The following is a 113,472-nucleotide window of genomic DNA, read 5'->3' as shown; positions in this document are numbered from 1 at the left end:
CCTTAGAGGCCTGACTGGGAATCAGGGAAGGGAACAGGAAGAGGTCTCACTGACATGTAGGTGGGTATGTGAAAAGCTGCGTTTTGTTTTGATACCTGCAGTTGAGCTCAGGGGGCCAAACGCATCCCTGGCAGAAGTGGATGCATTTGGATTGATGTCAGTAGAACTGAACCTAACCTGGCAGTTAATTTGTCCCAAGATCTATAGCACTGCCAGGTCTCTGTCATCCCTGAGCACACTGCAAGACTCACTACCAAAGATACCAATTGGTTGATATAGTGATGTTTGGAGGAAGTACTGCCTGCTGTCTGTGTGGTAGAACTTTCTAGATCTATATCAGACCATAGCAGTCCCCCCCTCCCCTTCCCTGCCCACACACAATGGCAGAGAGTTGTCTGCAGAATCATAGAAATGTAGGACTAGAAGGGACCTCGAGAAGTGATGAAGTCGAGCACCCTGTGCTGAGGCAGGACCAAATAAACCTAGACCATCCCTGACAGATGTTTGTCCAACCTGTTTTTAAAAAACCTCCATTGATGGGGATTCCACAACCTCCTATTCCAGAGCTTAACTACCTTTATAGTTAGAATTTTTCCCTAATGTCCAACCTAAATCTCTCTTGCTGCAAATTAAGCCCATTACTTCTTGCCCTGCCTTCAGTGGACATGGAGAACAATTGATCACTGTCCTCTTTATAATATCTCTTAATGTATTTGAAGACAGTTATTAGGTCCTCTCAGTCTTCTTTTTTCAAGAAATGCCCTTTTTTTTTTTTTTAACCTTTCCTCATAGGTCAGGTTTTCTAAACCTTTTGTCATTTTTGTAGCTCTTCTCTGGATTCTCTCCATTTTGTCCACATCTTTTTTTAAAGTGTGGCACCCAGAATTGGACACGACACTCCAGCTGAGGCCTCACCAGTGCCAAGTAGAGCATGGAAATTACCTCCCTTGTCTTGGATGCAACACTCCTGTTAATACACCCCAGAGTGATATTGGTCTTTCTCACAACTGCATCACGTTGTTGGCTCATATTCAGTTTGTGATCCACTATAACCCCCAGATCCTTTTCAGCAGTACGACCACCTAGCCAGTTATTCCCCATTTTGTATCTGTGCATTTGATTTTTTTTCCTAAGTGAAGTACTTTGCACTTGTCATTATTGAATGTCATCTTTTTGATTTTAGACCAATTCTCCAATTTGTCAAGATTGTTTTGAGTTATAATCCCGACCTCCAAAGTGCTTGCAAAATCCCTCCCATCTTGATGTCATCTGCAATTTTTATAAGCACACTCTCCATTCCATTATCCAAGTCATTAAGGAAAATATTGAACAGAACCAGACCCTGGACTGATCTCTGTGGGACCCCACTAGATATGTCTTCCCAGTTTGACAGTGAACCATTGATAACTACTCTTTGAATACAGTCTTTCAAACAGTTGTGCACTCCACCTTAGAATATTATCTACGCCACATTTCCCTAGTTTGCTTATGAAAATGTCACGTGGGACTGTGTCAAAATCCTTATTAAATAAAATCAAGATATATCATGACTAATGCTCCCCCCCTCCCCGCAATCCACTAGGCCAGTAACGAATGAAAGAAAGAAATTAGGTTGGTTTGGCATGATTTGTTCTTGTCAATCTGAGCTGACTGTTCCTTATAACCCTATTATCCTCCAGGTACTTACACTTGATTGTTTAATAATTTGTTCCATTATCCTACTAGGTACTGAAGATAGGCTGACTGGGAGTGTTTAATTTGTACTGAAAAATGTGCCAGGGCTCAAGCAATTTTTTTACTTTCATAATTGATGCGGCAAGCCCAGAGGTGCTGGGGCTATGAGCTTCCAAACCGAGAGATGCTGGGCTCAGACCTGGCAAGCCCCGGCACAAATTAAGTTGACTGGTCTATAATTCCCTGGGTCCCTCTTTGTTCTCTGTTTTAAAGACAGGTACCATGTTTGCCCTTCTCTAGCCCTCTTGGACTTCACCCGTCCTCCGTGAGTTCTCAAAGATAATTGCTAATAGTTCCGAGATTGTTTCAGGTAGAAAGGACAGTGTACGTGTTCAGAAGAACAGCGGACATTGTGCATTCCTAAATGCTGTGATATGTATCAGAAGACTCTGGTCAATCCATGAGCAGCACTGTTTGGCTCCAGAGAAGCTTTCTACTAGAAGATGGGTGGTCACAATTCAGAGGGCCTCATGGACCATGGTGGGAAAGGGAAATGAAGGGGGGAGGGATAACGAATTTCCAAATAACTTCTTCCCTATTCCCTCCCACAGCCTAAAAAAATCAGTAGCCAATTTGTATGTCTCCTTCCTTCCTCTAATCAAGCTGCAGATGAGGATCAAGGATTGTCTTTCAATCCTGGGGATTGTTACAGTATCCTGCATTGTTGAGTTAATGTGATGGGTCTGACATCCATGCCCGGGACTCAGGTGATCCTGCACTCCAGCTCCTTTCCACAGGCAGTTTAATGAACAAATTAAAAAATCTTATCTATGAAAAATAAAATAATAATAATAATAAAAAAGATTCTGCTCCCGGCTACAAATCAGCCTCATCTATCTATACAGTGTGGCCATTCTGAATGTGTGAATGATCGGATGTAAACTCCTAGATCATTAGAAGGTGATAGTCATGCCATGTGACTCTGGGAAGGTAATTTCCTCTAGATCTACACTGAGGTCTCAGATCTGATCTATGTCCTTGATGTGACAAGGTAGTGAGGATTTCTAGACAGGTAATATGCAGGCAAAATAACCACAGAATTATGCCATCTGCGGACCTGTCCACAATTTTGTTTTGTAAGTTTGGTAAACTTTTATTATTTTATAAGAATAAACTCATTTAATTGATCCAAGCCTTTAAAATGCAATTTACTTCCGCCAGAGAGACGTACTTCTAGTCCAAGGAGCACTAGAAGGTACAAAACATGTTGCCAATAGATTTAAAGACAATTGTAAACATAAAAATATACTCCCCTTTGCCATCTTAAAAACGTACTGTCCTCTACCAGGTGCTTGGTACCTCAGTTCAGAGCACACTTTGAACGGCTCAGTATTGGCCAAATCTTTTCTTAGACCCTGATCTTGGAAAGAGCGCTAGCCATGTAGATCCATTCACTTGTGTGAAGAGCCAGTGACTCCATTGCAAAGTGGCTTTGTACTTAATCAAAACTTTCTTTGAAATCAATGGAGTGAAAACTGAGTGAGGCCCTTAGGATTTGGGCCTCAGTTAAGGTAGGAGAAAAGCAGGTTCTCTTTTTCTTTCTGCCAACCCTGCCTCCCCTTCCATCTTCCTGCTGGATCTTCCGTACAATTCACAATCCTATTCCACACAAATGTTATTGCCTCTTGGATGTGAAGGATTTCATGATAAATGGTGGCAAGATGGTACTGCTGATAAAGTTTGGGCCTGAGACCAGCTAAGCATAAGGCATGAAAGGAGAAACACGCAGACATATGGGAATGAGAGGGATATGGAAAGAGGGATAGGATGATGAGGTGAGGGGGCAAAGGAAATGGAGGGAGAAGAGAATACAGTGAAGGTGAAGAAGTGCTGGGCTGCTGGCCTACCAGAGGCATGAGGAAGAGCAAGGAGATGAGAGATTCAGGCTGTGTCCTATTAGCATAGAAAAATGTCCTTGGAGATGAAAGCAAAGAGAAGGGAAGATAAGATACAGGACACAACCAAGGGAGTGGGAAGAACGACAGATAAAGCAGGTGAAGGCAAAGAAGGAAGCAGGAAGGGGAAAGAGAGATGAAAAGAAGAAAAGGAGTACTTGTGGCACCTTAGAGACTAACCAATTTATTAGAGCATAAGCTTTCGTGAGCTACAGCTCACTTCTGAGCTGTAGCTCACGAAAGCTTATGCTCTAATAAATTGGTTAGTCTCTAAGGTGCCACAAGTACTCCTTTTCTTTTTGCGAATACAGACTAACACGGCTGTTACTATGAAAAGAAGAGGAGATCAAATGAAGCAGGGAAAAGGCCAAGTGAGGAAGAGGGAAGGGGTGTAACAGAAAAGAGGAAGGTGACACAGGGAGATGGAAAGGGAGTGATATAATAGGGAAAGGATAAGGAAAAGGGCATTGGGAAATTGAGAGGAGGAGAAATGAAAAGGGAGGGAGGGAGCAACAGAAGGGGAAAGAGATTGAGAGAGGAGGGGATGAAAGGGAGGGATGAGACAAGGAGGAGGAGGAAGGACTCTGAAGGAGGGAGAAGAAAGAGTGGAGGTGGAACTGGCAAGGATGTAAAAGACAGAGGAGGAAGGATGATTACAGAGAGGAGGACCAGTTAGAAGTAAAAGGTGGAGAGGGGAGAATGGGTAAGATAGGGACTTTGAGGGTACATGTAGGAGAGGAGAAGGGAGACTCAAGGGTTGAGAGAAGATGGGGCTGTGGGAGAGAGGAGATGGCAAAAAACTGGAATGGAGAAGAAGGTTGGGTAGCACCAGATATAGGAGTGAAAGGCTGTGTGCAGGGGGAGAAAGGGATGGGGAAAAACAGCAGTGATGAAAGGATGGGAAGGGGCAGGCAGGGATGGGAGAGGAAGAGGGGCTGTGTGTGGCAGCCTGGAAGGAGGGATGGGGAGGAGGAGGGGCTGTATGTGGCTAGGAGGGAAGGGTGGAGGAGGAGGGGCTGTGTGGAGGGGGAAGGAGGGGCTGTGTGCTGTGGCAGGAGGGAGGGAAGGAGGGATGAAGGGAAGGGTGGAGGAGGAGGAGGGGCTGTGTGGAGGGGGAAGGAGGGGCTGTGTGCTGTGGCAGGAGGGAGGGAAGGAGGGATGAAGGGAAGGTGGAGGAGGGGCTGTGTGGAGGGGGAAGGAGGGGCTGTGTGCTGTGGCAGGAGGGAGGGAAGGAGGGATGAAGGGAAGGGTGGAGGAGGAGGAGGAGGGCCTGTGTGGAGGGGGAAGGAGGGGCTGTGTGCTGTGGCAGGAGGGAGGGCAGGAGGGATGAAGGGAAGGGTGGAGGGGGAAGGAGGGGCTGTGTGCTGTGGCAGGAGGGAGGGAAGGAGGGATGAAGGGAAGGGTGGAGGAGGAGGAGGGCCTGTGTGGAGGGGGAAGGAGGGGCTGTGTGCTGTGGCAGGAGGGAGGGAAGGAGGGATGAAGGGAAGGGTGGAGGGGGAAGGAGGGGCTGTGTGCTGTGGCAGGAGGGAGGGAAGGAGGGATGAAGGGAAGGGTGGAGGAGGAGGAGGGCCTGTGTGGAGGGGGAAGGAGGGGCTGTGTGCTGTGGCAGGAGGGAGGGAAGGAGGGATGAAGGGAAGGGTGGAGGGGGAAGGAGGGGCTGTGTGCTGTGGCAGGAGGGAGGGAAGGAGGGATGAAGGGAAGGTGGAGGAGGAGGAGGGCCTGTGTGGAGGGGGAAGGAGGGGCTGTGTGCTGTGGCAGGAGGGAGGGCAGGAGGGATGAAGGGAAGGGTGGAGGGGGAGGGGCTGTGTGGAGGGGGAAGGAGGGGCTGTGTGCTGTGGCAGGAGGGAGGGAAGGAGGGATGAAGGGAAGGGTGGAGGAGGAGGGGCTGTGTGGAGGGGGAAGGAGGGGCTGTGTGCTGTGGCAGGAGGGAGGGAAGGAGGGATGAAGGGAAGGGTGGAGGGGGAAGGGATGAAGGGAAGGGTGGAGGAGGAGGAGGGGCTGTGTGGAGGGGGAGGGAGGGGCTGTGTGCTGTGGCAGGAGGGAGGGAAGGAGGGATGAAGGGAAGGGTGGAGGGGGAGGGAGGGGCTGTGTGCTGTGGCAGGAGGGAGGGAAGGAGGGATGAAGGGAAGGTGGAGGAGGGGCTGTGTGCTGTGGCAGGAGGGAGGGAAGGAGGGATGAAGGGAAGGTGGAGGAAGGGCTGTGTGCTGTGGCAGGAGGGAGGGAGGGAAGGAGGGATGAAGGGAAGGGTGGAGGGGGAAGGGATGAAGGGAAGGGTGGAGGGGGAGGAGGGGCTGTGTGGAGGGGGAGGGAGGGGCTGTGTGCTGTGGCAGGAGGGAGGGAAGGAGGGATGAAGGGAAGGTGGAGGAAGGGCTGTGTGCTGTGGCAGGAGGGAGGGAGGGAAGGAGGGATGAAGGGAAGGGTGGAGGGGGAAGGGATGAAGGGAAGGGTGGAGGAGGAGGAGGGGCTGTGTGGAGGGGGAAGGAGGGGCTGTGTGCTGTGGCAGGAGGGAGGGAAGGAGGGATGAAGGGAAGGTGGAGGAGGAAGGGCTGTGTGCTGTGGCAGGAGGGAGGGAGGGAAGGAGGGATGAAGGGAAGGTGGAGGAGGAGGGGCTGTGTGCTGTGGCAGGAGGGAGGGAGGGAAGGAGGGATGAAGGGAAGGGTGGAGGAGGAGGAGGGGCTGTGGCAGGAGGGAGGGCCGGCCGGAGCATCTGCGAGGCTGGGTTTGACAGGCGGGGAGCGCCGCGGCGGCAGGTGAGGGCCGGGGGGATGGAGGCCGCGTAGGGAGAGGAGGAGGGCGAACGGCGCTGTTCGTGCTGACGGAGGGGAGGAGACGGCCCTGCCCGCCGCAGGGACTCGCCGGGAGGAGCCGAGCCGAGGCGGATCTGGGCTCGGGCAGGTCCGGCCGGGAGAATGGGCAACGCCGACTCCAAGCTGAACTTCAGGAAGGCGGTGATCCAGCTCACCACCAAGACCCAGGTGAGCGGCCGGGCCGGACCGGACCGAACCGAACCGAGCGGGGCTGGTGTCCCGGGGACACCGGGCCGGGATGTGCCTTGAGATCCAGGACGGGGGGCGCCCGTAGGGCCCCTCTCCCCTAGGGCCTGGGCGGGGGAGGCACCGGGAGAAGCGGCCGCAGCGATCTGCGTGTCAGACGGGAAAATAAGGGGGCCGGTCCGCCATGAGCCAGGTGGGAGCCGCCTGGCGAGGGGGGCAGCTGAGGGCCGGGCGCAGGGAGTGGCTGCGGGGTGAGGGCAGCCTGGGGGGTTGGGTTAAGGGAGGAGGCCCCTGGGGGGCTGGTTGGGACCCTGGAGGCTCCTGGGCGGGTGGGTGTTGGTTTTGGGGGGAGACTCCTAGGAGGTTCCTCTGTGCGTTTCCTGGATCCCCTGGAAGGAGGTAACCCTGCCCTTTAATAACAGCTGCTGGGTTTCCCTCAAAGCCCTGCATGGTGGCACCTCCCTATGCCTTTAAATAGCACCCACCAGAAGGAAAGCCAGTTGAGGGTTCTCAGTTTGTAAACTGTCCCTCTTTGGGGCTTAGACTGGCAAGGGGGGTGGGGTGGGGGGTTAAGGCAGGATCCTTGGGACTGGGCCTTGCAGGTAGAGGGGACCTGGCTGGAGCAGAGGGTAGCAGGGGGCAGTGACAAGGAAGCCACAGCCCATGTGCCCGAGCCATTCCCATCACACACCTTTCACAGTATCCCTACATCTGTGTAACCCTGCCTGGCAGCCTGGATAAATGATATGAATTTTATAACCTCCCCTAGCTAGTGCTTCTCCCTATAATAACTGCCTTCCAGGCACAGGTGAGAGTGACTGTAGGTGTAACAGCTGTTGGATGTCAGCACCATCCCACACACAGAGCCAGTTAGCTTGCAGTACTGCTTATGGACAGAGGTGGAGAGTTGTCGTGCCATAGGATCTTTAACTTGTACCTGGGCAAGCATGCAAACCTGAGTAAGGGGAAATTCTCTGTGGGAGAAAGGCACACTCACCACTACACTGCTCCTTGCCATGCTATGTAGTTAGATTATCTCCATTTTCTGAAGATTAGGATTGGAATTTGGGACCTGTGGTTTTAATGTATTGGTGCTAATCTACAGCCCTTCTGCTTTGTATCTGCTGCCTTGTAACAGCTGGGGGATTCTAGTTCTGAGGAAAGTGAGGACCTAGTTTCAGAGTAGCAGTCGTGTTAGTCTGTATCTGCAAAAAGAAAAGGAGGACTTGTGGCACCTTAGAGACTAACACATTTATTAGAGCATAAGCTTTCGTGGGCTACAGCCCACTTCATCGGAGGCATAGAATGGAACATATAGTAAGAAGATTATATATACGTACAGATAAGTTGGAAGTTGCCATACAAACTGTGAGAGGCTTATTAGTTAAGGTGAGCTATTATCAGCAGGAGAAAAAAAACTTTTGTAGTGATAATCAAGATGGCCCATTTAGACAGTTGTCAAGAAGGTGTGAGGATACTTAACTTAGGGAAATAGATTCAATATGTGTAATGACCCAGCCACTCCCAGTCTCTATTCAAACCCAAGTTAATGGTAATAATAGCTCATCTTAACTAATTAGCCTCTCACAGTTTGTATGGCAACTTCCAATTTATCTGTATGTGTATGTATATCTTCTTACAGTATGTTCCATTCTATGCATCCGATGAAGTAGGCTGTAGCCTATGAACGCTTATGCTCTAATACGTTTGTTAGTCTCTAAGGTGCCACAAGTACTCCTGTTCTTTTTGAGGACTTAGTAACTATAGTTAGAACCAGGCTGTACAAGTTTCCCTATCTTGCTCTGTCAATGCATTTCAATCCTGACCACCAGTAGCCCATACTATTCCACTGCTGAGCCTTCCCTGTATTGAGATTGGCAGTTATGTGCTAAATTGTGTGATGACTTTGTGACATGGATTAACATCCAGTCAAGACTCAGTTTTAGCTGTGATGAAATCTGTATATGAACTCATATCTTTAGATGTTAGATGCATTTATTAAAATAAGGGAAATCGATACTAATCAAATCTTATGCTTCAGGGCACCAGCTCATCACCATAGGGGTCGGTAAGGATTTTCACCCTATTCAACATCTCACACTTACATAGGTGCATTATGTTTTTCTTCATTATCCTCTGATGCGTCTGCCTTTGGCTATTGCCAGAGGCAGGTTACTAAGCTTGGTGGACCAATTTTCTGATCTGATAAGGCAGGTTCTGTCCTCTTATGGTATTCAGCTGTTCAAGGTTTAAATCAACAGAGGATTCCCCCACTTTTTCTCATGTCTATGCATTTTCATATAGCCCCTTCAGGAGAATCCTCTCTGTTGGACAGGAGGTAGCTGAATGAAACTGACATAGCTGATATGATTGTTGTTAGTTTCATTCTAACCCTGACACACTGATGGGGAAGAGCTAAGAGCCACTTGTATCAGAGGAGGATCAAATCTGTTGTGCTCCAGTAGATGCTGTATCTCTGTAGGTTTAATCGGGAGAAGGAAGTGAAACAAAAATCGGAAGTGTATATTATAGGGAAGGTGGCTGCCCTGGTGAAGTAGCAGCTGTGGATCTTAGTTTGGGACTGAGCTGAAGTCTCCTTTTCTTAGGACAGCAGATAATGGGAGTCTAATGGAGGCAGCACATGTTACTCGTTGGACTCTAGCATCTCTAAGCATTTCTGAGCTACAGTGGAGGGCTGCCACCCTAAAGGATCTCTGATGGCAGGGGGATGATGGATCGTCTGAGACTAATTGGAGGTGGTAGTGGAAGGAAAGGTGACTGGAGGAGAAGAGAAATGAGGGAAGGGTGGGGGAAGTGAGAGACTTATTAATAAAGGGGTGCAGGGTAAAGGGAAACATTTATGAACATAGGGGTCTAGGGACAAAGGTTTGGTTTGGGGAATGAATAACAAAGAGAGAATAGCTTCATTTTAGTGAGGAGTGCTAATATAGTCATAGATGCCTAATCCCTACAATTCTGGATTCTCCTTCCACCATTTGAAAGCGTGTTTATAGAAGGCAAGATTGCAAAATGAATGCAACACTTGCCCCTCCATCACCTAATCTTGTCATGTCCGGAGCTTACAAATAAAGCTCTAAGCAGGGCAGTCACCTGTACTGCAGATCCAGAAGGCTGCGTGGCTCCTCTGGTTTGTTGACATATGTAGCGAGATAAAGTTCACCGTGACACTGAATATAACAAAGACAATCTATGTTCTTGGCTGGATTTGTTAGCAGAGTCTGTAGAAATGTAGGTGAAACTTATGCCATGCGTAAAAGAGGGTGGGATAATGAAACACCCATATTTACATACCTTTGTTAGTCTCTAAAGTGCCACAAGTACTCCTTTTCTTTTTGCGGATACAGACTAACTTGGCTGCTACTCTGATATTTGAGAAGGGCACTGGTGTTTGCATGTGCAATTCGCAACACTGGGCTTCCTTGCAATCTTCTGAGTTTATAGAGGTAACAATCTCCATGTAACCTCCCAGTCCGCTGAGTTGCTGGAATTAAAAACAAAATATTGTGTTGGTTTGGATAGTTTCCCCACAGGTATTTACCCAAACTAAGCATTGCTCTCTCAGCAGCATATCTACTCTTTCTACTTTCTCTTCTAACACTGGGCAGCAGGACAAATGGAAATTTACATTTCATTAAATCACTGGTAACTTAAAACCTTTAGCTGAGCAAGCAGGAAGTCACACATGGAGTCAGTTTTTAAAAAATCAGCAAATAAACATTTCCTTTCAACCCAAACAATGAGGGGTCCAGAACCTGAAAGTGAAATTGACTGTAAGCAAAAATGAAATTGACTTAATCAATTATAATGGCAAGAAAAATGCTAAAAGCCAACAAATAGCATAAAGTGTGAATAGTACATTGGATTTTCAAAGTGCTTTCAGTTCTAATTATATAAATTGGTGGTAATCACAAAGGAAAGATATGTGTTTATAATGCTCGTATACCTGTATTATAATCAGATCTGTCCCCTGAGCTGTTTGGATAATTGGAATTTATCTAGATATGATTTTTAAGTTGTTAATGCCCATTTAATAATACTAATTGTGCCTTTCATCTGAGGATCTCGGGATGCTTTATCATCATGAATGAACTATCCTCCCCCTTCCCCGCAACACTCATGTTACTTAGATGGTATTTTATAGATGGCTACTGTGAAGCACAGAGAGGTTGCAACCTGCCAGGGTATCACAAAAAGTCAGTTGCAGAGCTGGGAATCAAACCAAGGAGTGCTTTAATCATTAGACAAATTAACTTTCCCTCTCCCTAAATAGATTAATGATAAAATAGTCTTTAGAGTTTCAGGAAGTGACCAGTCTATAATATAAAATTCACGATCTTCTGATATTTTCTTGTCATGTTTTAGTGCTAGCCACGTAACTGTTTTTAAAGAGATGAGAGGGAGCAGATAGAAAAAAAACATTTGGGTCTTTCTCACACTGGTGTGCAGCTGCCTTATCTTGATAAGGTGTTAATCTGAGCCTGATAAAATAATGCCCGGTGTCTAAAGAGACATCAGTTTAGTAATCTATTAACCTGGTTCTGAAAATTTTCAAGCAACTCAGTCTTGGCTTCATCAAAAGAAAACCTTGAATGCATGGGTTAGCCTTTCATCTGTCAGGTGCACCTGTGCTTTTAGGACTATATTTTTATACCGCTGGTGTTTCTCTATGCCCCTGCCAAAGTTCCATGACACCCCTTTCCTCCTCCTCAAAAGCCTGTGTTATAGCCACCATTCTTCTAGCAGTGGAGAACTGGCAAAGGGCTTGCTATGGAATCTCTCCATGCTGTTCCATTGTTGACTGCAGAGGGCGCTGTTGTGAAGCTCAAGATGCTCTTCCCCCACACCTGCCCCCCACAAATGAGTGTGCAGCCTCTGGCCTGGGCAGGTAAAATCAAAGTGGGCTCTCTAACTTGGGAGCATTAGCACTAGGTCCATCCATAGACCTGCTTTAACCTTGTGTGCGCGCCCTGGGTCAAAAGCAGGGACACACCTGTAAATGCATATTAGTTGTCACAAAGTAACCATCAGGCTGTCCAGGCTACCGCAGGGGTGGATGGGGTCTCGTGAATCCTTTTTCATGGAGGTCAGTTAGGTGCTCCAGGGTGACTTTAATAGTCTTCACATTGCAGTTCTCCTTCATTTCATCTCTATGGGATTGCATAGACTGTCCTATCTTCAGTGTCTTTGTGGGTACGAGAGGAGAGGGCGATGTCTAGCCTGATCATAAACAAGGCAAGTTACTCCTTGGGGCCCTGGATTTTTGGTGTCCCCTGTATCCCCATCATGTCATGGCCTTTTTGATAGTGGGATTGATGGGGGAGACTGCTCATGGACTAATTCCCTTCAACCCACCTCTGTACTTGGAGGTGGTGGTCAATTATTATGATTTATTTTATTATTTGTATTGCTGTTGCACTAAGGAGCCCCAGTCATGGGAGAGAACCCCACTGTGCTAGGTGCTGGACAAACACAGAACAAAACCATGGTCCCTATCCCAAAAAAGTTTATAATGTAAATAGACTGGATAGTTGCAGTGGTGAGAGGGGAGACAGTGGACAAGAGACAACAGGTGGATACAGAGGTCAGGCAAGTGGCTGATTGAGCTTTCAGAGCACCCTCTGTAGGGCTTGTCTACACAGGGATACCCAGGAAAAATAATCTGAATTGAATTTACTGTGTATTAGTTAAACTGCATTAAACCCCTATGTGGACGCACACATTCAGAATTAAATTTGTCAATTAAACTAAACCAGATTAAGGCCACTTTAATTCTGAATGAGTGTCCACACAAAAAGCATCTTAACGAAGCCATGTTAAATTCACACCTTTAGTTAGCAAGCCCTAAATTTCTGCCTTACTTCTTGCAAATTGTAAGGCCAGTCCTGAGCTAAGCTGAATGGACTCTTGGGGACAAACATTTTATTTAAAGGAATAACTCCCCAGCAGTGCTGAGCACTGGCATTTGGGATAAGATGGTAAATGTTGACTGTGACTGAGGTCATGTATGACAGTTTCTGAGTGACAGCAAATTAGTATATTAGCCAGATCAACACAATGATGACAATAACAAATGAGTGGGGCAGGACCGCAGGGCCTTTTCCTGTTTATAGGCCATTATTCGTGCAGCTCTATTCTTCTGTTTCCTGTGACGTGTCCTGTTTGCACAAGGATCCTTTTCAGGGCTGTGATTCTGTGTTTGATAACTGGCAAGATCACTGACATCCAAGCTGCTTCCTCTTTGAATTCCCACAATAAAAAAAACCAAACCCAAACTTTTAATGCAAAACTAAGACTGAGAAATAAGACAGAAAACATGCAGGCAACTTTCAATTAAGGTGCCTGGTATAATTGATGCTCTAACCCTGTGCGTTCATCTCCCCTTTCCCTCTCACCACACCCTTCGTAACCACGTTCACCCTCTGTATCTGGGTTGGAGATAGGAGTCCTCTCCACCCCACCCCCATGTGCCACATCAGCCTTAACTCTGCCCACTGTACTCTCAACAACCGCTTCAGGCTCCAACAACCCTCTCTTTAGCACTTTACCCTGGAAAGCTCAGCTCAGACAGCTGCATATTTGTTCTATGGCTGTCTCCTTTTAGAGAATTGCAACCGGGCAGCCTGTGTATTGACTTCAGGCCTTTTCTGTCCAGATGACCTAAGGCTGTGGTCTCAGAGGATAGACCTGGCTGTTAGTCCTGTAATACTAGGTTTTTGCTGCAATGTGACCCCACTGATCATTGCCTGCTGCTCTTCGTCTCCCAAGACGAATACATTTGGAATGTATTGGAGCCAAGTCTGGCTTCTCTGTTGTTTGGTGCACGCTACCATGCTGTGTTACGGTTCGGGACCAAGAATGGCTTAATTGTTTTGAGCCGTGTGCTCATTCTGAAGAGTTAAGGCTGCTGAAGTTAATAGCAGTGCCAATGGGTATGCTGAGCCTTGTGAAGCAGGATTGCCCAAACATCCTTTTACGAAGGCCCCAAGTGCACACACAGGCCGTTGTGAGCCTAGCTGCAATGGTATTTGTTACTACATTCTGTGCCTAAATGTTTATAATCAGGGTTTCAGATTTAAGATGCTCATGATGGATGAGTGAAGTAGCTTTCTGATTCTCCTCACCTCCCCACTTTAGAAACCAGATAGCAGAACACCTGGTGAACTCAATCACAGTTTGGGCCAATTGCTGTTTAATCCCCCCTGAGACTCTGTGTGAGCAAACCAAAGTCTCTGTAAAGATCCAATAGTGCTCTGTCAAGGGGATGAGCATACATATATTGAGCAGTATTTGGAGGGAGGCTCCTAAGAAAAAGCCAGGGGCTGCAGGAAGTGGTGTTAATGACTCAGTAAAGCGAAGTCTTTCTCCTGAGTCAGTATTGAACCAATGTCCCAGGATTGTACTCGTAAGTGGTATGGTGCTGGTGCCACCTGTTTTGAGGCGATGTAAAATTGACTTCTTGTGATCATGAAGGAACCAGGAAATGGTGTGTTAATGTAACCCATTGGGCAGCCATCACATTAACATTAGTGCTCTGATCAAAATTCTAGCTGCTATTCCGCCTCCCTAAGTTTCCCTTGTAGTTTTGGTTGAATATGTTATTTTTCATTTCCTATCTTAAACTGATCTGCAATATTGTTGTACACTGTAAAACAGCAGCTGTGTGTCACCCCAGAGATGGCTGCATTTCAGTGCTAGATGAAGTGATTATATAGTTTGGAAAAGGTATGGGATCTTTCCGCAAGGAAGGTGCTATAGAAGTATGAGATATTATGTGTGTTACACAATTAGAGTTAGGGATATTCAAGAGTTCAGAGCCAGAATTTCAAGTGCTCAGCTCCCTTTTAAGCATGTAAGTAAGGCTCAGATTTGCAAAAATGCTCTGTACCCAGCAGTTCCCACTGAGACACTTGTGGGCAAACTTTCAAAACAGCGCAGCACCTAATGAGCTGAGTTCTTTTGCAGATCTGGCCCTAAACTCACGAGCATTTACAGCGATCTCCTATGGGAGGCAGCATGCTGGATTCTTTGGAAAAATCCCTTGGAAAGGGGTCTGATGGGGACTTGCTGGGCTGCCAATCTGGTAAAATGAAAAGGGTTTCTGTACTAGAGCAGTCACCTGTGTCTAAGCACCTTTTTTCCTAGGTGGAGAGAGCCTGGGGGATTCATTTCATGGCTGGCAGGAGCAAGACAAGGGCAGTGATAATAGGAAGGTTCTTGGCATCAGAGTGTTAAGGAACAAAACCACAATTAAATGAACCTGCTCTACCAGTTTTGGCCTGCCCGGCTGCTCCTCTTGCTTTCTGGCCTTTGGGTTTTAATGACACATCACCTGTACAGAGCTCTTAAGTGCCTCTGAGGTTAGGGCTGCTAGTTCAAAAGATGCTGTTTCCTCATACCCGGCTAGAAGAGTGTGAATCTGAGTGCTTCCCTCTGTCTCAGTGTCAGAGCTGTGAAGAAGGCAGCCTCTAATTGAGGATCCTTGCATGCATTTAGAAGCTTGTTGCAAAGGCGGACAAATTAACAAAAGAATTGTAGCAGATGTTGGGAAAATGTTTTAAATTAAACTCACGTTAATCTCTCCCCCCTGCGTTCCAACACAATGGAACCACTCACTGCACAGTAACAAGCATGTTTAGGTAAGAGCTGTTGTTTGTCTTTGAGTTTTTATTACGTCAATTGCATGAGGCACCAGGCACCCTCTATTCCTAACCTAAGGGTCAGGAATGTTTAGTGAACCTGGCATTCTGGCTGACTGAGCACTTGTTAGTGTGTTTTAATATTGGATATTCCCCTTGTCTTCTGGTGATCCAGTAATACTGTACACTTGCATAGCATCTCCTGTTCAAGGAGCCCCCAATGCTTTACAAACTCACAACGCCAGTCTTCGCAGCTGAGAACGTGAGGGAGATTCCCAAACCTGAGCCATTCTTTTTAGGTGACAGATCTGAGGAACTGTCCCAGATTGAGGTGTCATTAGAGGAGGTTTGAAACAAATTGATAAATTAAACAGCAATAAGTCACCAGGACCAGATCGTATTCACCCAAGAGTTCTGAAGGAACTCAAATGTGAAATTGCAGAACTACTAACTGTAGTCTATAACCTATCATTTAAATCAGTTTCTGTACCAGAGGACTGGAGGATAGCTAATGTGACACCAATTTTTAAAAAGGGCTCCAGAGGTGATCCTGGCAATTACAGGCCTGTAAACCTGACTTCAGTACCAGGCAAACTGTTTGAAACTTTAATAAAGAACAATGTTGTCAGACAAGTAGATAAACATAATTTGTTGAGGAAGAGTCAACATGGCTTTAGTAAAGGGAAATCATGCCTCACCAATCAACCAGAATTCTTTGAGGGGGGTCAACAAGCATGTGGACCGAGGGGATCCAGTGGATATATAGTGTACTTAGATTTTCAGAAAGCCATTGACAACATCCCTCACCAAAGGCTCTTATGCAAAGAAAGCTGCCACGGGAAGGTGCTCTCACGGATTGGTAACTAGTTAAAAGATAGGAAACAAAGGGTAGGTATAAATGGTCAGTTTTCAGAATGGAGAGAGATAAATAGTGGTGTCCCCCAGGGGTCTGTTCTGGGATGAATCCTATTCAACATATTCATAAATGATCTGGAAAATGGGGTAAACAGTGAGGTGGCAAAATTTGCAGATGATACAAAATTACTCAAGAGAGTTAAGACTCAGGCAGACTGCGAAGAGTTACAAAAGGATCTCTCAAAATTGGGTGACTGGGCAACAAAATGGCAGATGAAATTCAATGTTGATAAATGCAAAGTAATACACATTGGAAAGCATAATCCCAACTATACATATAAAATGATGGGGTCTAAATTAGCTGTTACCACTCAAGAAAGAGATCTTGAAGTCATGGATAGTTCTCTGAAAACATCCACTCAATGTGCAGCAGCAGTCTAAGGGATAGATAATAGGACAGAAAATATCATGTTGCCTCTATATAAATCCATGGTATGCCCACATCTTGAATACTGTGTGCAGATGTGGTCACCCCATCTCAAAAAAGATATATTGGAATTGGAAAAGGTTCAGACAAGGGCAACAGAAATGATTAGGGATAGAATGGCTTCCATATGAGGAGAGATTAATAAGACTGGGACTTTTCAGCTTAGAAAAGAGACGGCTAAGGGGAGGTATGATTGAGGTCTATAAAATCATGACTGGTATAGAGAAAGTAGATAAGGAAGTGTTGTTTACTACTTCTCATAACACAAGAACTAGGGGTCACCAAATGAAATTAATAGGCAGCAGGTTTAAAACAAATAAAAGGAGGTATTTCTTCACACAACGCACAGTCAACCTGTGAAACTCCTTGCCAGAGGATGTTGTGAAGGCCAAGACCATAACAAGGTTCAAAAAAGAACTAGATAAATTCATGGAGGATAGGCCCATCAATGGCTATTAGCCAGGATGGGCAGGAATGGTGTCCCTAGCTTCTGTTTGCCAGAAGTTGGGAATGAGCGACAGGGGATGGATCACTTGATGATTACCTGTTCTGTTCATTCCCTCTGGGACACCTGGCACTGGCCACTGTCGGAAGACAAGATACTGGGCTAGATGGACCTTTGGTCTGACCCAGTAGGGCCATTCTTAATACTCACTTGTCCAGCGAGGGGCAGAAAAACTTATATTATCTTAATGTGACAGATGGGGAAACTGAAGCCCATTGGTTAAGTGTGTTGCTTCAAGTCACACAGTAAGATGGTAGCAAAGCCAGGCATAGAATCTTAGAAATGTAGGAGTGGAAGGGGCCTCAAGAGGTCGTCTAGTGCATCCCTTCACACTGAGGCAGGATTAAGTATACTTAGAGCAGGACATAGACCCCAGGAGTCCTGACTTCCAGGCCTCTAATCCTGGTGCTGAGTTCTTATGTCCATTGGCTGCAGCCACTCACATGCCTCTTATAGCTGGCTTTTGGGCACTTTTAAATGAGATGATCCCATTTCTTTTTCATAGTGTGGATCATGTCTTGAAAGGGACGGTGTCTCATGATGTCACTGATCCCATCTCCAGTCCCATGGACCATCTCCAATCCCAGTTGTCATCACATAACATCTTTGCGGCTACAATGGCAGCCGCTTACGTGGAAGAATAACATTAGCAAAGTGGTCAGTGTAATTTCAGCTTCTCTAATGTGACTTAGAAGCTGGGAGCGAGAACAAGAGCGAGTACCATGGACCAGCCACCTCTCTACAGACCACAGCAAGTGCTCTGCAGTGGTCCATGGAGCAGTTTGAAAACTGCTGCTTTGCACCAAATATAAACATGCTTCCCCAGCTGGAGGTTCAGCAATGAGGACTCTGTGTCAGAGAAAAATCTAGGTTCTAATCATGCAATTGGATCCACCTGGAGTCCCATAGACTTTGGTGTGTTTCCACAGGAGTCCACGGGTCCATGTGGTTCCAGTTGTAGGATCCAGGGCCTTTGTGTTCATTGGTCATGATCGTCACAGTTTTATCAAAACTAACCCTGAGTGGGGAGCAGGTCTGGGTGGGAGCCACACACAGAGCCTCAAAACAACAGTGATGGTGCCATGTCAAGCAACAGGTACAACTGACATATTTTTGGTTCATTTATTTGAATGTTTCTGTTGGGGTGTGGAGAGGTGGATATTTTTTTAAAGACTATTTTTAACCAAGTAAACCTTGACCAACCTCTTTCCACACTATGCAGTATAAATACGCAAGTAGGTGAATATCTCACCTGCATTTAGACCTTGGAAGCATTGTTGAATTGGGTGATCACTCCCAGGCTGTGGGTTAGTTAAGGATGCCTGCATTTGTGGCGAGGCTTCTCTGCAGTGAGTGGCAGGTTTTTTGAGTGTTGAGCGATGTTTGGGTTTGAGGTGAATGAAATGTTGAGCCCTTTCTGAGCTCTTCAGAGCTCTGTGCTCACTTGCTTTTGATGCTCAGAAGAGTCCTGTGTAACCGTGGCAGCCTTCTTGCTCTACATATAGTGTCTGCTCCTTGCAGGCCCAACCCTTCCACAGCTTGGTAAATTCCTATGCAGACAAGTCCTTCCACTGATTGCAATGGGAAGGGTTGCACATCTGGGCCCCGTGTCTCTCCGGTTCACACCTGCTCACTATTGAAAAATACAGCAGTTGTTTCACTGTTGACAATTATCCCCGTTAGCCCTGTAGATCCAATACATCTACAACAGAGAGAAGTGGAGTCTAATCTGCTTTGATTATCATCACTTAATCTGACCTGAAAATTTTAGCATCTCTATTAGTGGTAATGATGCAAGTGGCAGAGAGAATGCGGCTTGAAGAATCATTGTTCTGACTTATAAATTGAGGACACTTGGTCTGTAAGTGAGTGGGAGGGAATAAGATTGGAATCCAACACTATCAGTTGCACAGAGTAACTTTTCTGAGTATAGATGGACATTAAGGGGAAACCTGACAAACTGCTCTCGTTTCCAAGGATGAGAACTCCTGTTCTAACCTCTGTAAAAGGACTTGGAGAAAAATATGTGCTCCCATCCTCTGAAAGGGAGACAGCAGTGCTGGGAAGAGAGGCATGTCTCCCCCTCATAGAGCCTGAAGACTGGATAAGGAGAAGTGTGTTTCCAGATGTGGAGCAGGCATGTTCTCGTGGGGCAGGGAGCCATCAGACTGTCATAACTCGATTGTTTTGTACAGTAGTTTTGCCCGCTTTACGGTTGCCTTATCCTTCCTCTCTCAGCCCCAGTGTCTCATCCACTTGTTGCACCTTGGCGTGACATAGATTGTAAGCTCTTTGAGGTGTGGGCTCTCGTTTTACCCTGTGTCTCTAGCCCAAAGGGCCCTGATCCCGCCCCTTGAGGCAATTACAGACAATTACTCAGAGCTTCCTCTATATGCCCAGGAACTGGCAAAGTGCAAAGAGGCAGCTCAGCCCGCATGCTGTGAAAGTCACGGAACTTGCCATGTGCATCGTGGGTTGCAGACACGCCGTTCTGTACATGGAGTCATGTTTGTGTACAGTCTCTTTTGGTTGTTGTTAGCACTGGCCCCTTAAAAGACTCAGAGTCCTACATTCATGCAGATGATACAAATATGCCATGTAAAGAGTCTGCCTGTGCCCATTGGGCCTCTCCAACATAAACACAGGTACAATGTATATACAGTTTAGTAGTTCTGGATCCAACTACAGCTGTGTCTAATAACAGTTGAGGTTTTGGTACCAAGAGATGCCACTATACAGTACTGATAGATTGATACTGGTGCATAGTCTCTCCTTCCAGCTCCTGAGCACTGACCAGGCCTAGCTTGGCCCCATTGCTGACCAAGTTAGAATGGCTTGTGTTTGGCCTCCATAGAGCGATCTCTTCCTCTGTGTCCTTGCTATCCACATCTGTAACTCTGGGTTTGTCTCTTCACAGCCTGTGGAGGCAACGGATGATGCCTTCTGGGACCAGTTCTGGGCAGACACAGCAACTTCAGTGCAGGATGTCTTTGCTCTTGTGCCAGCTGCAGAAATCCGAGCAGTGAGAGAAGAATCTCCTTCTAACTTGGCCACTCTGTGTTATAAGGTAAGGTGCCTTCTCCTTCTCACCTGGAATTAGTGAGAGTCAACCCTATGGAGAGTCCCAACACTGAAGTGGATCATAGGCGTTGAGTTGATCTGCACAGGGATCAGTTTCACTAATAGGCGCCTCTCACTTGTATTACCATCATGCCTAGGAATCATGGACAAGAACCCCATTGTACTGGGCGCTGTACAAACACAGGACAACAAGACAGTCCATGGTGCTGCTTTCTGTGATTAGCAGCTCCCCATATGCTTGCCAAGTCCAGACTTGGAATTTGTAAGTATTGGCCATATGAACAAGTAAATGGTTGCAGCAGAAATGCATGTTGATTTTTGGAGCAGATACAAAAGTGATCCAAGTCCTTGCAAATTCCATTCCCTGCCCTACTCCCTGTGATCCTTTTCAGGGCTGCTTGCCCCTGTATCCTCCTGAGGTTTAACTGCAGCTCCCCTCTCTGCCCTGCAGGGCATGGGCGGTTTGCTCACATTTCCTCTTTTGGTTTACCACAAACCACAGGTGGCATTTGATCAGTTCAGTCATCACCCATCACCTCCCCAACTCTTGGTTTTAACATAGGCTGCCATATATTTTAAGGATTCTGACATGCAAGCGTTGTGTATCCTTAGTGGAGCCAGTGCTCCTGCTTCCTCATCAGAGCATCTGATTGCTCCTCAAGGTTCAACAACAATCTCGGCTTCTGGAACGCAGAAAGGCCCTAAGGGCCTGAGCCAACTATGGTGCTGGTCACCCTAAAAATGCCACAGATGGATAGATATGGGAAAGAGTCTTAAGCCTATTTCCCCATTTCACTGCCCTATCTCCTTTGGCATTAGCACTGGAGTTGGAAAGTTTTTTCTTTGGAAAACGCAGATTTGTCAAAACTGAAACAGTTCACGAGAAAGAGTCAATTTCAATGAATCTCCCGATTCAAAACATTTTTGGAAAAAAATGTTCTGAAATTGTCAAAGTGTCCCATTTTTGACACTTTCTAAACAAAGTTTAGTTTTCCATAGATTCCAAGGCCAGAAGGGGCCACTGGGATCCTGTAGTTTGACCTTCTGCGTAACACAGACCATAGAGGCCTTCCCTGAATCAATTCCTGTTTTGAATTAGAGCAGATCTTTTATAAAACATCCAGGCTGGATTTGAAAATTGTCTGCTTTGATTGCAAATGACTTTTTTTGTTTTGAAATTTTAGTTAATTTACACTAAAAATTCAAAAATAATAATAAGGTCAAAATTGATATGAAGTATTTTGAATGACCCAGAGTGAATTTTTTTTTCTTCATTTTTCCCGCCCAAGATTTTGAATTTTCCCATCCCAAAACGGGACAACAAATCTTGAAATACCAAATTCTTGCTGGACGGGAAAACCGTTTCCCACGCAGCTCCGATTAGCGCTTCCCTTGATGCTTTTCTGTCGCCCTTGCCCTCTTGCTGTCTGCAACACAAGGGACATCTATTCATATTTCTTTCCGTGCCAGAGCTTGTCAATTGTAAAGCCAGTAGGATATGGCTGGCTGCTGCTGCTTGGGGAATAGTCTGGTCAGCAAGACTTAGCCTGTCTAGCCAGGCCTTGGCACTAATAATGCTTCAAGTTCTTGCTGCACTATGGTTTGCACCATGTGAACAACAAGCGTGTTCAGAAATAATTGAATGCAGATCTAGCAGAGCAGCGCTTGGCAGCCATTTTCCACCATGGCTGTTACTAGCATGGTTTCCTTTTCTAGTGTAGACCGACTATAGACTTCTGAGAGAACCATGCTGTGCATTTGTCACCACACTTTGTTCCCCACAAAGCAACTCTATGGTCTTCTACCCAACAGAGGCTAATGTGCTGGGAGACCTGGTTCTAACATGGTTGTCCCTCCGGATGGTTAAAGGATGGTTAGCTCTTGTGATGTAAATGGGAGCTAAGTGCATTATTTTAACCACGTTGCTGATCTATGCAACAGCGTGGATGTGGGTAGGGATAAAGCACAATTTGGGACTACGGTTTAGTCCTGCGAGGTGGAGCCTGTCTTACGCATGGTGTTAATGGATTTTGTAACACTGTTGTTCCTTTGGTTTAGATGGGGCTATGGCACAATTGTAATGTCCTTTGCAGCTGTGTTTGGTGCAGACTAGGGTTGTGTTACAACATACTGAGCTGTAACTGTACCTGGCAATAGATTCAAACGCAGTCCCAAGGCAGAGTACAGCCAGGCCCCAGGTAGCACAAATATGTCTGTTAAGGCAGTGGTGCAAACTGACAAAGTCAATGAACCAGAGATGTCGCTGGGAACCTCAGCAGAGAGGCACAGCCTGTGAATTAAAACCAACAAGTCAAATCCTGAGTAAATGTCCCTGGCTTTCATGCTGAGAGGGGAGGGGGAGGGGGAGGACCAGGACAGGAGACCCTAGGAGGGAAAAAGAGCTTCACCTTCTGTCATGAAAATAAAGTGGTTTGCCTTCAGCCTCAGTAAGCTGCAGTGGCTGTTTGGCAAGACAAGTGTCCCCATCCCAAAAAACCAGCAGTGCAGTGTGACTGACCCCAATTTCCCTGTCATCGGTGGCCTCAGCAGAGAAGCCAAGCATTGGATGGCCCTGGGAATTGAACCCCCCCTCTTAGCCTAGAGGTGGGCTCCCTGGGTCAGTGCTAAAGCACATGGAGAGCATGGGGGGAGCTTGGGCTGCTTGGCCACTGGCCAGGCTGCCCTTGTCCTGTAGATACCAGAGAACTTTCAGTCTATAGGGTTTTCAATCCAGCACCATCTACCAGTGCTAAATTCACTTCTTCTGGGAGAGGGCAGAGGAGGCGGGAGGCTCTGTTTTGGAGAGCTACACTTTCCAATTGGCGTATTCTAAGAAAGTGACTTCTTAGCATACAAGCTTTTGGGGGCTAGCACAGCGTCTGGGCTATGGCTGGGGCTTCCAGGTGCTATGTCAATACACATAATTAGTAATAACAACAGGCATTCTCTTGGCTTCCACATCTCGCGCAAGGAGAGATGCCTGCTGCGATCATAGGAGCGTTTAGAATAATTGTACATTTCTGCTGCTCGTTTCTAACTGCAGCATAGAGAGAGATTTTCCCCAGAGGAACCATAGCGAGCCCTTGGGAAGTGGAACCAAATGCTGTTCATAATTCTGTGGCAGAGGGGCCTGTGTGTCCGGAAACCATACAACTCCAGATTAATGCCTTTGTTTTGTTGCCATCAGGCGGTAGAGAAGCTGGTTCAGGGAGCGGAGAGCGGCTGCCACTCGGAGAAGGAGAAGCAAATTATACTGAACTGCAGCCGGCTCCTCACCCGCATCCTGCCCTATATCTTCGAGGACCCTGACTGGAGAGGCTTCTTCTGGTCCACTGTCCCTGGGGCCGGCCGTGGTGGGGTCTGTATCTACTGGGTTAGACGGTTCCTCTTTGGGAGGGTGGGAGGGAGAAGCTGCAGGAGGCAGAGAGCTGCAGGAGGTAGGCCCAACATTAATCAGCTGGGAACAACCTTGTTTCAGTGGGTTCAAACTTTGTGGGAAGGCTTGTAATGGAGTAAGGGATAGGCTGTAGCCTTGAAACATAAACGTGCTGATGACAAAGCCCCTTCTTCCCCCTCACCCCTCAGCAACCGGAAGCTTTGTGCTAGCTGCCTCCATCCTGAGCATGCTGGGATGGACTGAAATTAACAACACAGCCCATCTATAGCGCCAGTTTTATTGCCTTCCTTCCCTTCTCAGCTATGTTTGTTTAGCGTAGGCTGATGGGTTTATTGGAGCATTTCAGTCACTTGGGTGTAGCTATGAGTAAGGGCTTGTTCATACAAGAAAGTTGCTCTGATGTAACCTAATTTGTCAATTTAAACTGATATAGCTACACAGGTGCAAAAGGCTGTGTGGACCTTCTTATTTCACCTGAAGAGAGGCTTCTTTGGTTTAGCTTAAGTGGATTGGAAACAGGCTCAATTAAAATGGACATATGCCACTCTTAAATCAAAATAAGAGCGTCCCAGGCCTTTTGCGCCTTTTGCAGAGACTTAACTATATTGTGTTAAAAGCAGATTCCAGTTTTACCAGTGCAACTTAATTGTGTAGAGAAGCCATAAGAGACATGGTCAGTGGCCCATTCATGAACTGAGCTTTTCAGTTTTAAGCTGGGGTATGGTCTAGTTGTTGGAACCAAGGACTGAGAAGTGGATCCTAGCTTCTATTTCTGGCTCTGCCACTGACTTGTTGTGGAACCTTAGGCAAGTCACTTAACCTCCTGGTAAGCCTCTGTTTGTCCCTGTCTGTAAAATAGGAATAATAACGTTTCCCTTCATCACAGGGGGCGTCGAGGTAGAATGTTTATGAAGCACTTTGGGATCCTTGGCTGAAGTGCAAAGTATCATTATTACTGTGAATATTGACATGTCAGGAGGGGAGCAGTTACTGTGCCTTGCCCACTTGCTGGTACAGCAGCCGGGTCTTAACGTACCAGAAGCACTGTCCTTGCAGACTCTGCATCTGCAGACTGGTCCTTTTGTGTTCAGCTGCTCCCACCATAAGCTGAGTAGTTCTACAGTGCTTTTCGTTGAGGTTTAACAGAGGTTGGCAAGGGTGGGGGCAGTATTGGTGCAGTCAAATCCTTGCGCTATCTCAGCCTGTCCCTTCTAATCTTTTTTGCCTATAGCAACTTCAATGGGAAGATCTGGGCAGCAGGAGGAGGCAGGTTTGATGCCCTTTTTCTCTGCTGTGGGTTTGGGCAGGTGTCTGGGGACCCAGTTTCCCCTGTGGGGGCCTGAGTCTGTGTGTGCTGGGTGATTAGATTTGCTTTGGGAAGGACAACACAATGTGCTGTGTGTGGGGATACAGCCAGGCCATTGTTAGGAACTGAATTTGCACTTTATTCAGCAGCTGCCTGGGCCAGCAGTGATTGACCCTAAGCATTCTGGCTTCTTGGGGGGGGGAGGAGAGGTATAGCTAGGACTGACTGTGCAGTTGACCTTCTCCTGGCCCATTTGTCCTGTGCTCGTGCCTCATGCATACTCTGTTTGGGCCCCTCCGATGAATCAGGGCCCCTCAATGGTGAATGAACTAACACTGTAGTTTTAGCAGTTCAAACCAATCCAATCTTACCCCGCAGCAGCTGAATAAGGCTGGCCATAGCGTGAGGCAGGAGATCCGTATTCAAGGCCGGCCTGGGATGCCGTGGGGAAGCCAGCAATTTGATCCAGTAGTGATACCTCATCTCCACTTCACCCACTAATTTGGGAACAGCCCCGATGCACTTCGAAGGGCGGCTCCATCCTCTCAACTGGGGTGGGGAAGAGGAGTTGCTGGGACGCTTGGCCTATTACCAGACAGGACAGAAATGAACATGTCCCCCACCTTTTCGTTGAGGTGAAGGTCACCAACGTGTGGTGAAGAAAGCCCCTTTACCGGGAGGACAGACTTGCCTCCTGGAAGGGGCTGTGGTCTGTGTGTGGCTGAGGTCGAAGGGGTGGCAGATGTCAGTTTTTGGATGAGGGAGTGGATGGTAGACCCCAGTTTGCTGGGGTTGTGAGTGGAAGTAGGGAAGATCCCCGGATGAAAGTTCTGGGGGTTGCGGGGAGGGGAGGGGATGGGGAAGGAGGAAGACCACAGTTTTGTGGAAGTGATAAGAGACCCCTGGAAATATCTTTGGGAGCCAGGGACCTTCCCCAGCTTCCAGGGTGGGTGGGACCTACTGGCTTGTTCTATTTTGTCTGAATCACGGCTGCCTGCAGGGCAGATACCCCCAGTGGGGAGATGATTTGTCTGGAAGCCCAGGCTGAGGTGATGCAGATCATCCTTTTTATATCCCTTTTGAGTTCCAGGCTCCTCTGTTTCATTTCTGATTTCAAAGCCGGAATAGAAGCGTCTCTGCTGATTGCTGGCTCCCCACCCCCGGCCTTGTTCCTGCGTCTGGGATCCTGTTATTGGCCTCCCCAATGTCGCATTAAAAGACGTCAATGCAGTGCAGGCTATTATCTCCCTTCGGCTTGCCTGCTGTTATTTAAGGGCTTTGTGTGCGCACTGACGGGGGCCTGGCTGTCACCGATAAGCTGCCGTTGTGCCTCGCCCCCTCCTGGCAGAAGCCTGGATTTAGTCGTACTGGGGAAGACATGACATCCAGGATGCTCTTTGAATGGCAGGGCTGGCGGCTTACTGGAGACGTTCCCCTGGCAACGGCTGCAGAGGAGTAACCACGTGTGATGCTAGCAGCCGTCTCTGGATAGGCGGAGGTTTGCTTTGAATGCCAGAGAGAGCAAAATCCACTCTGCAGGCAGCTGCTCGCTGTGCCATGGCTGACTGAGACGTCCCCCCCGTCTCCATAGCAGCCCCTCAGTTCTGTTGCCTGCTAGGTGACTCCAATCCCTGCGCCACATTGTACATGATCTGATCACCCGCCTGGTCATGGTGGGGTGACTCCTTGCTCCCCTAACAGCTGTGGTCCCTCTTCTAGGTAAATGGTTCCCTTTCCTCCAGCATCTGTATTAACTGGAGCATCCCAAGCAGACGAATAGCTCTCTGATGACTTCTTGTAACCCCCAACAAAGCCCGAAGAGGCAACTTCATGTCCCCCCTACATCTGTAGGCCTTGAGTCCTTCTCCTTCCCTCAGCTGTTTGATTGGCCCATCCTCAATGAAACTGCTCCCTCTCCGACTACATCTGCCATCTGCCTGCTCTCAGGGATGGCTTCTCACTCCTCCCTACCATACCTTCCCAACGGGTGGGTTGCCTACCTCTCCATTTTCTCCCCTCCTCCCCATCTCTCTTTCCTGCCTGCTCTTGGGGAAAATCCTCCTTCCCCTGCTGCCATGTTATATTAATATTACTGTGCACTGACTCTCAAGCTTGGGCTGAGACTATTCTACCGTATTTATCATTTTCAGGGTGATGAAGAGGATGAAAATGCCCGGCCCCTGGCTGAGTCATTGCTCCTGGCAATTGCAGATCTGCTCTTCTGTCCAGATTTCACTGTCCAGAGCCACCGGAAGAGCACTGTGGTAAGCTGGGGGATCTGCTATTTAGCTCCAGGTAGCTGAGCAGGGGGCCTGGCTTTGATTCAGTTTCTAATAAGGCAGCCATCTTTTCTCTATACCAGTCCAAATTAGGTTTCCTTCCTGTCCACCTGGGTAAAGTTGGACAGCCCTTCCCTTGCACACGGTGGGTATGAGCTGATGGGATGCAGAGGAAAGGTGCCAAGCTGAAGATCACCCAGTTAAAATTGAGACAGAAGGGATCCTGAGAAATGAGGAAAGGGTTCTTAACTAGGCATATCGACCTGGTTACTCTGTGAGGGATGCAGGACAGAATGCCAGTGTGCTGGTATATAACAGGGATGAATTGCGAAACATGCTGCTCAGTAAAGAGCTCTCAGGAAAACCTAACTGATTTATTGCCCTGTGGCCAGTGGACGTGTTGGTTTGAAATAAGTCTACCCTGGGCAGCATTGTACTGTTAAACAAGAGGAGCTCACACATGACATTGGTGGGAGCCATATAAGAACTTAGATCATGGAGCAACAGCAATGATACAACTGAGCTAGGCCTGAGGTTGAGGCTGAAATCCACAAAAAGTTGGAGCAGTCTCCAAATTGGTGAGCAACATCTGGAGCTAAGGGGGGATTGTGTTACAAAATCTGAATAGAATTGGATAAGGAGTTCCTGATTCTGCCAACCTAAAAATAGAAATGCTCACCGAGAGGGCCAAATGTCTTCTCGTATCTTTGCCACTTTGTAACAAAAATCCCTCTGAAACGTAAAAGGGCATTTCCTAGGCTTCCCTAGCTGAGATCTAGTGAGCAGCCCCACATTTCTGAAGTTGAAATCTGATTTCAAAAGCGACTCCCTTCTTAACTTAGTATTTCCTGGGTTTCTAACGTTTAAAGTGTTATTTGAACTGTAACATTCTTGAAAGGCCACTGATCTGTGCCTGCAACCTTCATTCCACCTCCACAATATGTTCTGTGTGGCAATAACGCTACTGACCTTCATTGTAAAGCACTTTGACATCTAAAGATGAAAAGCTTTATATAAGAGCTAAGGATGATTATTGTTGTTACCCAGCTGAGTCTATTAGGACTGTGACGTTCAAACTTTGCCCCACTGATGTCGGCATTGTCCATCTTGTCAGGAGGCAAATGAATGGAACAAATTGCAGATGCTGTTATCTTTGATACAGATGAGAGAGCCTGTGGAGATTATTGTTTCATTTGCTAATGTTTGTACAGTGCTTTGAAAACATAAACCACTACATAAGTACTGAGCATTACAAAGCCAGCCTTGCAGTGTACAGGCATGATCCAAGCAACCTTCATAAATCACATGTAATGCTCCATCCTAATTCAACCATCTCTACCATTAAGATGGAGTCTTACAACCTGGACCTGGAGAATCCATGGACCCTACTGCCATGTTAAAGGGGGATGCAGTTGTAGCTGTGAATTCAGAGCTACCTCTGAAGTAGGATATCAAGGAAAACCAAGACCAAAACTGTATGAGATGGCCTGGATTGAAAGGGCTCGTGTGTCACTTGCTAAGTCATCCTGAAGGGTCTCAGGCTGTTCTGCATAGCTGTAGGCAGCAGAATGGTGCACCACTATGATATGACCTTGCTGTGACTAATGGTGGAGCTGCCGTCTCTGTCCTTCTGCAGTGCTCAGCACTCGCTCCATGGTGTCCATTTGTTGTAAAGGGGGCATTGATTAAAACAACCCCTCATGATAACTTAAAAGATCAACCTGGTGTTGTCCCAGACTAGGAGTCAGCTAGAAGCCACTGCTAAGCTTCCCAGAGATGGGAATTAATGGAACTGTATACTTCCATGTGGACAAATTACAGTGCTGGGTGGTTCAGTTCTTTGGCATCAGTAACATTTTTTGTAATCTCATTTTCATGGTTCAACTTCTAAAATCAGACTAATCTATGAAATTCCAAATTATCCTGCCAGGCCCCTCTGGAATTGGAGGTAAATATGAGGCTGAAATAAGGGACTCCTGAGTGGAATGTGAGGTACTGGAGTAGTAAAAGCAGCTGGAACCTTGGTGCTATACACTTCCACATGTGGAGCCTGATTTTCAAAGGTGCTAGACACCAGAAGGTACCACTGATTTTCACTGGAGTTGGGTGTACTCAGAATCTCTTAGAATTAGGCCCTTGGCTCGGAGGCCAATGTTAGACACTGTTGTAATTAGTTGGTCTTAATTTAATTAATTTAATCCCTTAATTTAATTTAAACCTTTTCCACGCTTCCTAGATCACAAAAGGTGTTATTGCATCATATCTGCCTGGCTTGGTTTGTGCTCACATACTAGATCTTGCTAAGATCCTGTTCCTTCCCCCATTAGACTAGATACGGCAGTCAATTCATTTTCTGGGTCAGTGTCAGTGGAGTGATGAGATTCAAGAGTCTTGATTTTCTAAGAAGCCCTACTCTGAAAAGGGAGGAATTGACTTGCATATCTCTTCATTTTGCCTTGAAGGAGCACCTGAGCAGCTTGTTGCCTCTGACATGCAGCTGGAGGTATCTAATGTTGGCTTTTTGAGGAAATATCAGTGCAGTCTAGTAAGGTATAGAACAAATTCTCGTGCTCTTGGTCTCTGGATTCAGTACTGCCTGTATGGAGGAATGATGATCTTGTGCCTAAGGCCTGGGCTACACTGCGGGGGAGGGGGTTTCGAACTAAGGCCACGTCTACACTACCCGCCAGATCGGCGGGTAGTGATCGATCTATTGGGGATCAATTTATCTTGTCTAGTGTAGACACGATAAATCGATCCCCGATCGCTCTGCTGTCAACTCCGGAACTCCACCATTGCAAGAGGCGGAAGCGGAGTCGACGGGGGAGCAGTGGCCGTCGATCCCGTGCTGCGAGGACGCGAAGTAAGTGATTCTAAGTCGATCTAAGGTACGTCCACTTCAGCTACGCTATTCTTGTAGTCGAAGTTGTGTATCTTAGATAGATCCCCACCCCCAGTGTAGACCAGGCCTAAGATACGCAACTTCAGCTATTCTATTCGCGTAGCTGAAGTCAAAATATCTTAGTTCGACTTACCTGGCCATCCTCATGGCGGCGAGTCGACCCGCAGTGGCTCCCCCATCGACTCTACTTACTCCTTCTGCTGAGGTGGAGTACAGGCATCGATTTATCTCGTCTAGACGAGATGCAATAAATCGATCCCCCGGTCCGGCGGGTAGTGAAGACGTACCCTTTGATGATATAGGTCTGGGAGACAGGGACCTTGGTTCTAGTCCTGGCTCTGCCACAGACCCTTGGACACATTACTCACCCAAATCCACAGCTGGTGTACATCAGCAAAACTCCATTGAAATCAGTGGACCTGCACTCATTTACAGCAGCTGAAGATCCAGGCTTTGTCTGTAAAGTAGGGATAATGTCTATGCCACAGAGGAGCTATAAATTACTGGATGTCTGTAAAGTGTGCTGAGGTCCTCACGTGGAAGGTGCTATAGAAGACTGTGCAATATTGTGTGTCTGCTTCTGCTTGACACTGTGGATGCAGAGGGATAACAGCACTGATCTTCTGCACTCTGGCTGTCTGCATGTTCAGGGGTTAACTCCTGAATTCTCTGCAGATCCATCTTGGAAGTTTTCAGAGTAAGAAAACTCTAAAATTACTAACCTTCCCCCCTTCTCACTGGGTAACAAAGAAAGCCTGTGGCATGAAGGAGGAAATAGACTTCAAGCTGCAAGCCAAGTATGTGTGAGGATGCAGGAAGTTTCTCTCCTACCTGATTGGCCTGTGATGCCATCACTGAGATCAGAGCTGAGTTGCCTGGTACAGGCTGGGTGAAGAGTAGCAATAGCCGGGTGGTCTGATATAGCCGGGTGAGTACCAGCTGGAATGGCTGGCACTACCCCATCGTTACAGATCAACCCCTCCAGAAAATGCAGTCATCCTGGCAAACAAACACTCTTCCATTGTTCCCTCAAGAGTGGAGAACTTTAGTATCTTGTTCCTTTCACAGGCATGTGTTACAAACCGGGGACAGCATTAACCCAGTGTTAGCACAACTGCAGGGCTCTTTCATTGGGATTGTAACTCAAGTGAGTAGAAGGAGCCTGTCAAGTCTCAGCTCCCTCTTCATAAAGTTGTATTGTCGTAGCAAATGTGCTGCAAGCCCGATGGCCTGGCCTTCAGAGCACCTACAGCTTCCATGAAATTCAAAGGGGTGTATTGGTGCTCTTCATCTTTGGAAGTCAGATCTTGGGCTACTCTGTTTTGTTTTAGCCTCTCCCATGTTGAATATTTTTTCTAAAAACTGCAGTATTTATACCAGGCCCTGCCTGTAAATACAGCAATGTGGAACCCTCCTTTAAAAATATACAGATGAAGGAGCATCAACATCACATCAGACTAGGGTGTATTTGATGACTGCAAAATTCACTGGGAGATGGGGGTTTCCAAAGAACCCATGACTTGCACTTCGTGCTCTACAATAACGACAGTAATGGGGCAATAATATCACTTAAAACATCCCAAAATGTTAAGCAGCAAACAGTGTAGCATGGACTCAGATGAATAGGCAGAAGCTTGAAATAACCCCTGGGGTTTAGGTCCCCACTGGGGCTAAGTAGGGGGAGAATTCTTTATGGCTGGTTGGTTGTCTGTGTGGCCTCTCTCACTGCATATGGCTCTTGTGCTCAACTCCCCAACTGACTGCAGTTTAATCATCAGAGGGCAGGGATGGAATTCTCTCTCTCTTATTCACACGCACATGAGATTGTATGTGCAGGGGATCTCAGGGGAGCTCATGGCTGTTGCAGTCCCAGCAGGAGTTGTTGTGAGGGGTCATGCAGGAATCCCGGCAGCAAGTGAGTTCCAGTCTCTGTCAGCAGGAGGCACTGAAGGGGTAGTACAGGAGCCGTGGCGGCACGGGGAGCTTGCAGTTGCTCCAGTCCCAGCAGGAGCAGGTGTCTGTGCGCTAGCTTTGTGGGAGCTTGTGGTTGGGAATGAAGGGATGGTGGTGTGATTGCACTTGAAGCTCTCCTTACGGAGAGCAGTCCTGGAGGTGTGGGAGAGAAGGTTGCATAATGGATCACTTGATGATTACCTGTTCTGTTCATTTCCTCTGAAGCACCTGGCATTGGCCACTGTCAGAAGACAGGATGCTGGGATAGATGGACCTTTGGTCTAACTCAGTATGGCCGTTCTTATGGGAATTCAGGGTAATTGGAAGCTGGACTGTGCACCGTTTTGGGGGGCCCCGCGTAGGGGCGAGAGTGTGTTGGGGAGGGGAGGGGATAATACGTCAGACAATTAAGAGTAAAGTATGTTTTGACTCATTAGCATCATGTCTCCCCCAGTGTGGGCATCTTACAGCATTCCCCAGTGGGCTGTTGATTCAAGCCTCTGCATGCTGGAGCTCTGACCTCTCTCCTCTCCACAGGACACGGCGGAGGATATCCACTCTATTGACAGCTGTGAGTACATCTGGGAGGCTGGGGTGGGCTTTGCTCACTCCCCCCAGCCCAACTACAACCATGATTTAAACCGGTAAGACAGTCCAGAGGTGCAGGGCAGTGTGCTAAGTGTGTGTGGGGTGTGGCCCTGATGGAGATTTTCATGGAGCTGGGATCTGCTCTTCCACTTCCCCAGGTGTCCAAGGTTGTCATTTGCTATAGGCAAGTGGGGCCTTTATCCCACCAGAGCTCAGTTTGCCCATGCCCTAGACTTTTCATAAGTTTATGTCTTCCACTCCCCCCACCACTCTCCTCTGGGACTCTACAGGATATGATGTAATCACATACAATTTTCTATATGGTGACACAACTTTGCCCACCCACTTTGTTTGAAATGAAGCCCCTGCCAGTATCTGTGACTCCTGCATGGGTTTGCTCCTTGTTTTGGGGATGCATCTCTTTATTGCTACCTATTATACCAACAGAACTTGCAGTACAGAGCAGGGAAGTACCTAACGGCTGCAAAATACGCTGCCATGTTGGGCTTGCAAGCTCAGATCCTGGGCTCCCCATTGCAGTAGGCGCTGGGAGTGCAGCAGAGGTAATGCACCTGCTTCCTCCTGTTGGGGGAGGAGTGGGAGGAGCATCTTGCATCACTCTGGTTTCCCATTCAACCCCCTACCTCCCACAGCCTGGGTAGCATGGCATGGCTTCGATAGGCCCTGAAGGGAGCCACATTCAGCCTCTGCTGACTGGAATGTGGGGCCTTTGCAGGGAGGGGCTGCTGAGTGGCATAAGGCTGTTGAGGGGAGTTGGTGGGGATGCATGGAGGGCAGGGGCAGGTTCTGTTCTGTGCGGTGGGGGTGGTTACCTGGATTCCAGTGTGTTAGCTGCTGGATGGCCCAATTCACCGCAGACCCACCGAGAAGGGTTTTGTGTTGCTGAAGATGAGACTCCTTGAAGTGTCTGTTGCTGGTGAGAATGGTAGTTGTGTGTCTGGGGTCTTAAAAGGATGTTTCCAGCTGGCTTGAAAATAGCTGTCCAAGGATGCAACTGAGGACTCCAGGACTTGTCTTCCTGCTTTTCCTCTTTCAGGACAGAGCTGCTGAAACTCCTGCTGACGTGTTTCTCAGAGGCCATGTACCTCCCCCCCTCCTCAGACAGCAGCAATGCCAATCCCTGGGTGCAGTTCTTTTGCTCCACAGAGAACAGGTGAGAGGGACAAAGGGCAGGTAGCAGATGTTTTGGAGTGGGGGAAGGGGATGAGTTCTGCTCCTGGCTCATCTCCCCAATACACAGGATAGTTTATGAAGCACAGCAGGCTTAGAATTTGTTCCCCTAGGCTGGGCAGATGGTGGCTGTTTTCATGGTACATCCTTGTCATGTGACTCTCTCTCCTGCCTCCTTCTCCGTACTTGGCCCACTTTGTCTACCTGACACACAGTCGCCAGTGTGAGTTAGGTCAGTATTATCCCTGGGTTACAAGTGGAAAAACTGAGGCACAGAGAGGTGATGTGCCTTGCCCCAGACCCTGGAGGGAGTCTGTTGCAGAGCTGAGTGGGTAGGACTCAAGCATCCTTGGTTCTCAAGCCTGTCTCCAATGAGTAGGCTGTCCTTTTCCCTGCCTTGGTTTCCCACTTCCCCTCTTTGTTAAAATGGGCACCTTGTTAGTTGTAATGAGTACAGTGCCTGGTTTGCTGCATTTTGTTATAGGGGAATGCTGCCCCCTACTGGCTGAGCAATGAATCTCCAGTGTGACTAACAATGACAGTTGGCTGTTTCTTTGACGCTACATTTCACAGGCCTGAGGAGTCCAGCTTCATCCCTCTGTCTCGAGTGCTTCAAGAGTCCTGCCATCTTTCTTATGTTTTGTGTGTGTGTTACTTTAATTAGAGAAGGGAGCTGCATTGACAGCCGTGGAGGCTGAAGTCCTTTACTGGGTCACAGAACAGGCAACCCCCCCAGGCAGGATCACCACAAATGTCCACCATCCAACACCACAGCCCTGACCTGGGAGGCTAGGAATCAGACTGGAGATCAGTTTCCGTGGCCCATTCAATCCTCAGCCTCTGCTGAAATTGACAACCCATTTGTCAAATGGGGGGTGATTTTTGTGATGTACACACTTGTTCCTGGGAACTAGACTGAGACCTTCAAACTCATTCCACATAGGCCTCCAAACAGCCGCCAGTAACACCTTCTTATTTGCTGTGGACTTGAGCTGCATTTGAGCCAATAACCCACTGTAGAGGCGAAAGGCTCAATAGCTCATTGCCAGATCAAGATGGCCCCCACGTCCTGTATGGTAAGGACTTCAACTGAAAGCCTGCTCCGTCTGTGAGGCCCATATTCATAGAATATCAGGGTTGGAAGGGACCTCAGGAGGTCATCTAGTCCAACCCCCTGCTCAAAGCAGGATCATAGAATCATAGAATATCAGGGTTGGAAGGGACCCCAGAAGGTCATCTAGCCCAACCCCCTGCTCGAAGCAGGACCAATTCCCAGTTAAATCATCCCAGCCAGGGCTTTGTCAAGCCTGACCTTAAAAACCTCTAAGGAAGGAGATTCTACCACCTCCCTAGGTAACGCATTCCAGTGTTTACTCCTCGTTCTGTCATCTGCTACCGTTGAGAACAGTCTAGAGCCATCCTCTTTGGAACCCCCTTTCAGGTAGTTGAAAGCAGCTATCAAATCCCCCCTCATTCTTCTCTTCTGCAGACTAAACAATCCCAGCTCCCTCAGCCTCTCCTCATAAGTCATGTGTTCTAGACCCCTAATCATTTTTGTTGCCCTTCGCTGGACTCTCTCCAATTTATCCACATCCTTGAGTACATTAGCTTTTTCCACATCCTCTGTCACTAGGTTGCCTCCCTCATTCAGTAAGGGGCCCACACTTTCCTTGGCTTTCTTCTTGTTGCCAACATACCTGAAGAAACCCTTCTTGTTACTCTTGACATCTCTTGCTAGCTGCAGCTCCAGGTGCGATTTGGCCCTCCTGATATCATTCCTACATGCCCGAGCAATATTTTTATACTCTTCCCTGGTCATATGTCCAACCTTCCACTTCTTGTAAGCTTTTTTATGTTTAAGATCCACTAGGATTTCACCATTAAGCCAAGCTGGTCGCCTGCCATATTTACTATTCTTTCGACTCATCGGGATGGTTTGTCCCTGTAACCTCAACAGGGATTCCTTGAAATACAGCCAGCTCTCCTGGACTCCTTTCCCCTTCATGTTAGTCCCCCAGGGGATCCTGGCCATCCGTCCCTGAGGGAGTCGAAGTCTGCTTTCCTGAAGTCCAGGGTCCGTATCCTGCTGCTTACCTTTCTTCCCTGTGTCAGGATCCTGAACTCAACCAACTCATAGTCACTGCCTCCCAGATTCCCATCCACTTTTGCTTCCCCCACTAATTCTACCCGGTTTGTGAGCAGCAGGTCAAGAAAATCCCCAGTTTTTGCCCTGGATCCCTAAATGGCCCCCTCAAGGATTGAACTCAATGCTCAAACCACTGAGCTATCCCTGCCCCCCCCCCCCCCGCATGTATACACTGTTATTAAGTGGCTCCTCCCCCGCCCCACACACCTGAGTATGACTGTGTAGATTCTCAAGCTAAGCTGCTGGTTGTGCTCCACATAGGAAGCCTGCTTCCTTTTGGAAGGGCATTGATTAGGGTAGTGAGTGTGCAGGGTAAGTACCTCCTGCGGCCTCTCTCTGAGGCTATGTCTACAGTGGCACTGCTGTAGCGCTTCTGGTGAAGACACTCTCCCGTCGGCTTAATAACTCCGGCCTCTGCGAGAGGCAGTAGCTGTGTCGGCGGGAGAAGCTCTCCCACTGACATAGCGCTGTCCACAGCTGTGCTTAGGTCGGTGTAATTTTCGTTGCTCAGGGGTGTGGCTCGTAAGTGATACTGAAGTGGTTTGTAGTGTAGACATAGCCTAAGTCTCTGGAGTTCTCTTGCAGGCACGCACTGCCGCTCTTCACCTCACTCTTGAATATCGTCTGTGCCTACGACCCAGTGGGTTATGGGATCCCTTACAACCACCTGCTCTTCTCTGACTACCGGGAGCCCCTCGTGGAGGAGGCGGCCCAGGTGCTGATAGTCACTTTGGACTACGACACCTCCACCAGCTCAAGCCCCTCAGTGGATGGCACCACTACCGGCACCGCCATGGATGATGTGGATGTAAGTTACACCAGGTTCCTCTCTCACCTTGCTCCCTGTCTCTAGTGTCTTTGCAGCAAATCTTTTTTCTAGGTCTTTCTGATGCTGCCTCCTCTCTACCAAGGGCTTCTCTAGACTCACACTTGTGTCTCATCCCAGCTAGGACACTCTTTCTCATATCCTACAGTGCAGGTGTGTGGATGGGTAATGCTCGTGAGTGATGCCAGCAGCCTCAAGTCCCTGAAGGTTGCAGTCCTCTCTTTATATACAGCCCAGGCAGTACAGGTCTCCCCACGCTGACCCGAAGAGGCCCTCTTTAAGGCTACAGAGAAGTCCAGTCCCTCCCCACAACCCCGTTTGGCCTTTTTGCTTTTCTCTGGGGCCAACTGAGGTGGGTTTTATGCTGTGGACACTTGTCTACAAGGGCCCAGTCTGACACAGTCCAACCTATTTCCCGTAGTCCACTAAACAGCATCAGGTGGTAATGACTTTGGTCACAGTGGCTGGTAGGTGAAAGTCCCTTATCCTGTTCCCAATCCCTTGAGCCATCCGGTCCCCTGGCATTTAGAAGTGGAAGTATTTGGGTCACTCACTGAGAAGCTGACAATCGGAGAGCTGATGCAGGTGTTGCTAGCCCACGGCTCCAGTTGTTGCTGGTGGTTTGGCTGGTGGTGATGGTGAGCATCCCCTTGCTGTGTGCTTACACTTGGCTTCCCAAGAAAATTCTGTTACTAATACGGAGTTCTTAAATTTTCTTTTAATGCAGCCTCCAGGGCCAGACAACCTGTTTGTGAATTATTTGTCTAGGATACACAGAGAGGAGGTAAGGAGTTCCTTCATTAAGACTCTTCCTGATTGATTTCCTGTATATTAGGCTAACCTGTGCCACCGCACATTGGTGTTTCTTTACTCTCTTGGTTGTGTGTCCCAGGACTTCCAGTTCATCCTCAAAGGGGTGGCACATCTGCTTTCGAACCCATTGGTCCAGACCTACCTGCCAAACTCAGCCAAGAAGATCCAATTCCATCAGGAGCTCCTTGTTCTCTTCTGGAAACTCTGCGACTTTAATAAGGTGAAGATAAACTAGCACTGTGTGGGGAGGGAGACAGACATCACGAGTCAGTGTTGGAACCAGGAGGTGGGGATAGGAATGGGAGAGGGGCTTGGTGACCTCGGAATACAGAGAGTTTCTGGGGAGCACCGAGCTTGTGCCCCAAGATGGGTCTTTTTAGACTAATGAAATTTCAAGCATTTAGAGGTGAGTATGTGATGTACGTGGTTGGTTGAGCTGGCCCCTGCTGACAGGGGTGATCACGTGACACAAGAAGCTCTGGCTGTTGCCAGGGGTGATTACATAAACCACAGAGCTCTGGCTGCATTGGCCCCTGCCCAGCAGTTAGTGGTGACTACATAAACCATGGAGCTCTGGCTGCGTTGGTCCCTGATGAGCAGGAAGACGTGAACATGTGACTTATGTCAGTCCCTCTGCGGGGTTAATGGTGATCTTGTGACAGATGGGCTCTGACTCCTCTGACCAAGGACTAGGGTGAAACCCAGAGCAGTGCGTGAAAAAATTCTAACAAGAATTTTAAAAGGATTAAATCCTCACGAGATGGAAGGGCTGGATTGCTCCTCCAGAAGCAGGACGCATGCAGGCCTGGATGGCTAGGCCTAGCAGAGAGGCTGCCTTGTTTCTTTCCTTTCTCATTACCTGCTGGCTGGGATCAGCGATTAAACAGTCACAGTCATATTTTAAAAAGCTGCCACTGATTTAGATGCCTCAGATTTTGGGTGCTCAGCTTGAGATACATAGAGCCTCCCAAAGGGACCTACAAATCCTCAGTCCCTCTGAAAATCAGTTCCTAGATAACTCAAACTAACAGCCACTTCTGGAAATGCAGGTCTGGGTGTCGGTCTCCTTTTTCTAGCTAGGATGTGAAAGCTTCTTTGACTGACTTGTCAGGGCTGATACCAGGACCTCCTACAGCACAGTTCCTGGAGAAAACAGAACCTGTCTGAGATCATCTTACCTCCTTCCCTCTCTTTCAGAAATTCCTCTTCTTCGTGCTGAAGAGCAGCGATGTGCTTGACATTCTGGTTCCAATCCTCTACTTTCTCAACGACGCCAGAGCAGATCAATGTAAGTTCTATATCCGCAGTTCCAAAGCCTTGGGCTGCAGATTCAATTCTGGAAGGGTGTCCCTGATCTGCTGGGGAGAGAGAGACAGACAATGGGTCCCACTTCTGCTCTCACCCACCCCCAGTAAAAAAGGAGTTTCTCCACTGAAATTACTATGGCGTAAGTGAGAGGAGGATGAGGGCAGGTGTCTGCAATTCAGAGACTTTAGGCCTCACACAGGAATTTCATGGAGGAAAAAATGAGTCCATGCGAATCCTTCGCTATCCTGGGGTCAACCTCAGAAATGTTCTGGACCCCAGGCCGCTGGAAGCAGGAGAGATTCGTTACCTTCCTCTTCCAGCTCCATTCCTGGAGGCAGCAGGAGTTTCTGCCAATAGGTTGTTTCCTTGCCTTCCTGTGCTACTGTGGGAGATGGAGATAGGGTCCTCCCATGCAGACCCCCTGTGTGGGCAGTTCTGTTACGTTGTGGTTTCTCCTTTGGTCTCGCTCTGTTTCTTTTCTCTTCTCCCTGCCCTTCCTTCTCCACTGGCCAGCTGGCTTCAGCATTGTGCTTCTTTCTGCAGCTCGAGTGGGATTGATGCACATCGGCGTCTTCATCCTATTGCTGCTCAGCGGGGAGCGTAACTTTGGCGTCCGCCTGAACAAGCCGTACTCTGTGCGAGTGCCCATGGACATCCCCGTCTTCACAGGGACGCACGCGGATCTTCTCATCATAGTGAGTATGGCTCTGGCTGGCACTGCCTGCCCCTGCTAGCTCCTGCTTCATCCAGCCACACTTCACCAATCCCCTTCCTGCTTTTACCCTCTGAATGCTTGTACACCCTAGGCTGCCAGCCAGTGAGGAGCCGGAAAGACCTGGGTGCCTGTCACTGAAGTGTCTGGAGCATTAGTGGGATCCTTGCATCTCTTGCAAGGAGCATGAGAGGAGAGGTTTTGTTAGAGGATGGTTATTCCAAAGGGCAGGGTACTGGTGTGGAGGTGGACAGGTGTCCCAAAGAAGTGGTGGGGTGGGGTGGGGTTAGCACTGCTGGGGCAGAACTGGTCCTTAGGAAAGGGAAGGATGGTCTAGTGTTTTAAAACAAATGATCTGGAACAAGTCATTTCACCTCTCTGTGCCTCAGTTTCCCCAGCTGTAAAAATGGGGACAGTAATACCCACACCGCATTGGGCTGTTGCGAGGTTAAATTCACTCATTGATGTGTATGAGCTGCTGAAGTACTGCGGTGCTGAGCACCATAGAAATGCCTGTAAACAAAGCCCATGTACTCTGGCAGCTGGTCCTGAAATCAGCTGCAAAGCCCCATGGTTTCTGTTGTACTTTCTGTAGCAGCTTCAGGTAGAATTAAAAAATGGAGGCCTGTACTGAATGAAATATGAAAATGAATAACACAATCAGTAAAAAGAAAAGGAGTACTTGTGGCACCTTAGAGACTCAAGTACTCACCTTAGAGACACAAGTACTCCTTTTCTTTTTGCGAATACAGACTAACACGACTGTTACTCTGAAACAATCAGTAAAGTGTCCCCTGTGCTTTTTATTTTATATTAAATTCAATGTATTTTATACTACATCTAAATTATCAGTGGGCTGCAGACTCTTGTGTTGACAGTGCATTACTGTAATGGAGTGGGGGGGGCAAGATGAAGTTTTTCTCAGCTGAGGGGGCAGCTGAGGCTTTTGGCACCTGGGGAGGCATGGGAGTGAGTTTGAGATTGTGGGATAAGTGCATTAACTAGATGTTTCTGCTAAAATTGGCAGCGAAATTGTTAGTTCATATTGATGTTTAAATGCCATCACTGGGTTTCAGGGTTAACACCTTATTGAGATTAATAGGGCAGGTCACACCTCTCTTATTTTAGGTTGTCTCCAGACTTCAGGAAGATGGCACTGCATCAGCTTGCACTCAGTTTCTGTTTTTAATATGCCCTTAACCGTAAGGACTGGAAAGGAGTCTGTATAAATGAAAGCTTAGACTCCTGGAGCACAAGTCTACTGCAAGAGCTGCATTCCATGCCTGTGTAATTGCAGAGTACACAGGCCCTGCCTAGGAATGAATGTTGTCAGGAAGCTATTAGCATGGGGGTGGGACTGGTATTTGTGGGGATAGTTATTTCAACAGTGCAGCTGTGCTGGCTCTCCCATTGCTCAAGTTCTTCCTTGCTGTAGGTCTTTCACAAGATCATAACCAGCGGGCACCAGCGGCTGCAGCCCCTGTTCGACTGCCTGCTCACCATCATCGTGAATGGTAAGCAGCCCCGACTCGGAGTAAAGCAGCCTCCGGGGGAGGGTCTGGGTTTTCCTGGTAATTTGAGTGTAGGAATCTAACTGTTGCCTAGGTTTGGTAGCATTGGCTGGTCCAGTTTAACTTGTAGTTAGCATAGAAGGTGGCAGCAATGGTCAGGGCAGGAAGGTGCTGCAGGGGAATTAGCCTGCGCAGCTTTTGGGGTAAAGCCGATCTGGAAGATCCCCACTTCTCTGGAGAGCACCTGTGGAAACGGGGCTGGGTGGGAAGAATGCTGGTTGGAGTTGGATGGCTAATGAATTGGACCCCTCCCCTTGCGAGCTTTCCCTGCAGAGGAGGGTGGGAACAAGGTGCCAGAGGGGTAACCTGAACAAGGGCAAAAAGAGCTAAAGGAAGTGTTTGGGACAGGACTGAAGAGGTGTAATACTAACTCTTCTTCAGCAGGTGGCGCCAGTGGTTTTCAGATGAAGGTAGCTGGGTCTGAATTGTAGCCAATGATGTCTCTTCTGATGCTTTTTGAAAAAAAATCTATAGAGAGCATCTCTCTCTCTTCAATTCTATAGGTTTTTAGAGTGATTTCTATAGGACCCTATTGGGTTCATCCCTGTAAAATCCCATGAGACTTGTCAATAAGGAGTATGTGAGCAGATCAGTGAGGGCTTACAGTGGGACTTTCTTACGAATTAACCTACTTCCTCTAATCAGTCTTCTCTCTCCACTCTGCCCATTCCTCTCTCTTCCCTTCCCGTAGTGTCTCCCTACCTGAAGTCTCTTTCCATGGTTGCTGCCAACAAGCTGCTGCACCTCCTGGAGGCCTTTTCCACCACCTGGTTCCTCTTCTCCACGGTCCAGAATCACCATCTCATCTTCTTCCTGCTGGAGGTTTTCAATAACATCATCCAGTACCAGTTTGACGGTAAGTAGCTAAAGGTGAGCCAGCCCTGACTTCGTTCTGCTGTCTCCGTCCAAGGAGCCTGGGGAGGAATTTCAGAGAAAATATTGCTCTGAGATACAAACTGTTCACTCTCTTTTGCCCAGGAAAGATGGTGCAGAAACCAGCTAGCAGCGGGCTTGTTTAGATTAAAGAAGTTTGCACCAATGTAGCTACTCTGGTGCCAAGCCCTAATGTAGACACACCACACTGGTGCAAAGTGGGGCTTTGCTAGTTACCAGTGCAAAGAAAAACCCTGTACACACAAGGCCTGAGACGGATGATAGGGTGAGGCAGGATCCCTCCCTTGAAGTGTAAGCCACAAATGATGGGTACAGTGAGTGTGTGTGAGGGGGGGTGGGAATACCCAGAAACATGGCTTAGTGATGGACTCAAACAGCTTAAATTGTTCAGCTTTGTAGAGGAAGGAGGAAAGCAGCCTCTCACTTTTTTGTATAATTTTTAAATGTGCCTCCTAGCTTTGCAGCTCCGGGTGTTTGAAATGTTCCTCAGTTAGAGGAGAAACTCCTCATTACTTGGAGGAGGTTGAATATTTACTGAACGAGTTCCAGCCCTGTCCACCATTCTGACTTGTGCAGAAATGGAATGGTATCTGACAGCCTCCTGGGTGCTCCTGGACTCTCCTGTTCGGAGATAGTGCAGTGATTTCAAAAATAAAAAAGAACTGGAAAAGGGAGCTCCATTTTTCTTCAAGTGACTGCTTTAACTGATGGAGTTGTGCCCTTTTACAGTGCTTTGTGATGGGTAAAAACAGTCCACGATGAGGAAGTGGGTGTATGTGTGTGGGATTTTTTTTAAGTTGTTTTATTTTCCCCTTAGGAATATCAGGCATTTTGACTCGGTCTTCCATGTGGGGTTTGTTTGGTTTTTTTTTTTTTGGAGGTCACATGTTGTGAGCTCTTAATCAAAGAGGGAGGGATGTGGCGTTATTAACAAAGACATCCTTTCTCCAAAATGTTAACTAGGCACTTGAATTAAATATGTGTTAACAGAAAACAGTTTTAAACAGTCTGACTAAAAATCCCTTCTGCTCTCAGTTACTAAAATGTCACTTTCTTGACTCTTGTGATATTTTACTAGTTCTCCAATCATCACAGTGAAGGTAAATATCATGTCATGGTTATTTTTAGTAAAAGTCACGGACAGGTCACGGGCAATAAACAAAAATTCATGGAAACCCATGACCTGTCTGTGACTTTTACTAAAAATAATGGAACGGAGTCTGAGGAGGGATGACTGAAGCCTGAGCCCAGTGCAGGGAAGAAAGCCTGAGCACTGTTGCAGTGAGTCCAGCACCAACTGCCACAGTGGCTGACGGCTCTGAGGTCCCTGCTGCAGCCCCAGCAGCTGACAGCTCTGGGGTCCCCACTGCAGCCCTAGTGGTTGATGGCTCCGCAGTCCCCACAGCTGCTCAGTGCTCCGGATGTCCCCATGCCTACCCACGGCGGCTGGGAGCTCCAGGTGCCCCCCACCAACTGACAGCTCCAGCCCCACCACCCTGGGGCTGAAGCTGAAAATGTCTCGGAGGTCTCTGGAAGTCACGGAATCCATGATCTCCATGACATAACCTTATCGTTAATCATAGTGTCTTCCAGCCTAGACAGAACCTGAATTTCTCAGATCTTTATATGTCATAAAGGAGCACAAAGGATGCAAGTCCAGTTTTCCCCTTGTGCAGGTTGCCTTTGTTGGTGGAGGTGAGGCTTTCTGAACTGCCAGGTGCCCTGCTAATGCATGCTGGTTTACTGTGTTCCCTTTGGGATGCCCAGGTTCCTGGTGGTAGATCATGTTAGAGATCTTGGAACCTTTTCTCTCTGCTCATTTTGTTGCTATGATTCCCAGGGAACTCCAACTTGGTCTACGCCATCATCCGTAAGCGGAACGTGTTTCACCAGCTGGCCAACTTGCCCACGGATGCTCAGTCCATCCAGAAAGCTCTGCAGCGCAAGAAGAAGACACCAGAGCCCATTTCTCGCACCAACTCGCAGGACGGGCTCTCCATGGAAGGGTCCCGCCCTGCTGCTCCTGCTGAGCCAGGGACACTGAAGACTAGTCTGGTGGCAACTCCAGGTCAGCCTTGGCTAACTTTTACAGTGGAGGTTTGGTGAGGAGGGCCTGGAGGCCTTCTCTACAAGATGTGGCCAGGACTCAGCCTTTGCCTGGGTTTTGGAAAAGTCTAAGGGCTTGTCTATAGGAGCAAGTTACACCAGTGTAACTGTATCGGTTTAAAAATGATTAACATCTGCTTAATGTGCAGCAGCAGTCAAAAAAGCTAAGTGAATGTTGGGAATCATCAAGAAAGGAATAGATAATAAGACAGAAAATATCATATTGCCTCTATATAAATCCCTAGTATGCTCCCATCTTAAATACTGCAATCAGATGTGGTCTCCCCATCTTAGAAAAGATATATTGGAATTGGAAAAGGTTCAGAAAAGGGCAACAAAAATTATTAGAGGTATGGAACAGCTTCCATATGAGGAGAGATTAATAAGATAGGGACTTTTCAGCTAGGAAAAGAGAGGACTAAGGGGGGATATGGTAGAGGTCTATAAAATCATGACTGGTGTGGAGAAAGTAAATAAGGAAATGTTATTGAAATTAATAGGCAGCAGATTTAAAACAAACAAAAGGAAGTATTTCTTCACACAATGCACAGTCAACCTGTGGAACTCCTTGCCAGAATACGTTGTGAAGGCCAAGACCATAACAGGGTTCAAAAAAGCACTGGATAAATTCATGGAGGATAGGTCCATCAATGGCTATTAGCCAGGATGGGCAGGGATGGTGTCCCTAGCCTCTGTTTGCCGGAAGCTGGGAATGGGTGACAGGGAATGGATCACTTGATGATTACCTGTTCTGTTCATTCTCTCTGAAGCAACTGGCATTGATCACTGTCGGAAGACAGGATACTGGGCTAGATGGACCTTTGGTCTGACCCAGTATGGCCGTTCTTATGTTCTAATGGACACTTTTTTCTCAGGATAAGAAGGGCTTGTTGCAGTTTAGCCTAAGTCACTTAGGAACGGGTTTAACTAAACTGAAATAAGCCTCTCTTAGGCTGAACGAATAGGCTCCACACAGCCTTGGGCCCCAGTTTATTGGTTTGGATTCATGCCTGTTGTTATACCAGTGACTCTCGCTCCTGTAGATACAGTCACTCCTTTACCTATGTGGGGTGGGGGTTAGGGCAAAGGGAGAGCATTTCAGATGGAAACAGAAGTGCAGGGAATTTGTTTTTGTAGGACCTAAAGGATAGGCCACTTCAGAGCTCTTGCTTAGACTTTCTAACTCTCCCTCTGAATTCAGGCATTGACAAGCTCACAGAGAAATCGCAGGTATCGGAAGACGGGACCATGCGCTCCCTAGAGCCAGAGTCATCACGGTCTCCTTCGGAGGGTAGCCCGGCTGCGGTTGTTAGTGACCCAGAGTCCTGGAGCGGGGTAAGGCCCTGTGCTCCTCTCCTGCATGGAAAGGTCTGTAAAACAGCACTGAATGGGTGAAAGTCTATGAACCCCGAAGGAGAGGCCCTGACAGGATGGCCTTCATCCAAGGGGTAAAGTGTATGGTCCTAAGGCAGATTGCAAAGCAGTAGAATTTTAAAACCACCCATAGCCCAAGGACACTGTGGCATAGAAGCTGCCAACCTTGCCTTCTCTCCTTGCAGGGCTTGACTGAGACTTTCATCTAAAGCAGCAGCAGTTCCACTGTTTGTGCTAAGGAGACGCTTCACGCTCTGTGAATCACCGTAGTGCTTGCCTCCCAGGCCTTTGTCACAGTGTCGGCCTGCTACTTTCCCATCAAGAACCCACCAAGCTGCACTATTCCAGTTCCAGCAGAGCCAGTCTGCTCTTTTATTGCATGCCGTTAATTGTTCAGCCAGCCCTTTCCGTGCAATACTGCAAGCCCTGAGGCGCTTTCTCAGGGCACACCTCGTGTGCTGTCATAGGGGTCCTCTCCCTGATAGGGAAGGCACGTTTATAGACATGGCTCTGCTTAAGCACTCGTTCCTAGAGCGGGAAATTCTTCTGATGTTTGTTATAATCTTTCATTTTATTTTTCAGGAATTTCTTGCTATTTCATTTTATCCTGGCGTCCTGCCCCGTGGGGGTGTGAGGCGCTGTGGGGGTTGAGGTGCAGAGCAAACCACCCCACACTCGTGCTGTAGTGGCAGTTCCTATCCTGCAGGGCTGGGGCTGGCTACCCACTCTCTGTGGCGTGACCTGGCAGGGCCACGTTGCAGCACCTGAAGCAGGGAGCCAGGCCCAGCCCCATGGACCGGAGCTACACAGCCGCTGCAGTGGAGTTTTTGTTTTATGTTATTGGAATAGTTTTTCATTTTATTTTGTGTTATTTTGCATTTGTGAAAAACATGGTGCTCTTATTCATTATCCACCATGGTGTTTTGCTTCCCTATGGACGTTGCACCTCCGGCAACTGGAGGGCAAGACTATCCCTTGTACAATATGTGAGCTTTCCCCAGCTTCTTTTCTGGGTTCCCCGAGCCTTGTTTGGAATGGCTGGTCAATCGCACCTATATAAATTCACCCAGTGTAGAAGAGAAGTGGGAAGGGGGCAGTGGCTTGGTTTGGTATGTATGTGTTGGAACCTGCCTAGAGCGAACCTGGTTAAGGTAAAATTCCATCTGCAGTGAAATTAGTATTTGTATTAGTACCTAAGAACCCTAGTCACAGACCAGTAGCCCTGGATTGTCTCAGCATTGTAATGTGCAGGCTGCTCTTTCAAACATAGGCAACCTCTGCGTAGAGTGAAGCTGCCAAGGCTGATCTCAGCTCTCATTTAAAACAAATCCAGTTTCTTCCCTTTTCCCTTGAGAAATGTAAACTGCTTTCTTGGTCTGAAAGTTTGTCACAGATTTCCCTTTAAGATCACAGGTTATTCATGGCCCTTGTCCCCTCATCCCCCTGGCTGCCTGCAACTTTGAGATGGAAACCTTGTGTGTGAAACCTTCCAACATGGGCACCTTGATGGTTGCATAGGACCCAGTCCAATGACCATCATGGGGAGCTCAGGCTAGGCTGCTGCTTATTTGTACATGGGCTGCCACAGATTCCCTTTCCCTTGCCAGCTGGCTGCCTACAGCTGAACAACTCATACATCACTCACACATTATCTTTGAAAACTCATGGCAATTGGGGGAAGTCAAGGACGACTGGAAAAAGGTTAATGTAGTGCCCATCTTTAAAAAAGGGAAGAAGGAGGATCCTGGGAACTACGGGCCAGTCAGCCTCACCTCAGTCCCTGGAAAAATCATGGAGCTGGTCCTCAAGGAATCAATTCTGAAGGTCAGGCTTGACAAAGCCCTGGCTGGGATGATTTAGTTGGGGATTGGTTCTGCTTTGAGCAGGGGGTTGGATTAGATGACCTCCTGAGGTCCCTTCCAACCCTGATATTCTATGATTCCATGATCACAAGATTTAGCAGCTCAAAGGCACTGTTGCGGTCTAATGCACTGAGCAAGGGACTCCATCTCCTCTAATGACTCTCTCTGTGGCTTTAGTTATACATGGGCTTAGGGGGTCCGATCACGTGGCTGAAAAGGCAGGACTGAGGCAAAGGAGCCCAATCTTGCAGACACCTACACATGCGAGTAACTATGTGCATGAATCCAACAGGACTACTTGTATACCTAAGTGTTGGCAGGACTGGGGCCAAACAGTAGACTTGATGAGATGAGCAGCAAAACCTAGGGAGTGGTGGGGTGAGGAAGGGTCAGGGTTATAATAGTACAGTCACATGGTATTTCAGTTTAGGCACATGCCCGTCTCCATGGATCCACATTGATCTAGTTGGTTCAGACCATCTAAACAAGTGAGCAGGGAACACTTGCGTAAATCATCTCCCTTTTCTAAACTGGCTGTTTCCATACTCCCCCTCCCCCGCCAAGACCCTTAGCCCAGTAGTGTGAAGTTCAATCTCCTGCCCACACTGAGTTAAAACATTCCATTGAGCTTACTGCATGATCTCCTTTTATCAGTGGGAACCATTTTGAAAGCATCTTTGTTTAACATATTGTAGCATAATTCCATCCAACGTACCCTAAACATGTCAGCAGCCAGCCAGCTGCTAGGCGATGGCAGGAAGTGGGGAAGGACTAAGAGAGAGAGAGAAAGAGGAAGGGGGTCAGGGCGGGTCTGCTAAAACAGGTATTTTTATGAATTTATTTTTAGAAGCTTAATTGAAACAGGATACTGAAGCTGAACCATAAGGATGTTATAACTGCAAACATTGCAAAACTGCCTTATCGTTCAGATGTTGAATAGACCAGAATAAATAGAATTCCAGAGAACTGAGATTCCCCCCACTTGTTTTCCTGACCCCCTCATCCAATAAGGTGTGGTGCTGGTTTTGGCCCTGAGTCACCAGGTTACTTAAGTGAGTACCTGTCTTTAAGCATGAGTAGGACAAATCATGGCATATCAGGGTTGGAAGAGACCTCAGGAGGTCATCTAGACCCCCTGCTCAAAGCAGGATCAATCCCCAATTTTTGCCTCAGATCCCTAAATGGCCCCTCAAGGATTGAGCTCACAACCCTGGGTTTAGCAGGCCAATGCTCAAACCACTGAGCTATCCGTCCCCCCAAAATCAAGGCCTGCATCTGCCAGGGTTCTGTGGAATAAGGTCACATGCCTGTGGAGAATCAGTGATATTCCCTCTGCCCAGCAGCAGAAATGAACCATTCCTAAGTACCGGCACTTCTGTGATTCTGGTTGTGAAGATGACCTGCAGGAACTCACGCAGAGCTGGTTTACTGCCTCTGCGAGTATAGATGAGACAATGACCTTAGGAAGTGAGAACTGGTTTCATTAAACTCAATGGGGAGTGTTGACGCTAAGCCCTAATAATGACAATATAAAGGTGACTTACAAAGGAAATTTGGGCTCCTTTTTACCCTGTACAAAGAAGGCCTGAAATGATTTTATAAAGGGGGTATTTTTCCAGCTTTTTGAATGAGAAATATTCAGGTCTAGTCTTCTATGAAAACATGGCAGACTCTGAGTGACCACAGAACTAGGAGGATTATGACAGCACTAGTCTCGAAGGTGTAAAACCAGAGTAGTTGAGAGAGGAAGAGGTTTGTAATCAGACTATTTAAAACTCTTTGGCCAAGGCTCTCCAAAGTGACTAGTGATTTTTAGGGCCTATGTTTTGATTTCTCTCTTAAGACACCCTAAAGAGGCATGGCTTGTTTTTCACAAAGTGCCGCTCACCCAGTCTCAGAAAATTGAGCCCTGTTAAGGTGTCTCAAGTTGGGCACCAAAAAATGGCAACACCCATAAATCGCTAGTCGCTTTGGAAAGCTTTGGCTTCTCTTTTGTTTGTTTAATCCCTGTATGACTCGGACCTTCTTTCCATATCAGAAAGAAGCAAAACACAGGCCCAAACTCACTTTTCTCCGTCACATAGGTTCCATTAACTATTCCACTGCTCATGGGCTTAGTAGCAACATCAAGGTTTGTGTCCAGAGTTGTAACCTTGCCACTTCCTCATGCAATTTGACCCCTGGCTAATCTCTCTTTGAACCCAGGCCATTTCAAAGTTAAAGGCTAGTGCATTAGACCAAACAGCGGGTAATGAAATGCTGGTGGTGTTACCTTTTCCCTGGGGACCTGGCCAGGCTGCTTTGCATAGTGATTCTCCGGGGTGGCCAGGAGGAAGAGACAGTGTTCAGCAGAAAACAGATACTGCTAACTATTCCATGCTCATGCTGACTCTGATTGTATTATTAATAGGAGGCATCGCAGCCCAAACGGGATCGAAGGCGTTTGTCCAGTGCATCCTTGAGTGGGCAGTGGACGCCGACTTCTGACTGGGTGAGAGGAGCCACGACAGGGGAAATACCTGAGGAAGGATTGGGATAGAATTCCTGTCTCTGAAGCTGGGATGTCCCAGCTGTGCTGAGAATAGTGCTGCAGATGAATCTCTCTGCAGTGATTTCCACTGATTTGGGGCCTGATCCAAAGCCAGGGGAATGACTCCCATAGAGTGAGCTTTAGGTCAGTCCATTGGTGCATATCCAGGCTTCTGTACTAATGTGATAGGCCTTAGAGAGAGACCCTAAGTATGGACAGATCCTTCTCCAGAGATTCCCACTGACTTGCCGTTTATCCCACTAGATACACATCCCTCTTCAGGGACTTCCAAATCTGAATACTCAACATACTGTAAGCAGAGATACTTGAATTGCTAAGCACTAACATAACCTGTGAGCTGTTCAGACCCTTCTCCATGAGGCACTCATCTCCTTTGGGGGGCGTTTGCACCCACAGGTGCTGTCTTGGAAATCGAAGCTGCCTCTGCAGACAATCATGCGGCTCTTACAAGTGCTGGTTCCCCAGGTGGAGAAGATCTGCATTGATAAGTAAGCTTGTTGTGTTCTGGGAGGTTGCAGGGTTTTGAGTGGAGGCTGGTTGTGAGAGGCTAAAGGATATGCTGTCATCTGGGAGATAATCTAGGATTTTACCAGGGATGGACTCGAGTGCGTGCTTAAAGCCCAGGAAATCAGGCCACTAATTCAAATTCATCTATTTCTTTACTCTTGCGGTGTGTTCAGCTATATTTACAACTCCAGCAGATACCAGGTGCTAGATTCTCCCCAAGCTTACTGTTTATCTCGTCACTTACATAATCTCCTCTTTTCAGTGGGAGCAGTTCAGGAGTCAAGTCCACGGGCTGTGTGTATCTGTCCAAACATGGCATGTATGTGTTTGCCTGGGTCAGTACTTTCTGCTGCAGCAGATTCCACAAACGGCAACTGACGATGTCCTGGATGCTCACGTTCTCTCTCTCTCTCTCTCTCTCTCTCTCTGCAGGGGCCTCACAGATGAATCTGAAATCCTCAAGTTCTTGCAGCATGGAACTCTAGTGGGACTGTTACCTGTTCCTCACCCCATCCTGATCCGCAAGTACCAGGCTAACTCGGGCACTGCCATGTGGTTCCGAACCTACATGTGGGGAGTTATTTATTTAAGGTAAACCAGCTAGATGCACTCTAAGCCCGTCTTTTCCTAGCAATAGCAAGGTTTCGGTGCAAATCCCTAGTCTGTAGAGCAGCCAGCTCTAGACCCTCCCTCCCTTAGTCGGTGAAGAGTGCTGGGAGAACTTGCAGCTACTCTAGGACTTTCCTTTTCCAGCAGCGGGTGCTATAGGGAATAGTGTAGACATGCTGGTAGTGGGAGAGCAAAACTGCTCCAATGCCTGTATCTCCAAGCAGGAGGTATTGCAGGGAAATGATGGAGGAGTGCTGCCTGCCTGAGGTCTTGCAGCTCCTCCTGTCCCTGCCTCTGCTCATAGGAGGCACTACAGGACATTGGGCCAGGAGTGCTGGCTTTGTGGGAGCTCACAGCTGTTGATTCTCCTCTTTGCCAAGCGATAAATGTCTCAGTTCTTGTTATCCCAGCTGGCAAGATTTGAGTGCCATCGACATTGTTTTGTTTCATGGCAAGTGACGTGACCGTCTTTTTCTCTTCCAGAAATGTGGATCCCCCCGTCTGGTATGACACAGACGTGAAGCTATTTGAAATTCAGCGAGTCTAAGATGAGAGAATGCACTTACCTCTGCTAAGAGAGAAACACTGGAAACAAGGACCTCACTGTGCACTGCTCCATCACAGCTATTCGTGCATTTCACAGCCAGCTGAGAGACCAAAAGGACAATCACTTCCATTTACCTACCTGTCATTTTAGCTTTAATCAGGGTCTGCTCAGAGATACCTGCCCCTTAGCCCACCTCCCTTCCTACCCCTCCCCAGGAACCCTGAGTGAAAGATACCTAGGGAGTGTCCATTGTGGTTGTTGCACTAGAAACCAGACCGTTCTTAGCTCTTAGCTCTCTCACTCCTGGCTTTGGTCTGGAGATAAACCTGAACCTGACCAGCTGGAGGCTATGACCTCCGCTCCCTCACCCACTGGTCAGATTCAGCATTTGATTAAAAGACTCTGAATGTAAAGAGTTAAACTGGGTCAGCGAGGGAAGCTGCTGCTACAGGAGGTGCTTTTTTTTTTTTTAATTGTAGAAATACATAGTTTTTGTGGTTCTTTTCCAAAGAATTTATTCCAAGACTCCATCAGGTTTCAGGTCGTCTTGCTGCTGCCTCTCCTCACTGTCCATGGCAGGGCTGGAGGATCTTTATTTACCAGCTGAATGAAAAGGGAATGCTAAAGGGAATCTATTTGTTCATCCACTTCATGTCTGTGTTTTGAGTCCCTCTTTCCTTCCCCTTCTTTGGTTGCTGTAAGCCAGTGCTTCAGTGCGGAGTCCAGAGCTCTGTCCTTTCCCCTTCTTCCCCACTTTGTCACTCACTGCCCTGGAGGTTTGCAGACCAGGAATGATGCTGTGCCCTTAGAGATGGGCTCTTTAAATGACCAGAGTGTATGTTTAAAGCCAGTTTGAATAGCTTACTCAGACTAAGGGGGTCAGTGCAAAGGCTAGGAGGAAAGGGCTGGACCTGTAGGCATCAACAGGCTTTTCCTTGCAAGGAGAAAGGAACAGTTTGTGTCGCCCTCCATTCCAATTGATTGAAGGGTCACCATTGTCTAGCCTTGGAAAAAGCTATAACCCATCTTCCTTGCTGGGCATGTTGTCCTGGCATGTGGGGAATGGTGGAAGGGATCAGTTGTGCACTGCTTTTTCAGGGCAAGGGGCTGAAGGAAGGTCTCAGGGAAGTCTTAAGCAGCATGTTGAAGGCAGCAGGAGAAAAGCAGCTAGGCACTGGTGGGAGTGACCACTGGAGTGAAGTTGGATCCTTCAGGAGGCCTTGATGGCTTCTGGATTAAAAAAAGCTAGACTGTATTGGATGCCAGGCATGGTAAGTGTGGGAACCTATAGTTTGCTGGGATATTGGGAGATCATCTGCCTCAATCACAAGATATTGTGAAGTTGTGCTTGATGCAGCAGTGCAGGGTTGCAGTTCTGTAGATTAGGGTGTGAGTCAGAGATGTTTCTGTTCCACTGGAAGGTCCTCATGGTGCAGACATGAGCCACAGGATGAGAGGGATCCTTTCACGGACCAAGTTCTAACTCCCCTGCTGCTTAGTCCTTAGTGTTTCGTTCTGCAGACCACCAAGGACAGCCATTCTTGATCCCTAGTTTTAGAACCACTGCTGTAGATGACTCCATGTAAACCATTCTCCCTGCCCCCGTATGCAGGGGGCAGATGTGTTATGGGGCCGCCACCCTGTAGCTCTTCCCCTTATGAGGAGGTCCATGCTGTGGTATGGGCAGCCGCCGTGCAGTAGCCCTCTTTCTGGTTTAGTATGGGTAGCTCACTGATCTAGTATCAAAGCAGTCCCCCTCCTGTGGTGCTGGAACTGGACTAAAACCCCCAGCCCAGTTTGGTACTGGCGTATAGCCTGGAATATCCTTGAAGGACAAGAGATAGATGAAGGGAACCTTTTTTCTCTTCACCCCCAATGCATTTTGTCGTCATTTCTGCCACCTCCCCCGCATCTGTATAAAGACATTTACAGATTGAAGTCTCTATTTTGCTTGGAATATCTCTCATCTGAAGAATGTGATTGATTAAGCCCTGCGATGGGCTGACCTCTGATTGTACCGCACCTGCACGTCACAGCTGGACAAGGGACTACTTGTGTCCTGGATGCTTGCTTTTCCCCTGCCCCTGTCATGCACACTGGTTTTGTGGTATCTTCCATCCTTTCAGTTTGCTTTGTGTATCTTCTGTTCCTTTGGGAGTTCCTCTGCAGTTTTATGTTCCTTGATGTTTCAAGTTCAGTCTTTGTTCCATGGAAATCAAATTGCACTGTAAACTATTTGCTAACCTATAGAGATATAAAATTATCTTAAACATGGCACCTGCTTTGACTCTGTCTGTCCCAGAGGGGGATAATGATCTTGTTTATGTTACTTCTGGGGGCCTACTGTGTGATTTATGTGACTGGAGGATATGGTGTCCTGGTTTCCTTTGCAACGGGTGGCTTACCACCTGGTTATCTCTGGTAAACTTACCTGACCTGTGCATTCCCAGCCTTTGATATGCTGTGAATAGGGTCTGTTAAAATGACTGAGTCCAAGGGCTTCACAGGATTCCAACACAGGATTAGATACTTATATGAATAATGAGTACATAGAACTATAGAAATATAGGGCTAGAAGGGACCTTGAGATGTCATCAAGTCCAGCCCCCTGTACTGAGCCAGGATCCAGTAAACCTAGACCAACCCTGACAGGTGTTTGTTCAACCTATTCTTAAAAACCTCCAGTGTTGGGGATTCCACAACCTCCCTTGGAAGCCTGTTCCAGATCTTAACTATCCTTATATTTAGATTTTTTCCCTCTAACGTTTAACCGAAATCTCCTTTGCTGCAGATTAATTCTTCTTGACCTACTTTCAGTAGACATGGAGATCAATTGATCACTGTTCTCTTTGTAACAGCCCTGTACATATTTGAAGACTTATCAGGTCTCCTCTCAGTTTTCTTTTCTCAGGACTAAAAATGCCCAGTTTTTTTAACCGTTCTTCATAGGTCAGGTTTTCTAAAACTTGTATCATTGTTGTAGCTCTCCACTGGATTCTCTCCAATGTGTCCACCTGTTTCTTAAAATGTGGGACCTGGAACTGGACCCAGTACTTCAGCAGAGGCCTCGTCAGTGCTGAGTAGATCGGGACAGTTATATCCCGTGTCTTACATACGACACTCCTTTTAATACATCCCAGAATGATATTAGCCTTTTTCACAACTGCATCACAGTGTTGACTCATTCAATTTGTGATCCACTATAAACCCCCGGATCCTTTCCACCTAGAGTTTTGATTTTTGTTGTCCTAGCTAATTTGGGGGATATAAATTCTGTGCCTCAGGGCTTAACAAACTACCTATGGTTAGAGAGAAACCTCCCCTCTGGGCGGGGTATTCTAGCATTGTCCATTAGGGGGTTTCTTGTACCTTCTGAAGCAGTTGATGCTTGCCTCTGTCAGATGCAGGATACTGGTGTAGCTGGACCATTAGTCCAATCTAGTATGGCAGTTGCTATGTTCCAGAGCTGATTGGTTATTGGCCTCTTTATCACTGGTCAGTGATACTTCATAGGTTAAAAAAAAAAAGGAGTACTTGTGGCACCTTAGAGACTAACAAATTTATTAGAGCATGAGCTTTCGTGAGCTACAGCTCACTTCATCGGATGCATACAGTGGAAAATATAGTGGGGAGATTTTATATACACAGAGAACATGAAACCATGGGAGTTACCATACACACTGTAACGAGAGTGATCAGGTAAGGTGAGCTATTACCAGCAGGAGAATGGGGTGGGGGGAAGGACCTTTTGTATTGATAATCAAAGTGGGCCGTTTCCAGTCGGCCTTGATTATCACTACAAAAGGTCCCCTCCCCGCTCTCCTGTTGGTAATAGCTCACCTTTCCTGGTCACTCTCGTTACAGTGTGTATGGTAACTCCCATTGTTTCATGTTCTCTGTGTATATAAAAATCTCCCACTAAGACCACATCCCAGTTTCCCTCTCGTGCTGTGTGTAAACGTTCATTGTACATACAGGGTATATCTGTGCTGCTAACTCCCCCGCGGCAACGGCCCTCAGAACTGGGTCTACAGACTTGGCTTGCGGGGCTTGCGCTATGACACTAAAAATAGCCACTCAGAAGTTTCCACTTGGGCTCTGAGGGGGTTGTGTCTTAGAGCCCAAGCTCCAACCTGAGCAGGAACATCTATACAACATAGTGTGACCCCCCCGAGCCTGAGTCTGTAGGCCTGGATTCAGAGACTCACTGCCACGGGTGTATTTTTGCTGTGTAGACATGCCCGCAAAGTGCCCATATTTGCATCTCAGCGTTAGGCCTCCAGAACTCCCTGTTCAGCTAGGCCCTGTCAACTCAATCGTGCCCTTGGGTTTGAGCTGATGTAGCAGAGCCAAAGTAATTGTCTTCTTCCCCAGTCACACACATCATTCGGTGGCTCCAGTATCTTTTGCAAACAAGGGAGAAGGTTTGAGAGCTTGTTTTCATTTGAAAGGAAGAGACCTCTGCTGTGTTTCTTGGGTGAGATTCCTGGTACAAACTGAAATGGAAGTAATAATTAACTTTATTGGTGCCTAGTTTATTCAGTTGTAATTTCTCCTGCCATTTCTTGTTGACATAAGGTTTAGTAAAAGTATTTGAGGCAAAGTCCGTGCTCACTTGACCTGTCTCACTTGTAACTTCCAGACTAGCTGCCGTAATTGTGATCGGTACCCACTGGGATGCCAGTGTTAGGGGTTCTTTGGAGAGGCATTTCCGAGCACCATTAGCTCTCTCTGCCCCTGATGGTGGCTTGTAGGGAGTTTGTTTTTATACAAGGCTGCAACTCTGAGAACCCAAGCTCTGAACCTAGTGTGACAAAGCTCTGACCTTGCCTCCGCAGGTCCCGCGTTTCCTGGTGGATTTCACTAGCCTCAGAGGCTCACTGTGACCCTCCACGTAACCCTTCTCTCTCTAGAGACAAGTGTCACAGTCTACTGAGCCATTTTCATCATAAGCCAGCGAGGGAGGTGAGGAAAAGTTATCCTTCCTTGCACAGTCTCTGTTGTCTCCCCGTCTCAGTGATTAATCAGGGGGCAAAGGTGGGGGGAGCCTGGGCCCACCCTCTACTCTGGGCTCCAGCCCAGGGACCCTAATAGTATCAGCTATGGTAGCTGACCTTTTAGAAACATGACATGTACAATTCCCTGGGCTACTTCCCCCACAGCAGTCCTCACTTCCTCAAGCTCCACTTCACCCTTACCTCAGGGCCTCCTTCCTTGTGCCTGATATGGTGCGTACTACTCAGCCTCTCCACCAGCACAATTTCCTCCCACAGCTCCTGACACACACACCCACCTGACTGGCTGGGAGGCTTTTAACTAGTTTCAGCCAGCCCCTGATTGGCTTCAGATGTCCCAATCAACCTAGCCTTCTCCCTGCCTTCTGGAAAGTTCTTAATTGGCCCCAGGTGTCTTAATTGACCTGGAGCAGCTGCCGTTTCACTTATCCTGGTCTTAGGGATTTGTTTAGCCTGGAGCTAATAGATCTATCTCCCACTACTTTTCCATAGCCATCTGGCCTTGCCCCGTCACACTAGCCAAACCCTTCTTTAGACTGATTTATGTAGAATGGGAGCAGTGAAGGTAGTGGTATTTGCACTTTAATCCATCAACCTTGGTTAAGTGACATGAAGGATTTTGATAGCAAGAAAGATGGATTGATTGTAAAATTGGGACCTGCCCTTAAATCTTTATATAATCTTTGTACTTGGGAAGGCCTGGATCCAAAGCCTGTTGCAACGAATGGGGGTGGGTCTTTCCGATGACTTCAGTGGGCTTTAGATCAGGCTCTGTGAGCAAAAGGTAAAACAAAGACTGCACCAGCAAAACATGGCTGTTCAAATTGTCTTTATTTCTATTCACTGAGCTCAGTGCTTGAGGCCCTCGATCACGAGGCCAACCACTAGCCTCTGTGCATCCCAGTTCCCCACCTAAGTGCCTTTGGTTAATCAAACACCTGATGTGTTTCTCATCAAACATGGTGCTGTGTATTTTTACTCCTTGATTTGCACACAAGTTAACGCACATTGTTACCTCCTGTACAGACTGTGGAAAGCACGAAGGGGGGTGGGGGTGACAGTAGCATTATTAGTAGTTTATTTTAGGGCTTTCATAGATTCCAAGGCCAGAAGGGACCGTTGTGATCATCTAGTCTGACCTCCTGCATAACACAGGCCAGGGAACTGCCCCTAGCTAGGCTTTCAAAACGGCATGCAATGGTGTGACCTTCACTAGCGCAAAAGGATGAGCCGATTCCATTTCATGAAAGAACAAGAAATACACTCAGTAAAAAGCAGGAATGAGGAATGTCAAGTTTAAGCTAAGTGGTAACGATAATGCTTCTCTAGCGCTTTCCACCAGCGGCGCTCGAAATGCCTGTCAGAACGTTCACTGAGCCCACTTCAACGGGGTAAGTGGTTTCATTCCCATTCTACAGATGGGGACATAGAGGCACAGAGCTGTTCATGGCCTGATTTCCAGAGATGCTGAGTGCCCATAGCTCCCTTTGACTTCAGTTAGAGCTGTGGGTGCTCAGTACTTCTGAAAACTGATCCCAGAGGCCCAGATCCTCCAGAGTATTCAGGCGCCTTAGGCCGTGTCTACACTTAAAACACTACAACAGCACAGCTTTGGTGCTCCAGCTGTGCTGGGTAGACGCTCCTACAGCGACGGGAGGGGTTCCCCAGTCGCGGTAATTAATCCGCCTCCCTGAGAGGTGGGGGCTAGGGCAATGGAAGAATTCTTCCGTCCGCCTAACGCGGCCTACACCGGGGGTAAGTCGGCGTAACGAAAAATCCACGCCCCCAAGAGATGTAGCTATGCCGCTGTATGTTTTCTGTGTAGACCAGCCCCAAGTCTCATTGAATTCAATGGGAGTAAGGCCAGGTCTACACTACAAAGTTAGGTTCGACCCAGCTACATCGCTCAAGGGTGTGAAAAATCCACCCCCCTGAGTGGCAAAGTTAAATCGACCTAACCCCTGGTGTAGGCAGCTGTAGGCTGGCAGGAGAATTCTGTCAACTTTGCTACTGCCTCTCAGGGAAGTGGATTACCTATGCCAATGGGGAATCCCTTCCTGCCAGCACAGGTAGCATCTACACTGAAGCACTACATCAGCACAGATGCAGCTGCGCCACTGCAGTATTTCAAGTGTAGACAAGTCCTTAAAGAACTAAATATCTTTGAGCATCTGGCCCAAGGTTACATATAGAGTTAGTGTCAGAATCAGGAGCAGAACCTGGATCTGCTCTAACTACTACACTGTGCTCCGTAGGTGTTCATACAAACCTTATACTTCCATGCATCCATGTGAAAAGTGGGCATTTTTATTCGTTTTTGCTTGACCATGGGGCATGTACTTCAGGTATTTCTGTGGCCTCTTCCTCAGATTGCTGATAGGGTTCCTGCCCTTGATTTCAGAGGTTCTGCGGAGTGCATTTCAGTCTGTGCATCATGATGCTGCTCTTATGTTCAGAGGGTTGAAGGTGGAGCTGGTTAAAGTCCCATTATACCTATTATACCTATACCTATTATACCTATTATTCTGGCACTAGCTTGTTTCCGCTGAGCAGTAAGGTATTTTACAGCCCGGTCTAGATTGTTTTGTTTTTCTATGGAGAAAGTTGACACCAGCATGTTCAAAACACAAAACAACTTCCCTTTCAGCTGAAACTCTGCAAGAAATAGGGCTCAGAGGAGTCAAAATGAAAGTGAGCTGGCAGTATCTGTGCCTTTGTTCCCAGGTCTCCCCCATATGGCTACTGCTGTTGTTTCAGCTCCATTTCTCCCTCCCCCACTGGACGAGGGAGGGTTGGACCTGGTTCAGGATGACACATAAACCTCCAGGAGCCCCCCGACAGAGTGCATTCTGTAGAACACGCCCATGGGCAGGCCGAAGTTCACAATGGCAAACCAGGTGGAGTAACCATAAAACGACTTCTCCAGTCCGTTCTCGAAGGTGGGGTGCATCCCGAATGCGGGCATGATCCACAGCTAGAAGGGTGGTTATAAAGAGCAGAGGTCAGAAGAGGTTAGGGTGTCCTATATCAGTGGCTCTCAACCTTCCCGGACTACTGTTCCCCTTTCAGGAGTCTGATTTGTCTTGTGTCCCCCCAAGTCTCACCTCATTTAAAGACGGTTTGCTTACAAAATCAGACATAAAAATACAAAAGTGTCACAGCCCCGCTATTCCGACAAATTGCTGTCTTTCTCATTGCTCCCATACAATTCTAAAATCAATTGGAATATAAATATTGTACTTACATTTCAGTGTATAGTATGTAGAGCAGTATAAACAAGTCATTGTCTGAAATGTTAGTTTGTATGGACTTCGCTAATGCTTTTTATGTAGCCTGTTGTAGAACCTGGCAAATATCTAGCTGAGTTGATGTACCCCATGGAAGACCACTGTATACCCCCAGGGGTACGTGTACCCCTGGTTGAGAATCACTGTCCGATATATATATTCAGCATAGTCCATGGCACTGGGTAGGCTCAAAAGCCTAATGGACGCAGGACTGGTTGAGGCAGTCACTGGTGTATCTCTGATTAATGGAGCAAGTCATCTCCCTAACAGAAGACATCTCAGAGGGATGTTTCCTGTCCTTACACTACTGCAGTCTCTGCCAAGTAAAACCATGTCTCTAATATAACCCCGCCTGGAGACCTAGTAACAACACAGTTGCCCCCATAGCCTGGTTCAGCTTTTCTCATGTATCTGGCATGAGGAACTTGGAAAATGTAGCGTTTTTATGACTATTTTGCATGACTCGGTTTCCCTGTTGTATTGTGGCCTGACTGCATGCATAAAGCGAACTCATAGGTGGCTGTGAAGGGGGAGTTATAGAACTGAGCAGGCCGGGTAAAACACTGACGGCCTCTCAGGTCCCCAGCTTCAACGGAGTTAAGATAACAAAGGCCGGGCCAACAGCTGGCAGCAGAAGTTACCTTGCTGACTTCATCCAGGCTAGGATGTTTTACTCTTCCCAAGGCTAAGTCTGGCATCCAAAGGCCTGTTAAAAAGGTGCCCATTGCAGAAAAGGGGGGATTTTTGCAAGGGGATGAGTTGAGAAAAGCTGGCTAGGATGTATCACTGAAAAAGCTGAGAGGACTCACTCAGAGGCAGAGGAAGCAGGCTGGAAGCAATGAGCAGTTTCTCCCAACTCCGAGATGGGGAATCAGCCAGACCTGTCGGAGCTTTGGCTGGAGAGGTGGAAGTTGGGTAAAGGACTATGCAAGTAGATCTTTAAATCTACTTCTGTTAGCACTGTGTACCTTAGGGGGCAGAATAAATCACGCTTTGTTTTGAAGAAGCTGCTTCTGTCTCCCTGCAAACGCACACTGCCACAGGCTCCCAATGAGCCACGCTTGCCCGGGTCAGCCCACTGCAGAATCAGTCACAGTTGGTACCGGGGGATGTATCCCAGGTCCTGGTCTAAGTGTGGGCGGACTGCAGAATTCCACTTGGGGAGTGGTAAAGGCCTGACCCCTGTGGGTGTGCACTCAAAGACACTCTGAGAAGGGACAGCAGTACAGCTAGCCTGGTAACCAGGACAGACGGGAACTACCCAAGTTTTAATCGCATCCTCAAGCCAATGTTATAGCTCTGTCCAAAGTTTTAATCACAGTTCAAGGATGTGGTTAAGGTCCTGCCTGCTCCGTTCAATAGGAATGTGTTGTATCTGGCTGTGTGGGCACAGATGTCATTGCAGACAGGTCCTAATTCTGGAGACTCTTGATGACAAGGACCCACTACTATCCGCTGTGCTTCCCACTTTCCTCGTTAGGCACTTTTTATTCAACACCAAATGTGTCTAATAATGTCTAATATAGCTAAAATCAGGGCATCTGAGGGGTTTTTAGCTGCCTACGTTTTGTGAAAATCTTCCCCCCTCCCCCCCGAACCAGTACAGAAAATCTAGCCATGCTGGAGTCATTCACTTTAAAAAGGGTTAAGGAAGTGAGAGGCTAACAGGAAACCTTGTCTGCATGGTAGCACGAGCCTCAGTCCTGGTGTGTAAGAGTTTACTAGCAGGCCTAGGAAATGTAGATGAAGGAAGGATGGATGGTTCAAAGGAAAGAGAAGGTAGGGGTGGACAGGTGTGTGTGTGAGAGAGAGAAAATGTAGAACCAAGTATACTCATTATATACTGATATACTCATTCTCATTCCAGAGGGATACTCACTATGATGTTGCACAAGACCAGGAAGATTGAGATCTCCTTTAGGGCTTTTCTCTTCCAGTTCAGGTGGCCATAGGTATGGCTGTTGGCATGCGAAACCCTCCTGATCTCCTCTCGTATCTCTAGTGGGTAAACTCTTCTTGGGTCACAGCCTTCACGCTTCTCGCCTTCTTTTGCCTCCGTCTCTTCATTGCCAGGGGGCGGCATGGGCTCCTGGATGGTGTGTGACATGGCCGTCTCTTCACTGGATGGACCTGAGTGCTGTGTGTGGGGCCCAGCCAGGTTGGCACCAGGATCCTCCACCAAAGGCTGCCGGTGAATCCCCTCAATAATGAAGATGTTCTGCGTGATGTGCTGAATGATGAGGCTGACCGCGTAGGTCAGGGTGAGTCTGTTCAGCAGGTCTCCGGGGTTGGTGGCCACAATGGCAACAATGGAGAAGTAAGAAATGAGAATCTGGCCTAGGGCTGCTCCCATAAGCAGGATTACATCCAAGCTTCGGGTTGGGTTTTTCAGAGTATCTAGCTCACGCTCTTCCAAGCGATGGATGACCGTCCCAGCCAAGGCACTCACAGTCATTGTTGGTAGAAGCATGACATGGTAGGAATAATACATCACAAAGGTCTCCTGGCTAGGCGCTGAGCTGGTAGCCTGGATTTGGTAGATCAGGAAGATGCAGATCCCAAGCAACAATGCAGATATGCCCAGCACGAGCCCGTAAAAGATGCCACGGAGCTTGAACTTGGGCTTGGCATGAATGGCCTGTTGGGGAGGGATGTGCCTACCCACGTTCTTCCACATGACGAACAGCATGGAGCTGCCGATGAGGCAGTATTCCATGTTGAAGGGGTACAGCAAGATGTAGCCCTTCTGGAAGATGCGGCAGGCTGTTGTGTTTGGACACATGCATGAGCTGGTCTTGTTGCCTGGAGTGAGGGAAGAGGAAGGGGGTCATTTGGGAGGCACGAGTAGCCTGGGAAGTTTTTTTGTCTATTTCCTGGCTACCTGCAGTGAGTTCCTACATATCTGCCTGCCCCAGAAAGCCTAACGATCTGCATGAAGCCAAGTGAGCCTTTAAGACTGGGGCGGGAGGTGTTTAGTATAATAACACTTTGCCCTTCCCATGCTCAACTAATCAGACCTCCCAGTCCACCCTGGAAGAGGGGTAATATTAGGTTCTCCGTTTGTATAAGACACAGACAGGTGAAGTCACCTATCCAAGGCCGCACAGCATGCCAGTGGCAAAGCCAGGATCAGTGCTAAGGCTTTTCTGGTTCCTATCTCCCTGCTCAATCCACTAAACTCTCTTCACATGCATCTGGGAGGTTAAGACCCCCTGGTAAAGGTCTACAACATCGACCTGAGGATTTGAGGTTTCTGCTGTGTCATGATGAATTAGTTACGTAGGGAGCTGATGGGGATCTCTCTCTCTCTCTCTCTCTCTCTCAGGAAGGAGAGACCGGACCCAGTCCCGACCATGACTACATGTAGACCTTGCCCTGTGTGTAACATGTATTCTCTTTCCTTCCCTAGCTAGATGTTCTCCCAGGAGATCTCTTTATCTCCAAATTTTAGTGGCTAAATAGCTTTCCAGGCAAATCATCATGTTCCAAATGACCCTCAAACTGCAGTACAAATCATTCAAAAAAATCGAGATCTCTATGGGCGACTTCAACCTATAGCTAAGCAAAACTTCCTCTTTTCCCGGAAAAACAGACACCAACTCCTTGTGCTTTAGTGAAGACGCATCCCAGTGGAGATGATCCAGAAAACTGAATGGCTGGGGCCAAGGGCTAGTGCTGACCTCATGGATTCTCCATCCTACCTACCTACCTGTTGCTATTAAGATGTAGGGTGACCAGACAACAACTGTGAAAAAACGGGACAAGGGGTGGGGGGCAATAGGCGCCTATATAAGAAAAAGTTGCAAAAAAACGGGACTGTCCCTATAAAAACGGGACATCTGGTCACCCTATTAAGAAGCAGTGAAGAGTGAGCCATATCTGGAAAATTCTACACAAGACCTTTGAGTGCAGATTCAATTTCCCTGTGAATAGAGTCGTTGGTCACCGCTAACAGCCAGAGCAGGAGATCTGTGGCCATGGTCAGCATCAGCCCACATCTGTAAAAGGGGAAGAGCACTTTTACAATGTGTCACCTGAGAGCGTCTCTTATGGTCTTTTGCCCTTAGCTCCTCCTTGCTTTATGGCGTGCACACACATTCTCCATCCTGTATGGTACCACCTGGACTCACATGGGCACACCCACCCACACCTGTGCTTACGCATACACTCGTGCATGCACATTCGTATTTGTACACATAAGCACACCCATTCCTGCACAGTCATAGCCATTCCCACTTGCAGTAATTGGCACAGGTTCTCACGTGCACTAGACTTACAACTGAACTCTTAAACCAGTGGCGAACTGTGCCCATTGGGGCTTGCAGCTGTCACAGGAACATGTGATGGCGAGAAGAAAGCTAGCTAACCCATGTAGACGTAATGAAAATGGGCGAGGTCAAGTCAAAACCTAGTGCCTCAGCAAGCACGTGCAGTAGAAAGATTCTTGAGGTTGGGGGTTGGTTTGTGAAATCTCTCATCCTTTAACGATGAATTTTCCTGCTCGGTGGAATTGGCAGTAATCCTGCTGGCCACCAGCACTGGCATGGATGTCAGCTCTAATGTGTGTGCTGCAGTTGTATACTTCTATCTGCAAGGATTGCGCTTCTCCAATGTAATCTACAACCTCCTATTCATGCTGACTAGGTCATTATCCTCCCCTGGGGAAATTCAGGTGGACTGGAGATGGGATTAGGAAATCAAACTGGCTGATGCCACACAGACCAAACAAGAAGATGGCTCAGAGGGCAAAGCCCAACCGAGGCCCATTTGGAAGAGGGACAAATTGATCTGCCTTGCTTTTAAATATAAAATCCTTCAGTTTTAAGAAACAAAGATCTTTAAAGCTGAAATGCAGATTATAAGACGCTCATGGGTGGGCTGCTGAGGAAGGGAAAGTGGAGTCAGAAAGGCCTGGTATGAGAGTGTTCAAAGTAGCATGAAGGGCTATTAAACAAGGCCCCTCCTTCTCTCGTCCTACCTGGTGAGGTTGTGCTGCACTTGGGTACAGTCCTTACAGTGACTCCATAAAAGGTATGTCTGAAAGCAACAGAAACAATCAAATGAACCTATTGTAAACCTGGCATCAGGCGTGTGTGCAAAGATGTGCGGGAGCGGGAGCCTGTGCAAATGCAAGCATCTGAGTGGGAATGCTTGTGACTCTGTGTGTGAATGGGTGCAGGAGTGCTTGAGCTTATGTGTGCAAAGACATCCATTTTGCAGCATCTGCATGTGGGCAAACGTACTGTCTAAAGTGCAGTCAGCTGTTTAACTACACTCGTGGTTTGATGTTGGAAATAATATTCAAGAAACCAAATAACCAAGCTTAGCCATTTAATACCTACTGCTCTGCTCTCTCCAGGAAGCGGCTCTCTGGCAGCCTGCAGTTCATCTTACACAGAAGGGATGCTCTGAAGTAGGCATTTAAATTGGCCATATTTATAGTCTGGTGGTTTACAAACTAAAATCACTTTATACATCACCCAAGACTAAAATCCACCAATTAGCTTTTCACCTTGTTGTTCTGTATTAACTTCTTCCTGCCTTATCTTTTGTTTTGGATCCCACATTCCAGATGCTAGGAGGGGCCGTGAAGTCACAATACAGCCTGTACTAGGACACACCATTCGTGTATCTTGTCCTTGACAGGTTCCCTATTTGCTAATGCCAAAAGCGACGTTTAGATTTGTGGAGTATTATGGGATAGATGGATAGATAGCAGGACAGAAGTGAGCCGAATACGAGTTAGTGAGCAGAACTGTCCCACATTCATATTTAATATAACATACGCAGTAGTAATACCACGTGCAGAATACCTATTAATATGTGTGTGTGTGTGGGGAACATATCTGGCTACATCTACACTACACACCAGTGCTGGCGGCATGTGGTGTACGTGTAGCTACAAGCACAGTGAAAAGCAGGGATGTGGCCACCCTGTAGTAGTGTGTAACAACATGCATCAGTGAAAGCCTCTGGCAGTGGGAAGGCAGTGGAAGAAGGCTTCAGCAGCTCCCTGCTGCCAAAGCCTTTCACTGGTGGGAGGAAAGGCTCTGGTGCGGGGGAAGCAACTTGAAAACCCCCTGGCCGGAGCCTTTCCCTGCTGCCAGAGTCTTTCCCTGCAGCGGGAAAAGACTCCAGCAGTAGGGAGGCAGCAGACACTCCACTGCTAAAAATTGCAGTGTAAACAGGGAGGCAGAGTAGAGAAAGTGTAGGGTTTGTACTCACATATGTCTCCGCACCCTTCAGGGGTGTCTTTACGTGCCTAAGCCGTGCCTCACAGTCTACCCTGCTACTTAGACCCATGCTAGGGGGGATACGCAGGTATGTAACATGCCGCCAAAGGAAGCATGCAGCATAGATGTACCATAGGTCTGGCTAACGTGTAACTGTATACATGTGTGAATGTGAGGGCGCATGTATGTATGAATCTAATCCTAAAAGAGAGACTTGAAACTATATTTCCTTTTGCTCTGCTAGGCACAGGAGTTTGCTTCTCAAAGAATCTGGGGAATTTGCATATATGGTTTAGGTCAGAGAAATGTCATAGTTTACAGAACTTCTGGTTGCAAAGCACGTCTAAATCATTTAAATGGGAAATTGATTTTGCCATTGGGGTTTGGCCATTGCTAACAGAGAGAAATCGTGATTTCAAATGGAAAAGCTTCCTGGGGGACATCGGTACAGAAACAACTGTCTGAGCTGTTGAGGGGCAATATACCAGATTTTCACTTATCTCTGTCTCTTTACTGACTTTGCAGAAGGAAGTAGGGGAATTTCTGCTAAATTCCATGAGAGATTTATTGTTTTTATCACAGTAATGATTTCATTTTACTTTTATGTCTTTGAGTACTATTTGTGCCACATGTATTGGCCCTGTATGTGGTTTGGTATTTAAAACAATAACTGATACTAAAAATACCTTTAACAAGAAACCCCTACCTCTGATCTCTCCCTCCCTTCCCTGCCTCCCAGCTATACGGCAGAGTGACTGGATTCCAGAGAAGATGACGTTCCATACCTGAATGCAAACAAAGATGATTTCTATGCACAGGAACAGGATTTCCAGTTGGGATTTGCAATGTATGAGACTGATGTCATATCCAATCCTGAACACATGCAGGAAGATGGCACAGATTCCAAACAGCACTAGAGACCCTGTCCAAACAGCAAAACCATTAGCGAACCAAATGAGCAAGGGTCCATACATGGAGTAAGCTGAAACTGGTACAGGTTTAGTAACCATCACCACATCTGCTTTCATGCTTCCTGTGCTTGGGGGGACTGGGAGAGTTCTAGTTTTGGGACTTCGGGGGTGGGCTTGAATTCAAATCCTGGATCCAGGTGCCCTGAAATTTGGGAAAATTTGAAAATCCCGTGATTGTTTGGGGGGTGGGGAACTCTGAATTCCGATTTTTGAACATTTGGGTTTGGCAATACTGGCTCAGTCTTTAATGAAGTTACTTGAACAGTGCATGCCATTTGCCTGGACTACACGTGTGTGGGGTGGGGCGGGGCGGCAACCCACCCACGATGGTGGCGGGAATTCGACTCTTCTTCTGTCGCCGGCGGCAATACGGTGGCCGCACCATCACTCCGCCTCCAGGTTCAGCGGCAAAAACGCTGGCGCCGGCCCTGAGCAGTAGAGACTAGGTCACTGGGAGTGAGGATTTCTGTGTAGAAATCTAGCTGCGCTGGATATTGCTCAGTAAAGCTTTGAGGGTCAAATTTTCAAAGCTGTTTAGGTGTTTAAGGATGCCCCTACTGGGCTTCTCAGCAGCACTGGTGGAGAGCTGAGTGAAGAACTAAGTTTTCAGTTTGGTGGGTGAACCAAAAAAAATTTTTTTTAATGTTTTTGTTTCAAGTTCACGTTGCAACACAACATCTGGACGGTGTTTTCCTTCCAGAACTACGTGCCAAATTTGACTCAATTTTGCGAATAGCTTCAGCCAACCCCCAAACCGCATCTTTTGGCAAATCAACTAAATTATTTGGCCAAAAACTGTCTCCCAGCTCTAGCTTGGCCCCTTGCTCCCACTGATTTCAACCTAACATGCTTAACTCCCATTGAAATCAAGGGGAGGTAGGTGCCGAACTCAGGTACGGGCTTCTAAGGATCCCCCTAGGCACCTAACTGCATCTGTAAGTGCCTAAATACCCTTTGAAAATCTGGCCCTTAGTGCTTCATTTTATTCCCGAGCTTGTGCACTAATTAAAATGTCCCAATAAACTAAGGACAGAGCAATTTGGAGGTGTCATTTTATAAGCTAAAGCGGGCTGGGCCTGGTCAGGACTTGGCTGGGAGCTCCACGAGGAAAACCCCGGTGCTGCAAGAAGGGGATTCACTAAGCAGAAATCTTCCTTTTGAATCTGTATGAGCCAGTGCACCAGCATGGCATGAAGGGGAGGACAGTCCTCTGCTGCAAAAAATGCTGTTAGAGGTAATGGTGTCTGTCCCCTTTGTGATCACTAAAGGTAGGTCTACGCTGCAATGAAATACCTGCAGCTGATTCGGGTTCAGGCAGCGAGGCTATAAAATTGCAGCATAGACCCTGTGAATGGGGAAAAAGAAAAGGAGTACTTGTGGCACCTTAGAGACTAACCAATTTATTTGAGCATGAGCTTTCGTGAGCTACAGCTCACTTCATCGGATGCATACCGTGGAAACTGCAGCAGACTTTATATACACACAGAGAATATGAAACAATACCTCCTCCCACCCCACTGTCCTGCTGGTAATAGCTTATCTAAAGTGATCATCAAGTTGGGCCATTTCCAGCACAAATCCAGGTTTTCTCACCCTCCACCCCCCCACACAAATTCACTCTCCTGCTGGTGATAGCCCATCCAAAGTGACAACTCTCTACACAATGTGCATGATAATCAAGTTGGGCCATTGAGTCCCAGACCCTGGGTTCCAGCCGGAGCCTGAACATCTACACCGCAATCTACAGCCTGAGCGCTGCTAGCCCAGGCAGCTGACGTGGGCCAGCTGCAGGTGTTGAGTTGCAGTGTAGACACCTGTGAGGTCCCCAGGTTCTCACTTTGCAAGGGGAAGGATGATGTGGTTAGTTTCCTGGATAAATTCCAAGGTGGACAGTGACACTCTGCTGTCCTGAATGCCTTCCGGAGCTCCAGCTGCATGCAGGAGCCTTGGGCTCCTGGCCCGGGGCTGTCTTAGAACAACAGCCCTGGCACTTCCCTGGTGTCTTTTCATCAGAGGGTCTCAAAGCAGTTGACCATCATCCAGGACCTGAAGCCTCACAGCACCCATGTGAGGCAGGGAAGTTGTATGACCCTAGTCATTCAGATGGGGAAACTGAGACATGGAGGTGAAAAGGGGTGGGGAAGAGATGAAGTGACTTGCCCAAGGTTACAGCTTGAGACAGGCCAGATCGCCTCATTCCCTGCGCGCTAACCGGTAGGAAATGCTGGGTTGCCATGCCAGAGGTGGCAGCATTTTGATGGTAGGTGAAGTGGTGCCTTGTGTGTAAAGTGGTCTGAGTGCGAGGCACTGAACAAAGGTAAGGGGGTTGTGTGCACCACTTACCCTGCACCCAGACTGGCCCGGCATGGGAGTCCCTGTACAGCACCGCATGGGGCTTCCTGCTGGTACACAGCAAGTAGTAAATGATCCAGCAGAGCGACAGGATCTTGAGGATGGAGAGGAAGATCCCGACGTCGCGCCAGGTAATTGCCACCCTGTTGAAAGCCATGCTGCTGATGAAGGCGCAGCCCAGAAACACCACGTTCATGGCCAGCAGCCCCGAGAACAGCTGCCCGGCCTTCCCAGCCTGTGTGTCATTGTGGAGCAGAGAGGAGCAGCTCCGGTGCAGCCAGGACTTCTCAGAGCGGATCTTCCAGGCTTCGGGCTGCGCTGACGCTGATTCTTCACCGTCAGTATCCTGCTTAAGGTGCCTCTGCTGCGCAGCTTCCTTGCCAGCCATGTCTCAGCAGTCACGATTTTCTGCTGTCTGGTCAGAAGAAGAGTTCACGCTGGGATCCCCTACCTGGTTAAACAAATGGAGATTGATAAGAACGCCAATGGAAAGGATGTTGGGGCTGCTGCTGTTTACATACTGAGCCACTTGGCTTCACATGGAGAAAAAGTCACATGTGAGACGAGTTTGGTGGCCTCAGTTTAGTCGCGGTCCCAGACCCAGGCATCCTTAGAAAGGACATAGTCTCAGAGCCAAATTTCAGCAGCTGGTGCTAATCCCACCCTCACTCCCTCAGGGGGTGATCCGTAGAGCAAGGGGTGTTAGGGAGAGACAGGGCGGAGACACTTCCTAACTGGAACTACCTCCAGAATAACAGTATCAAAATACATCCATCCTGCTGGAGAGGATTCCCCAAGCCAGCAGAAAAGGGACCCGGCAGGAAGTGCAGGACCACGTCCAACCTTTCCGCCAATTCCCAGGAATGACCCAGAGAAAGGAGACGCCGAGAAGAGGTGTCCATACTGGCCAGAGTTCTCTATTACATTCTTACCTCCACACGGCTGGTGAGATCCGCAGGGTGGAAGCAGCAACTGGTGGGACCCGTTTTACATTCTCCAGGCACGCAAAGCTAAAATCACCCCCCGCCCCGCAATGACTGCCGTTCAGCCCCGGCCCTCTCCAGGCTTCTCTAAAGAGCTGCGACAGGCAGGCAAGGGCTGCCAACTGGAAAGTGGAACCTGGGCTCTCACAGCACATTGATTTTTGCCTGTTTACTTTTGGAATATTATTGTCATTATATTAATGACCTCGCTGAGAGGCTCATTAGCTCGGCAGAGGGCAGCCAATAGGAATCGACCCTGGCCGGCCCGTGTCAACTGCCTGTTAGTTCTCTACGCAGGATGTGCTGACTGGTGAAAACCGCAAGCCCATATGACTAATGCCTTTTGAAGCTCCACGGTGTCTGAAAGTCACTTCTCCCTCACTGGCACACTCAAGGGAGCTCCAGGTTGGGGATGATGGGCAAACTGGGCTGGCTAAAACAACCGGAACTTTCTCCCCGGTCTCAGAATGAACCTCAGCTGAACTGGTTTTGAAAAAAAAGTTTGGATCTCTTTGTACCCCCACCACCATTTTTCATTTTCTCCAAGCCTCTCTGTAGAAACAGACCAAAAGGGAGGTGGCTTTTTCTTAGGTGATACCAAAACCAGGTGAGTTTGGATCCAGGACTCGTTTTACCTGAGTCTGCAAAGTCTGAGGGTGTTTAGAGACATGGTTGTGCTGTTTGCACGTCTCTGAGCTGTTCTCTTGGGTTCCGGAAGCGGAAAGGTTGGGATACACAGCCAGATCCTCAGCTTCAAATCAATGGAGCTATATCAATTTGTACCAGCTGAGGTTCTGGCTCAGAATGGGAAAAAATGGTCTCAAGGTATTTTCAACCTTGCCAGAAGCAGAAGAGGTGATGAATCTTGGGAGATGGTGGTCAGGAGAAGTGTGTAGCACAGTATGGCTAGACATATGATCAGATAAACATGCAAACTCTTAGGTGCATCTCCAAACCAAACCACAGGAGTACCTGAAGATTAAGTTACCTGTATCACTGCCTGACATGAGAGATGGGCTCCAAAGGAGGAATTCAGAACCAAATCTGAATTTCCAATAGCATAAAATTTTGGGGTGTTCAGATCCTCAAGTGTGCTTTGGGCTCCTCTTGATCTGAGCTGTACAACGCTTGTTCTCAGCCTGCTGTATGCTGCCAGCCCCACTGAAGGTGAGTTTCTTTAGACCACTGGTTTCAGAGTAACAGCCGTGTTAGTCTGTATTCACAAAAAGAAAAGGAGGACTTGTGGCACCTTAGAGACTTTCACGAAAGCTTATGCTCAAATAAATTGGTTTGTCTCTAAGGTGCCACAAGTACTCCTTTTCTTTAGACCACTGGAATATTTTTGGCAAATGTGCGCGGACTTCTGGTTTTGGTTGGAAGCCAGGAACAATACTGGGCTGTTCTTAGCTGAGTTTGTGTTCCCTGAAACTCCAAGTGCAATGTATGGGGTGCAGCTAGAGGGAAACGACACTGGGAGAGAGGTTATTAAGAACAGAAATGGTAGCGTTGCAGCTCTGGGGTTGTCACTTTTACAACATGCTTGAGTTCTGAGTCACAAAGTCCCTCCCAAGAGACTGATAAGGAAAGGAAGGAACCATGGGGTGAGATGCAAAGTACTGTCCTGGATCAGAAACTGACTAAGGCACAGAAAACAAGGACAGGAATTATTTATTTGTCAAAAAGTCAAGGGCGGAAGTGCCCCAAAGTTCTGTCCTAGGAATGGCGTTTCAAGATATTATTGCATGTTATAAACCATCATGCTTCATGGCATAAGCCAGCCAGTAACTGATGGGGAGGTGGGAGTAGGAAGAAATTTCCCCAATCAACAGGTTATTTCATAATAATCCACTACACAGTTTCCTGCACTTACCTCTGAAGCATCTGGTACTGGCCTCTGCCAGAGCAGGATACAGGGCTAGATGGACCACTGTCTGTTCTGGTATGGCATGTCTTATGTATGGGCAATCAACATTTTAGATAGGTAATCAAGCTTCTTTCCTAATGTCCATTTTAAAGCATAGCAGGCCACTGGGCTACTCAAAGATACCATTTGGTAGCCTATATATTTAACAGAAAAAACAGATTTCCATATAGGATAATAACAAACCCAGAATCTTCTTCCCAGAGCACTTGGTGGAATATTGGGAGCCCTCCTGTGGATTTTAAAACCGCAGGCTTAGGTTTTCTGCAGTTGGGTGTGGGTATCTCCTGGGCAGGGAGACAGGAATTGGCTTTGCTGAAATCCTAGATTCTACCTTTAGAAGCAGAGCTCCAAATCCCGCCCTCCCCACAGCTTTGGGGAAACCTGGATAGGGATTGGAACTGGGTCATCAACCACTCAAATAGACCAGATCAACCCCCCCAGATCTGAACACTCCCCTGGGAAGGAAAAGAAGTAAATAAAGTTTCCTTGAGGAATAATAATTGAAGGTTTAAAAAAAATGTTTTACAGTATTCAAAAGTGGTTCATGAAACTCAACGCTTGAAAAGTGCTGGAAGTTTACAAACCCCTAAACCCAACTGGTTCAGCTTTGCTTAACCTTGGGATTCTGGCCTTGCAGACGCTGAAAAGCACCTCTCTTCAACTATAGCTCTTCCAGTTTTCAAATGTATTGATGCAAGTTGACTCAATACAAGCCAGGGTTAAACCAACTTAAGTGCGTCTACTTTGGGGGTTGCATCAGATTAACGAGGTCAGGTTTTAAATCCATTTAATTAAACAGGTGCAGTTTTCCAGCATAGAGATGGCTTTCTTTGCTCCCGGGCTGAATCAAAGTCATTAATACCAGAAATAACCTCTTCCCCTCCATTATCTGCAGCATTCTGATTAACAGCTTTCTTTGTGCGCTCAGCATGAATAAGGTTACAGGCTGTCTCTGAGAGTATCTGCCCAGTCAAACTGTAAATCCAAGCCAAGGCAGTAGGAGGCCACCGTGCTCTGGTGTTTGTCCAACAGGGTTCTGTGGAATGCCTGTTGCCTAATACACTCCAGAGTACAGCCCCACACCCTTCCCCATCACAGATAGCGTGGAGTTAATTGGCAGTTGAGAATCTGGTGTGATAAGGTAATTGAGAAGCTCTGATTATGTGCCATTTTCCCCAGAGAACTCTCCATGCACCCTTCCCTTCGCTGCAGCTGAAGGCGGGGGAGCCAACCACCTTAGTGAGCAAAAATGATGGAGCAATGGCCCAGTGTTGGAGTTGCTCCTCTTCCCGCCCAGCCAGTCCTCAACAAGAACCAGGTCTCACCTCTGGCTCCCACCTGTCCACAAGCAAGCAGCCAGCCTGATTTCCCCACCCCTCAGCAAAGACCCAACCTGGCCTCTCCCCCACCACAAGCAGCTGAATCCACCCACCTACAGCCCTTTGGTGAACTTCCCTCCCAGCGGCCACCCCCTCCCCAGCAAACATCCAACCCCTCAGCCCTCCACAAGCACCCTGCCCCAACCCCACTCTCCCAGACTTCAAACCTGACAACTCCCCGCTCCCTGCGTGCACTGAGCAGCGACCTCTTCCGTGGCCAGTGGACTGGACACGTCTCCCACCCAGCTGCTGAGCTGTTGTGATTATCTCCCCCTCCTGCTTCCTCACCTTCAACTAAATCAAAACCTGACCTAGGAAACAAGGAATGGTTCAGAAATCAGGGAAGAAGGAGAGATTCGCTGTATCCACGACACCATAGCTCAGGTCGGGCCCTAATCACAGCCTCTTCCTCTCCCTATTGTTCACCTGCCATAAAGCAATTTCTTATCTCCATCTCTTTCTTAGATTGGTTCCCTCGCTGTGTACTTACATGGTGAAAGGTCCTGGCTTTTGTGTGTTTGATGGCTCAGGGGAGACTCATGTCCTCTCCTGACAGCTGGATTTGTATTAGACCTGGCTGGGACTTTCAGGTTTGGGTAGAACCGGGCCAAAGCCGTAAAACCCAGCTCTGCATCTGGATGGAGTTCAGGGTTGTCTAGAACTGGAGCTGGTTTGGCCTGTGAACAGGGGAGGGCCCAGCTGTGAAATCCAGATCCAAACTGAAACTCGGGTGAACCTGGGCTCCTCAACCCAAATTCAGGCTAAACAGTGGCCTTCTTCTAAGACGTGCTGAGCTCCCGCAAACCCCACTGACACCAATGGGAGTGCGCTGGTGCTCAGCACCACTGAAAACCAGGCTCCTTTTACTCTGCATTTAGCAACCGAACCGTAAGGGTGAGGCTCCAGCTTTTTCTCTGTTCCCTGCAGCTCTCATAATTGCTTTGTTTGATGTGATAGTTGTTTGGTTTGTGTCCCATGCAGACGTTTGGTTATCTCCCGTCTATGCCGCCAGGAGCTGCAGCCCCTAATGGAGATCTGATTTCTGTTCATTCCAAAATGGCTGTACTTGGAGATACCGTGAAAGAAAGGCTGGTCCAGAGGTTAAGATGCTGGTCAGGAGACCTAGGTATAAGTCTCTGCCCTGCCACAGACTTCCTGCGTGATCTTAACAAGTCACTCAGCCACCCGGTGCCTCAGTTTCTCCTCTGTAAAATAGTGTGCTCCACCTCACAGGGATTGTGTGAGGGTAAATACATGAAAGATTGTGAGGTGCTCTGTCACTAATGGGGAATGTATAAATATCTTTATGTATCAAACATTTTGATTTGCCATGAAAAAATCATCATTGGGGGTGGAATCCGTTACTGATCCTTTTCACTGTTCTGGCTGCAACAAAATATTGACTGAAGGGTTAATTGTGTCATGGTCGTATTCAGTTGAGCTACCTTAGAGTTCTGGAGTGAGTTTCTGGATTCGTATTGGCTAGAAGGGCTTGTGGCCAGTGAAAGGTTTACACGTGATTGTGAGTTGCAACTGATGTGCTAGACTGAGCCTGTGTTTAACTAATTGGGCAGAGACTCTGGCTTTGCCTGCAGGCAGAGTGTCTTCTAAACTGGCTAGACAGTGCAGTTTGATGCCCATCAATGCTTGTAAAAATCCCTTTGAGCATTAAATAAACATTTACCAATTCATTATGGGAAAGAGGTTTTGGTTTTTTTGGTTCTCTTATACGTGAGAGCCCAAAATTATATATTTAGAAATTTTCTACCTGGACTTTATTTTATTTTTTTACACACAGAATTATACATAGGTGCAAATGTCATATTTGGACAGCTGCCTGACTGTGGGCTCAAAAAGGGAAGATGGGCTTTAAAAATCTTGCGTTAATAACACACCTATCATTGTTTATAGCTAGACATATTAACACAATTGAATAGCAGACAAAGGTGGCCAATGATTGGCAATAAAACAGACTTATCTCAGCCACAAACAGCCTTTGCCCACACTCAGGAAGGAGGTGGATTCCGAGATCTCCTTCTCAAGCAAACATTGGAGTAGAGCTGTACAAATAATTAATTTTTGGTTTGGTGGCAGAACTGAAACTATGAGAGAAAAAAAATTCATTTTGGGTCAACCTGAATGAATTTTTTTTTCCAAATTTTTTGGTGACCAAAAAAGTTGAATGTTTATTTGCTTTGGGCTGAATGAAAGGGTTTGATTTGGAGGGTTTTCTAACCTTTTTTATTATTATTTTTAAATAAAAATGAAGTCTGATTTGAAACAAAGTTGTTCTGAATCAGAAGGTCAAAAGGTTTCGTTTCAAAAATGTCCGAATGGAAAGTTTTGACTTTTCCAGACTTTTTTTCTGACTGAAACAATCTGACTAATTTGACACACATTTGTGAAACATTTTGGTCCACCCAAACCTGCATTTCTGGGTGAAAAAAAGATTTGTTGGAAAAATTTTGCCCAGCTCTACTTGAGAGCCTATTCAAGAGCCACTACTTTGAGTTTTGATGCCCTGGCTTGACCCCCTGCAGCAGACTAAGCAGACAGGTTTTGGCCAGCAGTCCAAGCCTGGGAAACCGCAACAAAGGAGCCAGGAAGGGTTTAAAAAGACAGGCACTCGCTCAGGGGGTAGGAGAGCTTTGGAGGCTGAGATCCAGGTCTTCAGAGGTTAGGGTCTGCCAGCGTCTAGGACTGTAGTTAAGATAGATGTGTGAAGACCTTTTGTTTTAAAATCCTTTTTCTCTTATGTTATGCGTTGTGTTCCTGTGGTTAAATCAACAATACATTTGTTTTAAGTCTATACACCACTGGTGGCAATTCCTGAAGGGGAGAAATGCAAGTACCTGAACTCAGTCGGGCCTGTTGGGTAAGTACAGTTGATGCACAGGGTTCTGTAGCCCAAAGAGAGCGGAAAGCCTGGGTCCCGATTCCTGTGGGGGTGGACTTAGAGAGACCAGAGAGGGATCAAAGTTATAGCTAGTCCTGTAAACTTGACAGAGGGTAACACGTTCTGAAGGCAAATAATAAGGAAAGTACAATTCACCAGCAGGAGTAAATTCTTCAGAGGGAGAACTTAAGATTCTGGCTAGGTTTTTTTTCGTCCAGCCAGTTCCCAGTTCATTCACTTGTTTCTCTTACATGTTAATTTGTAACCTCTGAAGAGCTGGTCTTAAAAAAAGTTCTAATGGGCATTGAGTCTAGTGGAGAAAGGCATTACAAGAACCAATGGCTGGGAGATCCCTCCTTGACCTGCTTGCTTAATGATCTAGGAAAGAATCAGCATTTTAACCAAACAACAAATGACTTTCATTTTCACTCTTAGCGCTAGACGCTGTATTGCAAATTATTGGGAAAATGTGACACCTCCACCCTACGGAATTGTGGTATAGTAAAATACAGACTGTTCTTGTAATGGAAAAGCTTTCACACCAAGGACATACACAAGAGGAGAACTAAAAAGAGGACGGGTATTTAAAAGAGGGATCCCCAGCCAGCAAGTCAAAATCTTTAGCCAGGTTCTTTGAATATTAACTTGATCCTGAATATGTAATATATGATGTTGTAGGCTAACATTTTAGTGTAGCTTTGCCTTAATAAAAAAACTAAAAGGAAAGCATCCAATGGCTGGAAGTTAAAGCCAAACAAATTCAAATTAGAAATAAGGCACACATTTTAACCAGTGAGGGTGATTAACCATTGGCACAAACTACCAAGGGGAGCGGTGAATTATCTCTCTCTTGATGTCTTCAGATCAAGACTGCACACCTTTCTGGAAGATAAGCTTTTGTCAGACACAAGTTAATGGACTCAATAGAGAGGTAAATGGTGAAATTCTATGGCCTGCAATATACAGGAGGTCAGACTAGATGCTCTAATGGTCTCTTTTGGCCTTAAAATCTATGAATTGTTGAAATGTGAACTCTTTTTTGGGGCAAAGTATTTCAACCACCTCAAAATCTTTGTTCTTCCCTCTCACTCTGGTGTTCCATGGACCAAACCTACACGTTACTCTAGCTGGCTGGTGAAAAGTAAACTCTGCTCAGTAAAGTAATATGATTTTCATTTATTCTTTTATTTGAGAAATATACAAATAGCCTCAGGAAATTATTGTTAATTTTCATCAGCTCTGCGATTTTCCTCTTCAGTACAATGAAATTTCTTTCTTTCTTTCTTACAAACATAACTTTGTAAGAGAGAGACATTGAGCTGTGCCACGTTGACTCATTTGCTGATACTTATATGCACCAGCCAAACGAAGCATGGCGTGTTTAGAGTTCATGAGGCTTGCTTCAGGTTAGGCAGATACCATATGGATCAGTTCCACTCTCTGATGCACAGGTCTCCAAATGAAATCACTGGCAGCCCTGTGTGTTCATCTAAGGTCAGGAAATCTGGCCTGTAGAATGAATTGGATCTCCAATGTGTTCATTGTGTGGCACTGTGAACATTTAGCCATTCATTGTTACACTGAAAATCAATAAATAATTTTTTTATATAAAATAAGTTCATATGTTTTTTAAAAAATCATTAAACTATTTAAAAAATCCTTTTAATTCTCGTAATAGAATTAACCGTCGGCCCTGATTCAGGAAAGACCTTAAGCACGTGCTTAAGTCTATTCCTATTCAGGACTGCACTTAACCATGTGCTAAGGGCCCATTGGCTTCAGTGGGAATTCAGCACATGAGTAGGTGCTGTCCGGAATAAGGATGCTTTCAGTCATTCTGGGCCTTGGCTGATCAGCAGCTATACAGTCTCAATGAGGAGAAAGAGGATGTGATCAAAGACAGTATTGCAAAGCCGTCAGGACTGTGGTCGGATAGTGGGGAGAAGAGAATTCTAACGTGATTCCAAAAGCCTTCAACATCCACCAGTTCAGTTTTCATGTCTGTGAGCTTGATTCTTCTCCTTTGCAATGGCTCTCCCAGCAGTGGGATGTAGCTTTGTGTCCCATTTGCCTTGCGCACCTGAGTTATGTCATTGAAGCCAATGGATCTCTTAAAGCGAACGGAATCCAGCCTGCACATAGATGGGCTCTGACAAGGTACTGAGTGCCCCCTGGGAGAATGAAGTCAATGACATTGGGAGCAGGCAGCAGGATCAGGCCCTTAGTAGGAAGGGGTATCGATTTGAATGAACTGCACGTGGTTTTCATTGCCCTACTTTGTACACGTTCCACTTTTCTAAAAGCCTTAGAACTTAAAGCAATAATTGAAATCAAACACACGCACTCATACATGAGTAGAAAACAACATCTGGGACTATGAGTGGATTATTTCCACGGTGGTGCAGTAATGCCCTGTCATCGCTAGGGCGTGAGATGCATGCAACCCCCAAACCCTTCAGTACAGCCACTCAGACTTTCAGTCCCGGGGCGGGAAAGGTGGGTTGATAGAGCAGGTGTTCTTCCTTTTAGGACATGATGTAGACCTCCAGTAGGCTGGCCACTGCGTGCATGCGGTAGAAGATCCCGAAGGGCAAGCAAATGTCCACAATGGCAGCCCACATCGAGTAGCCGTAGAAGTTGAGTTCCTTGTCGTTGTCGAACTGCGGCCGGGCGCCGAATGCTGGCATGATCCAGAGCTGTTTGGAGGTGGGAAACAAACGTGACAGTCTCAGTGAGAGGGATGGGATGGGGTGAGAAGCTGTAGCTGCTGCTAAGAGCTTCAAAGGGCAGAAGAGTCAGGGAGAAGGGAAAGGATAAATCTTCTAAATTCAGGACCATATTAGAGACAGAAAAAGAGTGGAGGCTCTTTATCTAAATCGTCTCTGCCTGGTTTGTTCAGAAGCCGTAGCTCCTGTGAAATGTCTGTATTTCCTCCACAGCTCTCCTGTAAATCAAAATGCCTTCAAAACACTGGGGGGGAAGGAAGGGGGTCATGCTACATTTAATTGGCTTCCCTTAGGGCTTACAATGAAAATCGTGGCTGCTAATCAAGTGTAATTGCTAATCAAAGGCAGGCTTCTAAGTGAAGCTCTTTGGGGCCAGATTCTGCTCTGAGCTACACCTGTCAATAGAGATCCTGAGAGTACAATTTGACCCATGGGGTGAAATCCTGGTCAATGGAAGTTCTGTCATTGGCTTTAATGGAGCTAGGATTTCACGCATGATACTTCAATACTGATCACCTGATATCATGTCTTTTGCTGTCTAACATATAACAAAATGGCTTAGATCAGGCTCTAAATGCCTTTTCCCTACATTAAAAAGATAGAATCAAAGGATTAAGCTTAATGAAAAATATTGGGCCCCGATTCTCCTCTCCTTCGCACTGATTCTACAACGTTATGGGCTCCAGTTCTCTGCTGGCATAAATGGGCAAAAAGCCACTGAAATCAAGGGAGCTGTGCCTAGTTACACCAGCAGAGACTGTTTTCCAATAAGTCCACTGACTTCAGTGCAGCATCTTCTGATTTAAGTGAGAGATTTAAGGTAAGAAAAAGGAACATTTTCCTTAGACCACATCCTCTTGGACATGACTTCCTGCCCTCCATTGACCCACCCACCTCCCAAAAAATCTCTTTCTGACTGTCACTTACAATTACGTTGCACAGGAGCAGGAACAAGGAAATCTCCTTTAGGAACTTCCTCCTCCATTTCACCTTCTTGGGGACCATTATGGACTGTACCACGTCTGAAGGCTGAATTGCTACCGCACCTTGACCGTGGGGCAAGGGGGATGGCAGGGCACTGCTGCTTTCGGGGACGCGAAGGGATACGGCATTGATGTTGACAAAGGTGAGTCCATATAGGTCCTTCTGGTGAGGATGAATTTTGTGGTCATCTTCTGGGGGCTGCCGATGAAGGCCTTCGATGATGAAGATGTTCTGGAAGGTGTGCTGGGCGATCATCAGCAGTGAGTAGGTCAAGTTGAGGGCACTTATGGCATCCCTTGGAGTGCTGGCCACCACAGCCACAATGGAGTAGTAGGAGATAGCATATTGCCCCACGGCAGCCCCCAGCAATAAGGCCATGTCCAAAGTCCTGGTTGGATTCTTGTGGTGGTCCATGTCTCTCTTATCAAACCTGTAGACAATGGAACCTCCGATGCAGACAAGAGACATCAGGCTCAGGCAAACTATGTTGAAGGTGTAATACATGATGAGTGCTTCATTTTTCTTGTCTGGCTGGCCACTGGCATTCACCTGCACCTCATAAACAATAAGGACCGCCAGACCGCTCACCAGTATCAAAAGCCCCAAAATGATGCCCACAAAGAAGGTCCTTCTGAAGAGCCTGAACTTCAGGTGGTGGATATGGTGGGTGTGGTGGTCTATGAGGCGTCCAACGTTCTTCCACATCACATACAGCATGGCAGAGGCAAAGAGACTGTACTCAATGTTGAAGGGATACAACCAAAAATAGCCACTCTGGAAGATCTTGCAAATTTCACTGGTACAACTACAGCCTTCTATTGAGTCACTTGCCCTTCCAGCTGGAACAGGAAAAACACATACATGTTACATTGTTACTGTGGGGAACAAGCACTTTTTAACAGACCTGAAGAGCCTCACTCTGGAGAATGATGGTCACTAAAATGCAGGACCAAAGATACAAGTCGATCTCATGACCCCAAAACCCAGGGTTGCCTGGACACTGAGAGTCCGCCCATTGAAACCTCAGCCTCCCTTTGGTTTCTGCCTTTCGGAATTGCTTTCCCCCTTGTCAAACAATTGGTTTAGTGAACATTCTTCTCTTATCTGGGCCTGTCTCGAATCCCGTCTTCCTTCCTTTCGTCTTCCACCCTGGTTCTTTCTTTCATTCTCTCTCTTTCCTTTCCTTTTCTTTTCCTCCTCTCCCCTCCTCCTCTTCTGTTCATTCTAGGTTCTCTCTCCATCCCCATGACTCCTGCTGGACACAAAGCAAGACACGGATGCTAAGGTCCAGATTGGAATACCCCTACTCACACAAGATAGCACCTTACTCTGGGCAGTCCCCTTGCATTCACTCATCAATGAAATTGCTACTGAGACGGAGTAAGGGTATCAGACTCTGATCCGGAGAAAGACTTCTAACTCCGTAGCCTCAGCTCCAGAATTAGCTGGGTTTACTAATGAGCAAATTACCTTTCATGATCCATCTGTGTGTTCCTTCTGTTACATTCTGGAATTTTGTGTGTGATTTATGCACGGACTCGTCCGTTACAGCTGACATCCACACGGCTAGATTAGTGGTCAACGTCAGCATCAAGCCACACCTGTATGAGAGAAGAGACAGATAGAATCAAGGCAAAGTCTGCTTCTCTGGCACTTATCCTCTCTAGGCCTCAATGCACTCTTCAAACATGAGTGAATTAAGCCTTGCCTCTGTGAGACAGGCAAGTATCAGTATCCCTGTTTTATATATGGAGAAACTGAGGCACAGGGAGGGGAAGTGACTTTCCCCCAGTCACACAGGGAGTCTGTGGCAGGGTCAGGAAGAGAACCCAGGTGTCCTGATTCCCTGTCTGCTGCCCTAACTGCTCTCTCTCATTCCCTTCACTCTTCATACCATCTACCCTGCCCGGTAAGCACCAACTAAGTCTCGTCTCTCACTGTTTCTGGCTCAGTCTGTCACAGGGTGTGGATGGAAGTATGTAGAGTAATTGGTCAGGGTTGGCCTGTCCAGAAAGGTGGATCCAGTCTTGCGAAAGTGAATATGATCATCTGAGGTCTGGTTTCTCATTCCATCAGCCTTTTGATCTTCCTGACGCTCCTTTGTGTTCCTTCCTAGTACCGGGGAAGTGACCAGGACTTTTTTTTAAAATGTAAGTATTATGTGCTAGTGTAAGGCTGTGCCTCTGCGTGGGGATCAGTCTTCCTGCTTCTGGATCTTAAAGGGTGAGCTGCTAGTACAGGAATGCCCCTGGTAGCCGGCTCATTAACATCTATCTGTGGGTCAACCACCACTAAAGGGGGACAGAGTGCCACACTGCGTGGGCCGGGATTACACTGGAGAGGGGCTCAAACCAAAACCCTGGCTCTGCCTCTCAGTTTTGCAGCTGGCCCCCATTTCTACAGCTTCCTGAACCTGATCTGTGAATGGACCCTCCCCTTTTAGCACTTCAGGGTAGCTGGGAACCAAGTGGCAGCTCTCCACTTTTCACCACGGGACCATCTCTTCTGTGTGCCTGGTAGGATAATCCTGTAACAGACCCATTGACATGAAAGAACGTAGGAATGTTCCCCTTGTAGAATTGCAGGGGAGGCTCGCAGCGGCAGAGGAATGGGGACCAGTGCAGAAGAGGACAGGCCCAGCTGGGAGAAATACTCGCCTGGTAACGTCCAGGTGCACGTGAATGCAGTCTTTGGCAGAAATCCACAGAAAGTACGTCTGGAAGAAATATAAGCGTTGATTAAGACTGACCCTCAAAGTGGCAGCGTCAGACTAGAAACAGACCCGGTCACTTCCATGCTCTGCAGAATGAAAGTCAGGCCCTGCCCTATTCTCTGCTGCACTGGGCCCATTTTCCCAACCGTGTCGCTCCTCTGCCATTTACTTTGCCTTGTGCTGTAGCCCTCCCATGCTCTCCACTCTGCCTCTGCAGCTCCTTCTTCTGCCCACCATTGCTGCACATCAGGCTGCTCCTGCTTATCCCTTGCTCCCATCCAGCCCTCTCTGCTCCACAGTATTGACATCCATCAGGGGTTCCCAACCTGGGGGTTGAGACCCCACAGGCAATCATGAACAGATATCAGGGGTTACAGCCATCCTGCCCTTTCCATGTTGCTAAATGGGAGAGAAGCCCTGGCTAGAACCTGGCTGGGGGGTTCAGGTGACCAGTCCTGCTATGCAAATAATAGCAGGTCATAGTATGGAAAAGAGTTATGAACCTTGACCTAGAGCAAGTCACCGCAGATCAAATATGGTTTGGCGGACGGGGAAGTGTGCTCCCTGAGGAGTTTAGTCAGCTGAGTTTGCTCTGCTAGGTTAGAATGGATCTAGGAGTGAGCTAAGCTCGCTGGGCAGAGACCGGTCCAAGAGTGATCAGCACCCCAGGAAGGTCAAGCATTGTCCCTGAGCTCACCCCACCTGTCCCCCGGGCACTGAAAGAGCCCACGCTCACCTGGACGATCACAAACACAGCCTGCACGATAGGGTAGATAATTTTGATGGCGGACAGGCAGTTGTAGAAGCTGGAGTAATACCCAGTTTTAAACACGTCCATCACGAGGGTGAAAATGGCAAACAAAACCAGGCCTCCTGTTGAGGAAGCAAAGGCAATTAGAGATGACGTGCACATGGTGGGGGTGGACAGGTAGACGTAGGTGAGCCCACACTTGTCTAGACAGACAGTGGAGGGAGAGAAATGGCATTGCCATGTAGAGGCAGATGGCGTTTTGGGCTTCCCCTTTATAGTAGTCCCAGTTTTCTTTTTACCCTAAAGCCTACAAATCCTTTGTACCAACAGCCCTTGGAATGGCAAATGACGAGGCTGAAAAATAACAGAGTACGTCGGAGAACCCTCCTGTGTAAGTACCGGATCCAGCAGGTTAATGAGACTGATCATTGGAGCAGTCAAACCCTCAGACCCAGAGCACTAAGGAAAGGAACCTTCTGTAGTTCTCTGTGAGTGATGTTTTGAGAAGGGCCCCTAGGTGGCCATCTGGGCAATGCTTTGCCCACAGAGTGCTTAGCTCATATGGGATCCCATCTCCACCCCCCCACCCCCCGCCACCCCAAGGTATCACCCATGGTGGCTTTCTACCTCTCAGCCAGACAGGTCCCGCATGGGAGTCCTTGTATAGGATGGCATCCTGGCGCTTAGTGGTGACGATGAGGTAGAAGAGTGTCCAGGCAATACAGATCAGCATCATGATGGTCAGCAGGAAAAACACGTCATAGTCGTGCACAGCTACCTGGTTGAAGGCTGCACTGCTCACCAGGGTGCAGGCCAGTAGCACCAAATTGACGGCCAGCAGGACTGAGAACATGCGGCCTCCTTTCTTCCAGATCTCCTTGGGGTTGTGTGTCGAGGGGGGCAAGTGCGGATGGTGGCCCAAGGAGCCTGTTGGGCTGGAGGCCCTGCTGGCAATGTCTTCTCTCTGACCGGAGCCCATGATGGAGTCTTCGCGGCTGATCTCGCTGTCTGTCCGCACGGGCTCCTCTGTCATGGTTCAACTAATGCCAAAGCCAAGTGTTACTGCTGTCAGGAACAGAACCCCAGAAATAAAAGGATCACTCCATCTGAATCAAAGAATCATAGAATCATAGGACTGAAATGGACCTCGAGAGGTCATCTAGTCCAGTCCCCTGCACTCATGGCAGGACTAAGTATTATCTAGACCATCCCTGACAGGTATTTGTCTGACCTGCTCTTAAAAGTCTCCAATGATGGAGACCCCACAACCTCCCTAGGCAATTTATTCCAGTGCTTAAGCTTCCTGACTGTTCAGAAGTTTTTCCTAATGTCCAACCTAAACCTCCCTTGCTGCAATTTAAGCCCATTGCTTCTTGTCCTATCCTCAGAGGTTGAGGAGAACAATTTACCTCCCTCCTCCTTGTAACAACCTTTTATATACTTGAAAACTGTTATCATGTCCCCTCTTGGTCTTCTCTTCTCCAGACTAAACAACCTCAATTTTTCCAGTCTTCCCACACAGATCATGTTATCTAGACCTTTAATCATTTTTGTTGGTCTTCTCTGGACTTTCTTCAATTTGTCCACATCTTTCCCGAAATGTGGCGCCCAGAACTGGACACAATACTCCAACTGAGGCCAAATCAGCACAGAGTAGAGTGGAAGAATGACTTCTTGTGTCTTGCTTACAACACTCCTGCTAGTACATCCCAGAATGATGTTTGCCTTTTTTGCAACAGCGTTACGCTGTTGACTCTCATTTTGCTTGTGGTCCACTATGACCCCCTGGATCCCCTTCTGCAATACTGCTTCCTAAGCAGTCTTTTCCTATTTTGTATGTGTGCAACTGATTGTTCCTATGTGGAATACTTTGCATTTCCGTATTGAATTCTCTAGTTTGTCCAGATCATTTTGAATTTTAATCCTATCCTCCAAAGCACTTGCAATCCCTCCCAGCTTGGTATCGTCCGCAAATTTTATAAGTGTACTCTCTATGCCATTGTCTAAATCATTGATTAAGATAGTGAACAGAACAGGACCCAGAACTGATCCTTGCGGGACCCCACTTGTTATGCCCTTCCAGCTTGACTGTGACCCACTGACAAATATGCTCTGGGAATGGTTTTCCAACCAGTTATGCACCCACCTTATAGTAGCTCCATCTAGGTTGTATTTCCCTAGTTTTGTTTATGAGAAGGTCATGTGAGATAGTATCAAAAGCTTTACTAAAGTCAAGATGTACCACACCTACTGCTTCCCCCTTTCCCTCCCCCAATCCACAAGGCTTGCTACCCTGTCAAAGAAAGCGATTAGGTTGGTTTGACATGATTTGTTCTTGACAAATCCATGCTGACTGTTACTTATCACCCTATTATCTTCTAGGTTTTTGCGAATTGATTGCTTTATTTGCTCCATTATCTTTCTGGGTACAGAAGTTAAGCTGACTGGTCTGTAATTCCCTGGGTTGTCCTTATTTCCCTTTTTATGGATGGGCACTATATTTGCCCTTTTCCAGGCCTCTGGAATCTCTCCTGTCTTCCATGACTTTTCAAAGATAATCGCCAATGGCTCAGATATCTCCTCAGTCAGCTCCTTGAGTATTCTAGGATGTATTTCATCAGACCCTGGTGACTTGAAGACATCTAATTTGCCTAAGTAATTCCTAACTTGTTCTTTCCTCATTTTAGCCTCTGATTCTACCTCATTTTCACTGGCATTCACTATACTCGAAGTCGGATCACTACTATTTTCTCACAGGGCGACACCTTTTGTGTAGTATGCGCATGCCCTGCTCCTGCTGTTGTTGGAATGAGATTCAGGGTTGAACCAAAGGGGAGGGTGAGAGGCAGGGGGTTCAAGGGAGATGGAACAGTGGGGAGGACGCAGAAGCCAGCATGCACGAAAACTAAGGATGAGCTGACTTCTGACGTTTCTCTCTCCAAACTCCCCACGCATTCAGAGCAACACCTGCTGCAACTGCATCTCTCTGAAGGAACTTTGCCAGCCAGCACGCTCTTGGGATAAGATCCGGTGAGGAGCCGATATGGAGGGCTAGAGAATGTTCAGTAGCACAGGTGAGTGCAGCTCCTGGGAGGAGACACATGAGGGGACTTCCCCCCCCGCCTGGCTTTGTACCATTCTGGTGGTGTTCCCCTCAATTCAAGGTGTGTAACTTATCTTCTCCTGGGGTTGCACCTTTTGTGCTGTGTGCATGCCCTGCTTCCACTGTTAGTGGAATGAGATTCAGTATCTGTCTCTGCTAAGGGGAATCATTAGATCTGAAGAAGCCTGTTTAAAAGGGCAGCAAGACATTTCCTCAGTAGCATTTGGTCACTGAGACCCTATGGGCTGCGCTCACTGTTTTGTCACTTTTGAAAACTCAAATCAATGCTGCAGAGCTAATTCAATGTCAGTTTAACACAAATATTAACTCCCCAGGGTAACACACCCCTAATATATAATATAACATTTAAATGTTTATTGACATGAACTATTGGAAGGCATGAGAATGCAGGCAAGATCAAAGGTCTTAGGGCAAATGACCAACATGGTTCGATTTAAATGCCAGCCACAAAACATGCAGACAAAATGTTATGCTTCCTGCAAAGAAACAGACCTATTACAATGATAAACCGAATAGAATAGAAATCCATTAGAAAAACACAGTGTAGTTTGCAGCAAGCTTAGGCACTAAAACAGGTTCTTTAGTGAGCTTGTCTAGCTTTCCAACTCCTCCAAAGCCTGTTACAAATAGGTTAAGCTCAGTGCTTTATTAATATTTTATAAAACTTTGAATTTATCACTAGGGAAACCTGGGCTGAAGTATCTCTGAGATCAAAGCTATTATTAAAGCCAAAAGCCATTCCACCAACCTGCTTTTACGCCTGCCAACTGATTCTCTGATCTTACCTGGGCTGCTACACGAGGTTCCTCTTCCCTCAAATCTGGACAGTTGCAGAATTTATATCTATTTGGGCATCGTCTTGATTTACACCATCTCTGGAGCTGACAGTGCTGTTTCATAAACTTCTCAGTGAAACTCCCATGATCCATTGTGTGCAATGGGCTGGTTTTGGGGAAGAAAGAGATGGGGAGATAAGAGTTATTGGCTTTTGAAGGGCACGAGGTATGAACATTACTGAGCGTGGTATGAGCCTCCCCTCTAGGTCACAGGAACATAGATAAAGTTCTGTGATCAAAGATCCATTAGATCAAGTCCAGACCCCTGCAAGGGCAACCTAGATCGCCCTGACAGACGATGTATGACATGGTACACTGACACTCCATTTGATCTTAGCTAATGTTTATGGACTACTCGGTCCCACTATAAAGTACTCCAGGCGTGGGCACTAGACCACTCCAAATTGCTCTACCAACATACTTCAAGTCTGCCCTATCAGGACACATGCCTGAGGGAGAGAAAGGAATCCACTCCCATATCCATTCAGTCCTGGGTGTTCCTCAGCCTTTCTCTGCTTGGTCAGTGACTGGGGACGGGGAGGTATGTTACTGGGACCGAGTAGGACTTGTTGTCTTCAGTCACTGAGTTCCATGCACTGCTCCATCCAAACGCAGGCCCGGGCTTGCTCTGCCGGGGCTGCCCTTCTCCTTTGTTGCTGGTTAATTTACCTGACTACTTTTCCTTCAAATGACAAGCTGATTTGTCACTGATGGAGTGTATACAAGTTGCATATGCACTGTTCTCCCATGGCTGTTCAGCAGTGGGCAAAGCCTGTTGCTTAATGGAGGTGGTCTCAGTAGGGTAGGGTCGAGTTTTACTCAGTGTTTGGGCAATGGTCGCTTAAGACGGAAAGCTGCCTAATAAGAATGGGCTATTTTACAGGCTTCACTCTAGCTTCACCTCTTCCATGTGTTTTCCCTCTATCAGACTGTCTGTCTATGGCAGAAATGGGTCTATATTCTGTTTTCTTTCCAGTAATTCCCTCTCCTGGGGTTGGGATAGATTGGGTGATAATGTCTCTTCTTTCTGCAACATTGTCCCTGACCATCTTCATATCTTTTCCCAACCCTGCCCTCTGCTGGCTGGCATGGTTTTTGTGATACCCTTTTCTGCTCCAGTCGCTTTCTTGTTACTTGTTCTATCTCATTTGTTCGCCTCGCCCTACATGTTGCTCTTTCCCCTTACTAGACAGAGCTGAGGAGAGAGTATTTCCTTCACGGAGCAGTTCTCTGAGAACCCCAGGAGTTACAAGAATAGGCCCATTAATAATAAGATGAGAATAACTAATATCTAAGTAACAAATAGTTTGCATTACTATATTGTCTTTCCTCCGGAAGGATACAAAGGGCCTTAAAACTGGCAACTATCTCTTTAGCTACCATTTAACCTCTCCGGGCAGAGTTCAGACATGATGTAATATGAAGGGCTGCAAATCCACTGTTGTCAATAGACCCCACACCTGAATTTGACCCTGGCTGTAGGATACTTTCCTGTATCCCTAGGGGGTTGAGAGGGTTGTTTAGTTAGTGTTTGCAAAATGCTTGGGAGATGGGCTGAGCTAAGTGTCATTTGATTATCTCATTAGCCCACTCACAAATGCAGCCTGAAGCTCCGGAGTCACTGGCTTTTCTTCCCCCTTTCTGTTGCCCGTCTCCTCCTTGCCCCTTTCGCTATCCCTCCCGTTCCTTCCCGTCAGTGATGCTTTCCCTCTCTCGCTCTCTCCCTTTTCTGTTCTCTTTCTCTTTCCATTTCCCTCCTTCACCCTTCTCCCCTCCCAGTCCCCTCTGTCTTCATTCCCCTACCCTGGATTCAGACTGCACTGATGGGCAGCCCTACTGCTTCCCCACAGGCTCACCCTTTCCCATGCCATAGGGATGAACTGTAGACCAGGTGCCCAGAGATGTTAGTGGCATGGCTCCCATTAATGTCAAGGGAGCAACAGGAAATTCTCCGCACGTTACACTGCAAGGCGCACCAGTGAACTCGAGGAAGGAAAATCAAAGGTCAGGGCCACGTGTTGGGATAACCATGTGGCTGGTCTGGCAGATGGTCTTGTTGTGGTTTGGCCTCGCTGAGCAGCAGAGGGCGCCACAAGACCATGCATCCTGCCAGGTCTGGCAGAAGGAGGGTGGAGCAGCGTGTCCGTACTGAAGTCTCCCAGCATCCTGCAGGGCATGGAGTGTGCTGGGTCAGCACCAGCATGTTCCAGCCAGGGAATTCGGGATTGATCTGTAGCTCTAGGGGAGGTGCTGCCGTTTTACCGACAGGCCAAATCCTATCCCCTCCTGAGGGAAGGCCTCAGATAAACCAGCGGGGTTCTCTGCTGGCGGGAGGAGGGGGACAAGGGGGAGGGAGGGGAAAGGAGGATTTTGGAGCCCTTTCAGGGAGCCCACACCCCGAGCTTGCTGTTGGTTCCAGTTCTCTAGGTGCCCTGTATGCTTCCCTGGGCAGCAGGGGGTGGGCGGATGGACGGCTGGGGCTGATGCCGCTCCTGGTGTGTAGCTAGTGTGCCCACACGCATGCCCAAGCTGTATTACGTCTTTTACCATGAAAAACTGAGCCATACTTTTCTGAAAAATAAACCCTAGAAATCAGTAAAAACGCCGCCCCCCGCAAGTCTGGGCTCTCCCTCGAATGCTGCTCTCAGTTACATCCGGGCAAGGCGGGAGGGAGTGTCTCACGGTTCACTGCGGATCCTGTGCTTTTAGACAAGCCGAAATGTGTTCTCTTGGGAGGGTGATCAGATAGCAAGTGTGAACAATCGGGACGGGGTTGGGGGCAATAGGCACCTGCCTATATAAGACAAAGCCCCGAATATCGGGACTGTCCCTATAACATGGGGACATAGAATCACAGAATCATAGAATATCAGGGTTGGAAGGGACCTCAGGAGGTCATCTAGTCCAACCCCCTGCTCAAAGCAGGACCAATCCCCAATTTTTGCCCCAGATCCCTAAATGGCCCCCTCAAGGGTTGAACTCACAGCCCTGGGTTTAACAGGCCAATGCTCAAACCACTGAGCTATCCCTCCCCATCTGGTCATCCTATCTCTGAGGCAGGTCTAAGTGCTGACATGTTCACTCAGGTAACATCCCAGGCCCCTGCATGGACCCAAGATGCCGTTGGGAGCAGTGCAGAGGCACTGGGGGACTGGCTGTGCCTGGTAGGATACGGCCGATGCTGCTGCCTGGTGTTTCATTTGGCTTCCTCCTGTTTTAGAAAGATCCCTGGGGTTGAAAGAGCCTGAAGGGAGCTGCTGTGCTGAACTGCCCCTGACCTGTTCTGTGCCTCCAGCATGAATTCTCCTCAGGAGGGCTCCAGGGAGAGGTGGCTGGCCCCAGGATAGAGATGGTAAAGTTAAAAGGTGCTTGGAGCTGGGGACAGGGCTGAACCATGCCTTCTCCTCCTTGCCATAAGGCCTGCACTGGTGGGAGAGGAGGATTCTTAGGACCCAGGGGGAGCTTTGGACAAGGCATCTCCTGCATTCATTTCAAGGAGTTCCTCCCTTCACTGGTCAGGACTTCTCAGGTGTCCTGGTAACCACTGCTCTCAGCTCCCTCCTCGGCTCTCAGGCAGCCGCTTGCCTGGAACGCCTACCCGCGTCAATGCCCATCCTTTAAAATACCCCTGCCTGCCTCCCTCCCCCAATGAGCTGGCCAGGGGGCTGCTTAGCATCATGAACGACCAGTACCACCGAGCAGCCCGGGACGGCTACCTGGACCTGCTAAAGGAAGCCACCAGGAAGGACCTAAACTCGCTCGATGAGGATGGCATGACCCCAACCCTCTGGGCTGCTTATCATGGAAACTTGGAAGCGCTGAGGCTGATAGTTAGCAGAGGGTAAGTGCTGCTGTCTGCCCTGATCCCTTCCTAGCCTCCATGGAGCGGCTCAGTGAAAACCCATGTTCACCCCCCCTCACAGATCAGGAGAGCTGTCAGTGCTGGGAAGCCCGTGGCCTCCACCCTTTGCCCTGCACAGAGGCTGCCACTTCTTTCCGCCTGCTCCCTTGAGCTACTTTCTTTTCTGCTAGACTGTGCAGTGAGTCTGTCTGAGTCAATCCGGGGGGCATCTAACACGCCCATCACCGTAGTATCCAGGCAGCTGGGAAGGGAGAGATTGCTGACCCTGGCTAACCTCAAAAGTAGTGTGAGCAGGGGCTGAGCAACTGTCACTCATTCAGCTGTGTTGGTGCCTGTCATTCCTGGCTTGGAACATCCCTGTTAGCCCAGCCCCCATTCAGCTCTGCTAACATGCTTCCAAACCTACAACCCCACTGCTGTTCTGCTACTCTCCCATCTCTCCCAATGCACCTCGATCCTGCTTTGCAAACACCCTTGCTAGTCTAGTACTATGTCCGACCTGGGAAGCGTTGCCAACCCACCCCTGTGAAGTGCACTGAGATCCTTGGATGAAAGGTGTCGTGTATTAGTGCAAAGTAATTATAGCTGCATTTCTCCTGTGATATGCTCCAGGCTGGGTCTCAGCTCTCTGGAGGTCAAAGGCTGAGCCAGGTTTTACTGCTGCCTTCATAATACTGGTTTGATTTTGAACCTGTGATGGTGCAGCCTGAGGGGGGTGTTGTAATGGTTTGCCTGTTCCTTGGGGCTTTCCCTGGGTTTTCAGGGTCAGTGAGGGGTGGTGTTTCCACCTCTGAGGAGCATGAGTTCTTAGCCATTGTAACCTTTTGGTGGATTCCAGCCACTCTGTGATCCGGGCAATGGTTAGAAGTGATCCTGGCCTGGATTTTCAAAAGTAACTGGTGATTTTGGGTACCTTGGATGTTCAACAAGAGACACCTTAAACAGCCTGATTTTCAGAGGGCACAGCACCTTTAAGATGCCTCTTGGGCACCCAAAAATTGAGACACTTAAAATCACTGATCACTTACCCTGTTCAGCATTGTGCTCCATTGAAGTCAATTGGATAAATGTCATTGTCTTCAACAGAGAGACAGGGTGGGTGAGGTAATAACTTTTATTGGACCGACTTCTGTTGGTGAGAGAGACAAGCTTTTGATCTACACAGAGCTCTTCTTCTGGTCTGGGGCAGAGCTCTCTGTGGCTCCGAAACTTGTCTCTCTTGCCCACAGAAGTTAATCCAATAGAAGAGATGACCTGACCCACCTCAACTCGCTAGTATCCTGGGACCAACACGGTTACAACTTCACTGCATATTGTCTTCATCAGGCATCTGATTGGGACCCTGGTGAATTGGCTTGCAGAAGCTGAAAGGCTGGCTGGTAAAGATGGTACCAAACTTGGGAGAGAAGATTTAGGCTCCAGTATGGTTTTGTGACCAGTGTGTGTGCCATAGTCTTACCCAGGCTTAAAAATCTCATCAAAGCTTCTGTGGGTGTCACAAGTCAGAGAGGCATCCTGCTAGGGGCTGGGGCAGAAATTTCAGGAATGGGCCACTGCGGGGGCTCTAAGCTTGGCTTTAGCTTGTTTAACACGAAGCTGTTAAAGAGGGCCTTTACCAAAGGGCTGAGATTGTCATTCAAATGAACACAGCGCGGAGAGAAGGGCAAAGCATGTATTTCATTTTCAAGCTGCATCCACTATTGCTCCATTATTGGGCTTGTTCCCAGCTCTGCCAATGCACCTCGTCCATCCCCTGCTGTTCTTGTCTTAGACCTTCACAGCCTCCTCCTGCCAATAACCGTCAGTCCTGATCTGCAGCATCTCACCCCCGGTGCCCCCCACCCCTGGTCTGACAGTGCAGCTCACCCGAAAGCTCATTTTTAGCTCCCTCTGCTGTGTCAGCTCCAGATCCCCACAAAGTTCTGCCAAGGCACCCCAGCCTGACCTGCGGCCTGCCTTGTCCAGGAGATTGAAGGCAGGTTTCAGGGGGAGAAGGGCCCTTTTATAAATTCTAATTAGAATTGAAAGTCCCAGCTGAAACCCTCTTGTGTAGCTTGGCTGCTGTTTAATTAAGAGCATAAAATACATTGGCTGTTGACAGGGAAAATAGCACGGGAAGGGCCAATGCCCTTTTGGTGATTAATGGTACATGCAGCGCCCTTGTCAGTGGTGCTTAGAATGTGTTTTCATCAGTGCACGGGTCACATTTTGGGATGAAATATACCCAGACGCTTCACTAAACCAGTGCAGAGTTCACAGAAGCTACAGAGGTGGCCTCATTACACCCTGGAGGCGATCTGAGGGGCGAGATTAACAAAGCCCTTTCTTCCCTCCCTGCTCCTGAATGCTGCTCTTTCTTCTGAGGTCTGTGGCCTGCTGCTGCTCTGATACCAGGGTGTGGGAGAGTGGAGGACACAGAGCAACCAATTGGGCACAGAGCTAGGGAGAGACAGAGGCATGGGAGGCTAGCTATGCGGCCCAGCCCCTACTGCTCCCCCCCCCGTCCACTGGTCCTGAGCCCCTTCTCCCTTCCCCTGCCAGAGGAGCCCCAGCACCGGGCCATCAGCCAACCCCAGTGCCGGGCGCAGTGCCAGGCCACCCTCAGTGCTGGCCTCAGCGCTGGGTTGCCCGCTGGCCCTAGCTGCCTGCTAGCCTCTGGCTGAAGCTGAGCTCCCGCCTCCCACCAGCTTGGCGGAGTGTTGGCAGGGTCACAGTTTGGCTCAGGGGAGGCTTAGCCTGCCCTGACCTATAATATCTGCCGCCCCGGACAGAGGGTACATCTACACAGCGATAAAAGACCCACAGAATGGCCGCGACTGGCCAGGGTCAGCTGACTTGGACATGTGGGGTTCGGGCTGTGAGGCTATAAAACTGCAGTGTAGACGTTCAGGCTCAGGCTGGAGCCCAGGCTCTGAGATTCCGCGAGGGGCGAGGGCCAGCTGCGGGTTTCTAATGACAGTGTAGACGTACCCGGAGATACGGTAGTTGCCAGAGAGAGGGATTCACTCATTAGCAACTGGGCTGTTGGAAAGAGAGGAGAGTTCCAAACACAGGGGCCAAATGCAGTTGTCAGTAACGTCAGTGGAAGGCCACTGTCTCCAGTGGGATTCCTCCTGCGGAGCTGGCAGCAGGATCTGGGCCATGCCCTTTTTTATAAGAGGGTTGGGGAATATCTTATTGAGTCTTCTTTCCTTCTGTACCCTCTGTCGCACTCAGATGCAGCAGGTGTCCACCAGTGTCCACCATTTATTTTGGTCTCATGCTGGTCTGTTCAGGCGTTTGGGTGTCAGGTTGATGGATTTGGCTGCTTTCTCCATTGTCTCTAGGTTGCTCCCTTTTTTCTCTTCCCAGGTGGTGACCATATTATCACCTGATGTGGAAAACATATTGGTGGCATCTTTAAAGCATGTCCTAAATATGTCCATCGTTGTCGTCTTCCTGTGCTTGATGCCTTAAATTGGTGTTACATTTAGAATTTCAGATGTTGCTCTACTTAGAATTTCTGATGTTGCAAGAAACTCTTTGCAATGAACTCAGAAGATCTTTCGCAGGCATTTACTCTGGACTGAGTTGATCCTCTCGTCAATTTCTGTTGTAGATTTCCATGACTCTGCTCAGTGAAAGGGGAGGACATGATGCCAGTGTTTAAAAATTTGTATTTTTGTGTCGGCACCATTGTAGTTGTAAGAATGCTTGATAGAGATCTTGTAGGTGATCTTGTAGGTGTTAGTGTTTCTCTGTCTGTTCTGATGGTTGCTTCTGGGATATTGATAGCCATGTATTTTGTATTTTGTTTTCCCTGGTTGATGAACAAACCAGCTTGTTCTGTTGTATCTGCCAAAAGCTGGATCTTTTCTTTCATTAGGCAATGTTTTGAACTAAACAAGACAATGTCATCAGCAAAAACAAGATCATCCCATTGTGCTTTATCATTTGTCCATAAAATTCCTCGGTTGCCCTCCGTGGTTACTTTCCCCCTGACATAGTCAGTGACCAGTGTAAAGTGGGGACATAATACACTCTTGCCTTACTCCATTTGTCACTGCAAACCATTGGCTGATGCTGTCACCATCTTTAACTGCACATGTGAAATTCTCATATATAGATCCTTAATGATTTTAATAATTTTTGCTGGTATTCTATGGTATACCATAATTTTCCAAAGACTTTTCTGTGTATGCTGTCAAAAGCCTTCTGGAAAAATCTATACAATGTATCACAGGAGGTGCTTGCCACGCTGCACATTGTTCTATAATATGTTTGAGAATAACAATATGGTCTGTACATGAACTTAGTTGTCTAAAACCTGCTTGTTCCTCCCTAAGTTGGAGAGCTAACTGTTTCTTGATATGTTCCAGGATGATGTTGCACATTATTTCCCTAGGCACTGAGATAATGTAATTCTTCTCTAGTTATTGCAGTTGGTCACCTTTCTCTGGCAATTTTAATATAAGGCCTCTCTTCTACTAGGGTGGGTTCTTTACTTCACTCCATATTCTATCCCAAACTCAAGGGAAGTCTGAGGGCTGTTTCATCTCTTGCTTTTAGCATCTCTCCAATACGTTACCCTCTCCAGCCCCTTTCCTATTTTTCAGTTTCCTGATGGCTTTTCTAACTTCTTCTATTGTAATAGCTCCTCAATCAACATCAATCTCTGGTGGTAATCTTTCTAGTAGTTCAGTTGGGCTTGGTCTATTTAAAACAGGCCTCTTGAGTAACTCCCATTAATGTGCTCCCTTGTCCCCTGTCGCAGCAAAGGGAATGGACCCTGAGATTAAGCCTAAGGGCTCATAGAATGCAGACAGTCCAAGTGGATTTCACCCATGAATTTACTCTTTAGTTAAGGACATAGTCTCATCTCTGATGTTGTGGGCAACATATCACGTAGAACTTAGGTCTCTTAGAGGGGCTGCAGTGTGTGTGGTGCAGGGGCTCCATATGTGGTCACTTCCCATCCCATTGCCATCCTTTTGGCATGTCCCTGAACCATTCTAACACCTTGAATGCAATTACGAGCCTGTCTTCAAACGGGAGCTGTATTGTAATCAGGTTCCCTGACTCAGTTTTAACGGTAGTGTAGATGGGGGCTGTAAACGAGGGTGTGTGTCTATTCAGTCCTGTCATAAAAAGTTTCAGCCTCTTCCACTCCTACTCTGCTGAACCACAATACCAATCATTGCTAGACTGGGTTGTTTTCATAGCACAGACAAAAAGAAAAGGAGTACTTGTGGCACCTCAGAGACTAACCAATTTATTTGAGCATGAGCTTTCGTGAGCTACAGCTCACTTCATCGGATGCATAGTGAGCTGTAGCTCATGAAAGCTCATGCTCAAATAAATTGGTTAGTCTCTAAAGTGCCACAAGTACTCCTTTTCTTTTTGCGAATACAGACTAACACGGCTGTTACTCTGAAACATAGCACAGACAGGGTCTGCAGCACAGCTTGGCTGGCACGGTTCTCAGGACAAAATATTTCCCTGTCCGCACTGGTCAGGGAAGCCACCCTGGAACGCTGCAAGCTGTAGCTAGTTCTCTTGCCCGCATGGATGGGAGCTTCAGTTCTTGGTCACTGAAGTTCATCTCAAGGGTGTGTTGAAATATCACAGCTAGAGCTGGTCTGAATTTTTTGAACTCAAAGTTTTTTCTGTTAAAACAGCATTTTATGGAACATGAAAAATTATTGACTTTTTTAAAAAATCGTTATTTTTTGCAGATGTTTTGTATAGTTTTTTTTAAAAATCAAAAATGTTATTGCAACCCAGGTTTCAGAGAATGAAAGATTTCAATAACAGCTTGAGAGAACAATGTCGATAAAAATGTTTGCCAAAAAATTTGAAAACAAAATAAAAAATGGGTCCATTTGGAACCCATGAAATGGAAACAACTTTGAAGTGTAAACATTTTTGTGTGTGATTTTTTTTATTTCCGTTTTCGACCCCACTCTAGGGTGAAATTTCCAAACCCACTTAAGTCACTAGGCTCTTAAGTCACTCAGCTGCTTTTAAAATTTTTACCTTAGTCACAATTATTAGAAAGAATGATCAAAACTGAGCAATGTCCAAATGTTTCAAGGTCTTTACTTTTCAACCAGTCTCTTTCTGGTGCCTAGCAGACTGTGCTTGAACAAATAGAAATCTGAACTTCCGGCCAGTAGGGTGCTCGCCTGCAGTACTTTGTGGGGTGATGTGAGATGGGGTGATGTAGGGGACCTTGCAGAGACTGTGGACTCAGGGGGCAGCTAGGATCACAAAGGAGCCACTAGCTACTCTTTGTCAGTGCCAGATAAGCAACCCGGAGCCGTGGTACTTGCAGGACAGACAAGCCAAGTAAATTGTCCCCTCTCTGTCTGTGCCCAGTGAAGTGGATGCTGGGGACTGGCTGTTATGCAATGTTCTAGTCGGTGAGCATAGATAAGGAGGGAGGCCAACAGTTACCCAGAGGGAACGGAAAGTGTGTGTGGGAGAGGGAAAAGACAGAAAGGCAGTTGAGGGAAATAGGCTATTGGGAATGCAGTGCTGTGGCTGCTTGTAAAACAAGTTCCCGACCTGGCCAATAGATCTCTCAGTGCTAGCTAAGCTATGCCAGTGCCCCGAATGAATCCTCCAGCCCCTGTCTACGCTACAGTGGCTCCTGTGCCGGGACACCCAGTTATGTTGTTGTGTGTCCTGATAGGGTCATAACATGGTTTGCTTTTTGCCTGGGTTGGGGTGGGAATGGACCATGTTATAAGGACCTTCTGGGAACTGCCCTAGAGGCTGGATCTTCTCAGGGTTGTGGCCTGGTTTTCTTACGGGGTTATAGAACAGTCCTGTCTCTGCAGGAAGGGCCTAACTGTCTTGGGACACTGCTGTCACAACACAGTAGCTTGGATGGTGTAGACAGCCCTGGCCGTATTCATGTCCTTATCTTCTCCACCTCCCAGTTGCTGGATCTCTGTAACTCATAGGGGTCCAGTGTCCCCCACAGGGACTGTCATAGCCTACAGAAGCTCTGTGGGGAGTTCAGGCATTGCATAGCGACTCAGGAGATCTGGGTTAAGTTCCTGGCTGTGAGACCTCAGCTGAATAATTTACCCTCTGTGAATCAGTTTCCTCTTCTGAAACATAGGAATAATTATCCTTGCTCGCAGGGCTGTTATGCTACATTCATTAATGTCCGTGAGGGGTTTGGACACCACAAGGATGGGAACTGGGGGAGGAACACTCCAACGTGTGGAATAGGTGAAGCCATGGGGACATGAGTCGGGAGCCAAGAATAGCCTATTGCGGAATATGGCTATGCTAGTAAGCACTCTTGCTGGCTGCCCTGAGTAAAGTTCATGGTCTCAGCCCATCGCGAGGGGCTAACAAAGCAGGTTGATGGTGAGGGGGGTGCTGGGTGAAGGGAGAGATTTCATAACAAACTCTGCTCCGTCTCTGACCCTCAGCGCAGCGGCGGGATGAGGTGAGAGGGGCAGAGAAGGGTTCGGCGGTGGCTCATCCAACTCGTTAGTTACACAAAAAGCCTCTTTCATGTCCCTGGCTGGGCTCCAGTGAGGCAAAAGAACCCAATTAACCGGGTGGCTGGGAAAAGGGAGGCAAAGTGGTATTTAGTGTCATAGCTTTGAGGAGACAATAACCCTTCAGTGTGGGTATGACATCGTCCTGAAAGGGAGTCAGGCCAGCTTCTGATTCACTGGGAGGAGACATGCTCGACAATGAGGGGTGTGGGGATTCTCTGGCCATGGGGTGGGCTGGGGAGGATTTGTCCTTCTGTCCTATGGAGCAGGGGAGAATGGTCTGGACAGCAGGACATTCTGTTCTGTTTTCTGTCCTTCCCACTTGTCCCTCATCCTGTTGTAAGCTGAGGGCAATCTATCTTATGCCTCAGGAATGTCAGTCAGCTGTGGTCTAGTGGACTGAGCACCGGGCACCTGGAGACCTGGGTTGTACTCCCAGCTCTGTTGCTGTGTTTGGCCGTCACGTCAGTGATCTGTGCCTTAGTTTCCCTAGCTATAAAATGGGGATGATAATACACTTGTGTAAAGCATTGTGAGATGTCCGGACAAAGGGACACATTCAGCTCTGGTGCAGGCAGATCAAGCCAGTCGCGCCCTCTTACCCCAAAGCTGAATTTGACCCCAGAGAGTGCTGGGGCTGGCTGGGGACAGGCTCCACTGACTTCGATGGGCCTGCTTGTGTGAGTAAGAGCCACCCAGCCTGAGGGAGATTGCAGAATCAGGTACAAAGTATTGTTCTAAACGGGAAACCCGCATTGACAGCCATTGGCCCTTTGCTGAGGGGGCCCTGTGCTGACTGGGATTCGCCTCAGATGTACAGATGGGGAACGTATGAATTTGGCTCTCATGAAAGGTGCTGGATGGACAATCCAGGAGACGTGCTCACAGTTTATCCACAGAGCAGGAACAGCAGTAATGGTGCCAAACGTCCCACACTGCCCAGCCCACGTTGCTCAGCCTGTTGGGGAAGCAGCCCTGCAGAGATGGGAAGGTAATTCACGCCCATTCAATCCCTAGCCTTGGTTAGGCCTGCCAAGAAGGGAGCTTGTTAGCTGCTATAGCAGCTGACCACTAGCAAAGGGAATGAGCTCTGTCGGCTCATTTTACCTGAGCCCTAACCAGTCATCAGGGTTAATAATAACTAGAGCTGGGGTCAAATTTTCAAAATCGCTAAGATCCATTTTCAGAAGCGGCTGAGGGTACATCTACACTGCAGGTAAAGACCTGTGGCTGGCCTGGGTCAGCTGACTGGGACATGGGTTGTGGGGCTATAAAATTGCAGCGTAGACATTCAGACTCGGGCTGGAGCCCAGGCTCTGAGACCCCGCGAAGGGGGGAGGGTCTCAGAGTCCGGGCGTCCGTCTGAGCCAGAATGTCTACATGTAGTGTTTAGCCCCACAGCCCAAGGCCCATCAGCCCAAGTCAATTGACCCTGGCTCTGAGACTTGGTGCTGCTGGTTTTTTTTATTGCCGTGGAGATGTACCCTTAGGCATTCAGGAGAATAACTGCCATCGACTTGCAATGAAATGTGGGCTCCAGAGTGCCTAAGTCACTTCTGAAAATAGGACTGAGGTTCCTAAGTCACTTAAGTGCTATTGAAAATTCTACCCTGGTCAAACATTTTGGATAGAGAAGGGCTTTTCAGTGGAATTTTTGAAAAATGATGAGTTTAAAAAAAGAAAAAAGCTTGAAGATTTCCAATGAAATTTGTTTAAAAAATGTTTTCCTCAACGTTTTTGATGAGAAACAAAATTCCCATGCAGCTCTTGGAATAACCTTTTGTTACCACCACCCGGGCCAGAGCTGAACTGGTAACATAGAGGTGAAAGATATTTGCTCCCTATAAAGTTTTAATTAATGGAATTTTTTTCCAGCCCAGTTTACAGATGACACCAGCAGTTGCCACCAGTGGCAGAGTCAGGATTTGATCTCAGGAATTACTAGCTCCCAGCTCCACAATCAACTAGACCACACTGTTGCTCTATAGTAATAGACATGGGCACGGACTGTCTTTTTGTTCTGTGTTTGTTCCATTGCATTGGGCTCCTGGTTCATGACTAGGGCCCCTAGCATTACCACAATACAGATCATACATAATAATAAATAATAACATCCCAGCCACCTGTTAAAATACAGCACTAACCAGTACGAGAAAGATCCGTTCCCTCTGTGAAGCCTTGACATGGGCTCAAGCTACAGAATCCAGTTTTGGATTTCAAATGCACCAGAACTCCCAAGTGATCAACATCCACAGCTTGATCCAGATCCAAACCTATGTTTATCATGGACGGGACCAAAACCCTGGATCCAGTTTGGGGGTGTTCACATGCCCACTCTGGATCCCAATTTTATCTAGTCTTAAATCCCCTGAGGGTGATTCCAACGACAATGGATTCCACTTCATAGCAACCCAGATATTAACAACTTCCAGTTAATAGCCACATTTTGCTGGGAACCCTTCCCGTCCCATTGACTTGAAGGTTACTGGGATTGGATATTGGCAATGGCATGCTGCTTATTAAGAACATTTTTCAGAAGAAAGGCCCCAGCTGCAGGCAGGTTTGCGAGGTTGCAGCCAGGGAAGGAGGTGGTGGGACATGCTTTCCCTGTCTGCAGCCCCACAAACCACCTGCCTGTGGCTGGGCTCAGCCCATCCCCGGGATTCCTTCTCTGGCTGCAGCCTCACAAACTTGCTGTCTGCTTTTAGGCAATGGCTGGATAATCACAACCTTTTGCTGGCAACCAGAGGGTTGCTAATAAGGGGAATCTACCGTATCTTTTTCAGGCAAAGAATAAGAATTATTACGCTGACAGGACAGATAGAAAGATACTCTCTCTGCCCCACAGAGTTTACAGCCCCAGGCCCTTCCAAATCCTGCAAACACGTCTACATGCAATTGACTTTCCATGTGCAAGCAGTCCCATTGATTTCCAAGGGAATACGCATGTGCTTTAATCTCAGGACATGAGTAAATGTTTGCAGGATCAGGACCTAATTTTAGCTGCGATGGCACAAGTAGAGCAACAGAAACACAAGGAATGGGATGGAATGAGGAAGGGGGAGCGGTACAGTGATAAGATAGCACGGCGACTCAATGTAGGCTTAGTACACCTAGGGGTCCAGTTAAAAGTACTTTAAAAAAGTAATATTAATAATTGCTGTGATTGTTGACTCAGCACTTGAAAATGCTTTGCGGCTGAAAAGTGTCACGCTGTATAAATACGATGCATTACCTGTTATTAAAATATGTTCCCACTTCCTGGACCTTGCAATTAACAATGTGCCATGCCCTGGAAGCGTGGTTCTGCTTTGAGAAGTGATTCTATAAACAGTAAGTGAAGGTAAACTCATGCTTATCATCTATCCCTGACTCCGGATCGGATGTGCCCACTTTACAAGGAGTTGTTTATCATGGGCATTTCTAGTGCCTCAAGGAGCCAGGTATGGGGCCACAGTAAGCAGAGATCTAGTCTTGTTATAATGTTTTGGTTCCTGGATGCGTGATACAGGCTGACACAGCTGGACCTAGTGTTATTTCTGCCCAGCCAATGGCTCCCTGCGGCAACAAAAAGCATGTGGAAAGCATAATAATTATAATAATCCCTAGCTCTTTATATAGCACTTTTCGTCAGTAGATCAAAGAGCATTTTACAAAAGAGGCCAGTATCATACACAAGAAATACCCCTCTGCAGTCCAAAGCACATGTACATGAGAAATGGGCCCGAGATGGATCAAAGTCCAGTGGTTAGGTTTGGAACCAGAGTTTTGCTCTGGGTCTACACATAACATGTAAACATGCTGATCCATCACGCCCCTCTCTCTCCCATACATCCTACCCATGCACAGAGGAACATGCCCAACTCTGACACACGTGTGGCCACTCAGAACAAACTTAAACAAACAACAGTTGACACCCCTATAAGCCCACTGCTGGCGCCGGCTGTTACAGTTTCGCTGGCTCTTTAATCCAGCTGGATAAATAATTTACTCCTCTCTTGCAATTCATCAAATATTTATCCTCCCCATGAATTTCCCAGCCTTGACATGTCATTACTAGGGTGGAGGGATCCAGGAGGAGCTAGCCGAGGAACTAGGAAGTAAGTACACCTGTCACTGGAGCTCAGCACCTCGAGAGTAGGTAGGATACCTGCAGCCAAGATAAACCTCCCCTGCCGGGCTGCTGGGTGAATGGATCCCTAACATTCATTGATCCTTTACCTTTCTTTTCTCTCTATGATCTTTCCGGGCCTGATCCTCAAAGCCTTTTGAGCACAGCACTCCGTCTGAAGCCAATGACAGGTCTGGATGCAGGACTGGGCCCTATGTCTTTTTTCCATTAGGGGTTAGATGGGTCCAGGTGCCTCATTGCTTGGGATTTAGTTTTGCAAAACTGAAAGCAGGAGTGGCTCTGGTCTCAGCTCTGTTGGTCCAAGCTCCCAATGTTTGGAGGGAAGGGTGGGAGCTGGAGAGGGAAATCTGTGACACTAGGGCTAAAGGAGATGCTGTTGGAAAGGTGCAGGCCAGGCTGGCTGCGGGAGAGCTCTCCCTCCAGTCCTAGCCCCTGTGGTAAAATGGCGCAGCCAGCGGGGAAGCTCACACCTATTGCCAAGTGAGCCCCTTCTTCTGGGTGTCATCTTAGGCTCTTTCAGCACGACTGGCTGCAGCCAAGCCCTTACCCCATGGCTGGTCAGGGAGCATCTGGTGCCTCCATCCCAGCTCCTCTCAGTGAGAGGCCCTGTGACTGTAGGAAGGAGGTCACTGGTGCAGGATGGGAGAAAGCTCTCCGCCTCTTCAGTGCCAGTCTCTCCCTTCTCTTCGCACCACCTTGTTCTCATTCTTTATAGGCCTGGAGGACATTATATCCCTCCACAGGAGCTGGCGGAGCACTGGCTGTGTGGCGGCTCAGCTCCCGTTTCAGTCATTCCCAGCAAGGCCAAGTTTTGGAAATGGTGCATCAGTGGCCGTGGGGGAGCACCCAGTTCCTCTAACGGCAGCTGTAGGTCATCCGGGAAGATGTAGGAATGCTGGTGACAGTGGAACTCAGAGCTGTGCAATCCCATGCTCTCCCCAGGGGAGTCGCTCTAGAGAACGGTGCAGTAGTGTAGTTTGGTAGTTCTGTGATTTTGATTGGGCGTGAGTGAGGCAGGCTTGTTGACAGATGTCAGATACTGATGCTGGGGGCATTTCATTGACTCATATACACAAGTGCATGGTTGATGCTGGAAGGGGAGTAGCTGTGTCTAATTTCAGCAGATCGCAAATAGAGGGGACTGTTAGGAGCTCAGACAGCCACCCAAGTATTCTCAAGTGCACTTTCTCCATGGCCAAGTCCTGCTTCACATACCCTGTTGGATCTTTCTCATCAGGGGAGGCTGCAAAACTAGGCAACTCCCTGGTGACCAGCAGGGGCCTGCTGGGATAGGTGCTGACATCACTACAGAGTCTGCTAATCACATTAGTTGAGTCTGCGGCTCTTGAGAAGGATGGAAACCTAATCTCCACTTCCTTTGAAACTGGATTCTCAGGATGTGCTAATACCAATTTGCTCTCAGCTGTGCAATCAAAAACCAAACTTGGTAAGGCAAAAAAACCCACCTGGTCTTATCATTTGAATGGTGCCTGAGGCACAGCTCTGAGGCAGGGATGCAGTTCATGTCATGTGCACATGAAGGTGAAAAGGTGAAACAGCTGATGTGGTTTAGGTTCAGTGCTTGAGTAGCCATTTATCTTGGCATCTCCAGCAGGGGGGAACCCAGGGAGGATCTGTAGAAGTGCACATAGAGTCCAGGGCTTATTTTGGAAACACCATCAGATTTTGGAGATGGTAGAGATTTGAACCTGCATCTAAATTTTGCAAATGGCCTCTACCTTTATAATGGGCCAACCAAATATCTCAGAACCAGTTCCACCAACTCTAGGATGCTCAGAATCTGGATCCCAGTTTCGCAGCTCAGGTCCCTCTGCAGCATGGAGAGAAGATGGTGAATTGGACACAGGGGCATGAATGTAACCTTTAGGGCTAAATGTGGGTAACAGAAATTGCCACAGGCTGTCTGTAAAATGTATGATTGCCTGACACTCAAAGCACTTCTTCAGAGGACTCATGGGCTGGGATGTAGTGGATGTGCTAAGGGACATGTTGCTTATATTTGGGTGATCTGGGGGAAGAAAGAGCTTGTATGGTAGCGGGGGTTGTGGCATCCAATGCATGAGCTTATTGTCTAGTAACTATCTCTTTAAACCCCACTTCATATCTGCATGGTAAGGTCAGCCCAAAGGAACTGCGCATTAACTAGTTGTTCCAAACGTTTTAGGGGTGATCCAGACAAATGTGACATCTGGGGGAACACACCTCTTCACCTAGCAGCAGCCAATGGCCATCTGAACTGCCTTTCCTTCCTGGTGTCATTTGGGGCCAACATCTGGTGCCTGGACAATGATTACCATACGCCACTGGACATGGCTGCCATGAAGGGACACATGGAGTGCGTGCGGTACCTAGACTCGATTGCCGCCAAGCAGAGCAGCCTCAACCCCAAGCTGGTGAGCAAGCTGAAGGACAAGGCTTTCAGAGATGCAGAGAGGAGGATCAAGGACTGTGTGAAGATGCAGAAAAAGCACCATGAGCGCATGGAGAAGAGGTACAAGAAGGAGATGTCTGACAACTCCGACACCATGAGCTTCTCCAGCTACTCCAGCAGCACTCTGAGCAGGAAGTTCCAGCACATGTCCATGGTGACGTCCCTGCCATATTCCCAAGCCACACTTCACGGTACAGCCAAGGGCAAGACCAAAATCCAAAAGAAGCTGGAGAAGAAGAAGCAGGTGGATGGAACATTTAAGATCTACGAGGATGGGAGGAAAAGTGTGAGGTCCTTGTCGGGCTTGCAGCTGGGGAACGATGTCATGTTTGTGAAGCAGGGCACCTACGCCAGCCCAAAGGAGTGGACCCGGTGCAACATCAGGGACATGTTTCTAACTGATGAAGATACCGTCTCCCGTGCCATAAGCGACCCAGGTTTGCACATAGACTCAGCCCACTCGGAGGTCAGCACAGATTCTGGCCATGACTCATTGTTTAACCGGCCTGGGCTCGGCACAATGGTGTTCCGGAGGAACTACGTCAGCAGTGGGCTCTTTGGGATCGGCCAGGAGGACACCAGCATGCTGGGCGAGGGCAACCTGGATGGAGTAGGTGTCAAACTGCGGAGCCGCCTGCAGCGCTCGCCAAGTCTCAACGACAGCATCGGCAGTGCCAACAGCCTGCAGGAGAGGAACGCGGAGGAGCTGCCCTGGGAGGAGGTGGAGCTGGGCCTGGATGATGACAACGAACCCGATACCAGTCCCCTTGAGGCCTTCCTGGCTTCCCTGCACATGTTTGAGTTCATCTCCATCCTGAAGAAAGAGAAGATCGACCTGGAGGCCCTCATGCTGTGTTCAGATAATGACCTGAAGAGCATCAACATCCCACTGGGGCCTAGGAAAAAGATATTGGACGCCATCCAGAGGAGGAAGCAGACCTTGGAGAGGCCTGATGTTATTGCAGACACCGAGCTGTAAGTAGATGTCCCTTGCTGTCTAGCCCTAGAGCCATATATCCCTCAGCATGGGGAAATGGGGGGAATGAAGGGCTTGAACATGTGCTCAACTTATTGTCCATCTGAAGAACAGGAGCCCAGCTAAGATCCTTATTTCTTCATTTATACACAAGACAGGAACTTGCCAGCCCACAGAGATTTTGGGTGGTTACAGAGTTGCTTGGGTTAGTTAATTTCTCAGCGTTTCTCATGCTGGGTGGGTGGGAGTTGAAGTTCTTGCTGCTCCGTAACCTGAACAAACTCAGACTGTTCTGCGGTGCCTAAATGGAAGCTAAGTTCACAGGTTGGGACCTAGACCTTGATTTCTAAAAAGGTATCAGTTTGGCCTTCGTAACTGTGGGTGCAGTTTTGTGCTGCAGTTAATGCCCACCTAATGACCCAACATGGGGGTGCAATCAATAGATGTCTAAGTGGCAACATCTGTTCCCTCAATAATTACAAATTCAGAATTGGGGCCACTTTTTAATCTTTTGCATCTGTTACATGTCTACTAAACTGTGTGTCCATGATCCATTTAAGACTGCCACCTTTAGCTGTTCGGCTAATGCTGGCTGAGATTTTCAGAGCTGTCTGGGGGATTTAAACACATCTTCCATTAAGATTAATGGAGGGCATGAGTCTAAATCCCCTAGAGTGCTTTGAAAATCTCCATCACCAAGTGGCGTATCCGTTGAAAATGTGATACCTCGTCCTTCATTGTGGGACCACATGCTGGACTCTAGCTTCTCTGATGCATTCCCTCTTCTTTTCACCATTATTCAGTGTTGGTTTGGGCCATCTGCTCAGTATTTGGCCCCAGTGTGAGCTTGCTAACAGGTTTTCTCTTTTCCTCTACAGATAGCAGTTTTTATGAACAAGAAACAAAACCAGTTCTAAGTTGCCAGAAAACCCAAACCAGTGACTCCTCCACTAGGACAATGGAAAGCCACAGTGTAGTCCAGTCTCTCCTGACTCACTGCCTCCTTCCCCATTCTGCTTCCAGCTTGGGGGACTCTGCCCAACAGGAACCCGCTGCTGAGAGGAATCGTTGAGATATGACCTGCCTGACGTTCCATCTTTGCTGAATGGAGCTCCTTAGCCTGCTTGCTAGAGGGGTGACAAGATCATCCTACGCTATGAAGCTGATGGGTGAAACTCCATATGATCACAGTTTGGCAAAGCACAGGAAGCCATGGACAATGAGAACCATGTGATATCTTGGAATGGACTAGCAAATAAATAGGATACCTTGCCTCTGTTCTTGGCTCTGCTGTTCACTCAGTGTGTGGCATTGGAGAAGTCATTTGCAACCACCTTTTCAAAAGCGATTGCTGGGTTTTGGTGCCTCAGGTTTTGGGTTCCCAGCTTGAGACCCATGGGTCTGAGTCTCACAGCCCCACAACTCTGATTTCATGTAGACTTGGGGGGTTCAGCTGCTCTGAAAATCAGGCCCTAGATGTCCCAAATGGGACATCCAGAAACGAAGGCACCCCAAATCAATGGCCACTTTTGAACACATTGGTCTTTACCACTCGGTGCCTCAGTTTCCCATTCTGTAAAATGGAGAGAATGCTCCCTGGAGACAATAATCCTGTCCCAACTTGCAGGGGTGCTGTGATGCTTAAGTAAGTAATGTCTGTAAAGCGCACTGAGATCCTTGTATTGAAAACACTCCAGAAGTGCAAAGCAAAATTATTATTTTTACTAGAGATGGATCCAAACCAAAAACCTGATTCTGGGCACCCCTGAAATTTGGGTGCTCAAAATCCCAGCCCAGCTCTGAATTTCCATCACTGTCTTTGTAGTGGGCTTAACCAAACCCTCTCACCTGAATACTCCTGAACTCTGGCTCCAGCTTGTGCAGCCTGAGCCCAGTTCCTTTTGGACAAATGAACTTGCTTCCAAACACTATGCTCCTGAGGGAGACAGGAGGATTTTTCACGCTTAATAACCCAGAGAGTGATGATACCTGGCTGCGTAGCAATAGGGTAGTATCCCTTTAAGTAATTTGTGAGCACCATAGAGTGTCAACTGATACCAAAGAAATGGTATCAAACATGTCACCGCAGCTCTTTACCATGCTGCCACTAACAGATTAGTGGAAAGATTTATCCAGACATTCAAGCAAGTGCCTTGCGCCTTATGGCGGATTTCCTACTGGCCTACAGAAATGTGGCCCAGAGATACCACAGGTCTGGTTAGTTTCTGGTGGCTTCTAAAACACAGAATGCGGTGATTTCACGTAGACTTGGGGGGTTCAGCTCCTCTGAAAATCAGGCCCTAGATGTCCCAAAAGGGGCATCCAGAAATGAAGGCACCCCAAATCAATGGCCTTTATGAGCTATTTAAAGGGATACTACCCTATTCTGACTTGCCCGTTGCTCTGCTGTCTGTGGATGTGCCTGAAAGTGCCACTTCCATGCATGTGATATTTCCAGGAATTGATTACAGCAGGACTGAAATGAGTGGGCAAAATGCCCCTCAGATTCCAAAGGGAAAACTCCTCCCAATTCTTTTATCATGCTTGTGCTGCAAACCCTGTGTGATCTGCCTGTTCCTTTGGGTTTGTGGCTCTGGTATTCCTAATGGATTCAGGGAGCTCCGTCCTTGGAAACTTCCAGAAAAGGAAATATACGCAGGGATGGGACCACCAGTAAAAAGGGATATTCCAATGGTAATTTATTAGTCACATTTGTACCACGACCTCCCTCATCTTCTTCTATGAATTCTACAGGGCTTTAGTGACTAACTGCACCGTGAGCCCATCACCTGCAAACAGAACTTGGATTCTGCCCTAACTCCCCTCAGGCAGATCTAAGTCCCAGCAGTGAGCTCTGGCACCTTGAGTCTTTTGAATATTGTGACTCACTAAGGCATAACAGCCAAGAACAATTCTGGTAGTAGGAGAGAGGGATGAAGCTCCATTTGGTTCTTCCTGGAGCATTTGCAAAGAAGTGATGGATGCTCGAGTGAGGCAAAAGAACATAAACCTGCACGGATCAGGACCTTTCTATTTTCTAGTTTCCCATAACCCAGGTTTGGGTTGGGTTTGTGGAGCTCATTCTCATAGAAGAGGATGATGGGAAATGACCCAGGAATGGCTGGGTGTGTGGGAACACCGTGATCAACCAAAGAGGAGTTTGAGGCAGTAGCTATGAGATGACTCCCTCATGGGTTGGGCTTAGTAACCAAAACACTTTAATATCCATTTTGTTATGGGCCTAAGCCTCCAAGTTCAGATCCACATTTTCCCCAAGTTCAGGGGTACTCTGCTGTGGAGTTTTGGTTCTGATCCATACAGCCCGTGTTGCAATAATACCCCTCATTCCAGTGTTAGCAAGTGGAGCTAGTCAGGCATTTTCCAATGGAACCGTTTTATCTGAAAACGCAGATTCATCCAAACCCAAAACCACTGGTGGGAAAGGGTCCATTTCAACTTTTGGTTTTCAACTTGAGAAAGACTTCGGAAAAGAATAGTTTCAAAACATTTTGAAATTTTCATGCTCATTTGCAATTCTTTTTTTTTTAATTGAAAAACAATGTCTCATTTAGAAACAAACTAATCAGAATAAAAAACATTTTTTTTAAACTGTCAAAATTGAAATGAAACATCTTGATTGACCTGAACTGAAAATTTTGGTTCATGAAAATTTTCCAGATTTTGCCTTTTCATCCCAATTAGAGCCAGGAAAATTTTTCAATATCTCAAAAACATTCCTGGGGCAGTAAACTCGCTCCATGCCCCACTCTATCAGCCAGGTCCTTTTTAGTTGCTTGAAAGCCCATGGCCCTCTGGCTCCTGCTGGAAAGCACGTGTAACCCCTGTATAGTTCACATAAGAAATGCACTTCCTGCTGTTTGTTGTTGCTTCTGATTCATGGTTTTCCTGGGGCAACCTGGATTACCTGTTTGACATGTGACTTTAGGTGACTGCCTGGGATTGGGTCACTCCAGCTTTCCCACAGCTGTTCATAACTTCCCAGCTGCACCTGCTGTCACTGCCCCCTCCTGGCGCTGCGTGTGTCACTCTGGGACAAGGATGAGGGTAGAAACCCAGCCATGCTGTTTTCAAAGTGTAGTGTCCAGTGATTGTTGTGTTGGTTAATGTTTTGTCTCCAGGGACATGGCATGTCAATCATAGAGTGTTGTATTAGAGGGCGTTTTTTGGGGGGGGGCAAGTCCTCCAGGTAGGTGGGGAAAGATGTGACAATGGGATTGGGCCCTGTGCCCACACTTTCTACTGAAGCTAAGGGGAGCTGATGGAGAACAACCTGTAGCAGAATGTACCTGGTAGGCCGCCATTCAGCCATCCAGTCTTGTTCAGCAAAGCACTTAAGCATATGCTTAACTTCAGGGATGTATTGAAGTCTGGATGACTTCAATAGGATTTAAACGTGTGCTTAAAGTTAAGCCTATGCGTAAGAGCTTTGCTGAATGGGCATGGCCCTGCTGAGTTGGGGCTCTAGTGAGGAAGCCGTGGTACATGAGCTACTTGCCCCGAGAAGCCCAGCTCGCGTAGGCCCTGAGCTAAAGCCCGTTGAAATCAGTGGAAAGACTTGCATTGACTCAGATGGGCTTTGGAGCACGGCAAGAGGGAAAGCGCGACAGGCCCTTGGTAGCGGCCAGACCTAGCAATCAACCTTGAATATGGCCCCTGCCCCGAGGTGAGAGGTTCCAGAGACGACAAACAAGGCTGAGTCGGAAGAATAGTCTCAGCCCAGACCCTGACCCCTATTTGAAGGCAGCTGGGTAGATGATTCAGGTCCATCCTGGGCAAAATGTGAACATATATGAACTAAAATAGCCTGGGTTCCAGATGTAAACAGCCCCCAAGTTTGGGGCAGTGTTTGAAACCCCGGCCCAGAATTCGCTCCAACCATGGGCCTGTTATAAACGCCTCCATAGACTGGATAGGTTCAAGCAACCCCTCCCTTTATAAAGGATTAGATCAAAAGCCCTGGATCCAAACTCTGAGCTGCTCCAGCTGCAGATGGTGGGGCTGGAGTCCATCTCTAACCTAGAGTGAGGTGAGCCCAGTATATGAAGACGTGAAAAATGCCCCCTACACCACTTCCATTCTACACATTCCCTTGCACCAGGACATTCCTGCACCAGGTACCTTTCTGTTTATTAAATGTATATATGTAAGTTCTCTCTTCATTGTATGTGATTCCTACCTGTACAAGGACCACATTGTTTACCATTTATTTAATAGAGACCATGAACTTCCTTATATTGCCTGATAATTACAAATTTTTTAAGGAACACACCCTCTGTACATTGATTTCCTTGACTCTGGTTTGGATGCTTGGCTGTATCGACAGGTTACGCTTATGTGGGAATTTGGGCTTCTTTTGCTTCCCAAGAAGAAGTGAGGCGGGAAAGGTTCACGTGAAGAGGGCAAAATCTCAAGTTAATGCCATCAATGCCGGGGCACGACTTTTATTGCTGTGACTAGTCAAAAACCCAGCTGTTATGTTGCTTCTCTGTCACAGCTTTCAGCTCCAGCAGATCCCATTATAAAACCTTTCGGGGCTCTTTGATATACCTTGTCTCCTCTCCCTGGCTCTAGGAACACTTCCTGCTCCTTGTTTTGAGTCTAGTGTCTCTCTCTCATTCCTGGCTGCTGAGTGTCTATGCAGATGCCTGTGCAAATTTCTGGCAACACATGTCTATGGCCCTGTTGAGATCAGCTTGTTGGTTTTACCCCAGAACAATAGCCTGAGCCTGCCTATCCGCTACAGACACAGCTGTGACTGCCAGAGGGCTCCAAATTAGGAGCCAATAAAGAGTGAGTGTGTTTGAGTGCTTAGGAGAGAGACAATGGAATCAGGACTGCAAGGGTTAGGCCCTGGTTGTGCCAGCGACTTGCTTTGTGACTTTGGACAAGTCACTGAATCTCTTTTAGGGTTTGTCTACAATCCAAAAAATGATGAGTTCTTACCTTGGGTTAGCTAGTGCTGGTTAAAATGGCACCAAAGACGAGCGCCTCGGGTTAGCAGTTCAAATTCAGGCATGTCATGGAGCCTGGGATTGAACGCGAGCTGCTAAGCCAAGTTAAAAGCCAAGTTGCCGGGTCTTCACTGAAATTTTAACACCTTGTTTTGGCAGTGTAAACATACTCTCCGCCTTTCTTGTCCATCCGTAAAATGGAGATAATACTAAAAATCCCCCATGGCCCCTGCGTGTTGAAATGCTTTTATCATTGAATAGTTGTAATGTGCTTGAGGGTGAAAGGAACTCTTAAGGATTTATTCCTTTATTATTTAAAGGGTTATTAGCTCTCCGAATATACAAAGCAGTTATCCCTGGCCCCCTGTAGAACCCCTGGACTAAAGTCCAGGACAAATGCACTGACATTAGATGCACTGAGTTTTCAAGTTCCCAGCTGACAGACAATGAATATGGAGTCCCACGAACTGGTCTTTTCATGCAACTGCAAGATTGTGTCAGCTTCTTTCTACAGCAAAGAGCATGCTAGCTTTACAAGTAATGCAACAGCTCCCCCTGCTGGAATAAATTGGCAGCCACCGTGGAATTTAAAACCAGATTAACCTCTGCAGAATTAAAGCCATGGGGCCTAGGGTTTGTGTGAATGCAAGATGTGAACATAGACCTATGAATGACCAAGGTCCCCTCCCTGGTTGGATAACCCAGCCTGCTTGTCCATGAGTTGTCCAATGGCAAAGAATAGGAGTAATCAACCCT

The 113,472-nt window shown here is 47.6% G+C and overlaps 4 protein-coding genes across 7 annotated transcripts; 2 read left to right on the top strand and 2 right to left on the bottom strand.

The window, feature by feature from the left end:
* Positions 1 to 6,335: 6,335 nt before the first annotated feature.
* Positions 6,336 to 53,924, top strand: HID1 (HID1 domain containing). Of its 3 annotated transcripts, none has more exons than XM_073310378.2 (19): positions 6,338 to 6,604; positions 20,044 to 20,193; positions 23,395 to 23,565; positions 27,061 to 27,174; positions 32,582 to 32,688; positions 33,690 to 33,806; positions 36,555 to 36,777; positions 37,523 to 37,579; positions 37,688 to 37,828; positions 38,806 to 38,896; positions 39,460 to 39,611; positions 41,064 to 41,142; positions 41,891 to 42,055; positions 43,934 to 44,161; positions 45,401 to 45,567; positions 49,846 to 49,926; positions 50,383 to 50,474; positions 50,926 to 51,084; positions 51,586 to 53,924. In XM_073310378.2, exons 1-19 carry the CDS (start codon positions 6,539 to 6,541, stop codon positions 51,647 to 51,649), a joined length of 2,424 nt encoding a protein of 807 aa, XP_073166479.1. In that variant the 5' UTR covers positions 6,338 to 6,538; the 3' UTR covers positions 51,650 to 53,924. The 3 variants fall into 3 exon arrangements, with proteins under 3 accessions (XP_073166482.1, XP_073166479.1, XP_073166480.1); XM_073310379.2 differs by having other exon boundaries at positions 6,339 to 6,604; positions 45,401 to 45,534; XM_073310381.2 differs by lacking the exons at positions 50,383 to 50,474; positions 50,926 to 51,084; positions 51,586 to 53,924 and adding an exon at positions 50,230 to 50,365 and having other exon boundaries at positions 6,336 to 6,604.
* A 5,543-nt stretch (positions 53,925 to 59,467) lies between these two features.
* On the bottom strand, positions 59,468 to 69,895 carry OTOP3 (otopetrin 3). Its single transcript, XM_073311394.2, has 8 exons — positions 69,499 to 69,895; positions 66,970 to 67,106; positions 64,930 to 64,988; positions 63,852 to 63,949; positions 63,661 to 63,696; positions 62,118 to 62,753; positions 61,831 to 61,997; positions 59,468 to 59,638 (listed from the first exon to the last, which is right to left on the bottom strand). Exons 1-8 carry the CDS (start codon positions 69,893 to 69,895, stop codon positions 59,468 to 59,470), a joined length of 1,701 nt encoding a protein of 566 aa, XP_073167495.1.
* A 9,285-nt stretch (positions 69,896 to 79,180) lies between these two features.
* On the bottom strand, positions 79,181 to 84,896 carry OTOP2 (otopetrin 2). The gene is made up of 6 exons (XM_073311393.1): positions 84,491 to 84,896; positions 83,849 to 83,985; positions 83,057 to 83,115; positions 81,870 to 82,000; positions 80,343 to 81,238; positions 79,181 to 79,385 (listed from the first exon to the last, which is right to left on the bottom strand). The coding sequence occupies exons 1-6, from the start codon at positions 84,894 to 84,896 to the stop codon at positions 79,215 to 79,217; spliced, it is 1,800 nt and encodes a 599-aa protein (XP_073167494.1). The 3' UTR covers positions 79,181 to 79,214.
* Positions 84,897 to 91,347: 6,451 nt separating this feature from the next.
* USH1G (USH1 protein network component sans) lies at positions 91,348 to 108,012 on the top strand. 2 transcript variants are annotated; one of them, XM_073310706.1, is made up of 3 exons: positions 91,348 to 91,664; positions 105,502 to 106,743; positions 107,623 to 108,012. In XM_073310706.1, exons 1-3 carry the CDS (start codon positions 91,501 to 91,503, stop codon positions 107,624 to 107,626), a joined length of 1,410 nt encoding a protein of 469 aa, XP_073166807.1. In that variant the 5' UTR covers positions 91,348 to 91,500; the 3' UTR covers positions 107,627 to 108,012. The 2 variants fall into 2 exon arrangements, with proteins under 2 accessions (XP_073166807.1, XP_073166808.1); XM_073310707.1 differs by lacking the exon at positions 107,623 to 108,012 and having other exon boundaries at positions 105,502 to 106,747.
* Positions 108,013 to 113,472: the final 5,460 nt, after the last annotated feature.

The sequence above is a fragment of the Lepidochelys kempii genome, chromosome 14 (assembly GCF_965140285.1).
Source record: "Lepidochelys kempii isolate rLepKem1 chromosome 14, rLepKem1.hap1, whole genome shotgun sequence".
Taxonomy (NCBI): Eukaryota; Metazoa; Chordata; order Testudines; family Cheloniidae; genus Lepidochelys; species Lepidochelys kempii.
Note: the sequence above shows the minus strand (reverse complement) of the source record. Positions and strands in the feature narration are given on the sequence as shown.

Coding starts and splice junctions, on each gene's coding strand:
- HID1 (XM_073310378.2), top strand. CDS start 6,539: ATGGGCAACGCCGACTCCAAGCTGAACTTCAGGAAGGCGGTGATCCAG. Junction 20,194..23,394: donor TGGCCACTCTGTGTTATAAG/GTAAGGTGCCTT, acceptor TGTTGCCATCAG/GCGGTAGAGAAGCTGGTTCA. Junction 23,566..27,060: donor CTGGGGCCGGCCGTGGTGGG/GTCTGTATCTAC, acceptor TATCATTTTCAG/GGTGATGAAGAGGATGAAAA.
- OTOP2 (XM_073311393.1), bottom strand. CDS start 84,896: ATGACAGAGGAGCCCGTGCGGACAGACAGCGAGATCAGCCGCGAAGAC. Junction 83,986..84,490: donor GGGACCTGTCTGGCTGAGAG/GTAGAAAGCCAC, acceptor CTTCCTCAACAG/GAGGCCTGGTTTTGTTTGCC. Junction 83,116..83,848: donor CTGTGTTTGTGATCGTCCAG/GTGAGCGTGGGC, acceptor TATTTCTTCCAG/ACGTACTTTCTGTGGATTTC.
- USH1G (XM_073310706.1), top strand. CDS start 91,501: ATGAACGACCAGTACCACCGAGCAGCCCGGGACGGCTACCTGGACCTG. Junction 91,665..105,501: donor AGGCTGATAGTTAGCAGAGG/GTAAGTGCTGCT, acceptor CAAACGTTTTAG/GGGTGATCCAGACAAATGTG.
- OTOP3 (XM_073311394.2), bottom strand. CDS start 69,895: ATGGCTGGCAAGGAAGCTGCGCAGCAGAGGCACCTTAAGCAGGATACT. Junction 67,107..69,498: donor CGGGCCAGTCTGGGTGCAGG/GTAAGTGGTGCA, acceptor CTGTTTGGACAG/GGTCTCTAGTGCTGTTTGGA. Junction 62,754..63,660: donor CTACATCTTAATAGCAACAG/GTAGGTAGGTAG, acceptor CCCTCACTCCAG/GCAACAAGACCAGCTCATGC.